The following is a 139,221-nucleotide window of genomic DNA, read 5'->3' as shown; positions in this document are numbered from 1 at the left end:
CCACACCCTGCAGGAGTCAGGGTTAATTGTTGGGTTTTATCTGTTTCCTGGCACCCCAACATCTCAAAAATCATTTACAGAGCTCAGCCTCGTGATACCCTTTGAAACTGGGATCCCTCACCATATACCATGGGAAGGAAATTCAGGAAAAGTAAAAATCAGGGTTGTTACACTGAAGATAACTCAGGAATTCAGTGTCCCCAATGAACATTTGATTTTATCCTCTTGAGTTTACACCCAGTGTTATTCCCTTTGCTTTCCTTCAGGAGAAGAGGGTTTCTCTGCACAGATATGGACAATATATAAACATAAATTACCTCTCCCTGTGCAGACAGGGAGTTATGATGCTGCTGAGATGCAGTTGAAGAACAAGGAAAACTGGGGAGAGATACGGAGTGGATTTAGATGGGATATTGAGAAGAAATTCTTCCCTGTGAGTGTGGGGAGGCCTTGGAATAGAAATCCCAGAGAACCTGTGGCTTCCTTCCCTGGAAGTTCTCAAGGCCACGTTGGATGTGGCTTGGAGTAACCTGGGATAGTGGAAGGTGTCGCTGCCCATGGAAAGGGGTTGGAATGGGATGATCTTGGGGATCCCTTCCAACCCAACTCATTCTCTGTGATAAGGATCCTTTAAAATTCTGCTTGTTCTTCTTCCTCACCTGGCCTCAGCAGGGGGAGAATTACAAAAGTCAAGCAGCAAATTTCCCCTGCATTAAAATAAAAAACAGGCAGCAGGTCAAGGCAGCCAGGCTGTGTCTTTTTCCAGGATTTAGAGGCTTCCTTGGCTTTAATCCCTTTACTGATGGCAGGTGATCTTCCTACTCCCTCTTGCAGGCATCACTTCCCAAGTGATCCATCTCTCCAGAAAGAACCTCTGGAAGTCAGAGGGGAAAAAAGGAACACATGGAGAGGGTAAGGACGGAATCGGTATCTGTGTATAAACTTATCCTGGCACCTCTCAGACCCTGAAAGGAGCCAGCACCTCTGACTGGAGAGTAAAACTTCCTGAAAAGTTATCCCTAAAATCCAGATACCAGCCTGGAGGGGAGAAGTTGCATCTTTGCCTATTTCCCTTATGCAAACTCTGACAGTGCTGTGGGAGGATTACTCTGAGCCACTTCCAGGTGACAGATCCCAGAAGGATTCGGTCCCACTTGCAGGGACAATGATGCCCCAGAGCCTTGGAACCAGGAACATCTGTATTTTTTAAAGCTAAATATAATTAATTACTCATTGATGTGTGTTATGGTCCCAGGTAACCTCACACAAGTCCTGCGTAGAGGGGAGAACAGGGAGAAAGGATTTCCAAAGAAATTTGAAAGAATTCCAAAGAAATTCCTGCCTCTGAGGGTGGTGAGACCCTGGCACAGGTTTCTCATGGAAGTTTTGGCTGCCTCATCCCTGGAAGTGTTCAAGGCCAGGTTGGAGCAACCTGGGATAGTGGAAGGAATTATGATGATCGTGAGGGTCCCTTCCAAACCATTCCATGATTCCATGATCCTTGGGGTGTAAAGCTTGTGCTCAAACCCCTTCTCTATCGAGAAATAAATTTTGTTTCATCACCAAAAATGTTTGAAGAAACTTCTCCTGTCCCCTCTACCCAGCAGGTCAAATAAACTCAAAGTTTTGGGGTTTGTGCAATTTGAAAATGCATAATCTTGTCTGACCCAAAGTAAAACACTTTCCTGGAGGATGTTTTCTTGAAATAGGCAATTAAAATAAGCGGGAAAAGAAACAATGAGAGTGATGACTGAGTTTGTTGAATTCCCAGTCATGGCTCAAAATTCCACCTCGGAATTGCAGCAGACCCTGGATTTTCTTCCAGGCCTTTGAACTGGTGGGAGGGTGCCCAGCCCGTGCTGGAGCTGAGCTCTTCCTGATCTTATCACTGAAGTCGTTCCCTTTTTTTTCTGATCTATTTACAGCAAGTGGAGATGGAGACAGGATTTTGCAGGTGTGAGAAACACCCAGCACATTCGGAAGCTGATTCATCCCCATCTTCACTCCAGTGAATATTCCCACATTTCCATGCACAGCACAGCAGCACCAACAGGCAGAAACCTCAGTGTGTCCTGCCTGGAACACTTTTCTTCTGGAGAAATGGATTTGCTTTATCCAGAGAAAGGAGTTGAATCCTTTCATGGTTCACTGAGTTTTTGGCCCCGAGGGAAAATTGCAGAGGTTTTACTGTGGATTTAAAAAGGTGATTAAACATAACTGAATTAAAATATCCAGCTGCCATCATTAGAGAAACAGGTAATGAATTTATTCCTGTGGCAACGTGGGGAGATTCTGTACCACGGGCAGCTGGAAGGCAAAATTCAAGCAGTCTCTTTTTTTTTTCCTTCCTCAAATGCATGGGAAGGAAGTAAAAAACCTTCACAGCATTAAACGTGGCTTTTGCTCTTTGCTGGCCATGTCACTGCTGACCTGAGCACTCTGTGCAAGGAGAATTTGCCAGAAACCCCAGGAATGGCACAGGGAATTTTTTATCTGTGTCTGGAAAGCAGCAGAATTCCTTTCTTGACTTGAACGGGCTTTGTGAAAATAATGAATGGACAGATGGATAAAGAGAGCACACGTGAATGGATGTTTCCATCGGCAGATTAATTATCTCTGGGTACAGCCCATCATTATCTTGCAACACTTTGTTTTCAGGGCACCCTTGAGGCAAAATTATTTCTGTGGACCTAACGACTGCTTATTCCAGCAGGGAAAAGAGGAGAGCTGCTGTTCTCTCCACTCCCCTGGCATCTCCCCCTGGCTCTCCTGGGTTGTGCCTGTGTTTGACCCAGAGCTCAAATGAAGCTCGCAAATATCAACAGCTCTTGAGGGACAAAACAAGTAGACAAAACCGTTTTAATAAATTTCAGACTTTGGCTGCCAGGGCTGTGTTGCAAAAGCCAGGAGGAAAAAAAATCAGTGCAGGTAAAGAAGTGAAAACCACCCAGTGGTGGGATTGGTTACATTTTAAATGTAGGAACACAAATCTTTCATTTCTAAAATAGAATTGGGTTACATAAGGAGGTAATCAGCATCCAGAAAAACTCTCTCAAAGGGACAGTTTGTTGGTGATGGGAATGGTTTTAAACTACAAGAAGGGGAGGTTTAGATGGGATGTTGGAAGAAATTCTTTACCTGGAAGGTAGCGAGGCACTGGCACGGAGAAGCTGTGGCTGCCCCTGGATCCCTGGAAGTGTCCAAGGCCAGGCTGGATGGGGCTTGGAGCAACCTGGGAAAGTGGAAGTTGTCCCTGCCCATGGCAGGGGGTGGAATGAGATGATCTTTTAGGTCTCTTCCTACCCAAACCATTCCACGACTATAATTCCATTATTCCATGATCTCAGAAACAGCAGCTTCATTACCAGGACATTTCTCATCCTCAACAAGCCTCTTCATCCCACTAATGTTTTGTGAGACGTGGGCACGTTGCACCATCAGGCCGATTTGGGAGGAAAAAACCCAGGAATAGCCATGAGGAATGTTCAGGAATGATCAGCTGCATAAGCCTCTGGATAGACTTACAAAAACCAGATAATTTTCCATATTCAGTGAAACTTCAATTTCTAAATTAGGTGTCATTTTTAAAGTTCCAACCTGTCTTTTCTTGCTTTAATAAAAATAAGACTGAAATAAAAGATGATTAATCAGTAATAACCTCAATTTTTAACAAAACTACTTCAGTGACAACTGAAGAAAAATGATAAAACTTTTAGAATTTACTCCAAAAACATGGACTATGATCACAATCCTCCAGGATTGCCCAGTTGCTGTTTCTTCCACAGTTTCCAGGCTTTTGGATAACTTGCCCTGATAAAATAAATGAATCTGCTGCCTCCAAGACTAAAATGGGAACCAGAGAGAACACACCAAGGATGCAAGTGCTGAAATTACCCCAGGCAATGAATGGCTGGCAAGAGGGAAAACTGACTTCATCCTTCACTTGTGTACATTCTCTGCCTACAAAAATAACTTTTGGCTAAGCAGGACACCTCTTGTCGTGGAACTGTGACTCAGCTCCCTGAACATCATCTAAATCCACAGAAATACTGCTCTGGGAAGTGGAACTTCGGAGTTTCCTGGACCACAATCTTTTAGGAGAGGAAAAATATTGAGGGAAAAGGAGCCGTGATGAATCCATGAAGTGGGATGGACATGAGGAGTTGTGTTGAACCCTTGGCACATTTCCAGCTGGATCACACAATCCTGGAGATGCTGCAAAGGGTTGAAAAAGGAGGTGGAGAATGGAAGGAGATGCACAAGGGGTAAAACCGATAAAGTCTGATGAGATTTAAATTAAAACAATAAATACATTTCAGGCTCGCTGTGTCTCCTTCAGTTGTTGCTTCAGGGACGGTGCTGATTTCCTGCATATTTTGGAGGCTCCACAGAGACTTCTGAGACATCCAAAATATTGGAGAAAGAACCTCAGAAGTCCTAGAGGGATGAATATGCCCAAATTTCCGTTAACCAGGAGGAAAATTGAAAATTAAAACCTCAGAGGTAGCTTTTTAATCTCCAAAAGTGAAAAATTTTGTGGTTGAGATCAAGGACATTAAGGAAGGAATTTAATCTCCCTGAAGTAACTCTCAGAATGGGAAGATTTCTGCATGGGACAAAATGAAATTCAGAAGGACAAGGGAAGAAAAAACATCTGACAGAGCTGGGTGAGGGTGGTGAGGTCATGGAATCCAGAGGAGCTGTGGCTGCCCCTGGATCCCTGGAAAAGTCCAAGGCCGGGTTGGATGTGGCTTGGAACAACCTGGGATAGTGGAATTTGTCCCTGCCCATAGCAGAGGGGTTGAAAAGAGGTAATTTGAAGATCTCTTCCAACCTAAACCATTCTATAATTCCATGCTAGAAATCCCATGGGATTAAAAGATATTTGAAAAATCAATTTACAGCAACTAACAGCATTCCCTGACATTTTTTAATTTACTGTTGCCGACAAAGCCGGTGTGGAACAGGTCATGGATTAACAGCAGCTCTGATTACGAAGGAGAGGGGATATCACTGGCGTGAAATGTGTGACAAATATTAAAGTGCTCATCCTGCCTCACAAACACCTCAAAATGAGGTTTCTCAGCCCGCTTAGAAGACCTGCTGATTTGCATATTCATCACCAATTTATTCACCTGCCAGCAGCGAGACATGAACTATTTAAAAGCTTTAAAGGAGACAGTGCAATTCCTTCTCTGCTTTGCTAAACAGCCTGCAAAGGCTCCAGTGTAGGATTTCCTGTGACTGCAACACCTTCGTTAGAGTGGATTTGCACAAATCATCCACAGGAAGGTCGAGAGCCCATCCCATTAAGCCAAGTCCCCAGTTCAGACCCAGTTCTGAGCATCCCAGAAAACCTCCAGAGGTTTGTCTAACTCACAAGAAGAAACTGGGATCATCAGAGGGAAGTTATTTGGATGTTTTTCACGGGGGCACTGCTGCTGTTCCCTCAGTGAAGGCGCAAGGAGACAGATTTTGGAGAGACAAAAGGGAGGAGATTGTGCAAGGCCTTGGATTCAGGGAGGACAGATCAAGAATCCGGGCTGGAATTTGAATGGAGCACAGGAATATTAACAAGACATTGAAATCTGATGCAGCAAGATGAGAACAGCGTAGGAGACGTTCACTTCATAGGTCTCCATCATTCTCATCATCCAGAAAGAGAGGAACAGAGTGAAAATAGGGATGGGAGAAGAGAGTTCCAGGCTGTATCTGCAACCAGACTGGCACAGTTGTTTCTCCTGGCCCTGTGTCCAGCTGGACAGTCCCCAGGTTGCCCACCCAAATTTTCCGTGGTGGTTTTTAGCTTGTCCATCATGGCAAAGAAACCTCGTGCCCCTCCATGCAACCAGCAGACATTAAAACGCTACAAACAAAACCTTCCAGGGCTCAATAAATGCTTGGAAAACCACCTCAGGCACATGGTGGGATTCTCTGGGCTGTCCTGTGCAGATCCAGGAGTTGGTCTCACCAATCCTCGTGGATATTCTGTGATTCTGTGAACCCATCAGCAAACCCGGGGTAGGGATGTCAGATTTTGGATGTGAACCTGTGTCTCCTTGTCGTAGGAAAGCAAGGATAAAATTAGAAATAGCTTTTTTTTTTTTTTTTTGGTTCATTAGCTCTGCCTGGGGATCTCTGTGGTGAGGAACAGCCTTCACTAAAGAGTGAGGGGAGGGGCAGAGACACAAGCAGGGCATTTTTTCCCCCCATATTCTGCCTGCAGCACATTCACCAAAGTGGCACCTGAGTGCCTTGCAAATGTTCACGAGTCTCCTCACGTCTCCCGGCTGTATTTACTGTGCATGACTTATTGAACACAATCCAGGCCACAGGAATGTAAGAGGAATTCAAAGACCCATTTGTACCGTGGCACAGTCACTTCTGTTCCCCTCAGTCCTCCTGGGCACAGTTGGGGACAGGAGAATTACCCGGTTAAGTGCAATAAAATCAAAGCCATGTCAGCTATTACTCGCTATTAAAGCTTTATGCAACACGAAGGAAGAGAGCAAGCAAGGCTCCTGTTCTTCCCTTTTCCACTTGTATAAAAAAAAAATCCTGTGACTAGTTCTAGCAAAAATCGAAAGGAAATTAGGTCACAAGGAGGCAAAAGGCCTCTTATGCAAGGTGGATTTTCCCACTTGCTCCTCGCTAATCAGGGAGTTATTTTCCATCTGGTTGGCACTTGGTGTGGGATGGTTTCAGCTGCATCCCCAGCCACACCCCCAGCTGTCTGAGCTGGGAACAGCAGAACAGGGGGATTTTCAGAAGCTGAAGAAATCCCATTCTCAGGGAATTCAGGATCTCATCAGGGCACAAGTGGCAGCACAAGGTCTCCACAACTTCCTGGAAGAAGGTTGGAGCCAGGTGGGGGGTTTGGTCTCTTCTTCCAGGTAACAAACTACAGAACAAGAAGAAATGGCCTCAGGTTGTGCCAGGGAAGGCTTAGATTCCATGTTAGGAAAAATTTAATCACTGAAAGGATTATCAAGCATTGGAGCAGGCTGGCCAGGGCAGAAGTGGAGTCACCATTCCTGGAACTGCTCAAAAAAACCTATGAACGTGGTGCTTGAAGACAGGGTTTAGTGGTGAACTTTGAAGGGTTGAGTTACGGATTCAATGATCTTGGAGGTCTGTTACAACCACAGAAATTCCGTAATCCTGGGTAAGGTCATGTGAACCTTTGAAACCTTCTCCTATGCACGGATGGGATCTTCCAGATTATCTCATTCCACTCCCCTGCCATTGACAGGGACACCTTCCACCATCCCAGGTTGCTCCAAGCCCCATCCAACCTGGACTTTTCCAGGGATCCAGGGGCAGCCACAGCTTCTCTGGGAAACCTATGCCAGGGCCTCACCACCCTCCCAGGAAAGAATTCCTTCCTAATACCCAAACTAAACCTACTCTCCGCCAGTTTGAAGCCATTCTCCCTTGTCCTGTCACTCCAGGCCCTTGTTAATGGTTTGTCTTTTTTGCCATCCCCTTTAGCTACTGGAAGGCCACAATTAGGTCACCCCAAAGCTTCTCTTCTCCAGCTTGAACAATCCCAACATTTCCTCACAGCAGAGCTTCTACATCCCTCTGGTCACCTCAGTGCCTCCTCTGGACTTGTTCCAGCAGCTCCATGTCCTTCCTGTCCTGGGGAACCCAGAGCTGGAGGCAGCTCTGCATGTGGGGTCTCACCTGAGAGGGGCAGAAGGGCAGAATCCCCCCCTCAGCTGCTGCCCACCCTGCTTTGGATGAACCCAGGACATGTTTGGATTTCTGGGCTCCAAGTGCACGTGACTGTGTCGTGTCCAGCCTTTCATCCACCAGCCCCCCCAAGTCCTTCCCCCCAGGGCTGCTCCATCTGCTCATCCCCAGTCTGGATTGACACTGGGGTTGACCCCAGCAAAGGTGCAGCACCAGCACTTACTCCTGTTAAACCACACAACATTCCCACTTCTCCAGCTGCCCCGGTCCCTTGGGATGGCCCCGTCCTTCAGGTGTGTCACTGCACCCTCATCTTGGTGTCATCCACAAATTTGCTGAGAGTGCCCTTGATCCCTCTCTCATCCTGTGTGCCTCAACGTTTATATAAAACCCTACAACTTCTTCCCAAGCACACTTTAAAAATGAAATAAAAAATAACTTTCAACTGGAATGAATTGTTACAAACAAAACATTTCCACTTTCAGCCTATTATTTTTAAAGAACACAGATTTCTCTGAGCAGTTCAGGAAACTTTTCTTTGAGGAGAGAAGAGTTTTCAAGGCCCTTTTATATAACTGAGGAGTCCATTGTTGCCCTACCTCGCGCTGAACCTTCCTCACAATGGAGTTAATTATAAATATATGAACTGTTATAAATAAACCTACAAGGCTCTGTATTTTTCTAAATCTGTGTATATGTTCCTTACATTATATCCTGGATAAAGCCGGAGTGGTGGCGTAATGCATATAATGGGATGAGTTAAATGTCAGCACAGAGTGGGCGAATCTGGTGTTATTCCAAACATTTTCGCAGGGGAGAACATTTCAAGAATTCACTGATGAATAAAGGCAAAGAGTTTCAAACAATTGTTTTCTCCTCTTTAGAAACTTCTCTCGCCAAAGACTTTGATGTTGGAAAGGAAGTTCACAGGTAAGCTCCGCTTCCCAAATCCACTTCTGCCAAGGAATTGCCATTTTTTGAGGTGGCTTTCCCATTTTTGTTTTCTGGAGGTTTCCTGGTGGTATTCCATGTCTTCTCTTGCCAAGAAGCATTTCTGCTGGAACATTCCTGTTGAATAAGCCTTATACTTTTTCAGTTCTGTGTCAGAGTAACATCACTGATTCCAAAAGAGTTTCAAGGGCCTCGAAAGAGAGAAAACCTACAGCAAATCAACCCAGGAATGACTATTTTAGATCTTCAGCCTTCCCAATATTTGAGTTCTTTGCCCAGATTTCAGTATCTTCATTTGTCAGACTTTTTTTTTGTTCCTTCTGCTGTCACTTTTAGGTGGCAACTTTGTGTTTTTTGGCTCTTTCTAAGTCACAAAGACCTTTTCAAGAAGAAGAAGAACTTTTTTTTTTTTTTGGCACAACTCGTGGGATTAAGGGAGGTGAGAGCGTGGCCTCGGCTCAAACAACCTTTCCACCAAGAGACATCGCCTCCTTCTCTGAGCACAGAGATCAAACTGTGCCGTGACACCCAGGAAAGAGCAGGAAGGAAAGGTCAAGGAGGCTAATTTGTAATTAAAGGGATGCAATTAAAGGGATGAGTCATCCAGCAAGTGAGCTGTGAACCTCAGCTCATCTCTTATCTCCATCACACGCAGGTGGCTGCTGGGAGTAGTGAAGATTGGATTTGTTTGAATATTAAACATCTGTCAGGGAATGCTGGAAAAAACCCAGCCCCTTTAGGCTTCAGAGGCCAAAAAGAGACCTCACAGATAGTCCCTGCAAACTAATTCCACCTCTACACCTTCCTCCTTCCCTGTTTAATCCCTTCTTCATGTCACATTTCTTCTGGGAGTCCAAAAAAAAAAACCCAACAAAAACCAAAAACCAAAACCAAAAACCAACAAAAAAAAGAAACAAACAAACAACAAAAACAACTACCAAAAAAAAAAAAAACAACCAAAACAACAACAACAAAAAACCACCACAGTATTCCTGACAAGGATGCACCTGGAGAGGTGGGAGAGGGGTGCTGGAAGGTTCCTCATGTACAAAGGGAGAAAGAAGAAAAGCAACAGTGAGGACTTGGCAGAAGGATCACAATCCTTGGGACATCCTGATGGAATTATCATGGAATGGTTTGGGTTGGAAGGGACCTTCAAGGGCACCCAGTTCCAAGCTCTCTGGACCTTCCACTACCCCAGGTTCCTCCAAGCCCTGTCCAGCCTGGCCTTGGACACTTCCAGGGATGAGGAGGCAGCCACAGCTTCTCTGGGGAATCTCACCACCCTCACAGGGAAGAATTTTTTCTTAATATCCAACCTAAAACTACTCCCTTTGAGCTGACAGCCACTCCCCCCTGTCCACGCACTCCATGCCTGTGGGCCTGACAGAGTTTTAGCCTGCTGGCAGCTGTTAACTTTTTCCCAAGGAAAAAATTCTCAAGAAAGCTTCTTCCCAAAACAATCTTGGTAAACAGCTATCCTTTCTCAAAACAATCTTTGTCCAGCTAGTGTTTGCTATTTCTCTAGTTTAACCAATGGCATTAAATAGTTGCTCCTATTCACCAATCGTGTTAAGTCGGCATCAGAACACCTCATAAAAGGTAATAAGAATTTAGACCAAAAAGCCTTCTTTTTCTATGCTCTTTGCCTGCTGAAATACTTGGAGTCTTTCTTTCATGTCCTACAGCGACACACACCCTCTCCAGTTTTCAAGGAGACCATTGGCTGATGATTCCAGCAAGGAGAATAAATCCTGGGGCTCAGGTGACACCTTTCCTCTCTCGGTCTGTCAATCTCTTGAAGCCCATTCCAAAAGAGAAGTTTCCTGGGTGTCCCATCACCCTTTGGGCTGTGTTTTCCTAAGCCAACCCTAGAGCTCAGGAAGAACAAAGGCAGAACCCTGTGGCTGAGCAAGTTCTCCAGAGTTAATACCATCCGACAAATATTTTGACTGGCTCATTTAATTAGGGAAAAAAGAGATACTTCCACTAATGGCAATACAATGGCTATATATAAACATACAGAAATGTCTGTGAAAGGAAGTAGCTCTCATTCCTAATTAACTGCTGGCTCTCCTGGCTGGGCTCCAGCTTCCACTGACAGATGGTGATGAGCCACTCTCCTCTACCCTCCTTTTATTAATGAACTATCCAGGAGAAAATTCTTCCTCCGTGAGATCCAGAACTGCCCGGAGCCCATGGCCAGCCCTTCCTTGGTTTTCATTAAATCAGGAATATCTGAACTCTGGCTCATTAGTGCCCACGTTGCTGAAGGCCTCTGGTGCAATTAAGCCTTCAACTGGCAGCAGATTTCTCTGTAACAGCTAAATCAGGACTGACTCGTGATGGAAGATCACAAAAGAGTGGGATAAAAGGATGGCTGCAAAGCCAAGTCTCCAGGGAGAATCTCCATGGCTCCACCCTAAGCTCCCTGTGCAGAGGAAAAAAAGAAAGTTCTTTCTCCCTCTATTGGCTTTTTGTTTCAAAACACTGGTGCTGGCATGGAAACATTCCCTGACTCGTTTCCAGGGGAGTCCTGTCTGAAATACCTTGAAGATGAGGAGGGCAGACATTGCCCTGAGATAACAGGGACAAGTTATTCCCCAAATGATCTTTTAGATAAGTTTGGAAGGGTTGGAGAGGCACATTTTGACCATGAAGAGAAGCACTGAGCCGGTGCTGATCAGGACAACCCTAGAACTGGAACCAGTATGGCCCAGCCTCTTATCTCCTCCAGAGATGTTAGAGGGAGCAATTGTCACCTCCAGAACAACATCATCTCCTGATGTTTAATGTTTCCCTGCTCGCAGCATGGCTGGATCTGCCCTCCAACCTTCGTGCTGGGTTCTGCAGGATTCTGCATCCCCCTGCCCATGGTGCAGAGAATTGGATGATCCCTCAAGTCCCTTCCAACACAAACTATTCCATGGTTCCATGTTCTCGTGCACCCAGGAAGGGAGGTAAAGCAGGATTTGTTGTGCAGGGGATGTTGGTCACACAAGGAGATGAGGGCAGGATCCTGAATGTGGCGGGGGGAATTTCGATTTGAACAACAAAAGTAAAAACAAGCCTCAAATCCAGATCCTCATCCCTAGCTCAGGAACCTCCAACCACAACACATCACTGTGAGTGTCCCACCCCAGAATTGCCAGATCCAAAGAGGTGAATTAGGGAACAACATTCCTGCTGCAGCTCCTGAAGTCCTTTCCCATATCCCCTGTCAGCACCTCCTTTTCTCTCCTTTTACTCCCATGATGGTGACAGTGCTGCAATAATTGAGGGAAACGCCAGGACCCACAAATTGAGCTTCCAGACCCTCAGTTTTATTCATGGCTTTGTCACTGCCAGTGGGGTGACCTTAGGCAAGTTTTTGCTGGTCTGATCCTCAATGTCCCAACAAATCTAAAGGGAATAGTAACAGTAAATTTGTTTTTCTCTGTCCCACAGGGTAATGACCTTATCATCCACCAGCCCTCCCAACACCAGCTCCCTCCTCAAGTGCAAGGTGTCTTTCCCCTCAAATTATCTGTCTTTCCTCTCAAATTACCTCCCCAATTAACACCATGAAGATAACTCTAAGCAGTTTTGCTCTCATGGCTCCTTGTGCTCAAGCCTCCTGCTTCCATTTCACACCCGACTTTGGGGTTCTGTGCCTGACAGGTCATTGGGGTTTTCCAGCTGCATCTGGTGTTTTCATCAACAGTATTCCTTCCCCTTGTGAGCTAAAATCCCGAAAATGCTTTGGGACAAGTTATTGAGGAATTTTAAATCAGACCAGCTGTGATTTATTGGCCCTGAACAGCTGACCCATAATTAATATTTCTATCAGGACATTTTTCAGATGGATTGCTCTAGGAGCTGAGGTCACAAAGGGTGAGAGGATTCAAACCCACACACCTTCTCCCTTTAGAATTATTTCTCCTTTTCTCTCTTTATTGTATATCCTGGCTCTTTTAAAGGTATTCCAGAATGGTTCCTGGATATGTCTCCAGTTTTTATTTGCTCTCTCAATTTTTCTCCAGTGGGTTTGGGATGATCCCCATCATGTATTTCATTCAAATTCCAGGAGAATTCAAGGAGAATTGCATTTTTAATTGCCCTATCAAATGTGATCTTACTGTACAACGCCATCTAATTCATGTCTTTTGTATTTCTGGGAATTCCAGAAGTATTTTATCTCAAGATGAAACAGATTTATTCTGTTTTGATCAGACATGAGGCAGATATTGAGCAGATATTGAGTTTTCCACCTGTCCATTCTTAGAGGTTAAGCAGTTAACATAAAAAGCAAAAGCCAAAGCACAAATAATGATGAGAAACTCACCTGGATAATTTCCAAATATTCCTGGGTTTACACTTTTTGACAGAAACATCACAGGAGGGTTTGGGTTGGGAGGAACCTTGAAGATCACCCAGTTCCAACCCCCTGACATGAGCAGGGACACCTTCCACTATCCCAGGTTGCTCCAAGCCCCATCCAACCTGGCCTTGAACATTTGCAGGGATGAGGCATCCACAATTTCTCTGAGGAATCTGTTCCTCACCACCCTCACAGGGAAGAATTCCTTTCTAACATGCAAGCCAAACTTACTCTCAGTTTCAAGCCAATTTCGAACACTTCTACTGAGTGTCTTAATTTTCAGGAGCATTGGCAGGAGCAGCTCTGCTGAAATATTCATAGGGGAGCACTTTCCCACAATGGAATTGCCTGGATCTACCCTGGAGACTCCCTAGGATGAGTTATGCTTATCCAGCCTGTAAGAAGCAGCAGGCTGGGATTTTCCAACCTGCTTCATGCAGAGTATCACTCCCCATGGCTACACTCAATGCCCAATCTCTCTTCTCTCCAGGGGGGGAGCGCTCCTGGATTTTTTCCGTGTTGATTCCATCAGGGGAAAACAAAATTATTCATAAAATCATGGACTTGCCAAGGTTGGAAAAGACTTTTGAGATCATCAAGTCCCACCACCAGCCCAGCATGATGCTCACCATCAACTGTCCTCAATGCTATATACACGTTTTTTGGACATTCCCAGGGATGGTGGTGGGATGAATTCCACAGGGTTTGTGATAATTTGCATTCCAGCTCTCCTCCCCTCGTGGACACCACCCATTTCCCGTGTGACCTCTGCAAGTGAATCATAAATATTGTCCTGGACTGGCAATAAAATAATCGGAGTGCAAAGAGAGGGAGAAGAGGTGAAATCCTTACAAAATGAAAGGGAGAAGGTGGGAACTCCCTCACACTTAGTGCAAAAATCATAGAATCAAAAATCATCACGGTTGGAAAAGACCTCTGAGATCATCGAGTCCACCTCAGTGTCCCAGTCCCCTACCCAGCTCCTGCCTCTTGTGTTTCCTTGGACCTCCTCCCTGGTGAGATTCCCTGCTGCTCCTGCTGGCTTCAGGGGCTGGGAGAAAATAAACCCAGAGGCTGTGTAACCTGGAAAGCGCTTTCCAAATGTTTTCCTGCCCTGTGGGAGGGCAAGAGAGCTCCCACCCCGTGGGAGCAATCACTGTGCTGAGAACAGCAATCCCCAAGGAAATTCCAAGGGAAAACAGGACCTGTGGGAGAGCAGTCAGCCACTGCAAAATGCCTTTTCCTGCAAGGCTCAGGCAATTCCTGTCAATTCCTCGTGTGAAATCAGTGCTGGGGACAACTCTGGGACAGGATTTCCCCGCAGTGCCTTTGCAGGAGGATCTTGGGTGGGTGATAGGACTCACCCCTTTGGGACAAAGATTCTCCTACCCTGGCAGGGATGTCCTGGAACAGCATTCCATGGAGTGGGCAACAACCGGCAGGACCTTCCCACTCTTTCTCACCATCATCCACATGCTCAGCATCCCAAACCTCTATGGTCTCTCAACCAGAACCAAAAGCGAGTTGATTTTCCAGCTGCATCAGCTCCTCTGCATGAGACAGGGGTGAGGAACAGCTCAAGGGTTTCTTTGCCATCTGAGAAGTCACATATTTGTCCTAAAGTCGGTGATTTTACATCTCCCAGGGCAGGCTTGGGGGATCTGTGCGCTGCATATGTTGTCTGTTAATTTCGTGAACCCTAAAACTGAGATGGGAAATAAAATCGTGCTCATTTTACATAAATGTATCCATATATGAGGCAAAATGGCACCATCATGGACCTCCAGTGGTCCTTTCCAACCTCACCCATTCCGTGATTCTGTGATCATCCCCCATCTCTCTGGGTCTTGGATCAGACACCTTTAATTAATACTTGCTTTCATTAATTCCTTTTGCCTGAAAAGCACAGCAGTGGCTTCCACCTCCAAAGCCAAAACTCTATACCGATGATTTAGGGGGGATGTTCCCAGCTCCAGCTTTATTTTAAAGTTTGAGGACTGCAAGAAAAGCAACACAAATCATCTGGGGTGAGTTCTGGAGCCCACCTGAACAGAGTTTGGGCCAGGCCATGTGCTCCTAAGAGGGATAGAAGAAAATTCCTTCCCATCCATGGAAGTGTTTCAGGACAGGTTGGATGGAGCTCTGAGCAACCTGATCCAGTGAAAGATGTCCCAAAGGGGGTTGGAACAAGTTGATCCTGAAGGTCTCTTCCACCCAAAGCAGTCTCTGATTCCCTGGGGGGGGGGAAAAAAAAAAAAAAAAAAAAAAGCAACAACAACAACAAGAGCAAGAAAATAAATAAATAAATAAATAAATAAATAAATAAATAAATAACATAAACACCAAATTAAAATAAACCCCACTAGGGATAAAACATAACAAATAAAGGAATACATAATCCAGGAGTTAAGATTTATAATCCTGGAAAAGGAAGTTTAGAGAATCATATTAATTTAAAAAAAATACTTATGAACCCAAGTCCATTTCTTAATTCTTTGCTGAAAGTAACAGTGAATTTACCTCGTTTCCATTTTTTTTCCACACAAAAGAGGGAAAGTAAAGGCTTCCCGAGCCTTTGTGATGAATTGAATGCAGTTAGAGCAGGCAAGGTATTTACAAGTTGTGCTTAATAGAAAGGTTTATCAAAGGCAGGGTAATTACCAGACAGTTTGGGGGTCTGAAAACAGACTGTTATTAAAAAAAAAAACAACCCAAGAACCAAACCACAAGAAAAAAATATGTAGAAAAAAAAGTAGAGGAGGAAATAAAAGAGAATTCACAGGGAAATATGTAAAAGCGAGTTTCAAGCCAAACTGGTGCCTTCAGCTCTCTTTACACAGAGCAAAAAGCAAATTATGACAGGGCAGGGCGGCCAAGGAAAACAAGAAATAAAATAGCTGGATTAGTGGGGATAAATAACTGCAATAAAAGGTCAGGAGGTGCAGAGAGTGTCCCTGTCCGTTGTTCAAGGAGGTATTTCATCAGGAATGCCAGCTGCAGGTGAGACCATGGAATAATAAAATGGTTTGAGTTGGAAGGGACCTTAAAAACCATCTCGTTCCAACCCCTGCCATGGGCAGGGAACTTCCCACTGGACCAGGTTGCTCCAAGCCCCACCCAGCCCATCCTTGAACATTTCCAGGGATGGAACTTGGATGAAATCTTTTATTTCCTTGTGAAATCACTGAGGAGAGGTGTCAGAAGGGACTCATGACCCAGATGGACACTTTGATCCAGGTGGGAATGGTTGCTCTCCCCTTTCCAAGCAGCAGGAGCCCCACAACTTCCCCGAACAGTTCTTTCTGAAGCCCAATCAGTCTGACTGCTAAAAATAACTGCTGCTTATCCACTCTCAAATCATTCCAGTAATTAATAGAAAATTAATTCAAGGCAGGCGGCGATGCCCTTGAGGGCAGACGACCTTGCTTTGTGCGGGGAAGACAAATTAGCCAAGGTCCATCCAACGTGAGCCATCAGAATGGGAGGAACAGGATGTTCCCAGTCTCCTGACTCTTTTTATCCACACGGGATTTGTGGATCACGAGGGAGGAAGAGCTCCCATTACCATTCCTACTATTCCCTGGCCAGTAATTATATCATTCTTGAGACTTTGTTCAGATCCTTGACATTTATTTTGATTTTTTTTTTCTATTTCCTTTCTTTTCTTCCTATTTCCTTTCTTTTTTTTTTTTTTTTTCTTCACCACTGGATGCTGTTCCTACAGTTCCATAAGTCTTAACCTGGGCTATGGAAATATGATTAATGCAGCTCCAGCCCTGTCCATCCCTCTGTCCATCCACCTGTCTGTCCATGGATCTGACTGGGCATCACCCTGCCCAGATTCAAGCAAATTAAATGAGGAGAAAGCTCTCAAAGCTCTAGAAATAATCTCATGTTTTGTGAAAATGGGTAAAAAAAGAGGAGAACACTCAAAATGAAGGGTCCCACAAAAGGACCTCAGCTCCTCACATACTCCTAGAAGCAGCAGCCGGATGGAAAACAGGAAAATCCACCTCCTGATGATGCTTTTTGCGCAGCAAAAGAGGAAGGAATCCTGAGAAGGAGCCCAAATGAAGAGGAAAAAAAACCCAGAGAACTGTGAGCTTAGAGGACTGAGGGGACAAGCCAATGGGAAATTCAGCTTCATTCATTCCAAAAATTTCAGGCTGAGACAATTCTCTCCCCCTGCTCTGCTCTGGTGACACCCCACCTGGAATTCTGCGTCCAGCTCTGAGATCCAGCATGAGGAGGATGTGGAGATGCTGGAGCAAGTCCAGAGGAGGCCATGAAGATGCTCCAAGGGATGGAGCCCCTCTGCTCTGGAGCCAGGCTGGGAGAGCTGGGAATGTCCAGCCTAGAGAAGGGAAGGCTCCAGGGAGACCTCAGAGCCCCTTCCAGTGCCCAAAGGGGCTCCAGGAGAGCTGGAGAGGGACTTGGGACAAGGGATGGAGGCACAGGACATAGGGGATGGCTCCCCACTGCCAGAGGGCAGGGATAGATGGGATATTGGGATGGAATTCTTGGCTGTGAGGGTGGTGAGGGGCTGGAAGGGAATTCCCAGAGCAGCTGTGCCTTCCTCATCCCTGGAAGTGTCCAAGGCCAAGCTGGATAGGACTTGGAGCAACCTGGGATAGTGGAAGGTGTCCCTGCCCATGGCAGGGGGTAGAATGAGATGATCTTTAAAAGGTCCCTCCCAACCCAAACCATTCTGGCATTCAATGAAAATTGCACCCCTTTGGCTTCAGAGACTGTAAATCCATCTCCTCCATTTCCTCACTGTCAGGTCTCTTTAATCCTAGACACATTCCTGGCCGTCCTTTGGCATCCCACTTTTTTGCTGGAGAGGCTGACAAGGCGGCAGCTGTTAATTCCGTGCTCAGCGCTGGCTGCGCTATCGATCCCAAAACCTCTGGGCCCGGGATCTGTGGCACCTTGGAAAAGGTCACGGCCGAGCAGGATGTGCAATTTGCAAAGGTCAGGCAGGGGAAGGGATCCTTGACTCCTGCCTGGGGAGCTGAGAGGGATGATTTCATTCCAGCGACAAAATCAAAATGGAACTGCCAGGGAGCAGCTTTGAACCACACAATAGGATTTTGTTTTCCCTTTTATGTTTCCATTTATTGTTAAGAATCTGACAAAACACAACCATCTGCAAGGTGGTGCCTATATAATAGCCAAGCTCCTGTAAATCAGGAAAGATTTAGCCAGAAAAAAAAAATAAAAATGGAGCTGGGAATCCAGTTTGTTTAATCAAATTCACGTTTGGCCTTAGCACACGTTGGACAATGCCCCAAGCTCTTCTGACCAGGCTTCCCCTGGAATCTTGGAATGATTTGGATTGGAAGGGATCTTAAAGTTCATCTCATTCCAAGGGTATCTTCCACTTTCTCAGGTTGATCCAAGCCCCATCCAACCTCATCCTGGACATTTCCAGGGATGGGGAAACCAGAGTTTCTCTGGACAAACTGTGCCAGGGCCTCCCCACCTCAGAGGGAAGAATTCCTTCCCAATATTCCATTAAAGCCTGCCCATTTTTTTTTTTTTTGGGGGGGGGAGCCTTGAAGCCATTCCCCTTTGCACTTTCGAATTAGCAAATTCCTAGCAACATCAAGCAACTTGGGGTTGATTTTTTCCAATCGATTTTCCAGCTAAACAGTTAAACCAGGAGGAAATGACAGATATTAATCAGAGTTCCCATTATCTCTCCTGGTTTGTGCAACTTATCTTCTGCTGTCCCAAGCATCAGAGCATTTGATAAAGCAGTCAGGGGGGGGAAAAATCAACTTTTTTTTAATGAAATAGTTTTTGTAAGAAATTGCCAATTCATCAAAATCAAATTGCTTCACGCCACTGCATCTCTCCAGTCCAATTAGTTTGTAATTAGTTAACAGAAAGTGGAACAGCTCTAAGCAGAGGGACAAAGACAAGTGGTATCAGAATTCTTGACTCTGTAAATAGAGGATCATCTGCTCCAGGGAAAGGAAAACTGACTTTAAAGGACTGATCCTGTACCTCCTGCATCTTAATTGCATGTCCCGAGTGAAGACTCACTGGTTTAGGTGGATCTTGCTCTCCACATCTGAGTTTGATCCCAAAATCCATCCTGGACTTCAAATAACTTTGTTATTTCTGCAGAGCACTTCTCTGTCCACAGAACCCTCTTTTCCAACACTTTGTCAACAACTTCAGAACCAAGCCACCAAAAAAAAGCCCTGACAAGAATGATCCCTCAAGGAAACATTTTCCCCAATGAGAAACCCATGAGATGAGCTCCTTCTGTGCGGAATTTTTTTCCCAAAACCTTGCTGATGCTGGGAAAGCACCACCACTTCTGGGGGCTGACCACAAACTAAGGGCAGGATGGACAAAAAAGGAGATTTTTTTATTATTTTTTTTTTTTTTTTTTTTTTTTTTTGCTATTTCATGAGGGGGAGACAACTCAGGAGGATTTCAAAGATGCCATGAGGTTATGCAGGGAAAAAAAATAGAAGGGCCAAATCCTTCCTGAGGTGGCGATTGATCTCTTCTCCCAAGGAATAGGACAAGAGGAAACAGCCTCAGTTTATCAGGGAAGGTTTAGATTGGATATTAGGAAGAATTTCCTCACCAGGAGGATGGGAACAGGCTGCCCAGGGCAGCGGTGGAGTGCCCATCCCTGGAGGGATTTAAAGGACGTGTGGATGTGGCGCCTGGGGACATGGATTTGTGGTGTCCTTGGCAGTGCTGGTGGAATGGTTGGGCTCAGTGGTCTCAGAGGTCTTCTCCAACCTGAAGGACTCTCCAGGATTCTCTGGGAAAAGAGGGACCAAGAGGCCATGGACTGAGTGCAATTGTGGCCACATGAGGAGCAACGGTCCCTGCTGGTCCTGTCTGGCCCCAGGACCACCCTTTTCTACCCTCCAGGTTCAAACCCAGGGCTAGACAGGGCTTGGAGCAACGTTGGTCTGGTGGAAGATGTCCCTGCCCATGGCAGATGCGGGAACTGGATGATCTTGAAGGTCCCTTCCACCTAAAATTTTTCTGCCATTCTGTTTCCTCCTGCAGCAGCTGGACTGGAAACCTCAGGTTCTTCCCCATCCACATTCTGTGGTTTCTTGTGGGGCCAGGAGAGTCAATTTTCCTAATGGAATGAAAAGTTCATCTTGCTGGGAAGCAGAAAGAGGGGTTGAGGGTCCTGGCTTGAAATCTGCTGTGTGATCCCAGGAAATTCATGTTTCCTGCCTGTAGCTCCAATATTTTGCCACACTTGCACACAGGAAGATGCAACGTCTGGGAAGGGAAAAGTCAAAGGTTTCTTTTTTTGTGAGGGCAGAACAAGCACAGAACCTCTTTGTGGTCCCAGCCCAGGCTGCTCTCCCCACCCTCCACCCCAACTCCAAAGCGTGGGTGCAGGAAAACGCTCTCCTTTCTCCCTGCAAACAACGCTGGGATGCACCAGGCATCGCCGGCAGGAGCTGGCAGGGATCTCACCCTCCGAGTCTTTTGCGAGCAGAAGAGCTCAGCAATTAGCAAAATAACAAAATAACACACACACACACACACACACACACACACACACACACACACAAAAAAAAAAAAAAAAAAAAAAAAAAAAAAAAAAAAAAAAAAAAGCCAAACGCATTTTTGATGCTCTGAAGTTGCTGATATTTTTTAAACAAACAGTCTGGGGCTGCTCCCGTACGCCGGGAGATGGTTGGAGGGTTGGGCTCCAGCCGTGTGGCAACAGCACCATCGCATGGGAATCTCCAGTCCCTGCAGTCCTTGGAATTTTCTCCATCGACTCCTCGCTCCGCAGACAGGATCAGCACAGCGGTGGGATTTATTTTCAGCCGTGCACTGATTTCATCGTTGTCAGCAGGAATGTGTGGGATGCGAAGGTGGACTTTTTTCTCCAGGTCGGGCTGGCTCCGGAAATCGGAGATCCCGAATTGGAATTGCTGGATGTTTCACTCTGTGCCCAGACCCTTGGAGAAATACTCAAGGTCAGACTCCTGACTCTTTAAACTTTTGCACTGCACCCTGATTGTACCCGTATGCGCCCACAGATCCCAAAAATTTTGCTTGGGATGCAGGAATTCCAAGCCCTGAGTGGTGTTGGAGGAAAGAGAGGCACAAAAAAGGAAGAGTCGAGCCAAAGGTCCCTGAGAAGTGCAGCGACAGAGACCCAAACACCTTCCTGCACCCTCTCAGTGCCCTGCTCTTAATGGCAGCTCCAGTCTCCGTTACTGGGCTCTGGAATTCCAGCAGGAACCCCAGCTTTGCATCCACCTGCTCCGAAGCTCATTTGAACAGCAAACTTGGATGTAAATCCTTGGAGTGGGACCATGAATATAAATCCTCGGAGTGGGAGGTGGACCACAAAATGGAAGAGTGTTAAATATCTACAGATGTGGGAGCTGGAGCCTCTCTGCTGGTAACCAAGGGCATCCCTGGAGCAGCTGGAATCATTTTTTTCCTGCTGCTGGATCAGCATCATTCGTGTCCATACCAGGACAGAAGAAAGTGGAAAACGGCTGGGAGCTGGGGGAGAAATACTTGAGGCTGAGATAGGGGATATCCTGTGTATTTTCCACAGAATCATGGAATGGTTTGGGTGGGAAGGAACCTTCAAGGTCATCTTGTCCAACCTCCTGCCATGGACACTTTCCTCTAGGTCAGGTTGCTTCTCTTGTCCTGTTGTGGCCTTGGACACTTCCAGGGATGGGGCAGCCACAGCTTCTCTGGGGAACCTGTGCCAGGGCCTCCCCAGCCTCAAAGGAAGAATTCCTTCCCAATATCCAATCCAATTTACCCATCCATCCATCCATCCATCCATCCATCCATCCATCCATCCATCCATCCATCCATCTCTGCATCTCCTCCTCTTGACATCTTTCTCTCCCCTTATCAATCCATCTGTTTTCCTGCCTATCCGGTTTCATTTGGGACCCACGCTCCCCTCCTCGCAGAAAAGTCTATAATGGGATTTGCATCACTCCCACCTGGTGATTCCAGTCTCATTTGTTCCCCACCCATTCTGATTTGGGACAGCTGAATATTCCTGAGGCTGTGTTCCCAACCACAGCCATTAGAAATCCCCACTTGGAGGTCTAAAACTGGTCCCTAAAATCCCTTCTCCAACATCCCACAGCCTGAGTAGGTTTGCAGGCAGCACTTCAGGCAGCATCAGCTCTCTGTTAACACCATCCAGGAGTGGAAAAGCCAATAAAATTCGCTCTGGAGCCCGTTTTAACCCCACAGAGGGACTTCAGAACATCCTGGGAAGGAGTTATGGGCACGACCACACTGAGAAAACAACTCAGTGCTCAGAGAAGCTGTGACTGCTCAATCCCTGAAGTGTCCAAGGCCAGGTTGGACACAGCTTAGACCCCATGGCGGGAGGTTTGTTTGACCTTGAGATCATATTGAAGACCTTCCAACCCAAATGATTCCATGATCCTGTGATTCTGAGATCTCTGTCATCCCACAGGCTTCCCTACAGATGACCGGGAAACTGGAGAAACTTCCTTTTGATGTCCCTCTGTCCAGATTTTCCAGGAATCCTTTCATCTTTTTTCCTCAAATTTCCAGCTCATGGCTGCTCCTTGATGAGATCCATGACACCACGGTCTGTACCGTGATCCAACATCATTTTCTCAGCCTGACACCAGGCAGGAGCAAAAAATCCAGAACCAGGATAGAGCAAATAATCAACTCCTGTTTCCCCTTTCCTGAACAGAGAGCCCCAGACTTGCCTCTATTAGGAATCTGCAGTGACAGCAAAGATAGTATTAAAAAAGAACAAATTCCAAGGGATTTGTAGACATCGTGAGATTTCCAGAGGGAATTAATGGAGTTTTCCACGCAGGCAGATGAATTGGGAATTTTATAACCCCAGGAAAAGAAAACAACACCTCGTACACCCAGTCCTATGGGTAACTGTGTGTTAATGCACGTGGAATTATAACGGGGCTCGTTTGCCATCTTCAGGAGTCGGGCAGGAATTGCACTTTAGTCTCCCAAAAAACTGAGAGTCAACAATTTACGTAAGAATGCAGGAATTCCTGGGATCTCACACAGCCTCAGGCAAGCAGGACCGCGGGATGGAGAAACTCTCTTCTCCTCTCACAGCACCACAAGTTTTGAGATTTTCTGGCTGATGTTAGAAGAATAAAAATAATAGTACTGGCAAAGATGGAAAGTTTTTCTTTGTTATCTTATCTTACTTTATCTTATCTTGTCTTATCTAATCTAGCTTTTTTTAATCTTCCTTATCTTTCTTCCTTTTTTAAATAAATATTTAACTCTAGGCCTTGGTGGATTTGACAGGGAGTGTTTTTTTCCCCCTTGGCCCGGTTCTTCCTTACCACAAAAAGCCAAACCCTATAAAGACAGTCCTGAGGGATTAAAAAAGAAAAATAACCTGAAATACTTCTGAATGAGGAACTCCAGAGCCTGAAAAAAATAAAGGGTTTTTTTTTAATCCATAAAACTTGGCTATAAATTATATGGTCTGTAAAAATACGATGAGGCAGAAGACAATAGACACAGAAAAAAGGTGTTGAGATGGTTTTTAAGGTATTTTTTACACAGAAGAGTGCAACTGGAAGTAGTTAAGATTCCCCAGGGAGGAATTAGGATTTGTCAAATCATCTCCTGCAACAGATTCTCCTCTGGCATAAGTCAGAGCAGGAGTTTTAGTCTCTACCTTCATCTCACAGCCACTGATAAACAATCCACCTGCACATCTTCCTGTCAAATTGGAAAAGTTCCTGAGAGCTGAACGGCGTGAGAATAAATCCCTGAAGGAAAGAAATGCACAGCACTAATTCCAAGATCCCAGGGAAAAAAAAAAAAAAAGAATTAAAAGATGAATTTAGCAAAAAAAAAAAAAAAAAAAAACCCTGTTTTCTTTCGCCCTGGCATGCCCTGAGAAGTGGTCACAGGATGCAAGGAATGGGAGAGGACTCTGCTCAACCCACGAGAGCAAACATTCGCACTAGAGGCTGGAATGTGGCTGAACTCACCCCGTCTGTGATGGAGAAGTGGCATTTTTTGGACAAACCCGGCTTGTTGACATTGCATCTGCCGTGAGTCAAGTGCCCAGATTTGTACCCAGCCTATGCCAGACAAAGAGAACCAAGGCACAAGTGAAACACCTCAAAACACCAAACAAATCCAGCACGAAGTCCCTTGGGTTTCAGACATCAAGAAGAAGAACTGGCCACTGCTTTTAAACAGAAAATAAGTGCAGACGAGGGCGAATGACCTCCTCAATACCTGGAAAGGCCGATGCACTTTTGATTTGCCCACATACCTCCCCACCACATACCTTCTTATCACGAGTATCACTCACACGGGCAGATAAATACCCGGGAGTTGTTGATTCAAAGAACATTTTGTCCTCGAATTAAACACAATGTCTCCACTCAGGGTGGCACCGGGGGTGGAGAGCCTCGTTCACAGGGTGCCCCTGCAGCCTCAGTGGCTCGGAAGAAACGCATAAGGCCGGCCTTGTTCGGAAGAATTCGGGGCTTTTTCCACTCCTGTGAGCACTTTGCCCAAGGGTAGGAGGGGAAGGCGGGGGTGGCAGCGCCTCGGGAGCCCCGGAGAGTGGCAGGGGAAAAGAGGAGAGGCTCCAAATAAAAATATTCCAACACACAAAGCAACCCCTCCCTTGGTCTTTGCCGGCAGCAGCTCCCTCAGGTGCCTTCTCAGGGATGACCTTGCGGGCACGCCCGGCCTCCCAGGATATATAACCTGCCCCAGGAGGAGAAAACAAGCCCAGAGAGGCAGCCCCAGAGAGGTTATTCCGAGATGAAGGCTTTCCTTGTGCTCCTGCTGGGAGCGCTCCTGTGCCTGGACTCAGGTAAGACCCCGCATCGCATCCCTCCCTAGTGAAATTTCAGTCTGGGAGAAGGATTTGTGATGGGTTTTGGCAACGAGGGAAGAAGAGGTTGTCATCCCAAGATACTTCCTTTTGGATGGGTGTTGAGTGGGGAAAACGCTCGGGGTCACCCTGGGGGTGGTGGTATCCGAGTGCTGGGGAGGGCAGCTTCCAGGAGAGATAAATCGTGAATCCTGAATTAATCAAAATCCAAGTTTTCTTAAACCAGACTTTACAGTTAAGGGGGCGGGGGCCCTAAGCGGGGTGGGAGGATTATTTTCCTTCTTCCCAGGCGATCAAAATTGCAACATTTATGCAAAGTTTTCCTCCACCTTTTTTTCTTACTCTTCCTTTCAAAAGCGGACCCTGACTATGCCCAGATTTCCAGAGTTTTACTAGAACAGTAAAAATGACAATGCCATGGTGTGTTATTTTATAGACTGAATGGGTGGGGTTTAGACAATGTCAGGTTTTTATAGCCTCACTGAGAAGAAAAAAAAAAAAGTGTTTAAAGCAGCTTTTCCCTATTACAACAGAAGAGAAGAATCAAATTTGAGCAGTTTCTCAATTAGCAGAGGATGCTTAAGGAATGAGCTGTGAAGGGTCTTGCACAGCCCTCAGACCTTTCTCTCTGCCAGCTTCCATCAGAGCACCCCAAATTTGACTTTTATTGCTTTAAAAGTCAGATCAATGTGAGAACAGAGTGCAGCACTCAGACAGTTTGGGGGTTGGCTCCTCACATCTGCGACTGCATTAGTCATTTACACCAGAGAGGCTTGGGCAGAGAGGGACACCAAGTGCCTCAAATTAATTCCTTCAATCACTAATTTCTAGTGCTAGACAGGGCTTTTCAGTTTGGGCTTTGGTTGTTTCTGTTTGGGTTTTTTTACTCCTAAGAAAATATTTCAGGTATTAGGATATTGAGTTGGGGGATTCATGATGCAAGTTTGGTGGGGTTGCAGAAAATACATATAAATAAATAAATAAATAAATAGAGACTTGCAAGGCTCCAGTGACACCCTGGGGCACAGGTAGGTGACAGGAACAGGTAATTACACCACAGTCTCACTCCCCTGGGGACAATTTGTCACCAGGGCTGGATGCTTGGGAGCTGCCAGTTTTTTCCTGCCTTTGCTGGATGCAGAGAGCAGCCCAGCAGGTGTTGCCAGCCCTGATTTCCATCCTCTGTGGAGTGGCATTCCCATGAGGAGGGGAAACCTGGTGGTCAGAGAGAGGTGAAAGCCATTTGCACTTTGATTTCTAGGAGGGCGTGATGGAAGGGGTGAGTCAAAAGTTAAAGACAGAGACGGGGGGGGGGATGGAAGAGACTTTGCAAGTTCCTTCTTCATCCCTCACTCAAGGCCAGGTCAGATGGGGGTTGGAGAAATCTGATCTAGAGGGATGTGCCCCTGATGAAATGATCCTTTCCATGATCCTCTTCAAGCCCAGCTGTCCATCTGCTCTCTTTTTGCTCCCTCGCTGCACTGGCTACATCCAAAATGTCTTCAGCACCTGCCAAATGTGACTCCCACCTCAACCAGGTGTATTGTTATCCACCCCAAAAAAAGAACCTTTTTTTTTTTTTCAAAGCAGAGGAGAGATCTTCCTTTGAGGATCCCCAGGAACAGTCCTGTTTCCCAGTGCAAGCACTTGGTTGAATTCTCTGGAGAGCTTTGGATAGATTGAAGATACATGAGAGGTGTAGAATTGTTCCCCACCTCCAGGGCTGGGTCTGGTTCTGGTGTCCAGGATCAGAAGGACGTGGAGCTGCTGGAGCAAGTCTAGAGGAGACTGTGGAAGTCCCCATGGAGGTCTCCATGCTCCAAGGGCTGGAGCCTCTCTACTCTGGAGCTGAGAGAGCTGGGGGTGTTCACCCTGGAGAAGAGAAAACCCTGGGGAGACCTCGGAGCCCCTTTCCGTGCCTGAAGAGGCTCCAGGAGAGTTGAGGATAAATTTTTAGGAGGTGCTGTTAGGATGGGATGAAGGGTGAATTTTTTAAAACTAAATTTTTTAAAACTAAAATTGGGTGGATTTAGGTTAACTATAATTAAGACATTTTTTTATAATGAGAGTGGTAAAAAAATCGATCAGGCTGCCCAGGGAAGTTGTGGCTGCCCCATCCCTGGAAGTATCCAAGGCCAGGTTGGATGGGGCTTGGAGCAACCTGGTCAACTGGGAGTTGTCCCTTCCCACAGCAGAGGGGTGGAACTCGATGATTTTGAAGTCCCTTCCAACCCAAACCATTCCATTTTCCCCCTGATTTCTCTCCTAACCCTCCTTCGCCTCTTGCAGGTTCATCTTTGCAGTGCTACAGCTGCTCACCCCAGGTCAGCAACTCCAAGTGCATGACGAAGGAGGACTGTGGCACTAAGACTGCCTGCAAGACAGAAGTGATCCGTAAGGAAAAGCAGGGGTGGGAAATGTTTTAGCTGGGATGTTGGGGCCACACGTCTTCCCAGCCTCAGGTGTCTCCATCCAGGCTCACCCAGTCGGGATACACCAGGTGGTTTGGGCCAGCAAACCTCAGTGTGCAGATGTGTTTCACCAGCACAAAATTAGGTTTATTTCTCTTTCACAGCCCCAAATTTTTTTTTTTTTTTTTTTTGCCAGGTCAGTGGTTAATTTTTTGCAGGACTTGCAAACGTGAATTAAAACGGGAGGGGCTGAGCCTGGTCCAACCTGGTTGAGAAGTTGGGAGGCACTGATTTGAGGTGAAATCCATGAAAATGACAAAATTTCATCTCTGTGGCTGTGGGGGAACTTTAAAAACTAGGATTTTATCCTCCTGCTCTAGATCTGGTTTGCCCTGTCCAGCTCTGTGCTGACAGTTGAGTTGCTCTTAGAGCTGGGGCACAAAACCCATCAGTGCCACTTTTAAGCTCTTCTCTATCAGGCAGTAGATATGATACCTCCAACTGGAATTATCCCTGTTGGGAATGTGCAAATCCCTGGCATTCACATGCAGATCTTGTAGATCTCTTTGTTATTTATTGCACATGGCAAAGATTTGGTGCTCAGAATGGATTTTAGGTCTCCTGGAGGAAAATGGATCAAACTTCCTGGAGGTCAAAATCTGCTGGTAACCAGCATTTGCCAAAAATGGTCAAAAAAATGGGCTGCGCCTCTCAGGAACAAATCAAACAATAACTGTGCCATCTGAAATGGGAATAGCCGTGTTTCCGTAATTTCCCAGGTGTTGAAAGGCTCCATGCAACAAAGATGTTTGGGATTGGGCTTCACATGAGAGAGGGCAGGGTTAGATGGGATATTAAAAAGAAATTCCTCGCTTTGAGGGTGACGAGACCCAAAGAAGTTGTGACTGCCCCATCTCTGGAATTGTCCAAGGCCAGGTTGGACAAGACTTGGAGTAACCTGGGATAGTCAAAGGTGTCCCTGCCCACGGGATGATCTTGAATGTCCCTTCCAACCCAAACCATCCTGTGATTCCGATTTTTATCCCACGGACTGAGCTCAGAATAAGAACAGACTCCCATTATTCATTTCCACAAGGCGTGGCTCGTGCTGAATCCTTGTAATGAACGGTCCTGCTCTCCTCCCAGGGCTTGCGGGGCTCTTCAGCATCATCAGCAAGGGATGTGACTCCTCGTGCGTCGATTCCTACAATGACTTCAACGTGGGCAACAGGAACATCTCCTGCTGCACTACTGACCTCTGCAACGTCAACGCCGCGGGCAGCGTGAGGTCCAGCTACGGGCTGGCCGGAGGGATAGCGGCCGGAGTGCTCTGGGCCGCCCTCAACAACAAATTCTGAGGAGCAGAGATGCCTCCCATGACCACAGAACGCCTTGGAGCACCCCTCTAACAACAGGAATCGTAACCAGGAGCAGTGTTGGGGTGCGTTGGGCACCCCAGGAGCTGATGGCAGCTCTTTGCCATATGATGGCTTCTGCTTTAATCTCACTGCAAAGCTCGAGTGCGACCAGATAAGGAAATGTGTGTTCATGTTACCTACAAAACACCTGAAATAAAGTTATTTCTCCACCATCTGTGAGTGTGCTGCACATCTGTCTCTCAGTCGCCCATTTCTGCCCGCAGCAGAGCTGCAGGTGGGTGTTTTGTGTCCAGCCCAAGGTCATTGCTTTGCAGTGTGACCTGAAGTCACTTTCATGACCAGGTAACCTCCCCAGAGGATGAGGGAAAGGCTGCAGATCTCCCTGGAGTTCAGGGAGGCCTTTGATGCTGTTTCCCATGAGGTTCTCCCAGAAAAAATGGACAGCCCAAGGCTTGGGAATGTGCACTCCTGGCTGGGTTAAAAACTGGCTGGATTCCAAGTGGGGAATGGTGCCGCATCCAGCTGGTGGCTGGTCACCAGTGCTGTCACCCTGGGATCGGTACTGGGGTCAGTCCAATATATTTATTGATGATCTGGATGAGGAGGTCAAGGCCACCCTCTGGAAGTTCACAGATGACACCAGGCTGGGTGAGATGTCGATCTGCTGGAAGGCAGGAAGGCTCTGCAGAGGGATCTGGACAGACTGGATCAGTGTTCCAAGGCCAGTGGTTTGAGATTCAACAACACCAGAGAGGTGTCTGAGTACAAGGCAGACTCTTTAACACCTCTAATACACAGTTATAGCCCCTCTCTATGGCTACAGATCCAAAGTTATCTTGTGCCTTCTCCAACTGATTTATTTTATGGATAAACTTGGATGTTCTCACCTTGCACTGGGAGATCCTTTGGCAAAGGCAGCAGAAGAAGCACTGTACAGAGAGGCCTGAGAGAAACTCTCAGGTGGGTTTTTCAAGTGACGCCTACATGAAGTGTTCTGGAAAAAAATAATGGGGGGAAGACATGGAGAGTGAATCTGAGAGAGCCCTGGGTGGGAGAACAGGATTTAAGGAGCCGTGAAGTCAGGACAGCAGTAGGTGGAGGATTAAAAGGGGAAAGAGATTGGCCAAGAACCCCAAATTTCTCTTTTCCACCTTAAAACCTATTGGAGCTGCCAAGGATGTGAAGATCCACAGGCTGAAATAACAGGGAATCATGTCCCTGGTGGGGATGAGTCACCTGGAGGATCCATAGCCATGGGACAAGGGTCAAAGACCCACTTGGGATGAAGTCAGAGGGTTGTCAGGAGATAATGACACCGTCTGCAGTTGTGAAAGACAAAAGTGTGTAAGTCCTGGGGATGCAAGGCTAATTGCAAGGAAGTTGCTAATTGTAGGAAGCTGGGAAGGGGTTTCCCCGGAGGAGATCAAGAATGAGCCACCTTGTTTATAGGAATCCAATCTGGTTATTGGTGAAGGGAGGATATGGGACAAGCGGAGTGATTTATTCTGGCTTTTCCAAACCTCCTGAGTGGCATCCCTGAAAAGGGGCTCATCCACCTGTAGGTCTCCTAGTCAGGCTGTTTTCTGCAGGGGTGACCAACTCCATGGAGTCTCCATTCCAGGGAATTCTCTCCTTGCACTGCCAGGATGTCCCTGACACCTTAATGCCCTTTGCCTACTTTCTGAAACAATTCCCAGGCATGTCCACATCCGGAGGCCATTCCCAACAAGCAATTTGGCTACAATGGTCTTTTCTGGAGGCTGGGAATTTATTTAAGTGGCCAAGGCCAAGGGTGGCAGCAGAGCCATTGGAGTCCTCAGGGACATTGGGTGAAACAGCCTCTTCCAGCTTCTGGAGCGGTCAAACACCTTCATAAAATCATGGAATGGTTTGGGTGGGAAGGGACCTTGAAGATCATCTCGTTCCACCCTCCTGCCATGGGCAGAGACATCTTCCACTAGACCAGGTTGCTCAGATCCCCATCAAGCCTGGCCTTGAACAGTTCCAAGGATGGGAATTTTGGGAATTTGTCCCCAAAAATAAGATAGGGGAGCATAAAACTGGGGGCTGTTCAGATCTAGTTTTATATGTTAGTCCCATGGCAACACTGTCTACTTCCTCGAGCATGTAATTGAGGAGTTTCTTCCCAGAGACAAAAGGTGGCTTTCCCAAGCTCTGGAGGTTCAGATCCAATGTCTAAACACTCAGAGGGTCAAGGGATGATTTCTTTTCCCAATTTCTGCTCTGAAGGAGTCCAGGATTGACCACTGAGTGATTCTCATCTGGATTTACCTAGAGATAAACCCTCTCTGTGGATGTATCTGGAAGTGCATGGGTAGGATGACATGGAGCACCTCTCCTATAAGGAGAGGCAGAAATAATTGGGGTTGCTCAGCGTGAAGAAAGAAGGCTCTGAGGAGAGCTTTTGGTGACTAAAGAGGCTCCAGGAGAGCTGGAGAGGGACTTTGGACAAGGGATGGAGGGACAGGACACAGGGAATGGCTTCCCACTTTCAGAGGACAGGGTGAGACAGGATATTGGGAATGAATTGTTCCCGGGCAGGGTGGTGAGGCCCTGACACAGGTTTTCCCAGAGAATCTGTGGCTGCCCCATCCCTGGAAGTGTCCAAGGCCAGGTTGGATGTTGTTTGGAGCAACCTGGGATAGAGGAAGGTGTCCCTGTCCATGGTGGGGGTGGGTTCCAGTCCAAGGTATTCTGGGATTCTGCGATTCGGTGTGAGATAGTTTAGAGAAAGTAAAGAGAAATCTGGGAGAGGCCAAGACTGGGACAGACACGGTAAAGAACTGGGCAGGAATCCCCTGTGGAACTGATGGCACCTGGCACAGCACTGGGAACAGCCCCAGACCTCACCCCCATCCAGGTCACCAACAGAGCCGGCTCAAAAACAACCCTCTGAATTCTGGGAAGGGCAAGGAGGTGGCGAACTGGGGCAGATAAATGACTCAGCTGCAGATCAGAACCTGGGCTGGGCCAGGGCAGGACCAGGAAGAGGATGGGATGCTTTCCCAAGGGCTGGGACTGCATGTTGGCTGAAAGGCTGGTTCCCCCTCCTGATTTAAACCCTCACAAACCTCAACAGGACTCTGGGTCAGGTCCCTCTGCTCTGCCCTGCACCCTCTGTCACCAGCGTGCTCTGTTGGTGCAGAAATCTGTGATAATTTACATTTTGGGTGCCGATAAAACATCCTGAGAGCATCTGCAAGACGCACAAGCACAGCATTCATCTGAAAAGCAAGGTTGGGTGTATTTTGCCCAAGCAAGTTGCTTCTTGAACAGTTTTATCAATTCTTCTGTCCTCTCCACCCTTCTTAAAATGCCTAAAATTGAGGATAGGGTCTCTGAAAAACTCAAGTGTCCCAGGCCAGGTTGGATGGGGCTTGGAGCAATCTGGTCTGGTGGAAGTTGTCCTTGCCCACAAGATGATCTTGAAGGTTACTCCCAAATCAAACCATTCCATGATTTTAAGGCTTTACTCCTGGTATAATTTTTTTTCATCATCCCTGTGGATAAGGATTGGGCCATCCAGCATTTCCTACAGCACCTTAGAATTTACATCCAGTGCCTTTACCAGTCTGAAAACTTGCAGCAGGTGATTAAAAACTGGATTTAAACCACTGGAGAAAGTCTGTGGGGCAGAGAGGCCGGATGAGCTGGACTCAGGGACCAGCATTTCCTTGCTGTGCTCCACATTTCCTTTATGGCCCGGGGCAAGTTCCACAGCGTTTCCATTCCTCTGCCTTGTACAGATGTTATCAGGCCCGACACACGGAGAGATGCTCAGATAGCGACTTTAACGGGCCAGGGCAGAGGCTGAGGCTAAAAATGGCCTCACAGAGTCAGCTGGGGAAGGCTCACCCGCTCCCAACCCACCCTGCCCGGCCACATTCCTGCTCTGAATCACTCACACGTTGCCGTGCAATGAAGGAGAATTTTGGGGATAAATAGAACAGAGAGAGCCCAGTTAGCTCTCCTCTACCTCTTATTAAACGGATGCCTTTTCAGGGCTACCTAAAAACAGAGGCCAGACAAAATTAGGAGAATAAAAAGCAGTTAGATTTATTGAAGGGCCTTCAGGTACATTTCAGCCCACCCAGGGGCTACCCCCCAAAAATGGATGACGGGTCACTTTTATAAATTTGCTCTATTTGCATATTGTGGGTTAATCTTCCAATTACATCTTCAGGTAATGAAGTCATTTACCCCAAGTTTGCTCTCCCCACAAATCATTTTTTTTTTTACATCTCTCGGGGCCTGAGACAGCAAGGTGTCCTTGATTCCCAGGCCTGGAGAGGAATCATTGTGTCTGACCAAAAGAGGAAAGCAGTAGCTAACACTGGATGTGGAGGTTGGAGTTATACACTAAAGAATTGCAGGGTTACAAATATCTGGAAAACATAAAAGCTTAAACCCTAAGGCATCATTACCACTAAAACCAACTCAAACTCCTGCCCTTTGCAGAACTTCCCTCAATGAATTGTAGCTGCCCCTCATGCAGGACAAGCCAAGTTCATCCCGTGGCATCTTGACTAATCCCACTCCCATCCTGCCACTTTGACAGCTCCGTGTGCCAGAGATCCCTTGAACCCTCATTTCTGACCTTATCCTGAGCTCTCCTGATGCCTTTCCAAACTCCTCCTCGGGACTCCTTGCGAAACAGGTGCTGCTCTGACTCCTCTGATGATGCTCTTGGTGCTCAGATCCTCTTGCAACCCCAACCTCCTCCCTCTGTGGCTTCTCTGATTTCTCATCCATATTTTATGGACACTTAAAAGCCATCAACTCAATTTAAAAAAAAAAAAAAAGCTCTTGTAACATGCCTTTTCCAGATTTCTTTTTTTTTTTTTTTGCACCAGACAAGTTCACCCCTGACACTGGAATAACCTCTATGCCTGGAATACTGAAATTTAAAGGCACCTGCTCACCTCTGCCCGTGGTTCCCCACATGAATCACTCAAAGACACCATGACCCAGCCCTGGAACCTTTCCCAGCTCTGCTGGTGGCCCTCCCTGGCTGGGGTAGTGTCACCACCTCCCCTGAAACAGAGGTGACAGGCACGGGGCTGAGTCAGAAAAGGCAAAGGCGTTTTGCTCCTTCCTCTCTCTGCTTATTTTCGTTCAGATTCAATGTGGCCTTGAGGGAATCTGTGGAATGATGGCTTCACCCAGGGCAGGGGAGTGAAAGTAGAGTGATGGGTTTGCTCTCCTCAGGGGTCACCAAGCACTGAGTTATTTGCAGGGACAAACCTGGGTGGTGCCACACACAGGTGCCAAATGAGTACTGATGTCTGCTTTTGGGTTTACATGTGGCAGCAGCCTTTGAACTTGCAAAAATAACAGATTCATCTTCTCTCACAGACAAATTCAAGAAAAAATGATGTCATCTCTCTCTGTAACCTCCAGTATTTCTTTAATGAAGGGGAGGGGGGAGTAATTATCCTGCTTAAAATACTATTTTTGGACACCTTTTCAACTGCCATAATTAAAAAGAGAGGAAGGTGTGGCCAAGATTTCAAATCATTAATTGAGAGGTGATAATTTGAACACACCTGACCTATTTAGAAAAATAAAGGCAGACTTGCCGTCAGAATTTGACCACTGAAATAAAATGGAATTATTTAAAGGAAAACAATTAGGAGAAAACAACCCTTTCCACTCTTGCCGTTGCAGGGAGGAGGCAGGGAATGGTAATTCCTTGTCATGAATGAGGTGCTCGTGTGCAGTCATTGCCTTTGGACTGGCTCCAGTTGCCTTACAGTAAAATGATGGAGCATTTAACAACATGCTCACACCCATGGACTATCAAAGACAGCTGTTTCCCTGCCCTTCATAATCCCAACCAATTAATTTATCCTCTTTGATGTTTTTTGCAGCAAACATTCTGTTATCAGGTGCTCTTCAAGTGCGGCAGCTCTGCCCTGCTTCTTCTCATCCTTCTCATGGGGAAAAGAAATATTTGCCTTTGCCATGGAGATCTGTTTATTCACAGTATTCATGGCAAGCGGGGATTCGTTGCCAGCATGTCCCTGTCAGAAATTCTTGCAGGGTTTTTCATCACCTGCATCCATAAGAATTGAGAATTCCCTGACATTTGGATTCCCAGAAAAAAAAAAGTCAAATGTATTCACTCCCTGGGTATCCCCCAAATTTATTGTCCCTTTGTGATGGTTTTGGTTTTTTTAACATTACTGTGCAACTTCTGAAGTCCATTTTGGGATAAATCAAGCCCAGGACATCCTGTAACACATCCTGTATTCCCTGGAAGGATCCTGCTTAACAAGAGGTGGGATGCACCCACACACCCCCAAGAAATGCAGGGTGAATAAAGGGTGAGAAAAATATTTCCTTAAAAATCGTGGAACCCAAAAAGCAAACAACTTACTACTTTTCTGGCCTTCTAGGAATGGGGCCAGCAAGTCCCAGGCCCAGAGGTCACAGTTCCAGGACACCTCTGGGCACTGGAGGTTCCTCATCCCTACTGTCACCAGCATGGTTTGAGGTCAAGGATGTCCCAAACAATTCCTGGGGGTGGCAGAGGAGGTAAAACAACCCAAAGACCATTCCCAGAGGCAGTTTGGATACAATCAGTGGGTTTTGGCAGGAAAAAGAATCACAAATCTTTTTTTTTTTGTCAGCTTCAGTGCCATTGACTCATCCTCAGCATCTCTGTCTCTGCCCATGGCAGGGAGTTGGTTGAGAGGTTCTTTGACAACCCATCCAAACAAACTATTTCCATTATTCCACGGTCTTTAATTTTTCAGGTGCTCTGCAGTATCAGTTTTAACCAACAAATAACGTTTATTGCAGTTGAGATGTACAGCAAAGGGCTGAAGATGTTTGAAGAGACTCATTTGAAGAGACTGATTTTTACTGTTTTGTGTAAAAATGTGACATTGAACTGTGGGATTGCTCGGGCAGGAGAAATCTGAGTAATCTGATGAAGGAAGCTCCACTTCCAAATGGATCCAAGAATTCCCACACTGAACCATTCTCTCCCAACCTGGATCTGTTTAAACCCTTTCCAAAGTCTTCAACCAGTCACTATCTCAAACCAGGTCAAGGTCTACAAAAATGGTCGTTGCTGTCCATGGAAAAATCCTCACATCCAGGGCTTTGGTATTCTCCATGCTCAACAGGAATTCTTAATATCCAGGCTGGGAATGTTGAAAGGTTTGTTTTCCTCCAAAATTTTGTGACTCTGTTCTAGAGAAATGTCTCATTCCCAGAGAGCTTTTTGTAAAGTGGAGAAGGTGCAAAGAATGGAAATGGAGTCTGGGATGGGTGTTTGTTCCCCAGATGTGAAGGAGAACAAAATTAATGATTGATGGGATGAAATTTAACAAGTCCAAATGACAGATTCCGCACCTAAGATGGAGCAACGCCAGGCACAAGATAAACTGGGAGAGGAAGGAATGGAAGCCAGTCCTGCAAAAGGAATCTGACAGGAGTTCCATCGGAGTCACCAGTGTGTCCTGGCAGCCAAGAGGACAAACCACATCCTGGGCTGTGTCCAGGGAGATTATCCCGCTGTGCCCAGCATTGCTGTGGCTTCCCCTAAAACATTCTGTGCAATTCTGGCCCCCACAAATTAGGAATGATGGGAATGTCCTGGAATGTGTCCACATGAGGGCAACAAAGCTGGAGAAGGGCTGGAAGGAACATCCTGGAATTTCCTCCAGGTTTGGAGAAAATGAGGCTGAGAGGGAACTTCATTGCAACTCCCTGAGGAGGCAAGGTGGAGAGGGATTGTGCTGGGCTCTTCTGCCTGGGATCCAGGGACAGGACATGTGGGAAAGGGTCAAAGCTGCACCAGGGGAGGTATAGACTGGACATCAGGAAGTATTTTTTTACCAAGAGGCAGTCAAACACTGGAACAGCTTCTTGGAGAGATGATCAGTGCCTCAGGTCTGTCAGAATTTGGATTTCAGAATATGCTTTAAATTCTGGTCAGTCCTCAATTGGTTAGGATGGGCATTGTAGGACCCTCCCAACTGAAAATTCTAGCCTAGTCTAGTCTAAACTAATTTATTCTAATCTAAAATAATCTGATCTAATCCAACCTGTTTAGGACAGCTGGCTCTTTTCCTGCACAGATTTTACCACGCTTTCTGTGAAGAACCCCAAAAAACCAAGGGTGGAGCCCAAACAGACCAGGAAGCAAAGCCACAACACCGTGTGGCTACGCCAAGGTAAATGCCCTGCCACCACCACCCTGGTGATTCACCAGGAAATAAAAACCAGAGGGGACAGCTCTGCAGCACGGAAAGGACAGGGAAACTTTTGCTGGCTCCAGGATTAAGATGTGAACGTGAACAAGCCCAAATCCTCAGGCTAAAGTAGAACTGTCTGCCTCATCAGTGTCAGGTTCAGAACCATGGAGTGGTTTGGGTCGGGAGGGGCCTGAAAGATCATCCAGTTCCAAAAAAAAATTTTTAGCAGCCTATAAAAAAATCCAAACTGGCTCAAAAGCAATAAGCACTAAAACACAACTCCTCCTGGCACCCCAACTACCAGTACTAAAATAAACATTCAAAATTTATGTCATGGGCAGGGACACTTTCCACTATCCCAGGTTGATCCAAGACCTGTCCAGCCTGGACTTGAACACTTCCAGGGATGGGGCAGCCACAGCTTTTCATGGAAACCTGTGCCAGGACCTCAGCACCCTCACAGGGAAGAATTTCTTCCCAATATCCCACCTAACCCTGCCCTCTGGCAGTAGGAAACCATTCCCTGTGTCCTGTCATTCCATCCCTTGTCCAAAGTCCCTCCCCAGCTCTCTTGGAGCTCCTTCAGGTACCGGGAGGGGTTCTAAGGTCACCACAGAGCTTCTTTTCTACAGACTGTACAATCCCAAGTCTCTGAGCCTTTCAATATATTTAATAGGATGTTAAGGCAAACACATCCCACACATCACAAACAAGTGAATATTCCACTTATGTCACCATTATTTTCCTTGTCACCTTCCTCCCACCCCGTTCAGGCAGAGCTGCCATGAAATTCTGGGAGTGCTTTCAGCAGAAACAAGGTGTAAATTTTAGTCTCACCTCGCTCACATGTGGAACAACTTTCAAACCTGCTCAGTTCCCCCCCACCAAAACCAGTGGAAATGTTACCAGGGCACTCCTTCCTCCATCATCCCATTCTATCACTCCAAATTTTGGAGTTATCCAAATATGAATTGCCAGGGCACTGCCACTGCCAAAATGTTGGTGTGGAAGAACTGGATTCATCTGTACCCAGAGCTGAGAACTGTCCATAAACCCTTATTTTTAGCTATGGGGGGATGTTAGCAAACCTGGAACCCCAAAAGAGGCATTGCCCAACATCCTTGGATGACAGGACAGCTATCCAGGACAAATAGATGGGCATTGGAGGCTGACAAGACTAAACGTTTTCCTGGAGTGTTACTGCTGGGAAGGTCATAAAGCCTTTCCTCTCTAGCATGTGGCAAAAATACAGCTTATATTTAGTCCAAACCAGCCTTTACTTCTGTGTCTTAATCCCAATTTTCCAGCCATGAACATGGATCAATTCTCCAGCCTTGAGAGCTCCCAGGCTGGCACTAAACCTGGAACATTAATATGGAGAAAAGGACTGTTTTCCTTCAGTGCCACCACTTTTCTTATCTCAGGCAATTCTTCCCTGCTGTTGACTGTGTCTCTATTTGGGAATCCTTTTTCCTTCTGCTAAGAAATCCCATCTCTTTTAGAATCAAGGAAAGGTTTGGGGTTTAAGGGACCTTCAAGACCAGTTAGTTCCAACCCCGTGCCATGGGCAGGGACACCTTCCAATATCCCAGGTTGCTCCAAGTCCTCTCCAACCTGGCCTGGAATATTTCCAAGGATGGAGGAGCCACAGCTTCTCTGGGCAACTTAATCCAGTGTTTCACCTCTTTCTCAGGGAAGTGTTCCTTCCCAAATTCTTTTAGTTTAAAACCATTTCTCCTTTGTCCTTTCACCATCTGCCACTCTCCTTTATTAAATCTTCCCTTTTAGCTTCATATTCCCTGTTCATTCTCCATTCCCTGTGATTCTTTGGATGGGAATTCAGGTCCCTCAGTCACAGGTGGGGAAATGCCCCCGGAGCTGCAAGCGTGGCCTTTTTGGTGCCTTGCACAAAGTCCCAGTGCTGTCCCTGCTGACACAGCCCCAGCCACGACCCCTTTTCCACTCTCCATCAGCTGCCTGACAGAGATTCCACCCGGGATCACCCGAGAATTCCCACGTCTTTCATCTCCCCAGCGTTTCCAGGTGACGTCCTCGTTTACAGCTCGTGCAACTGACTTATTATGGTGGATGATCCCATTTAGCCCGTGACTTGCACCCAAGCCACCTGGTTGTTAACGATGTCCTGATTCCTTCCCAGAACTGCTGAGGCTTCCTGAATTTGTGCCACCTGTAAATTCCGTCCCGTTTGGCATCTTTCAAGGTCTCGACAGAAAATATTAAGCAAGAGCATTCCAAAAGTGAGGAACGGAGCTGGTGAATTTCCCCAGGCTCATATCCCACTCCCAACACTTTAAGTATTTCCAGCTCATTCACTGCCAAGCCTTTAAAAAATTCTCACCCATCTTATATCAATTTAATTTTCATCTGTGCCATCCTAGTAAATATTCCCACATTATTCTGTGTTATTACTTTGCTAAACTCATGACAATCTGACTTAGTTAACATGAAAACAGCAAATACAACATTGGATTTTTAGTATTTTCCTGGATTTTTCATTATTTTCCTTCCTTCAAACCCTGTTTTTACTCCTGACATTCTATCGAGGTCAGTCAGTCACTGTTCCCCCTCCTCTTTTTAATTTAGGTGCTAAATTCTGACCTCAGGATTCTGCCTTGACCAATATATATTTGGGAGTGGACCTGGAGCTGTTGTTTTGTATCTCAGTTCTCCAAGAGTTTTGGAATGGAAAACATCCTGTCCTGCTTTGTCCCATCTTGAATACATTGAACTTTTTTGTTCCACCTCAGTTGTGGTTGTTCCTTTTTCTATGCTGTCTTTACCCCCCAAATCAAAAGCACTTTATATATTGAATAAACAAGCGGTTAAGTTAATATTCAGTTTTCATCTGTCACTACTTTGTTTTGCCTCTCAAGTTAAAGGGTAGATAATTTTGCATAATATTTAAATAGCTTAAAATAATTCATTTTAAAGAGATGAATAAGTAACATTCAATGTCTTTCTCGAGATCTAACTTATTTTGACTATTGCAAATTTTTGCTTCATATATCTCTCATGTTAACCTCCCTCATGTTGTTTTGTCTGCTGCTCCATTTTTCATCCATTTGTTTAGGCTTGCCTCTCATTTTCTGGAATAATATTTGAAATTATTCACCCATATCAGGCCACGGTTACTCTCTCTAGAAATTTTTTTCTCCACTTTTCCTCTTTTTTATGGAAAAAAACAAAGAGGTTTCGGAATCTTTGATTTCAGTGCACCACAAGCTTCACACTTTGCATCCATATCCTTGAACTTCCAGTTCACTTCTCCTTTTTCTGGATATCAACAAATATATATCTGGATATCAACATATTTATCTAAATATGAACCATATATCAACATTTTTCTGCTGATCTAAAACTGAATCATCCCAAAACTCAGCCGGATGAGGGGACAACGTTATTCCAAGCGTGGCTGCACTCCTGATCCCAGAAATTGGGGTGTGCCACCTCAAAAACATCCCAGCAGGGAGGGAAGGGAGGGGTGAGGAAGGAAAGACACAGATTGGTCTGTGGTGTAGGAGGCTAAAAGGAGCTGATTAAGTCAGATTAAATCAAAATTAATTGTCAAAGCCAAACTGCTCTGGAATTATGTAGGGTACCGAGAAGTAGGACAACAAATGGAGAGAGCGTTGGGTTGTAGTAAAGCGCCCCACACCCCAACAAGTGTTTTCCATACAGGGAAAGGTTTGAGACTCACCCCTTGTATTTCTTATAAGGTAAAGGACCCAGAAACGTCTTTGCTGTCCTGACAGTAATTGGCTCAGTGCCAGCACAGAGGGATTGATTGGGTTTGGAAAGTGTCATTTCAAATTTCAAAAAACAACAAAGCCTGTTGCTGATTTCATTGTGGCAGGGCCCAAATAACCCACCTGAACTACGGAGTACTGAAGAGAGAGAACAAAGAGGTTCAGCACTTTTTAGGGGTGTTGTAGCAGGTGTATGGGACCTGTCCCTATACTGTGCTCGGCTTTGCTCCTTGTTTTGTGTCAGTTTCTTTCTTTTCTTAAACCTTCTTGATTTTTCAATGCCTACTCGACCATGCCGTCTCGCTAATTGATTTAAGCCATTGCTCTGCAAGGGCTGGCCCCTCAGAGGTGTTTGGAACCCCAGTATTGGATGTGGTCATTGAAGCTGGACACGTGGATAGATGAGGAAGGAGCCTGGTCCTGCTGGGATGGATTGGCAAAACTCAAGGAAAGCCCAGAGCTGGAAGGGACCTGCAAGTATCACTGCGTCCAGCTCCTGACCCTGCACAGGACACTCCAAGAATCCCAGTCTGTGCCTGAGATTGTTGTTCTGCCAGGGAAAGGCAGCCCTGGGACTGCCCTGTGTCCTGAGCTGTGTCCCCACTGTGCAGGCGGAAGGTGAGGGGGAGATTCTGCCCCCCTGCTCCACTCTGGTGGGATCGTGCTTGGAGCGCTGCATCCAGTTCTGGAGAAACAGCAGAAGGGTGTGGAGATGCTGGAGCAAGTCCTGAAGAGGCCACAGAGATGCTCCAGGGGCTGGAGTCCCTCTGCTCTGGAGCCAGGCTGGGAGAGATGGGAATGTCCAGCCTGGGGAAGAGAAGACTCCAGGGAGACCTCAGAGCTCCTTCTGGTTCCTAAATGGGCTTCAAGAGAGCTGGAAAGGGACTTTGGATAAGGGAATGGTGTGACAGATCACTGGGAATATCTTCCCACTGCCAAAGGGCAGGGTTAGATGGGATATTGGGAAGAAATTCTTCCCTGTGAGGGTGGTGAGGCCCAGAGAAGCTGTGGCTGCCCCAGGATCCCTGGAAATGTCCAAAGCCAGGCTGGATGGGGCTTGCAGCAACCTGGGATAGTGGAAGGTGTTGCTGCATGTGGCAGGGGTTGGAACAAGATGGTTTTTAAGGTCCCTTCCAACACAAGCCACTCCACGATTCCATGACAAAACATACATTTACTAAGAAGAGGCCTCCAGGTGACCCCATCTCCACCCTTGCAGGGTTCCTTTTAAAGCCACTGAAGGGAAGCAGGTAATCCCCAGTGCCATCGACTTTTTGATGAAGCTTTTGTCTGATGAAATTTGGGTTTATCTGCCCGACTGGAAAAAGAAAGAGCTCCAGTGAGTCACCCAGGAGCCACCTACGGTAAAGAAAGGCTCTGCTTAGGCCACGTGACTCCCACTCGGGATTTTTTTGTCCTGCTTCAGTCTGTCTGTGACTCTGCAAATTTCCAAAGGTTATTTCTGCTGCGTTTTCTGCTAATTGGTGCTCCCACAACTTTATACCTTGACCACACGGACCCCGACGATGGGAATTGTGTTCCTTGTCACACTATTCCCACTTATTGTGCCGGATCCCCATGGCAACATCCAGCACAGGCTAATTTTATTACTTAGCAGGGGCTACTTATTTAGATTGACTCATCCAGATCTGCATCTGGTGACAGACTTTGCTGCCAAACCGTCAGTCAAAGGCACTGCTGATGGTGCTGGGGGTTGACAAAGTGATGTCAGGCAATTCTCAGTCACAGACTTTGGTGACAGTCCCTGGGTTTGACAAGTGGCAAGTTCACACCGAGGACTCTGTTTCCTCTCTCTGCACAACCAAAGCTCGTAAAGAGGGAAAATCTTCCTGATAAAGGGAAGGAAGTAGCTCTGTAAGTGGCCAGTCTCTGCATGTTGCCCTCGTACTGCAGAATGTCGGTAAGAGATCAACAGTGCCATCAGCTGATTAAAGTGTGGAGGAAGATGCTGGAGACTCCCAGCCAACAGCAGCCCCCAGGAATGTTCCCAGCACCCTTCAGCCTTGGCTTTTTTGGTGTTCAAGCCTCAGAAGAGGGAAGTGGTGGAGTCACCATGCCTGGAAGTGTTCAAAAAACCTCGTGGATCTGGCAACGGAGGACACGGTTTAATGGTGAACGTGGTGGTGGCTGGATTTGGTGATGTCAGAGGTCTTTTCCAACCTTTAACAATCCCATTATTCCAAACCATCCAAATTTCAGGTGGAAAATCACACGGCCACGGGCTCCCTACATGTTGGGGTGTGGATCTATGGGTCACGTGGGCTTTCACATAGGGTTGGCAGCAACTGTCACTGGGATGGAAAAGGGAATCACACGGGAATAAGGGACACAAGAGGTTTGCGTCTGAGGACACATCCTGGGTCTTTAAAATGGATCAGGATCCATTCTCTGATCCTGATCACAACTGTCACAGCTCGTGCCTGAATTTCTCATCCCTCCAACCAGAACAACCTTTCTGGAAACATCCTTGGCCCTCAGAGTGTGCCTGAGCATTCCCTGGAACAAATCCAGTGTTCAGGGACCACTTTACACTATCTAGACATCTCTCAAGTCCATGGTAGGACTGATACAGCTTAAAGGAAGCCTGAAATGCCTGAATTGTGGATATTCATCTCTCTGGGACCCAATCCAGAATCACATCTTGGACATTTTTGCTGCTTTCAGAAAAGGCTTGAGGGATCTACATTTTTAGGGTGGACCGAACACGGGTGATGCCTGAAGGAATTGTCCTCTGTCCTCGGGCTGGAAGAAGAGCAACCTGGTCTGGTGGAAGGTGTCCCTGCCCACGGCTGGGAGGTTGGATGAGATGAGATTTAGGGTCCATTCCAACCCAAACCATTCCATGACTCAAAGATTCCAATCTCCACATGACCCTATCCCTGGACTCCCCTTTTTTCTCTCAGATTCCTCAACATAACTCATCTTTTTTGTAAACATCTCTACATCTTTTTGTAGAAGTCCAGCTAGTGTGGAATCTTTCCTCCCACCCTTAGGAGCACCTGCCTTTTAGCCTTGGGATTAGTAAGCCAGAATTTGGGAGATGTGAGTACATTTCCCTTCTCTGCTTGGAAAGATTCAACTTCTCACCTCACATCTTCAGACTGGGGGTGCAAAGCCGAAAAATGAAGCTCAGACACAGGAAAAAAAATGGTAGGAGCTCTTTAGAGACTGAATCAGAGCTGTGAATCTGGATTTTTTTTTTTTTTTATATTCCTTATGGAGGAGAAACATTTAATGTCAAACAGCCCCTGGAAGACAAACCCAAAGAGCTCCTTGGAGAAGGGTGCTCACACTTTCACCCTTCTACAGCCCAACGAAACCTGAATTCCTTCCTGCCCAGTGGCAGAGTTTCATCAGGAGGGTGGAGACCAACTCCACCCCAGCAAGCCCAAAGTCTTGTTGTTGACACACACCCACGAGAGGTGGAACTTCCACTGGATCATCAAACATCTCACAGGCATGGGCAGAGAGGTTCCCCACTACTGAGTCACACCTGAAGATGGTGGAGCATCCAAAAAGTCCCCTGGCAAAAACTCTACCCCTCTGGAATCGCAGGAGCTGAGCTCCATGTGACTCAGTGTAATCATCAAGGGTATCTGTATTTTCCTGCAAAGCAGTTATCACCAGGATGCTCGGGAATCTGGTGTCTGGAAAATGGAGCAGACTCCATCCTGCAAATCAGCTTTGATGTCACGTAGATTGATGCCACGACATGACCACGGTGTCAGATGGGGTTGGGTGGTGTTTGTGTCACAGATGGATCCGTTCTGTTTATTCCCAGGATTGCAGAGCAGAAGGCTCTGGGGTGACCTCACTGTGAGCTCTCCGTAGCTGAAGAGGAGCTCCAGGAAATCTGGAGAGGGATTTTGGACAAGGGCATGGAGTGTCACGACAAGGGAGAATGGCTTCAAACTGAAAGAGAGTGGGTTTTATGGGATATTGGGATGAAATCCTTCCCTGTGAGGGTGGGGAGGCCCTGGCACAGGTTGCCCAGAGATGCTGTGGCTGCCCCTGGATCCCTGGAAGTGTCCAAGGCCAGGTTGGATGGGGCTTGGAGCAACCTGTGAGAGTGGAAGGGGATTGAAACTGGGTGATCTTGAAGGTCACTTCCATCCCAAAACATTCTGGGATTCTATGGAGTGGCTCAAGAAAATGTCCAGATCTGGGCTGGACAATGTAGGAGAGAAGGTGGTGAAAGAGAGGGAGTTCCGAGAAGGTTGGAGATCTTTCCATAAGGCAGAACACTGGCAAAACACCAGAGCTCCTGCAGAGGGGCTGAGTGTGCAGCAGTGACAGACTTCAGGGAAAGAGAATTTGGGAGTGTCCCAGTAAAATTGTGGAGGCAAGGAAAGACCTTTAAGGTCTGTCACCTTTAAGGTATTCCTTGCTCTAAAGATAAGCAGGAGCCTACGGAGAGATGAAGAACACACTTTCCAGAGAAGGAGTCAGAGAGGCCACCAAAGTCTATCCCAGACAAAATACATTTCTGTGGAGAAGAGGAAAATTGCAACAGGGAGAAATTAAATTTAGTAGAGAAGGTGCAACAAGAGCCCCTGGCTGTAGGGACTCTATAAATCAGAGCAGAAAAATTTTACGCAGGACTGATTTCACATGTGGCTGATAATCAACAACTGGAACAGCTGAGCAAAGCTTGGTGTTCACTCCCTGCCACAGAACGTTTCATAAAAAATGTGTGGTTTTCTTATTCAAACAAGAATTGGCTGCAAGGGAAGTTAGAGCAGGTGAGGCACTTCCCCTTCTTACGTGTAAACACCAAATTTCTGTCATCTGCCTTTCCTGGTATTTGTGATAAGCAGAGAGAGATTATATCTCCCTATATCAGCTTATAAATTAGGGCAGTCTCCCAAAGACAGGCTGGGAGAAGGTTTGGATTGATCCCACCGAAAATTCCTGAAGGCTTTTTGGCACACAGACCTTTCTCCCTAACACAACACGCCTCGTTGACATTCTCAGCTCTCCAGACCTGAAGTGACATTTCAACCAAAGTCCCTTCTGGCTGCTGTCAGTCAGTGCTCAAAACCTTTCCCAGGGCTTATTCCACCCCTGACAGAGACAGAAGGGAATTTTTTAGGGCCTCCTGAGCCCTACAAGCTGTCTAAGCCTTACCTAACTGCTCTGTCAAACCACAGCTTCCACATATTTATCAGGTTTGAAGCAGGTCAGGTTTCTTCCCTGCCTTTGCTTACAGGAATAATCCCAATTTTTTCAGTGTTTAAGATCCAACCTCAATTTCCAGTCTCATTTAACTTAGGCTTGTCTTAACTCCACTGAGATAAAAGGAAGCCAGTGTTTTCCAGTGTCATCTTTTGGTGTGAATCCTGTTGTCCCACTCTCCTCATTACTGGGGTTTTCTTTTCCATTAGGATCCCATTTTGTCCTTGACAGTGGCAGTGGAATTCCACCTGGGAAGGCCAGGAGGGTGTTGCCACTTCCAAAATCAGCCTCCCCCCAACCCCAACACACACCTGGACACCGCCTGTGGTTGTTTGAGTTGGGTTTTGGGTTTGTTTCCAGGGCTCCATCTCTCCGTAGCCTCCTGCTTATCTTTAGATCAAGGAATGCCTTAAAGGTAACAGACCTTAAAGGTCTTTCCTTGCCTCCACAATTTTACTGGGACACTCCCAAATTCTCTTTCCCTGAAGTCCGTCACTGCTGCACACTCAGCCCCTCTGCAGGAGCTCTGGTGTTTTGCCAGTGTTCTGCCTTATGGAAAAATCTCCAACCTTTCCAAGCCTTTAAGACAGAGTTAAGACAGTGGTTAAGTCCTTATATTAATATTTATATTCATGTTCATATTCCTTCAACCACACAGAATTCTCCCAAAAATTTCTTGGCACGGAATGACCTCCAGGTATGAGAGGAGGTCTCCATGGACATTTCCACTCCACAATCCACCCAGCAGCTTCACCGTGCCAACCCCACTGTGCTTTCCCGTTGCGGCACAACCACCTGGAATGCTGAAAGCACTGGATCTTCTCCAGTTTCATGGCATTGCTCAAATGTGCCTTGAGCTGCTCAGTTCCGAGCAAGGATCTGGATGGAACCAGGTCTGGTGGCTTTCACCAAGTGGATTTTTTTTTCCTATGTGCCCAGAAAGTTATGTTTTATCCATTTTTCTTTTTTAGTACCTGAACTCGGAGAGCACAGGAAAATAAAAGGACAATTTTCGCTCTCGTAGAGGAGGATTAGGGTGTAGGTCTCTCTCTGCCTTTGCCACAGCTCTGTCAGCTTTGTGTCATCCGTGGCTGTGGAGTGGAAATTTTCATTAGCAACGCTCCTCAGGTTACTGGGAGCCATCCTCCATCTGGGAAGAAGGAGAGGCTGCCAGGGCTGGCAGCAATATTCCCACACGTGTTGTCATAACAAGTCTGTGACAGGCAAAGCACCTCATTAAAGCACCTTCACTCACCTCATCTCCATCCCTAACATCTCCAAGTGCTCCAGTATTTCACAAACTTCGCCTCTTTGGCTTATTCAGCTGTTTTATGGGAAATTGCACAATGCTGGGGTTTTCCAGTTTGGATCACAACAAACCCAACGAAAAGTCTATCAGCTTTTCCAGCGAAATACAAAATGCCAGCGGCTCAATCCAAAGGGAGAAGTAAATAATTTATCCCCAGCCCCAAGAATTTGAAGACGTCTCCCCAAATATTGGATAAGATGCAAAATAAATTATGACGTTTGAAAGGGTTACCTTGATGTGGGTAAAGTGAAATCTGCTATCAGGAAGGTGCTGGAGTGGAAAATTTGATTGATTGCTCCATGTTGGGTTTATTTCCCAGCTTCAGGATAAAAAGTGGTAAACAACTGACTGCTTTCCAAAGGAAGGCTGAGCGTCCTGCTTTGCCAGCATGACCCAGGATCTGAAACCCTGTGATTTATCCCAATTCCAGATTTGGAAGCACTGGCCCCCAAGTGCTTCCCATGCCCAGCAGCTCAGTTAATAACCAAGGGATCCAGAAACCAGGCTCGATTTTGAACTGGATTTGGGGAAAACAGACATCTTTGGGCAGCCCCAGTTGTGCCAGCCCATGAAATCATTTCTCCAAAGCACGTGGAAGCCCAGCCTGCTGCCACTTGCCCCTTGACAGTTGTTGGCCAGTGCAACACGTGTGACACAAGCCAGCTCCGGGCTGGTGGAGCCAGACTGGAAGGAGCAAACAAACCTTGTCACATTCCCCATCCAAGCCCTGGCATGGGGCCACACCTGGCAGTGCCGGCCGTGTTTTTCCTTTTCCATGGGACCAGCCCCAGGACATAAACCTGGGGAAAAGCCGAGGCATGGCAGGAGTCTGCTCGTTGCAGTGATGTCACCTCGTCAGAGAACTCGTTCCTCTGCAAATCCCAATCCAGACTGGAGCTGGGCTCTCCCCTGATCACCCCAAGGGAATCCGCCCACAGGATCAACAACAGGTGGTGTTGGAGGGTGGGAAAACATATAAAGCTCCCTGGGAGCAGCTCTCTGGACCTGTCCTGGCTGCCTGGATCTGCTCTCAGTATGAAGAAGCTCCTGGTGGGATTCCTGCTGGGTCTGGCATTCGTGGAGTTGGGTAAGAGCTCCTCATTCCCAACACTCTAGGGCCCCCCTACCTGGAAAATTCCTGGGACGGGAGGGAGGGGAAAGACCTGGTAACCCCCCAGGTAGGGGAAATGATGCTTTTTGTGTTGAAGAAGGTCAAAGGAGAGGGTGAAATGGGAAAGGGGAGATTCCTGGTGGGAAGAGCTGTGATGCCTGACTGGGAGCGATGCACGTCCTTTGGATGTCTGTCACCCATATCCAGGGATGGAGGGGACAACCACAAGGCACAGGGCAGGGCCAGCCTGGGCAAGAGCTTGGAGTGCCAGCATCTACCTGAGCTGCCACCCTGTCCCTTCAGGAATGGCGTGGGATATGTTCACCCCAAGCTCCCAACATCCCTAAAACCTCCCAGCTGGCTGCTTGAAGTGCTGAAAGCCAGAAGGTGAAGCTCTGGTATAGATAAGGGTGGAGGTATGAGAAACAACTCCAAGGATATTGGGAAGTTTTTATTATAGCCCCCAACTCCAGGATTTTCCCTTATTTCAGGAGATAGGTGGGAATGGGAAATTCCCCTGGGTCTGTGATAGGTCTGGATGCTGGGCAAGCTGGCAGCAGGGTTTGGCCATGGCTGCGTCCTTCCTCTGTGCTGGTGTGACAAACCACAGCTACATCCCTGCCTGGAACAGGCATTCCAGTGGTGGCCGCAACCCAGAGGGGTTTAACCTACAGCCCACAGGTCCCAAAGATCCTCAGGCTCTTTCCTTGGGACCCTGGAAGATCTCAAAGGAAAGGCAGCCTGGACAGGGTTCAAACATCTCCATCCGCAGTCCTGTCTTGGATTTAACGGAATTTCTGAGAAACCACCCAAGGTCTCAGAGAATTTTTTGGAAACAGGGTTATCAAACCCATTTGCTCTACAGTTGAAACCAGGCAGAAATCATCTTTTTTTTTTTTTTTGGGGATGATCCAGAAGGAAGAAGCTGGTCTAGGCACCCCTGTCGTGGCTGAGGGATGTGTCTGTGACCACTCCTATCCCTAAGGTTTGATCTCAAGGAATAGAAGGTCCTGTTGGTCAGAGAGGAACAGGGAATTATTGGTTCAGATAAGGACGCAGAGCCGTCCCGTTCAGCTCTCCTGTCCCAGTCCTTAAGGATTTGGGCTTTCCTCTTCCGTGCCACCCTCCCATAAAACCCATGTCCTCTAAATGCCCCACCCAGAGTCAGTGAAAGATGAGGGGGTTGAGGTTTTCCTTCCTTAAGCCTGCTTTTAACTGGGATTAATTCCCCCAAGGCACTTCCCACCTCACCCATGAAAATGTTGAGGTTTGTGAATGGAAACCAGCTCACCCCAAGGGTTGCAGGGTGGTTTCTCGAGCGCCTGAAGCCAGAACTGCTCCATCCATCCTGCACATCCAGAGACATCCAGATGATTGTTGATGATGTGTTACCTCTGTTAAAATATGAAACAACCTCTCGTGGATCATTGGGAAGGGATCTAGTGAGGTTCTGAGCTGGGATAAACAGGGATGGCTCCACCACCGCTGTTTGCAGGGAGTATGGCCACAAGAACATTGAGATATTCCCATGAAAAAGAAAAAAAAAATTCCTTTTTACTTCTGCGAAGAGACAAAGAGAAGTTTTGCACCGTGCAGGCTCTACCCCACAGCTGAATTTTCCAAAGGAGCTGCTGCGAGGGAGCAGATGCCTTAAAAATTCCTTCTGAAGTCAGGTGTTCAAACAAATGCCTTCAAAAATATTTCTGCTTATCACAAAGCCCCAGAGGTTCCTCTGACAGCAGAACGGGAACAAAAAGAAAACCAAACAAACAGCGTCGGTGTTGAATTTTTACCAATAGATGGCACTGGACGCTTTCAGGTTGTTTTTTTCAGCGGGTGGAAGGAGGGTAGGAGAGAAAATCTCAAACCAGGCTGGTTTTTGTCACCAAGCCACAGCAGCAGGACTTTGGAAAATGCACACTCCCGGTGTCTGCTGGCTGTGGAGGGACAGCGCTCACTCTGAGGCTTTTGAGAGCTGCTGTGACTAAGATTTGCATATTTAGAGATGTCCCCCCCTCAGGTGGCAGCCAGCAAGGGTTTGTAAAATCTCCTCTTTAAAAATCAGCAGTAGCCCCTGATAAGAGCCCACACTTCAGCCCTCAGGATCTCCGATACAGCTCTGAAATTCAAATCCTGCTCTCAGCTGCTGATTCCCGCAGAATTTCCCTCAAACCAGCAGGAAGGAGCTGTGGCTGTGAGGGGAGGGATGGGGGAACTGCCGCTGTCACAGCTGGGGAATGCTGCTCTCAGGAGCTGGTTTTCACAGTCATGGAATATATCCTGATTTCGAAAGGACCCACAAGGATTATCAAAGTCCAGCTCCTCGCCCTGCACAGGACATCCCTACAATCCTACCCTGTGCCTGAGAGAGTTGTCCAAACTCTTCCTGAACTCTTGATGCTGTGACCTTTCCCTGGGGAGCCTGTTCCAGTGCCTGACCACGTTTTTCCCGGATATCCAACATAAATCTCCCCTGAAACAGTTTCAGGCCATTCCCTTGGATTCTGTCACTACTCCAGAGAGAAGAGATCAGTGCCGCCCCTCCACTTCCCCTCATGAGGAAGATGTAGATCCTGAAAAGTCTCCCCTCAGCCTCCTCTCCTCCAGGCTGAATTCTCACAGAGGAAGCTCAGACCCACCAAAGCTCGTCAAGGAACAGGCCCCTCTAAATCCCTCTTTTTCGGGCTGCTGAGCCTCCAAAGTCATGCTCAGTCTCCTGCAACACCACCCTGGTCCTCCAGTGCTGGGATTTGATCTTTTCCCCCCTGGCACATCTATGCTTTGCCATTGCCTCCAGACACACTTAATTTTGGACACTGCAGCATTTTGGTCAAAAAGCTGCAGGTTTGGGTCTGTCTTCCTCTGCTGTGTCACCTCAGAGCCCTTCTGTCCCCTCTGCAGCCCAGTCCCTACGATGTTACACCTGCAAGGAGCCCACAGACATTTCCAACTGCAGGACAGCCATCGTGTGTCCCCCCAAAGCCACCGTGTGCACCACGACGCTGCACTCCGTGGAGACTGGTGAGTCCCACCACCCCCCCTGAGGGTTCCTGGGGACAAATCTGACAATTCCAGGATGGGTTGGGCTGGGAGGGAGATCACTAAACTCCAGACCTCCACATTCCACTATCCCAGGTTGCTCAAAACCCTGTCCAACCTGGCCTTGGACATTTCCAGGGATGGGGCAGCCACAGCTTCTCTGGGAAACCAGTTCCAGGGCATCACCACCCTCACAGGAAATAATTTCTTCCCAATTCCCCATCCAGCCCTGTGGGAAATGGATTTGTAGAGAATTTTTAAAGCCTGACATAAGGCTCACACAGCCTCCTGTCCCTGTGTGCAAACCTCGAGATAAAGCGTACTTAGGCCAGGGAATAGGACAGGCATTGTTGAGAGAGAAACTGAACTGGAAACAACTTACAAATGATGACCTTGCAAATAGAACAGATTTTTTTTTTTTTTTTTTGAGAAATAGAACTATGAAAGGTGTATTGTAGCAAGACCCACGTGGGGTATTTTAATAGATGATTAGTTTAGAAGCTTTAGCAAAAATGTGTGGCAAAAGCTGATAGGACAAAAAGCGCTTATAATGAATTGTAATTAGGGAATAGTTTGGCTTCTGATTTTGACGGCGTGAATTGTAACATCTGTCCCGTCTCACCCTTCTCATGAGACTAAAAATAGAATATTTTTTAAAAACGCCTCTCAGTTGCCCCATTTCTGGGTCAGAAAAAGAGTTTTTCCATCTAACCCCACCCTCTGGCAGTGGGAAGCCATTCCCTGTGTCCTGTCACTCCATCCCTTGCCCAAAGTCCCTCTCCAGCTCTCCTGGAGCCCCTTCAGGCACTGGAAGGGGCTCTGAGGTCTCCCTGGAGCCTTCCCTTCCCCAGGTGAACACCTCTAGCTCTCCCAGCCTGGCTCCAGAGCAGAGGGGCTCCAGCCCTTGGAGCATCTCCGTGGCCTCCTCTGGACCTGTTCCAGCAATTCCCTGTCTTTGTCATGTCAGGACCCCTTGGCTGGAGGCAGCTCTTCAGGTGGGGTCTCACTGGAACAGAGAGGGAGAATCACCTCCCTCAATCTGCTGGCCACACTTCCCTCTCCCCATCCCAGTCCCATCTTGGATTATCCTTTAATAAAAGCCCAGGTGGAATTATCCCACTTTAAAGAGGGAAGGGGAGAAATCTATCAGATTTGGAGCCTCACAGTGAAGTATCAGAACTCATTGCACTTGTTCCCTCTGTATTGCCTTTCCTACCCCGGTATCTCAATGGACCCTGAATTTATAGACTGCAAACATCTACAGGGAATTGTGTCCCTTCTCCATGCTGGAATGATTTTGGAAGGAGCGGGAGGGTGAGAGAGAGTCAGCAGAGAGAACTGGCAGACCTGTTCCCACAAAAAACAGGCTGGACTAGAGGCACCCATGGATTAGGGATGTCCAACGCCTCCGCTGTCAGCGTTTCTCAACCCCATTTTCCTTCACGACTTTTTCCCCTTTCACCTCCTCCTCCTCCTCTCCAATCCGTCTCTCCCAGGTTATCCCTTTTTTGGCAACATCACCGTGACCAGGGCCTGTGAGGAGGAATGCTTGCCCTTCAACGGGATAGGAGCATCCAAGCCCAAATCCTGCTGCTACACCGACCTGTGCACGGATGACACCAAGAGCAGCACCGGGGTGAGGAGCAGCCCTGCAGCGCTGGCTCTGGTGGCCATGGTGGCTCTCACCATCCTCCAGTGCTCCCTGTGAGGTCACAAGTGTCCCAGCTCCAGCCCAAAGCCCACCACTCTCCCTGCCAAGCTGCCTCATGAACTCTTAGACGCTTTGGGAATGTTCTTTGCTGACGTGTGGCTTCACCCCATCCTCAACATTGGATTCAAGCCAAGAATTTGGGCACGTGGACTTAAACCCCTCAGATCTCCAGATTCCAGCTGTTTCAGCAGATGTTCCTCACCTTCAGCTGCTTCTGCCCCTCAGGACCCACCGAGAACGATTTGGGTTGGAAGGAACCTGAAAGATCATCCAGTTCCAACCCCCTGCCATGGGCAGGGACACCTTCCATTATCCCAGGTTGCTCCAAGCCCCGTCCAACCTGGCCTGGAACACTTCCAGGGATGGGGCTACCACAGCTTCAGCTTTTTTGGGCAACCTGTGCCATGTCCTGACTGAGAGGAACGGATGGATCTGGGCCCAGTTACCTCCTGCCCATCAGGGTGTGGGTGGCAACTGCTGAGAGCTGGTGCTTAATTACAAGGATAAGCTAAGGAATGAGTTCAGAAGGGCTTGGCTTCCACATGGGAATGGGATGGATTTCTGGAAAGCTCAGAACACCTCCTGGACTGACAGACCAGTGTAGGTCAGACCTGCAACTCAAATTTCCAAGTTTGGCCAGACAAACATGCCCTGCCCCCTCAGCTTCTGCCTGAGCTCAGGTTGCACTTGGAACTCCCAGATTTCCCTTTCCAGATGTTTTAAAGACTATTCCAAGCAAATTTTTCTCTCATTCTGCCCTCCCTTCAGAGCAGAAACTGCAGGATAGGAAAAATAATGGTTGTCCCAGACACTCAGCTCTGGGAAAAATCAGTTAAAAGTGCTGGGATCCCAGCTGTGGGATTGCTTGAAGCAGATGTGGGATTGATTCTGTCTGCTGTAAAAGCAGCTGGAGTGGAAGCAGATATGAATGAGCCAGGTGTGCCCAGCTCACAGAGATGCAGGAAATTTGCCATTCCCTCTGTTCCAATTGCCAGGGATCAGCCAGATGGTCGGGAAGCAAGGGTAGAGTGGAGCATGGATACACCCCATGCACCATCCCTGTGTGTTCACGGCATCCCTGCAACCTCCTCTGTGGCAAAGTCCATTTTTCCTCCATTTTTTTTTTTCCTTTTTCCACTCTCTTTCCACAAGAAACTGAAGTAGGGGGCTCTGTTTCCTCGCTGCACAGAGGGAATAGTTTCTCAAGGTCTGTCTCAGTACCACAGAAGAAAACTCTGACAATTTTGCATTCCTCAGCAGAGGTGAGCTCAGGAGGATGATGAGCCCTTTTTCCCTGGAGGTAGAAGCCCTCAGAGCTCCACTAAAACACTGACAGCTTCCCTGAAAACCCCCTGGCAGTGCTGAGATCTACAGGGAGCAAATGCCACGGAGAGGATAATAATTGGAAGCTACTCAAATCCCAGTATTCCACCCACCCTGGCAGACACTGAGCACCAGCCCCAGCTTCCCACTCGTCTGCTCTGTTTTTCCCTGCTTCAAAACCAGTCGGATGTGTCAGGCCAGAAGCAAAGCTCCATCCCTGCCATCCTCAGATCACATTCCTGTCTTTTTCATCCTGGCTTCCAGCTCTGTCTCCTGCGGCCTTTCCACATTTTCTGCAGGGTCCTGGCCTCTGCTTTCCACGTGTGGATGGGGCAGGGTCTGGATACAGAGGGACTGGGGGATAGAGGGTTCCCTTCTGGGTGAGAATTTCGTAAATAAAGTAGGATTCTCTGGTTTTCAGCCTGCAGCATCTTTTTTTCGTGCTTGATATTCCTGTGGAAAAGGCATGTGGGGCAGCACAGGATGCAGGGAGGGAGTCTCTGACTTGTTTTCAGCTCCCAAACTGCCCTGTGCCAGACGGGGGAAAACCACACACAGGGATGGGCAAGGGAGTGCAAAAATCCTCCTTGGAAGAGACAGATTTAAGGCTATCCCTGCTGGAAAAGGAAGGGAAGAAGGGTAAAATACAATCCAGTGGGACTGGAGGCTCTTTTGGGATATGCACTGGGAGAACTGGAGCTAAAGGGAAAGTGGCTGAGCTCAGGATCGAGGCCAACGGGAGGCTGGGAGTGACTGTGCTGTGCTGCAGAGATGCTCCATGTGGGGACTGTCCCCTTGTGTCACCAGAGCTGGCTGTGAGTGAGCATCCTGCCCCTCCCAGCCTCCTGTCACCCAGGACTTACCTGCCAATGTAACCCACGAGTTTCTACTAGAGCCAAAACAAACCCTAAAGCAGATTTTTTTAATCTTCAAAGCACCTCTAATATGTTCCTTGATTAGGAGAGGTGACAAACCCTTCACACAGGGGTTCACAAAATGGCTTTTTTTTTTTGCGTTACAAGCCACCTGCTCACACTGTGGCAGCCACAAGGCTGAGCAGTTGTCACCGGGAGCACTTTAAAAAAATAGAATTTGCTGTTTCTTTGGTTATTGATGTTATTTATCCCTCCCTTTGCTCCTCAGGAGTTAAACCCAGCGAGTGCCACTGCCCCAGGAAATGCAGGAGATTCAAAGGCCTGGCCGGACTTCTGCGTCACAGGGTCGAGCAGACACAGGGAGGGAGAAGTTTAAATATAGGCTGGAGAAAATAGAACAGAGGAATATGTGTCTCCAAAGGGCCAGAAAAAGACCTGCAACCTCTTGGCCCTGCCGGGTGAGGCTTCACAGCCAGAGGAATCCAGAGCTGGCGCTGCTCTGCTGAAGGATTTTTCTTGTCCCTCTGAGGGCTCGCTCTTCCCAGCACATCCAGAGGTTTTTTTCTCCAAATTTGAGGGCATTCCTCGTTGCCTTATTCTTTATCTGGCCAAAAAAAAATTTGCCTTTTCCACTGCCTTCCAGCCCTTCTGCAAACGTGGGGCAGCACTAGAGTTATACAGAGTCATGGGATGGTTTGGGTGGGGAGAGAGCTTCAAGATCATCAAATTCCAACCCCTTGCCATGGGCAGGGACAACTTCCACTATCCCAGGCTGTTCCAAGCCCTGTCCAAGCTGGCCTGGAACACTTCCAGGGATGGGGCAGCCACAGCTTCTCTGGGCAAGCTGTGCCAGGGCCTCACCACCCTCACTGGGAGGAATTTTTTCCTGACCTGCATCTCCTGCTTCCAGTTACAAACCCGAAGTGCTTTTTACCACCCGGAAATTAGAGACTGAAGAACAAGAGAGGCTCATCTGTGAGGGTATTCCATCTGGGATACCCAGTTGAGTCCCACCTCCAGCCAAAAATCAGGGCTATATAATGAGCCTTGAGTAGCCTTTAGTTGTGAGCTCCACGATTCCAGAAGGTGGAGTGGGCATCCCAAAAGATAATCCCTCCTCTGGACAGACACAACACCGAGCTTGGATTCAAACTGAAGGAGGAGCCAGGTTCAATCCTGGTTTGCCCTGAGCAGGATTCCCAGAGAAGCATCACGGGAACAGCAGGATTAATATTTAAAGGACTGGGTTTTCCAGCAGGGATCATTTCCAGTTGCTTTCCACAGCAGGACACTGGTCAGGCCACGAGTGGTGGTTGTTATCCCAGCATGCCCCGATTGCAGAGGTGGGAAACAACAGGAGATGTTTGGCTGCTTCGTTTTTTAAAAATCTTATCTATTTTATCATCTTTGAGACTGAGAGAGAGGAATAAAGCCCCACTTGGAATACACATTAGATGTGAAAGAGAGATGAGACAAGGGCAGAAATTATTGCAGTATTCCAAGAGCAGGAAAAAAGAAGGGGATATTTTTTGCAGTCGGGACATTGCATGTAAAACAGAGCTCTGATGTCATCAAATACAGAGAGGACTTGTAGTTCTTGCTAAAAATACTTATCTAGAATATAAATATACATTAGAGTGTAGCTGCGAGGCTTCTGGAGAGCTCTGCCACAGCCTTGTATTTACAGAGAGGGATTTAAATGTTTAATTCTGCACCCTCAAAGGAAAGTCACTCCATCTGAAGGAGTTATTAATTATGGAATGAGCCTGGCAGCACTGAAGTACAGCAGCACTGATATCATTTTCAATATCACTCACAGATTATTTCTCATCTCAAACCTATCATGTGCACTTTTTTTCCGGTCTTAAAATAGAGCTATTTTCCCATATTAGGGTTTGGAGGGCTTGGAGCATCTGCCTCTGACACGGCAGCACATCCTCTCTTGGATATCTTCATTTTTCTCCTGCTTGACTCTCGCATCCCTAATTCCAGAGGAACACAGAAGCCTCTTTCCCTCTTTATTCTGCACAGCCTCAGGCCTGAAAACAAAGCCTAAAAATGAGGTGAAAAGAACCTTTCAGTGTCAGCAGCAGATGTGTTGAGGGGGAAGGAAGTGGAGCACAGCGTCGTGGTTGGGATCTTAATTTAGAAAAGTCATTTTGGGTCACTTGGATACGGGAGAGATGCTCAGAGTGCTGTAAAAGGCTGGGGCAGATGGTCTCGGTGGGCTCCACCTCCAGCACAGACCTGGGGCTGCACTCTGCACATTCCCATCAGGTTGGAAAACACATGGGATGTGTTTTAATCCCTCTGTGCCCTGGCCTGGGTCCTGATCCCTTTTATCCCTCAGCCCCCGTTGGACAGATGGGAATTGTCACACGTTGGTGGGCCCAGCCACACATTTTTTAGGACTGAGCTTTAAGTTTGTGAATATCCTCAGTAAATGTGGGTGAGGATGTTGTGCCTTGGGGGGAAACAGTTTCGCACTAGCTCATGGGTGGGCAAATTGCTGAAATCCATGAGATCCATCATGCTGCAGGGAACTGAAAGCCAAAACATGAAATCCATGGATCAGAGTCCCAGAAACCTACTCCAGAATCTGAACAAAAATCCAACAGGCTGCCTTTGGCCAGCAGGTCCCTTAATGGAATTATGGAATGGTTTGGGTGGGGTGGGTCTGTAAAAATCCTCAAATTCCAACCCCTTGCCATGGGACACCTTCCACTATCCCAGGTTGCTCCGAGCCCTGTCCAACCTTGCCTGGAACACTTCCAGGGATGGGGCAGCCACAGCTTCTCTGGGAAACCTCTGCCAGGGCCTCCCCACCTTCACAGACAAGAATTTCTCCCCAGTATCCCATTGATCCCTGCCCTCAGTCAGTGGGAAACCATTCCCCCTTGTCCTGGCACTCCAGGCCTGTGTAATACAAGGGGTGAATATGTTTTCTGTCTTCAGGTCTTTCCTGCCCATTCCATGGACAATGTGATGTTTCTCCAGTCACACTCCTGTATCGAGACACAGTTCAACTCTTGTTTTAATGCACAGCCTTGCCCTGGACTCCCCATCCAGGAGCAGCAGAGTTATTCCTGTCTCGTTGGGACTGGGACATCCATCCCTTCACATCCTTACAAAAGAAATGGGTTTCACTCAATAAGCAGGGAAGGAGATGTAAGAGATTTCCTGGAAAAGCAGGCTGGGTGAAGTCAAAGCGCTCCAGTGTCGGTGCACTTGCTCCTGCAGTACCTTTGGATTTAGAAACATGGAACCACAGGGTATTTCCTGAGTTGGAAGGGACCCACAAGGATCATCCAGTCCAGCTCCTGGCCTTGCACAGGACCCCCAAAAATATCACCAGAGGAGCAGAGTGAGGAGCTTGGGATGATTGGGGGACAACCTGCTCCTTCTCTGAGGCCTGCTGCTCCACACATTCCTTGGCTGCTCCTTGAGTTCCCTGGAAGAGGCACAAACATGGGCTGGGGCTGAAGGCTTTGCCTCCCCAAAATCCCGGGGGCGGGTGGAAATCTGCCAGTCGAAACTGTGCCCTGGGCAGTGGCAGGACTCCAGAGGGTGGCTGGGAGCCAGCAGGGACGGGAGATGCTTGCAGAGGGACGTGCCACTGCTCCCTGTGAGGAAGATCTGATCCAAAGTGGGATTCCTGGGAACAGGCTCACTGTGAGCTGATTATCAACGTGCTTCGATGTCGTCCTTCCTCATGGACCTTCTGAATCCTTAAAAAGGTGTCTTCAGTCACTTTAACAGAACCTTTTCCACCCAAAAATCTGTTTTCTGAAACCCGCAGGGCCTCCAGAAACTCCTACCGTGCAGAGAATCCAAAGCAGCAGCTCTGTGTCGTTACCTGCTCGTGCACAAAGCCACGATCAGATGAGCCTTGTCCTTACAAAGCCGGGCTCAAAACAAGCCAGACGTCATTCCCAATCTTTCCTGGCTGCTGCCAATCTCCAGGGAGGGAAGCCACGGGGGAAGAGGTGTTTTTAGCATCAAGACAGCTGTCACTGTGTTGGGGGATTGCCACCCAAATCTGAAAAAGAAACAAACACCCGGGGGATGGTGACAGACTTTGACGCACACAGCAGAGCAGGAAAGTCATCCTGGAAAGGAGGGGAGAGTGAACAGCAAAATATCTGACTTTTCCCCACAAAACGAGGGGTTTTAAACAAAATGCCATTGTCCACCATCCATGGGCAGCTTAAGAACTTTGGGGAATGCAACTAGGAAGGGGTTTTATCCTACTGGTGCCCCCTTGGATCACAAAACGGGTTTATGAAATCTTATTTTTGTCTGTTCCAGCCCTCTGCAAAGATGTCACAGCCTGGTGGGGCTCTTCAAGCACAGAGAGCCGGTCTTGATGTCTCAAGGGGCTTTTACTACTCTCAAGGAGCACATGCCTAGGATCTCCTAAAAGTCAACGCCCACCCTTATTCCTATTCTATTTTTTATTTCTTCTTTGAAGAAAAAAAAAAAACAAAACTGAAATCTGTGTACCTTTGTGGCTTACATTTCAGACTTTCACAGCTGTGATGGTCAAAAACCACCTGGAGAATAAATTTCTGCTCTTCTTCTCCCTGCTCTTGGGTGGTATTTCCATGGGCCCCAGCCTGTTCTGATCTGCTCTTGGAAGATCAGCACTCCAAGCCCAATAATTATCATTATTTGTGACTGTCACCTTGAGAAATCCAAGCCCTGTGCAAGATGTCACCAGTTAGGAGAACATCACAAAAATGGTCCTTGGAGGATTTGTCGTTTTCTGTCTCCTGGGTTGGATAAAGGAGCTGAGATTTTTTATTCAGACAATCTCTGAGCTACAATATTACCCCTTTATAAAGGTAATTCATGAATCTTTACTCCATAGAAAAACACAGTTAAGAGTCCCTCTAGTGTTCCCCTATTTTTGGAATAAAATGCAGTTCCTGCCAGGAGGCTGCTTTGAAAAGGGAAGGAAACATCAGGTGTGTGGAGACAAGCACTCACTTTGTGCTCAGGGGACAATCATTTGGTCGCACAAGTGCATCTAAAACCTATAGAAATTCTGTGTCACGTGAGAAATGGCAGCACAGCAAAAAAATGGATCCTCCTGCACGGAATTCCCTTTTTATCTGGAAAAGGAGAGGAGAGGAGAGGAGAGGAGAGGAGAGGAGAGGAGAGGAGAGGAGAGGAGAGGAGAGGAGAGGAGAGGAGAGGAGAGGAGAGGAGAGGAGAGGAGAGGAGAGGAGAGGAGAGGAGAGGAGAGGAGAGGAGAGGAGAGGAGAGGAGAGGAGAGGAGAGGAGAGGAGAGGAGAGGAGAGGAGAGGAGAGGAGAGGAGAGGAGAGGAGAGGAGAGGAGAGGAGAGGAGAGGAGAGGAGAGGAGAGGAGAGGAGAGGAGAGGAGAGGAGAGGAGAGGAGAGGAGAGGAGAGGAGAGGAGAGGAGAGGAGAGGAGCTCTTCCAGTTGGAAGTGACCTACAATGACCATCTAATCCAACTGCCCGACCACCTGTGAACCGATCAAAAGTTAAACCTTGTTATAAATGGCATTATCCAGGTATTTTTTAAGCACTGAGAGGTTTGGAACACCAATCACCTCTCTGGGAAGCCTATCCCAGTGTTTGACCCCCCTCTCTGTGAAGAAATCCCTCCTAATTTCTAGTCTAAGATGGGGTGTTCAGCACCTCTTTTTTCTTTCATCCAGGTCTTTTATTCAGTGTCATTTCTCCACCTGCCACGATTCCATGGATTTTTCCAAGCTTTGGAGCTCAACCTTCCTCCACCCCACAGGTAGACAGCTGGGTTCCCCACCCTGAACTGCTCAGGGAATCTCTGCTCAAGCTGAGAATTCCCAGGAACCCGAGACAGAGTGATGGAATCCATCCTGATCCATGTCCCAACCTCTGAACCAGAAGTGTATGGATTAGGAGCCCTGGGGAGTGCCTGGGGTTTTTTGGGAAGACCAGGACAGCAGGAAGATGGATGGATGGATGGATGGATGGATGGATGGATGGATGGATGGATGGATGGATGGATGGATGGATGGAGCTGTGTTCTTGTTTCTCCCTCATTGCTCAATAACCTCATTTATTTTGGCAGCCTCCTGCCAGCCCTGGAGGCCAAGGAAGAGTTAATGGGTTTCATGGAATCCTGTAATCATCCAAACTCCGGAACAACATGTAACAAACATTATTGGTTCGTTAAGGATTAGGTGCACCTGAGCTTAATGAGGCTGTTAGGAGTTTGTAGGAGCTGACTAAAAGCCCCCAGATGTTTCCAGCTGGACTGGCTCCAAGATCCTCATGCATTGTTTTTGGGGACAGGGAGTGGCAGAGTCACCTCCTCCCAGCGCTGAGGTAGAAATAACCCCAGGAAATGTCCCTGCTGTGTCCTGGGTTCCCCCAATCCCAAGGGAATGGGTATCCCATGGGGATGGGTGGCAGGATGTTCCTCTCTGCAGCCCAGGCAGGTCCAGTCCAGAGTGGGATTGTGGTTTTTTTCCCGATCACAGGAGGAGAAATGAGGCTGAACGATTCCTCTTCCTCATTTTACAGCATTGCTTCTCCCCTGGAAACTCAAAGTTCTGTCCCTGGGCTGTATCCTACTACCCTACAGGTGTGGAAAGATGCATGGAATTAGTCACCACTGGAGTAAACAGCTTTTTTAAGGAAAGCAACCCCATGACAGACCTGAGCTGTTGAAATGCAGCACTGTTATTTCCAATATTTTTTTCAAATTCCTTGCGAGGCTTTATCCCGCTCTATTTTTGGGATCCAGATGTAGGTTTTCCTTATAAATAGCTGCATATTCTAATTCTGGTTGATAACTGGGACAAGGATGCACTGGGTATCCAGACCTTGGTTTTGGGGGGTGGAGAATGCAACATTTCCAGCCAAGCTTTCTGTGAGATCCTCCTCTCAGGAAAACTTTGCACCTGGAAAGTGTTCCGAATTCCTTGGATACAGCCAAATGGGAGCACTGGGAAGGATTCATTGCCAAGACAACAAATTATTAGAACAAGGCTTTGAAGCTCTACAACAACTTTTCCTCTGAGGAGCTCAGAGCCTGAATTTGGAAGGAAAAACTTCAGCATCAAAGCTGGCTGATAAATATTCCTCTCATTTTAGAGTCAAGGCAGCAGTGTCATAAACCTGTTGTGTGTGACACTGAACCAAAGCCCTTTGTAAAAGTTCATATAATAAAAAAAAAGTGTGTGGTTTGAGAAGAGATTTAGATGATTAATTACTCCAAAAAAAATCAGGTTCTGAACGTGTCCCAGCAAAGAGAAACGTTTTTTTTTTGAAAAAAAGGGTAGATTTAGATTGGAATTTAGGAAGGAATTCTTCCTTGTGAGGGTGGTGAGGCCCTGGCACAGGTTTCCCAGAGAAGCTGTGGCTGTCCCATCCCTGGGAATGTCCACGGCCAGGTTGGATGGGGCTTGGACCAACCTGGGATAGTGGGAGGTGTCCCTGCCCATGGCAGGAGTTTGGAACTGGATAATTCTGAGAACCCTTTCCTACTCAAACCATCCTATTATCCCATGAAATATTGTTCATCCATTATTAAGGGAGAACTGTGGAGGATGGCTCAGTTCCCACCCCAACTTCGTCTTAGTGTAGTCTAAGGAAAGTCTGTAAAATTCTGTAATCCACCAAAAAATGGGCTTTGGAACAGCACTTCCATCCACACGTTGGGAAAAGCAGCTGAATCATTCCCCAAACCAGCCCGGGGGGTTGGACCACAGACTCCAGAGCTGCCTTCCAACCTCATGTGTGATTCCAGATCTGGATCCATGCTGGGAGGCAGCTCCTCTTATTTCTGCTTTACCCCCAAAACACCTTTCACTATACCTCAGTTGCTGTCACATCCAGCTGGATATCTTTCCAAACATCAGCAAGAGTTTCTATCCTCCCTTGGATACCTGTGCTGGGTCCAAGTCCTTCCCAGTTTGTTTGCAAAGGGGATGGTGGGGTTGCCGTAGGGATTATGGATTTGCAAATCCATAACCACGGCCTGGTGACACAGCCCTGCCCTTGAGGGCCTGAGTCACATTGACACAGCCTTGAAGTCAAAGATAATCTCTTTATATAACCACGGGGATCCTCCTCGGAGTGAAGGAAGCCATCCAGATTGGTTCTTAAAATCAGTTTTGAAAATAAATCCCTGGATTTTACGAGCGCACATTTCTGCCTCCTGGTCATGCTCACTCTGGGTACAACTATCCAGGTTTTCGTGGGGTTTTTTTTCCAGGAAAGTAAGGTGGCACTGCATGGACAGGCTGGGAGAGCTGGGGGTGTTTCCTGGAAACAAGAGAAGACTCCAGGGAGACCTCAGAGCTCCTTCTTGGTGCCCAAATTTGCTTCAGGAGAGCTGGAGAGGGACTTTGGATAAGGGATGGAGGGACAGGACACAGGGAATGGCTTCCCACTGCCAGAAGGCAGGGGTAGATGGGATTTTAGGAAGGAAATTTTGCCCTGTGTGGGTGGCCCATCCCTGGAAGTGTCCAAGGCCAGGCTGGACAGGGCTTGGAGCAATCTGGAACAGTGGAAGGTGTCCCTGTCCCAGGGAATTAGAGGGATTAACTTCCAGATGGAAAAATTCGAGCACTGTTGAAATTCAGACTTCACAATTTCGGGGGGAGCAGCAGCAACAAAAGGCTTTTTTATTTTTATTCAGGGACATAAAAGAAAACCTCCGTGCCTCCTCCTCAGGATGTCACTGAAGTGTTCTGCAACCCCAGCAGGAAATTACAACTGCCTCGGCCTCTTGGAACACTTCTTCCAAGGAAGAATTAGCAAACACACTGGACTGATTCTATTCTGCCAGGACTGGAAGCATGACACAGATCCCTATTTTTCAGAGGCAGCAGCGAAACATTCTGGCGGGGCTGTTTGCTGATTCCTGAGCTATATCCTGCAGTCACCAAGCTGGATTTTACCTGGAGGGCTTCCAAGAGGGAATTCACCTGCTTTTGCCTCTGGGGACAGGGAAAAAACAAAATGTATTCAGAGAAATATGGTAGGGAGCTTAGCTCTGTGCATAGCGAGGTTGTGTTTATCCAGAGTCCTGCCTGAATCCTACTGCTCCCAAGGGAATGTGTTTAGACAGATCCAGGCCCTTGGGAAGGTCTCTCAGGCTGGCAGCTGAAGCAAAAAACCAGAGCCAGGTTGTTCTACAAAAAAATCATGCCTGAGCTAGGAGGAAAACACAGATCACTTTATTAATCCCCATTAACAAAAGATTAGGTGGCAACTCATCCCAGCTCCACACAAGGGTCAGGAAGGTGGGGGGTGGATGTCTGCCCCAAAGCCAGTCTCCCCTGACCAAGCAAAGCCCTGCCTGATTTCCTCAGACAGCTTTTGGACGAGTTATCCATCTCTCCATGAAGTTCTCCTTGCCTTTTGTCTGAAACATGAACCCTTGTCCTCTCCCAGCGTTCCAAAATAATCCTAGAAAAGACTGAGCCAAACTCTTCCTAGGAGAAGAAACTCACCATGACAGGACAAGAGGCAAGCCCAAAGGGTTGGGAGAGCTTGGGAGACAAAAGAAAAAGGAGCAAAAGACTCATTCCTAAATAAATGCCAGGAAACCTTCAAGGAGAGCTTCAAACAGACCCCAGGAATGAGGAGGATGAGAAAAAACAGATGGACCTGGAGGTCAATTGGATGAGGAGGGAATTAAATTTCAGAAGAAAAAAAAAAAATCCTTCTGTGGCTATTGAGGGGGAAATAAATAATCAGAGACATTTCCAGAAGCAGGAAGTTGAGGACATTGCACCTTGAGGTACAACTTTAAATTGTCATTTTAGCGATGGGATATGTGAAGTAGCGCTTATAAATGAAATGCTCCTAGTCATGTGTTTTATTCTCTGTAAAATGTAAAAGTTTCCTCTGTGGAATTTCTTTGTATCTTTCAATCGTTTACATTGCAGAGGAGTTCAGTTTGTGAGTATACATGGATTTAAAAGTGGGATGGAGCATGTTAATATTTAATTATTTAATTAAAATTATGTAGAATTAAAAGTGGGATGGACCAGCTCCGCACCAGGTGGAACAGAGCTAAATATATTAATTTTTATATCAGAAAAGACGCAAACCACAGAGAGGTTCAGCTTGATGTTTAAGCGCCAAGTTCCATCACCCTGTGCTTGGAGAGCTCCGCTTCGCTCCAGGGGGAGCGACTCCAGAGCCTCACCCCCACAGATTCCCTGCCTTTCACACCAGATCTTCCCCACGGCTGTGACCTCTGCGGGGAACAGCCGGAATGTGGGAAACACGCTGCCAAACTGGCCAGAGATCAAAGGGGTGAAGCACCTGTGGCCGGTGAAGGGAGGGGAGGATCAGCTCCTCCTCCCACGGCTCCTCAAAGCGATGACGGCTGCGGAGCTGCTCAGAGGTGGCTGCAATCAGCCCTGCCTGATGGTTTTCCGAGGGTGTGAACCTCCAAAAAAAACCTCAGTGGTTCAAGAGAGCCGTAAATGGGACGGCACACTGAGCAATTTCACCTCTTTTCCCCGAATTAAATTGTGAGACGAGTGTTGGGACTTCTCCCAGGTAAAAGTCAACCCACTTGGCTCCAGGATCTGTGACTTTGGCAGAGCTGGAGAAATCCCCACCAAGGAGCTTCCAGAGCTTCATGGAATGGTTTGGGTTGAAAGGGACTTTTAAGATTATCTCATTCCATCCCCATGTCATGGCCAGGGACACCTCCCACTATCCCAGGTTGCTCCAAGCCCTATCCAACGTGGCCTGGAAAACTTCCAGGGATGGGGCAGCCACAGCTTCTCCAGGAAACCAGAAATGCCAGGGCTCACCATCCTTACAAGGAGGAATTTCTTCCCAGTGTGTATTTTTTGTAGAATGCCTGGAAATGATTTTCCAGGTGTTTGTGTTCCAGTGGGATCCCAGTGGGATCATGACTTACAGGGAGCTCAGGTTGGAAAGGCAACCTCAGAATGTCCCTAATCCAAGTTCCTGATCCAAGCTCCCAATTTTTTGGTCAGCCCAGGTTTCTCAGGACTTCATCCATCTAGGCCATGAAAACTTCCCAGGGATGGGAATTGTACCACCTCTCTTGGAAACCTCATGTGCCCCATGGAAGAGTTTGTATCACATTTGGATTGATGAACCCAAATATCAGGAGCAGGGTGATAATTGGAGGAGGATATTTTTGCTGGACCTTGGAAAGGGGATTACAGGAAAATGCAGAAGCAGAGAGGGAGGGATCAAAATGTTGGGAGCCTGGAGGAACACAAAAGGATTTGCAGATGATGGTCTGGAGGATTAAAGCAAGGGGGAAAGTCATTCCACTGATCTCCAAATTCAGGGAAAATTCAGTGTTCACAGTCAAGATAGATTTGTACAAGGGGAGCTGATGGAAGAAATGTTGGTGGAAAGTCACTTCCAGTGAGGGATAATGGGAAATGTCTCATCCATCTGCTGTGCGACTGACCCCAAAACCCAGCTCTGTTAACTGTTAAACAATACTGAAAGATGAAGTTTGTAAACAAACAAACAAACAAACAAAGGAAAATTAAATGTGATTACAACCGTTTTAACACAAGATTCTTTTTTATTCTGCTCAAAAGGGTACAGAGAACACGAGATTTTAACCTCCCTGGAACAGACCATTGGCATGGCAAGTTCAGTCTCCTGCCTCATATTTTGAACACGGAATTGTCTCCTTAACTTAGTGGGTGCAAAGAAGGAGATCTAGGAAGAACAGCAGAAAATGATGGGATGGAGAGGATCTGCTCTAAGGAGGTAGGAAAGGCTCTGCTCAAGGCTTTTTGCCTTAAACATACTCCACACATTTGAATTTTTTGCTTCAAGCCCAACCAGACCAGCAGAGCAAACAAACTCCGCAGTTAATTTTGTGGGAGTTGTTGAAAAATCAATTTGAAAAACTGGTTTGGGGCTTCCTGAGCTTTGCTTCTCTCTTAGTTGTGGAAAATTAAAAAAAATAGTTGTGAATATTAAAAAAAAAAAAAAAAAGACAATTTTTGGGAGCTGTTGAGTGTAGTTCATGGAAAGCTGGGCTGGTGGGGGGTTATTTTCCTCATGGAATTTTCAGAATAAATAATTCCCATCATTCCATCAGTCTAGTCCAGAAAAAGGCACAGAGGGAGCTTGCCAGGATCCCAACACTTATCGTCAAACTTGCTGCACCATCAAAGTTGCACAGGTCGGAGTAACAGCAGGTGACAGGATGTGCCACCCCGATGCCATCCATGTCGGAGGGGACACAGGTGGAGGAGCACATCTTGGTGACAGTCGAGACTCCTGTGAAGGGAAAAACTGTGGCAAAGAAAAAAAAAAAAGCAGGAGCAGTTAGGACTGGGGGAAAGAGAGGAGAGGGTCAGCCGTTCTCTTTTGTCTTCTGATGACCAGGAGTTGGTGTCATAGAATCAGAGGATGGTTTGGGTTGGAAAGGAAATTAAAGATCATCAGATTCCAACCTCTCTGCCATGGGACACCTTCCACTATCCCAGGTTGCTCCAAACCCTTTCCAACCTTGCCTTGGACACTTGCAAGGATGGGGCAGCCACAGCTTCTCCAGGAAATCTCTGCTAGGGCCTCCCCACCCTCACAGGGAGGAATTTCTTCCTAATATCCAATCTAAACTCACCCTCTTCAGGTTTAAAGCCACTCCCTGCTTTCCTATCACCACACAACCTTGCTGAAAGTTAAAATTTTACTTCTGAGCATTAACCAGGAGCTTGCATTCACTAAATAATCCCTCACACAAACACTGCTTCCCACAACAGCAGGAGAGCTGGATCTCCCATAGGAGTTCTTTTCCACATTTCAGTGGAAAGAGGAGCCGGTCTCCACACCAGAACTGTCAAAACAGTGATTCCTGTTAAAAGTGTGGATAAAGAAGGAATTTTCCTTACCATCCTCCAGGGAATACATCGTAGTCTTGCACATGGTCTCAGCCTCTGTGCAGTTCTCAATTGTCTGGCACTTCTCAACTGGGGTCATTTCCCTGCAGGTGTAACACTTCAAGGAGTGTCCTGTGAGGAGGGAAAACAGGAGGATGGAAAACATGAGGATGGGCTCAGTGTGGATTCTCTCTGTGCCCCTCCAGGTATCCCTCGGGAGGGATTTTCCAAAATAATCAATCGTGCTGAGGATGGGAATAGAATAACAGAACGTGTTTGGACTGGTGGGAATGAGAAGCACAAATGTCTGGTGGTCAAAGCACAGCCTCATGTCGGGTTCAGAGCCCTTGTGATGAGTTAAACAAGACAGAGCGATGGACACAGGAGACCCCGTGACACAGGAAAGAGCTTGGGCTGATTTATTTCTCTGTTTTCTGGATCTACCTCCCTCCTTGACTTCAGCAGAGCATCAGAAAGAGATCCCAGACTCCCAAACTCCCAGAATCACAGAACGGGGGAGGTTTGAAGGGGTCTCTGGAGCTCCACCAATCCAATCCCTGCCCTCAAGCAGGACCACCTAAAGCCTCTTGTCCAGGACTCTCTCCAGGTGGGGCTTTAATATCTCCAAGGATAGAGATTCTGCAGCTTCCCTGGGAAACCTCTGCCAGTGCTCAGTCAACCCCACAGCCATAAAGTGTTTCCTGATGTCTCCTGTGCTTCAGTTTGTGTGCTTTGCCTGCTCCTGGCACTGGGAATCACCGAAAGGAGCCTGGCTCTGTCCTCTTTGCTCTCTCCCTTCAGGAATTTACAGACATTTATAAGATTCCCAACCTGAACCTTCACTTTTCCAGCCTGAGAAGTCCCAGCTTTTCCTCAGGAGAGAGATGTCCACCCAGCCCACACCTCAACTCCTTGTCCATGGGGATCTTGGAACAGGTTTCCTAAAGAGGTTGTGGATCCCCCATCCCTAGAAGTGTTCAAGGCCAGGTTGGATGGGGCTTGGAGCAACCTTGGGATGGTGGAAGGTGTCCCTGCTCCATGGCAGGGGGGGGAACTGGATGGTCTCTAGGTCCCTTCCAACCCAAACCATTCCCTGATTCCATGATCTTCTAGGGGACAGCATCAAAGTCCTTCCTGAAGTCCAGGTAGAAAATATCCACAGCTCATCCCTTGTCTACCAGGCCAGTCACTTCATCACAGAAATTTGTCAGCTTGGTTGGGTTTGTCCCCTTGGTGAAGGATCTGGATACACAAAAATGTCAGACTTGGATGTGAGTTGCAGCAGTGAGAATTTCCTCTGGTGATATCCACTCTGCCAGCCCTTCCCAGAGGCTGAGAGGGGGTCCTAGACAGAAGGAATTTCTCTCTATCAGATTCACTGAGCCATGAGAACAAACTGAGCACAACCCTCCCCCTCGTGCTGAGATTCTGGGTTTGTGAGAAGAAAGTGTGAGGGGTTCTTTTAAATCATGGAACAGTTTGGGTTGGAAAGGATCTTAAAATCTTCCCGTTCCAGACCCCTCCCATGGGCAGGGACGCCTTCCACTATCCCAGGTTGCTCCAAACCCTGTCCAACCTAGCCTTGGACACTTCCAGGGATGGGGCTGCCACAGATTCTCTGAGAAAATCTGTGCCAGGACCTCACCACCCTCAGAGAGAAGAATTAAACCAGACAGCAGCACCATGAACGGATTGTATGTGACAAGTTCTGCTCTAGGCAGAGAGCACAGACACAAAATTTGTTACTCAACACTCCAAATCTGTCCTGAGCCAGCTCCTCCTGCCTTGTCCCTCACTACTTCAAAAATGTTCCTCATCCCTGTTAAGCTGTGAAGCCCTTGAGAGCTGCAGGTGCTTCTCAGCTCCTACGACCACAGAATAACCACAGTCCAAATCTTTCAGTGCCTAAAGTCCTCTGAGATGGAGAACCTTCGGAGAAAACCACCAAAGAACCCAGACTGTTGTTACACAGAGCACTCCAAACTAAAGATACCAAACCAAAACAGTGTCTGGTGCTTCCTATCACCAGAAAAAGCCATTTTTCAACAAGGTTTTCAGCGCATTTTGCTCTCTGCGGGTTTTTCTGAGGAACCCAACATTTGATCTGGGTCTTCTCCTCTGGGTGCTCTCTTCCACCCTGCAGCAGATACCTCGAAATGTGTGCTACAACCGCACTGATGTATTTCGGTGCCATCACACCCCAGCAGCCCCTCTTTGGTGTGGGAAGCCCTTGTCACCCCGTCTGTGTGACATTCCTGCCGAGGTTCCTGTAAACCTCACTTAAAAAGGAGAAATCATTCAGCTCCTCCCAGCACAGCTCCAATGGGATGCCAGCAGGCTCAGGCAAACAAGTCACCCTGTGAAAACAGCCACCATCCTAATTAATGAGCCAGGAAAAAAAAAAACCTTTTCTAAACAAACACAGCAATTTTCCTGCTAAAGCAAACTTTATTCTCTTGCTCTGCCCATTGTGACCTGATGCTTTGTTTGCACTAATTCCACGTCTGACAGTTGTGAAATTCATCCTTAGGAGGAAGCATCGTTCTCAGTCTCACATTTCATGATGCTGGACAAGTCCAACCCACGGGATTTGTGGACAAATCCAACCCACAGGATTTGTGTTCCTCTCTGAAAAGAAAACCAAACAAGCCACCACCTTTTTCTCCCCTGCAGAGTCTGCTCAGCAAGGAGGGAGGACCAAAAATGTCCTTGCATAAGAAGGAAATAAATAGGAGTTAAAAAATCCAAACACAGCTCCACAGACAGGCACAGATAAAATCAGACCCAGCACTGTCTGGATTTGAGAATATCCCAGTGAAAAGTCACAGATCCTGGACTGATACTGCTCATGAATTATCTTGGACATCCAGGAGAACACCAGCAAAGCTTGGGATCATCAGTTTTTTGTCCAAGAAATTGATCTGGTGGTAGAAACAAGGGACAGAAAGGATGGAGGGAGGATCATGGAATCATAGAATGGAATCCCAGAATGGTCTGGGTTGGAAGGGACCTTTATAATCGTGGAATTCCACCCCCTGACATGGGCAGCAACACCTTCCGATGGACCAGGCACCTGCCCAACCTGGCCTTGGACACTTCCAGGAATGAGCATCCACAACTTTTTGGGGTAACCTTTTCCAGTGCCTCACTTTGATCTTTGAGGTCCCTCCTAACCCAAATCATTCCATGATTCCACAATAAACATCAACCCTGGAGTACCTGGGCCACCAGCAGAGTCCCAGCCCATCTTTCCCATTTCTAACAACTAAAATTGGATAAATCCCACATGTAACATTTTTGGAGAACTCCCACACACACTACATGGAACTGAAATCCAGGGCCAAGTATCAAAAAAGGTACAGAAAGTTAAAAATAATGTTAAAAAAAAAAAGGAGTGAGATTGAGAATAAACATGGAAAAAGTGAGAGTGGGAATTTGCGTGAAAGGAATGACACGGTTTAATCACACTCTGCCTTGTGAAACTTCCTAAAGAGCCTGACAATCCCAATCACACCATCACCATCCTGAAGATATGGAAATATTCCAAACATAGATTTTATTTTTTTTCTGAAAACTGTCTAAAGTTAGGGATGTGACTTTCAGATGGAACAGGGCTCATCTTATCCCATCACTCTGCATCTCCTGAAGGTGTCTGGATAAATCCGAGCAGAAACTCACCCAAATCCATGCAAGTGGCAGCAGCCAGCAGAAGAGACAGAAACACCTTCATCTCGCACAGTCCTCGTTGTCTGGTCACTGTGTTGTCACCACTCCTCACCAATGTCACCCGTCCTGGTGATTTGCCATGCACCGATTCTGTCCCCAGATCCAAATCTACTGGAAAAACGACTCTCATTGAGCTATATATGAATAGAAGGAGCTCCAAAGCAGGTACCACCTCTTGCTATTTCATCACCTCTTTTTGTGTTCTTTGTAGAAGAAAACCTGTTTTTGCAGGGTAGACAATGGCTGGGATTGGTTAAGCCTGGTGTTTTGTGTCCCAGCAGGATGTGGAAGGCCCGGGGTGTTAAATAACCCTGGTGTCCAGGTCTTGTCTTGCAGCTTGGGGATATTTCCTCTCCTCTTCTGGAGTGTTTTCAAGAAATCCTGGGTAAAAAAAAGCCTTGGTGGGTGTCAACATCGAGGGATTGAACCTCATGGATTTTTCTCCGCTGCGTTTTTACCCTCAGTGGGGTCCAGAGTTTATCAGGAGGAGGAGAATCATGGAATGGTTTGGATTGGAAGGGATCATCTCATTCCAAACCTTCTCCATGGGCAGGGACACCTTCCACTAGACCAGGTTGCTCCAGCCTGGTCTAGACATGGAAATCTGACTTTCACTCCCTCACTCACTGGAAAAAGCATGGAGGACTGGGAAAAAAACAGGACCAGGACCCGAAAGATTGGGCCAAAGGAATCTCTCAGGCTCATTAACCCTAGGAAGGATGGAATGGAGAAGGCCCTCTGCTCTGAGCCAGGCCTCTCCAAGTGTGGTTGCAAGCTCATGAATTTTTTTTCTTCCCAAACACTTTTCCCATTCCCAACCCTGCTGCCCCAGGCATCTGCTGGATTTTCCTGCGCCTCAGGCCAGCTCCGTGCTAGGAAATCCTCCTCCAACATGGGAGGAGCGAATCTAAGTGTGGAATTGCAAAAATTGGGAAGGAAGCGCCCTTTGGTGGCTATGCCGGGCACCCTGCCAACACAGATTTTCACTAAGGAATGGGGAAAAGCTGAATCCAAAATGGTGTTGGAGATATCCCCACCACCTTCCTTATTCCGCCATCGAAGGAACTTCATCCAGGGTTATTCACTTGAACTCTTGGAATCATACAATCAATAAGGTTGGGGGAGACGTCAGGATCATCACGTTCAGAGTCAAACCAGCACCACTACCACTTTCTCCACTAAACCCTGTCCTCAAGTGCCACATCCACGGGTTTTTTGAGCACTTCCAGGGCTGCGACTCCATCACTACCCTGGAGCCTGTTCCAGTGCCTGTGTTGGGGGTTAAGTTTGTTCCTTCTTTCTCTAAAGAATTTTTTCCCCACAAGTTACCAAGGAGACCAAGTGTTGGATACTTGAGAGTACTTAACCGAAACAAAAAGGTGGACAAAGTTAGAAGGAGGAGATAATGCAGGTAAAAAACAGAGCTTGAGGCAGCTGCAGGCTCTTCATTTTCCGGCGTTCAGCATTCAGGGAGAGAAAGAACGGCTGTTGCTGGCTGGAAGAGTTTCACTGTGGCCAAAGGGATCCAGTCCTGGGAAATCTACTATCACCGGTTCGGCCTGAATCCGGAGTTTTCTCTGCCACCCGCGGGAGCTGGGCCACTTTCTGCCTCGCCTTCGGCTTCTTCGGCGCTGCTCTTCTTGCTGCAGCGTGACCCTGCACCCCCTGCGCTGCCGGGACACCCTGCCATCCCAGCTACCAGCCCGGGACTTTTCCACTGTTTCAGCTTGGTGCTCTGAAGATCCTGCAAGAACACCAAAACCAAACTGCCCTGGGTTTTGTGAAACAAAGCCCTCAAAGTTCTTGGTACTGTTTTCGTTTGTTATTAATGCTGTAGTTGTTTGGTGGGGTTTTTGGTTTTTTTGTGTTTTTTGCTCTGTAATACATACTAGCAAAGAACTGCTATTCCTGTTTCCCAAATCTTTGCTTAAGAGCCTCTGATTGTAATTTATAATTGAAAAAGAAAAAAGGGGGCAAGGGGGGGGGGGGGGGGGGTTTACACTCTCCATTCCAAAGGAAACTGCAGTTGTGGTTTTTTTTTTTTTATTACCTGGCAGATACCTGTCTTCCCAAACCAAGACAGCCTGACAACCCTTTCTGCAAAGAAATTTTTCCTGATATCCAATCTGAACTTTCCCTGGTGTGACTTAAGGCCGACTTGTCTTGTCCTGCCTTGGGATGTTAAAAGTTTTTCTAGGAATGCTGGATAAAAAGTCCAGTCATCATCTCTCCAAACCGAAAGCTCCAGAATCATGGAATGGCTTGGGTTGGAAGGGAATTTAAAGACCATCCAGTCCCAACCTTCTGCCATGGACAGGGACAACTTCCACTACCCCAGGCTGCTAAAAATGTGGCCTTGGACACTTCCAGGAATGGGGCAGCCACAGCTTCTCTCAAAATCCATTCCAGGGCCTCCCCACCCTCGCAGGGAAGAATTTTTCCCTAATATCCAATCTAAAAGTGGTCTCAGCATTTCAGCAATCCCTGCTGCTTTTTCGAACACCACTTCCAGGTGACTTCCATCCCCAGGAATTCCGACGGATTGTTTTCACAGTTGCCTCTCTAATACAGTAATTATGTGGATTATGAGAGCTAAGCAGTTATTTCCAGCCCCAAAAATTACCTAGGGAAAGACATTTAGGTACGTTCCAGGTCTGGCATCCCTCGTGTTCAGCAGAAAATGTTATAATCCTATTAAAAAGGCAAAATCCTCTGATGGTGTTTGCCTTCTTTGTAGGGGGAAAAAAAAAAAGAAAAAATGGATGGGGTGTGGCTTCTGGTTTCTGGTATTAAGAGCCTTCAAACAATGTGTTAAATTACTGGTTTCACCTGCACAGCTGAAATGTGATCTCCCTCGCCTTAGAAAATCTTGGATGGAAGAATCTCCGCTACTACCCTGCTCTAAATCCCATTCCTTCCTTCTCTCCGGAGGGTGGTTTGGGGGGGGTGTCAGCACACCTTGTTTATGGTTTCAGTTGATATTATCTGAGTCCTGGAATGTTTCCTCTTTTATGCACACCCTGTGCTGCTGCTTTGCATTGCTGGTGACTCACCAAAAAAAAAAAAAAAATAACAAGAACTAATGACAACATTCAAATTTTGTTTTGTTGAATTCCTTTTACTATTTTGTAGGAAACCACAACCTGCTCTATTGGGGGGTCCCACTAATTACATTAAAAAAAAAAAAAATTAAAAAGACACACAATCTGCATAAATCTGCCTTGTCAGAAGACGGATTTTAAAAAAATAGACTTTTTTTAGTGTATGCGTTCAAAGGGAAATTAATACAACTCTCACACTTCAGATGAGTTTGTTGTCATAAACAAAAGGGAAAGTTCAGCCAAATGTTTACTTCCAGCCCAGGAATCCCGTGCCAAACTCTTTTCCTGTCCTACCTCACCAGCTGAGGCAGTCTCAGGGTGGAGGCATCTTCATCAGACCTGCCTCATTGCATCCAGCCTGGAAATCTCCAAATCCTACCACTTTCCAGGCCGTCCAATTCCTTTGCAAATCCTAAAATTCCCCATCCACCTCCAGGGCAGAGTTTCAGGGACCAAGGCCTGCAGGCACTGAGAGCCTTCTTGACTTAATTATTATGAATTCTCTCTATTTACTCTAATCAGCTCTTGACGTATCTCCTGTGAATCCCAAATTCCCAGAGCAGGCAGATGCAGGAGTGAAAGATGGGGCTGGATTTAAGGGTGGAGAGGTGCTGACATGCCACTGCCACGTGCTAGTGCCAAGCTTTTGCTGGAAGAGGACTTAAAGATCATCCCATTCCAGCCCTTCCCATGGGCAGGGACATCCTCCACTATTTCAGGTTGCTCCAGATGCTGTCCAACCTGGCCTTGGATACCTTCAGGGATGGGGCAGCCACAACTGCTCTGGGAATTCCATTCCAGCCACTCATTACCCTCACAAGGAAGGATTTCTACCCAATATCCCATTTAGCCTTACCCTATTCCTGTGTAAAGCCATCCCCCTTTGTTCTGTCACTCCATGCCTTGTCCCAAGTCCCTCTCCAGCTCTCCTGGACCCTTCATCCACTGGAAAGGGCACCAAGGTCTCCCTGGATCCTTCTTTTCTCCAGGCTGGACATTCCCAGCTCTCCCAGCCTGGCTCCAGAGCAGAGGGGCTCCAGCTCCTGGAGCATCTCTGTGGCCTCCTCTGGACTCACTCCATCAGATCCAGGGTCAGGGATGAAAGGCACCCACAGCAGCAGCAAGGATAGGTTACCCTGAGCACTGAACCGCTGCTGGGAAGATGCCAGGGATTAAATCACCACAAACTTCACCTCTGGGACATCGCAGTCCCCACCTGTCTCCCTCACAGAAACCAAAATTCTCCGGAGCTGAGATTCTTGCAGCAGGAAGAAGGGAATTGGACAGGTATCCCTGCCCTCCTCCATCTCCTCCATTGATGAGGAATGTCTTTAAAAGTTAAAGAGAATGCTGGGAAAGCAAAGTGAAAAATGCCAAGCCTGACTCTGACCTATCCCTCTGAATAATGAGTCAGGAATCCAACCCTGCAGCTCTTTTAGAGCCATTTTCACTAAGGCACCACTCATCAGCTCATTAGTCACAGCAGCCTTATTCCTCCTAATTGATTTTACAACAATCCCCTACAATGTATGGCCAGGATCCAACGTGTCTTTGCCCAGCTTAAAAACCATTACATTGGCACAGCTCTGGAGACACTTCATCCCTCTCCCAAGCCTCTGGAGTGTGTAAAGGTCAGGAGATTCCCATAACTGAGCTTCTGGAAGGTGCCCTCAGGGAAAGGACGTGTGTCCCCTCGGTGGGACAAGCCACAGGCTCAAAGGACATGATGCCTTGGGAAGGCTGACCTGAAACAGAGACTGGACAGAGCTAGAGAACGAAGTAGATATTTATTGAAAGGGCTCTAGGATAGACCTTGGGAAGGACAGGGCCTGGCCAGGGCTACACCCAGGGCGGATTAAGAATGGTCACAAAATGGCTGACCGGTCACGAAGTCTTTCATTTTTATAAGTTTTGGTCCATTTGCCTACTGAGATTTAATTGTCCAATTACATCTTCAGGTTGTGAGGTCTCATTCTTCTTATTCCTCCCTTCAGTCCACTGTTGTTTGTGCTTTTGGGCCTGAAACTTGTACTCATTGTCCTTGGTCTCCAGCAGGAAAAGGATTTGTTTTGTCTCCCTACTCTGTGAAGAGAGCTGACTGACACTTAATGTGAGGCTCAGAACTGCACCCCTGGGCAGCACAGGATCTGAAAAACATGAAAGCTAAAACTTAAGGTATCGGAGGCAGCTGAGCAGTGAGCTGTGGCTTTCACACCTGGGAGCAGGTGGGTTTGACACAGACTGGAGCTGCACAGGGATGCAGGAAGTTTGGCACTCTTCTCCACACTGGTTTTCACTTTGGCACTGAACTGGGACAAAAAATCATGTAATGATTTGGGTTGGAAGGAACCTTCAAGATAATCTCATTCCAAACCCCTGCCATGGACAGGGACACCTTCCATTGTCCCAGATTGATCCAAGCCCCATCCAAGTTCTCGAAGGGATAGGGCAGCCACAGCTGCTCTGGGAATTCCAGGGCATCACCACCCTCACAGCCAAGAATTCCCTCCCAATATCCCATCTAACCCTGCCCTCTGGCAGTTGGAAGCTATTCCCTGTGTCCTGTCCCTCCATCCCTTGTCCAAAGTCCCTATCCATCTCTCCTGGAGCCCCTTCAGGCACTGGAAGGGGCTCTGAGCTCTCCCTGGATCCTTCTTTTCTCCAGGCTGGACATTCCCAGCTATCCCATGCTGACTCCAGAGCAGAGGGGCACCATCCCTTGGAGCATCTCTGTGGCCTCCTCTGGACTCGCTCCAGCAGCTCCACATCCTTGTGCTGAGGCCCTCAGAGCTGGATACAGAACTCCAGGTGAGATCTAGAGGGAGGGGAGCAGAGGGAGGGAATCCCATCCCTGGATCTGCTGGTCACATTCCTTTTCATGGATCCCAGGGTCCTGTTGTCGCTCCTGGCTCCAAGAGAGACCTGAGAGAATGTGATTAAAGCCAGACCCAGGGCAGAGAGGTCAGACCACCCCTCAAAGGGTTCCTTAACTCTGCTGCTCATCCCAGATTCCCACCAGACCTCTCTGTGTCCCCTTCTTTGCCCCAGCCAGGTGCTGTGAGCTGCTCCTGGGGCTCAGAGATGCTTTGGATGTTCCCCAGGACAAGAAGGCAGGAACAAGATTATTTATTTTTATAAGGAGTCCTGTTCCCTACAGGTAATCATTCACCTGCCTTCTTTTATTTATTTTTTTTTCCCCAACCTGTTTCTCTTCCTCTCTGAATTCCATGCAGGTACCTCTTATCTCCAGGTTATTATTTAGATTAACCTCTGTGTAGCTCTTTAACTCTTTCTGGGTGAGACCTTCACGTCCATCGCTTCCCTGGCCAGTGGCCAGCACGTGGATAACAGCGATCCCATGGGGGAATCTTAGAGGAGTTAATAATTCCTAAAGTGCGTGTACGATGTGCGTAGAAAGGATTGATCACATATTTATAACTAGTGGGAGTTTTAATTCCTTCCCCATCAATTCTTTTCTCGCTCCCTTTTGTTCTTTTTGCTTCTAAGCTGAGAAATTCCCCCTCCCCGCCAACCCTGACTGAGGCAGCGATCGCTTATTTGTGGATGGTTTGCTCCATCCAGCACTTCCAAGGCATTGTTAATGATGCAGGAATGTAAATCACTCGCTCAGAGTAGCTGTCACCTGCCTTAATTATCCTCTGCCTTCATTCCAGACTTAATCCAAGGCACAGGAGATACTTTCCTACCTCAGTCACTTCTCGCTGACCCAGAAGGAAAGAACAAGGACAACACGTGTAAAACGCTAAATAACCCAACTGAAAAGTACCAGCTTTGCCTCCAGGCCCTTTTCACCTCCCTCTAATCCTGCAGAGCTTGGCATCGGAGCTGGAAATATCCACGTTTTTGGCTTCTGGGAGCTGCCCAAACCAGGAGAAAACTGAAATGAAGATTCCACTGCCCAGGTGAGAGGCTCAAGGTGTCCTGCAACAAAAAAACAGCCCAGGTGTGGCCCCCAGATGCTTGAAGGTTTCAGGAAGATGTTTCTAATCCAAAAACTTTTGGCTGCCAGAGCATTTCTCCCTGGGAAAGGTGAGGAAAACAACACCTCTCCCATGAGGAAAGGCTGAATTGGGATTTTTCTGCCTGGAGAAGAGAAGGCTCTGAGGACACCTCAGAGGCCCTTCCAATGCCTAAAGGGGCTCCAGGAGAGCTGGAGAGGGACTTTGGAGAAGGGCCTGGGGTGGCAGGACAAGAGGGAATGGCTTCAGAATAAAAGGCGGCAGTTGGGAACGTGTGGCTTGTTCCAGATGTCTGGAAAAGGCCTTATCTTCTCCCATCTGATCAGGCTGTTATCAGACACCCACAACAACACCTCCTGTCCTATCTACCCCCTCTCCCTGCCCAAGCACAGCCCAGCCACGGCAGAACTCAGTTCTCTGAGCTGTCCCACCATGTCAGTGCTGTGATTCCCAGCTTTTCATGTGGGTTGGAACATGGATTTAACCCCAGGCAACACGAGGAGTTGTGAGACAGATGGATTTTTTCAGCCTGGAAAACGGGCTGGGAAGGGAGGGCTCAGGGGGCCCCACAGCATCTGCCATGGAAAAGGGTCAAAGAGAGGTCTGGGATGGATTTATTCCTAGTCCACAGGTTCCAAAGGAAGTCCTTTCTCCATCATGTCCCTTAGGAGAAGGGGCTTGTGGTCCTGGAATGGCAACACTCCCATCCCAGTGCATCCCAAGGGAACGCACTGGCAGAACTGGGACCTGCCGCTGCCACCTCCTGACAAGAGGGGAAAATGCAAATCCCTCCACCCAGCCCATTTCCCAAGGAAGGAAGGACTTTTCAGGATAATTTCGGTATTTTTAAATTTTCACTCTTCCCAGAATTCGTGGTTTGCAGTTACTTGGTGCCAACCAGCTCGAGGACAAGAAACCTCTGGGTGAAAATAAAATAGGAAGAAAAATTCAGTTTATCTAAATTGCCTTGAACAACCCAGGAGTAGAATTCCGACAGGAGTAGCTCCACCTTGTCCTTCTAAAGAACCTGAGTGGTCACACACAAGGTGCCACCATCCTTTATCTACTGAGTGAACTGAACTTGAATTCTTTTTTCTGGTATCTTTCCTTTCGTAGTTTGTTACTAAATGGGTGCTGCTGCTCCTGGAACCAGCAGGTTTTACTGGTCTGAGCTCAGGTGCAAAACTGAGCCTCTGGAGGAGCAAAGGGTGAGTGCCTCGCCACAATCCGAGCGATGAGGGATGGAATCTGAGCCAGGAGCGCTTGGCACCCGCGGAAAACACCTGGTTCAGCTCCGGGTGACAAAGTGTGACAAGAATCCGTGCGAAATTCAATCCACCCGGTTGTTGGTGCTAATTGGAGTGGAGCAGAGAGCACGGGGCTGCTGCTCACTCCTCTGCCCCCATGAGTTTGGTGCCGTTTTTGTGTCATATTTCCGTGCAGATTTAACTCCCACGCAAAGAACAAGTTATTAGTGTCAGCTCGGGTGGCCGAGTGTTCCCTGTATCCCAGGAAAGTTCAGGTCACAGAGACCCAGGCAAGTTGTGCAATTTCTGAAATCTCTTTTTCTTGCGAGAGGAAAAGCAGGAAGGTTGGAAGGTGTTCCCACAAAGCACCTCCCATCTTTCCAACATCCTCCCATCTTTCCAGCCTCTTCCACCTTTCCAGCCTCCTGCAGCCTCCAGGTGCCGTTCCCCCCTTGCCCCCACGAGCTCTCAAAATCCATGGAATGGGGAGAAAAGGAAGCAGGAGGAAAGGAGGTGGAGAGGGTCAGCACTGGTGGGAAGGTGGAGCTCTTGATTCAGTCTTTTTTTTTGTCTTCCTTCAGCACCACTCCAGTTTTAAACTCCAAACTCCCTTCCTACATGCCTTTCTTGACTGCTCCATGTCAAAACTCCCAAATGAATCAGCTTTTTAGACACTCCTCCTCAGTTCCAGAGCTTTTTCCTCCTCTAAAACCTGTATTTGTCCCAGATAGAGAGGAGCCCTGTCCAGAGAGATGGCAAAGGGTAGGATAAGAACCCCTCTACTCTGCCGTCATGAGATCCCATCAGGAATACTGTCTCCAGGTCTGGAGTCATAAGAACATGGATGGCAGGAAGATGCTGGAGCAAATCCAGAGGAGTCCACAGAGATGCTCCAAGGGATGGAGCCCCTCTGCTCTGGAGCCAGGCTGGGAGAGCTGGGAATGTCCAGCCTGGAGAAGAGAAGGATCCACGGAGACCTCAGAGCCCCTTCCAGTGCCTAAAGGGGCTCCAGGAGAGCTGGAGAGGGATTTGGGACAAGGGATGGAGGGACAGGACACAGGGGATGGCTTCCCAATGCCAGAGAGCAGGGATAGATGGGGTACTGGGAAGGAATTCTTCTAAGAGAGGGTGGTGAGGCCCTGGCACAGGTTTCCCAGAGCAGTTGTGGCTGCCCCTGGATCCCTGGAAGTGACCAAGGCCAGGCTGGACAGCTTGGAGCAACTTGGAATAGTGGAATGTGTCCCTGCCAATGGCGGAGGGTTGGAATGAGATGACCTTGAAGGTCCCTTCCAACAGAAACCATTCCAGGATCCTGTGATGATGAGACCGGAATTCTCCCACCTCAGCCCCGTTCGGTGTCTCCCATCCTGGGATGATCAGGACAACCTTGGGATGCCAGTGAGGAACATCTGAAGAGCAAACAGGAGATGTGGCACCATTTCCCTCGACTTTCCAAACAGCTGAAATATGGAAAAGCCCATCCTGGGCCTGTGCAGATCCTTTGGGAACAGCAGGAGCTGGGACATGGGTGACAACGTGAGGAAAAAATGGGAATGCCAGGCAGGAGGGACATTCAGGTTTCTTCTGTGACCCCTGGCTGTGCAACGTCCCTCCAGTCCGCAAAATATTCCCTGTCACCACCGCAGCCCTCCCGTCCCAAAAAACACTTGCAAAATATGGATTGCAGTGGGAATTGCAGTCCAGCCCAGAATTATGTGGAGAAAAGGAATGAAACTCCTGAGCCCATCGCTGTTATTCCACATTTGTCTTACATTCCCCAGGGAATAAAACCCCCTTCTCCTGTGGGATCCAGCTGGGATCCCCACAAAATCTTTAAACAAAAATTTGAATGACATAACCTTGCAGAGCTGGATGCTGGGAGAGCAGGGGGGGGGGATCTCCAGAGCACCCAGCCCTGTGTCCATGTGTCCTTGTGTCCGTTTGTCCGCGTGTCCAGAGGCAGGAGCAGGGCTGGAGCCCTGGGAGTGCAGGAAGGGGAGCAGCTGCCCACGGACACCCACACAGGGCCCTTTCTGTGCCCAAAATAGCCGCCCTCTCCCACAAGGAAGAGTGCAGGCTCCAAGGCCAAATCCCATCTCCATTCCCAGCAGGGTCACGGCGAAGTCAGGGATATTTATGAGCTATTGAAGGCAAAGACAATCCCCATTCTTTATCCATCCCCAGGAAGAGATTCCAATGGCCTTGAGATGTAATGTAGGAATTTAACCCTCCTTTAGTCCCTAAATTCGGTCTGTCCTTTTGTCCAGCCCACAGCCCTCAGCCCTGAGACTGGAATACAATCCAGGCATTTTCCTTCCGCACACAACAAGAGCTCGTATCTGGAATATTCGCAGAAACACACAAAAATCTCCTTCCAAGTGCATTTTTTTTTAATTAATTCCATATATTTTTTTATTAGATTATAAGAAACAAGATGGAACATACACTTCACTTTATACTTAGGTTAATATATTTAAAGGGATGGATGCTCCTTTATCCCGCTTATCCCAATACAATAAAGATAATACACAGTTACAAATCTCACAGATAGCGATTAGTAAAATCAACATTTCAGGGAAACCACCTCGGATCATCCAAGAAAGCTGAAATAAAACGTGCCAACATTTATTAATTCTTTTTTTCCTGCAACATTTTATTGGCTTCATATATTTCCATTCGATGAAACAGGAGGATTAGGGATGGGGAAAAGTGCTCCCATAGAAAATGTTGGACTTGGGAAGCCTCTTAAGCCTTTTATTTCTCAATTTCCACGATCAGAGCAAAGCTGGACGAATTAAAACCTTTAATCTGTCTCTGCTGATGACGACTCTCTGCTTTGGGTGCGATCATTTGAGGTTTGAGGCAGCTCACCCGCCTTGATTTCGGAGATTTGGGCTTCAAAGTCCCTCCACCAAGTCTGGCAGGAGCCAGTAGGTGGCAGGACCAACCCAGGGCTTCGCTTCCCTGGGCACCGTGGGCGTTCCCAAAATGCCAAACCGGGCACTTCTGTTCCCATTCCCGTTCAACAGCCCCCGAGAGGGGCGAAATAACTCCTTCAGGATCAAGGATCCAGAGCCACCTTCACCCCAAACTGCTGAGACCAACCGGAGCAAGGGAAAGGGCCCTAAACCTCCAGGCATCCAGATGTGCACCACACCTGCTTTTTCCAGAGGGCATGGATCCTATAACTCATCCCGTGGACACACAGACACCCCCACCAGAGCTTCCCACAGGAGTGGTGGGACCACAGCCTCCCTTTTTCATGGCAAATAAAGTCCCTGGGAGGCAAATCCCTTCAAAAAGATAAAACCCCAACTTGAGCAAATCAACATCAATCCTGGCGTAGCAAAGTGGATCCTTGGAGTAATAATTAAGCAACTGATCATTCGTTCTGTTGGAGCAAGGAAGTCATGTCAGGTTTGTGGTTTCCAAAAGAAATTTTGCCCTTGAAAAAAAAAATAAATTCTCAAAACCAGCTGGAAGAACTGTGCACATTTTGAAGTCCTTCTCTCGGGCAAACAGCAAACCCCCAAATCCTGGGTGGGAAGTGCTGATGCCACAACAGATTTTGAGCATTTTTGGACAGTTCACAAAAATTCGAGCCCTTGGTGGGGTAGTGGGAGATGGCAGCAGCTGCTGGTGAATTACAGCCATTTCCAGGATGGAAGCACTGAAACCATTTTCACACTCCAAAGAGGGCAGGTATTTCACTTTAGCTCTTAATTTCCAGCAAAAAACTTCCACGATATTTTATGCTTCTAGGGAGCCAAACCTCCCCTGCTCATAGCCTCTTGTCTTGTCAGAACAGGTGAATATCTGAGTTTTCTGCTCAGATTTTGGTCTCTTAATTCCACAGTCCACATAAACACATCCAAAGCCCCTCAGGGCTGTCCCAGCACAGCTCTCAAATTCCAAATCCAGCATTTGGTTTAGCAACCCACCAGTCTGAACACTTCATAAATCCTACTTATTGTTCTTATTACTAATGGTTTTAATTACTTCACCTGCCCATTCTTAGGCCTGGGTTTTACAATAGACGAGGTTCTCACCAGAATTGTCATTCTGGAGATTTGGGGGCAGAAAAAAAAAAAAAAACAACCTAGAGGACGACCAGGAATAGTGAGAGCTGGCATGAGTGATGAGAAAGTGCTTGGGATTCAACTGTGACAAGCTGTCACCCCCTCCCTCTCTCAAACACACATGGATCTATCCAAGAGATCTGTGCCAGGAAAGGAAATACCAAAAATATCCCTCTTTCCATATTCTAGATCAGCATACATGGGAAGGAAGAGACAAAAAGAGAGCGAGGGAGAAAAATCAAATCTCCACGTGAAATTTATCCAACCGGCCCTCAGCTCAGTCCCCTAGCAATTCCATGAATAATATTTGTTATTTATTGGGATCAGCAGCCTCCGGATGCTCCTCCCATGAGCATTTGGTCCCTGGCACAACCAAATCCTTGGCACCAGCCAAGGAAATCCGAGAAAGGGAGGAGATGGCCCTTGGAGGAGACAACCAGGCCTTCAGCCCATGGGGTTGTCCAGTGTGGCATCATCAGGAGCCTCATAAAAGCACGGATGGGACATCAGGACACAGCTGATGGCTTTGAAGTTCAGCTCTTTGCTAAAGGTAACCGAGTCCCAAACCAACCCCAAAATCTTTTTTCCAGATGGCCGAAAAAGACAGAGCCCCCTAAATTCAATGCAGAGCGCTCTGGGTGCCACCTCGGTGTCACAGCAAGTGCTGGGGGACAAATGAACCCAAAAAAATGAGGGTTTGAACCCTTTTGGGAGGAAGGCTGAGGCTCAGGGAAGCTGGGGAATATTAATCTCGGTTTAGGAAGTTTTTTTCCCTAGTTTTCCCTGGGCTCCACGTGCATAGCAGAAGTTTGTGGGGCACCTCAGGCCCCAAGGTCGCAGGAGGATGCATTATCCAAAGGAAGGCACATCCAAGGACCAACACAAGTGATGCATTCTTCCCAAATTAACCACTAAATTGCAGATAACATCCCACTGACCCAGCCCTCCTGTTGGAAAAGCTGTCATTAACATCAGTGTCACTTTAATTAAAAGGGGAGAAGGGAGGGGAGAAAAAACAACATAAAATCACTTCTGTTACCAGTATTTCTGTACGACTGCAACAACCTTTCATTTATCACTCCTTGAAGAGGGGACAGAGGTGGAACAGAAGGTTTGTGGAGCTTTTGTTTGGGTTTTGACACAGAATAGGAGAAGCAGGTACAAGGCATGGCTAAAATGTGCCAACACCTGGGTTTTGCTGCTAGAAATAGAAAAAAAAGAAAAAAAAGCCCAGTGCACCTCTGATGAATCAGTGGAAGTGACAAAAAGCTTGAACTTGGCAGTTTAAGGCTGAATTTTGGCTTGGTTTGTGTCGAGCAGGTCCACAGGCAAGCAGAGTAGGCAGGACAGATGACACAGAGAGGGCAGGAGGACACATCTCCCATGGGACAGCTGAGAACTTCTAGGAAAAACCTTGCCAAAACACCTGGGAAGATCCTGGGGCAGCAGATGTGGAAGGTTGGGTGGTGAAGTCACCTCCAGCAGTCCACAGGCGCCATCAGGCATTGAAGGTTGGACCTGAAGATCTGGGTACTGACATCTTCTCCTCTGACTTCACCAAACTTTTCAGACCTGTTGCCCATGGTCATTCAGGCATCGCCACTGTGGTGGTCACCACGACAAGTCCAAAGTGGGGGAAACTGAGGCACCAAGTCTTTGTAAGATGCAGATTCACTTCAGAGTCCTGCTGCCAGGGTAGCTGCTCCATCAGGGTTGACTCAGACCCCAAAACCCGGCATTTATCACTAAAATGCACCTGGACAAAGTCATTCCCAAGGGAGGTGGAACAAGCTGGCCCAGAGGTTTTTATCAGGAAGGACAGCAACGGGGAGGAGATGGATTTGCTGCTCACAGCTGGAAAGGATGTGGAGATGAAGCACCCAAAAGGGTGAGGGACCCTCAGGCTGGGTGCAATATCGGGATTTTCCATAAAAGAGTTCCTAATCCCTGGAGCAAGGAAACACACACACGTCCCATCTCAGGTAACAACAGGTGCAAGTTTATTCAGGTCTGGCACTTACAGAACTTGGAAGGACAAGGTACACGGCATTGGTTTTCCAGAAAAGTCAGCCCAGGATCAGAAGGAACGAGACTATTTTTATAAAAAGAGACTGCAGCGGCGAGGGGCCAGGAATGTGTCTCCCTTTGGATCCTGCATTCCCGCTGCCTGTGCCACCCACGTGCTGGAGCAGACCTGGTGGTGCTTGGGGTGAATCTGTTCTCAGCGAGTCCCAGCCTGGTTTAACCAACCTTAGAAATGAGGGGGGCGGAGGGAGGGGGGGTGTTATTAATAGGTAGAAAAAGCAGAAACCCTTCCAAAATCATCCACCTCGGCGAAGGAGGAGCGAGAGCGCAGCGGCGGGAGACGTCCACGGGAGGAGGAGGAACAGCTCAGCCAAACCGCCCAGGATCTCCAACGTCTTGGAAGAGCAAAAAAAGTCCGGGAAACAATCACCTTGGAAGCCTGCTGAGAAACAGAGGATCCTCCTTGCAGATAGCAACAGAGAAGATATTGGCTAACGAGACCCATGGGAGGCGGCTCTTCCTTGGGCAGCCCCGTCACTCGCGAGCCCGGAGGACGTAGAGGAGGCTGACGAGAATTCCCAAGGCCAGGATGGTGGAGCTGGCTCGGACGCTGCTGGAGCCACTGATGTTGCAGAGGAAGGAGTCACAGCAGTACACGGAGGCAGCCGCTATTCCCAGGTTGATCCCGGCGCTGGGGCAGATGGGGGAGCATCCCTTGGAGATGGACTGGCCGGATTTGCCGCCTGGATTCGGGGCGGGGTGGAGAGGAAGGAAATGAGACAGGTTTAGGATCGGGGTTTTTTGGGGGGTTTCTGGTCACCTGCTCTGCAAAGGAATTGCAGCACTGGAGGAGTTGGGGTGATGCAGGTGGCACAAGGAGGTGGAAGTGGCCCAGAGAGGATGAAGTGGTTCTCGGAGACAGGAATCCCAGCCAGCCCCTCTTATCAAGGATCACCCATGATAAGCTCCCACAAACACCCCAGAGACCACACAACACCCCAGGGACACCCCTTTGGATCAGCCAATGTTCAACCGCAACGGCTCCGGTGAGGAATCCCAAAAATGCCTCTTAAGCTTCACTCTGGGGCTCCTCAAGGGCGACAGGGAGCACTGGGGAGACACTCGGGAGCCAAGTCTGCATTTCCAGAAAGGCACAGCCCACGTTACGAGGCAGGAAAGAGAAAACCATGAGCACTGGGCTATGAAGGGAAGTTTATAAAAGCTTCCAGTCTCTGTTTGTGCACATCTGACCCACCCACGCTGCAGATTTGGGCGTGAAATTCCCCCTCCTCCTGCCAGGGAGAGCCAGGATGGGCTCTGGTTCCTGCAAAGGCACCAGGAGATCTGCCAGAGCATCCTGCCTCCCTCAGAGCAGCAGCTGGGAAGGACAGAACCCCCCAGATCTCTCCAGGCACTCAGGAAGGAAACCCGCAAACCCCTCCCTTCCCGCCTCGTCCATGGAAAGCGAAGCAAAGGTGGGACTCGGGGACGAAGAACCCAAACACGAGGCAAAAAAATCAGCAGGAACAGCAACCCTGGAGCTTCCCACACGGGGAGCCTGCAGCTTCCTCCACGCTTTCACTTATTCATCAGCAAACTCCCCGCCCCCAGCCTGAAATTCCCCCCGGACTGGCGGGCATCGGAGCAGGCACGTGGGCTCTAACGTGACTCCTCCTGGCAGCAAGTCCCTCCTAAGAATTCCCGTGGGATGGTCCGACACTCCAGTTGCTAAGCAGAACTTTCCCTTTTTTTTCCTCCCCCAGCCAGGAGAAGGCGAAGCCTCGCTGCAGCTCAGCAGGTGACCCACGGGAGAAGCCAGGAGGGGACAGGAGGAGGTGCTGTCACCACTCACCGAGCCCCACGCCGACGTACGTCGTCACGCAGTGGTTTTCATTCTCCCCACACTTGACAGGCTTCAGGCAGGCCCAGTTGGAGGAGGCATCCGAGCAGGAAAAGCAGACGAGCGTGTGGGCTGCAAGGGAAAAGCAAAGCTCACTTAGAAGCTGGTGGGAAGATGTCCTCACTTGGAGGTCCCCACCTCTGTCCCATGGGACGTTTCACATCTGCCCACAGCCACGCTTTCTGTTTCAGTTTTATCAACCTGCAATAGAGGATTTTTTTTTTTCCCCCCAAAAAAAAATTGGCCAAGAGAAGGGTTCAAGCCTCAGGGAGGCATTTCAAGCTCTTATCAGCTAAAGCTGATACCACCACAGCCTGGCACTTTCTGTCATCCCCGTTTGCACCAAGAATGTGTCTGAGCTACAGCTGCCAACCTGAAATCAAACTCCAGAGGTGAATTTTTGAGGTTTGGGCTGGTTCAGCTCAGCCATCACGGACATGGTGTCCCTGGCCTGGGGCAGGGGGGTTGGAACTGGATGATCTTCAGGCGCCTTCCAAGCGAAACCATTCTGATTTTATGATTCTGTGTCACTGATGGGAAATGCTCCAGGTGTGACCACAAGTTCAAACCTCCCATGATCCAGCTCTGGGCACCAAGATCAGGCCACGCTTGAGCTGGAACACGTGGTGGAAAGGATTTTTCAGCTGCAGAAAGCACCTGCAAGACTGGCAGGTCCTCTGAAATTATAGAATCGTGGAATCATTTCAAGAAAAGACCTCTAAGATCTTTGAATCCAACAATTAACCCAGCGCTGCCAAATTCACCACTAAACCAAGCCTTTGGGCAACACAGCTGCACAATTTTTTTGAACAGTTCCAGGGATGGTGATTCCACCACTGTTCCAAAATTTGACCAGTGAAGAAATTTTTCCTCATTTCCAAACAAACCTCCCCTGGAGCAACTTCAGGCCATTTACGGCTTATCCCACAGCAGCAGGATGGACTAGCTGGCTCCTGTCCCTCATCCCTCACAAAGAGGAATGACAGGAAAACAGCATTTGGGGTGGGGAATGGTTGTGGAGACAGCCTGGACCGGAGACTCAGCGGGGCCACGGGCACTTTGATCTCTGTATTTTACACACAAGAGCATCACATCCACGTTGCAGTTTGTTGACCTACATATGCAGACAGATCAGGTCTGCTCCCAATATTCCACGGACTCAGGATTTTGGAGCTCCCAGGCAGCCCTTCCACGAGGCACTGCCTTTCCCTTTCTGTACTTACAGGATGCAGAGCGGGGGCTGATTTAGGGTGGGAAGTGCAAGGCAGCCCTATTCCTGCTCCCACCTCCTTCAGCCCCACCACAAATGGATCATCAAAGAATCATGGAATGGTTTGGGTTGGAAGGGAGCTCCAGGATCATTCACCTTCCACTATCCCAGGTTGCTCCAAGCCCCCTCCAACCTGGCCTGGAACACTTACAGGGATGGGGCAGCCACAGCTTCTCTGGGAAACCTGTGCCAGGGCCTCACCACCCTCACAGGGGAGAAGAATTTCTTCCCAAATGCAATCTAAACCTACTCTCTTTCAATTCGAAGCCATTCCTACTTGTCCTATCCTTGTAAAAAAAAATCCCTCTCCAGCCTTCTTGCAGAACCCCTTGGACTATTTTCCTAAGGAAGTGAAGCAGGGGAAGCCCTGGGAGAGCTCCCTGAGGCTCAGCAGTTCCTGACATGGATATTTTGAAGAATTATTATTTGGACAAATATTGCTCAGCATCTGTCCCACTCTGCCACAGGACTGCACCACATCTCCAGGTTCTTCTCATTCCTGCTTCTCTCAGGAAAATAAAAGGTTTCTACAAGAAAAATGAGAGGAAAAAAAAATAACAATTGCTCTCAGAGGAATGACTTTTGAGCAGCCACAGCTGAGGAGGGGAAAGAAAACAAAATATAATCTCAGACAAACAGACAAAAGTGCGTTAGTGGGAGATCCTGAATGTCACAGCAGAGCAGCCAAATCTTTGCTTTGGAGTGGAAGCCAACGCCACAACCCCCCAAGCAGGAATTTCCTGAGCTGGCTCATGGATCTTTCAAGGATTCTTACTCTGGCAACGATCCCCACAATAAACCCAGGTTACCTGAGCACGCCAACGCAGCCACCACAACCCACAGCACCGAGATTACAGGGCCACCAGCTGAGTCAAAACCTCCAGGAGAGATTCCTCAGTGGATCTCTGCATTTAGGAGACAGGGGAGGAGGACTGGGACCGGCCACTGAGTCACTGCCCCTCGCCGGGTTGGCCACGACTCCACGTGGGAGCGAAGCCCAGTTCTGCTCCCGACTCTCAGGTGACCTGTCCCAAACTCCTCACCTCACAGCCACCTCCTCCCGGGGCAAACTGACTCATCCCGGGAATCTTCAGCAATCAGGAATGAAGTGGATTACAGGCTTCCTGTGGGCATTCTGGCAGGACAGATGTCCCCACATGTATTTGCTTCACTGCACTGAAGGCACTGAGTGGTGCAATGCTGTTCATTAAAGGCTCCATGAACAAACACACCAGAAATCTTTGGGCATGACATGAAAGTGCTGTTGGGCATGAAATCCTCTGCCACGTGACTCAATCCCTGCTCCTGCCACTGCATCTCCTACCTGTCCCCATGTTTTTCATTGTCACACCTACCCACTACCCCTTGTCTTAACAGAAAAAATCCTTCCAGGAGAGGCAGAGTTCAAGAAAGGAAATATTTGGTCACTTTCTGCCCCCCCCAAAAAAACACCCACTGCAGAGTTAGGAGAGCACAAACAGGCTGAGTGGTTTAGACAAAAGGCGTAAGAGGGGTGGCAGAATTAATTTCATGCAGCTATAGATGGAGCAAAGAGTTGGAGCTCAAGGTTACAAGAAAAGAAGGGAAGGAAAATCCCAAGACTGAACAATGCAAAAGAGAAGCCTTGTTTTCACCATTAGAAGAATTTATGTGTTTATTTGTTTGCTGCTTGGCTTCTCAGAGGAACAAAGAGCTCCCAAAACAGAGCAGGGCATTTGGGGGGAATTCCTTCAGATAAGGGGTTGAATCATTCTCGCAAAGACAGGGGGAAAAAAAAAACCACTTTAAAAGCCCACTCAGGAGCTCGGCAGCACCAGGAAAATGCTGTTGTTTCGGCAGCTTTTCCATTCAGCCCCGATGCTGCTTTTCCATTCTCTTAGGCAAAATCCTTATCAAGATCCACAGGCAAGATCTTCGAGCAGGGGGTAAAGCTCTTCTGTGAAATCCCCCCCCGGGTATGCTGGAAGTGTTTGGGGATAAAACCACCTGCAACAAACCCTTTTGCCTGGATTAAAAAAAAAAAAAAAAAAAAAAAAAAAACTTACTTTTAAAGCTGAAAGGGTTGTGGGGTTTTTTGGGGGTGAATGAAACCCTTCACTGCCTTGGCCTGGCCCTCCCCATCCTCCCAGCTGGAAGTGAGCACAAGCCAGCTGGGCTCTGCCCGAGACTCCACGCTTCAATCGCCAGTTGCTTCCCGGATCCCACCGGGAGGGGGGAATGGGAAGGGCAGCAAACAGCCAGTTCCACCTCAGCGGTGCCCTCAGGAAACAAGAAGGGACCCCGCTTGCCGAGCAGGGGCTGGGAGAGCTCAGAACTCCCCCGCTCGCTCTTTGTTTGGCTCCTCCAAGCAGCGACATATGGGAACAATACGTGGTTCTGCATGGCCCCGAGGAGTTTGGATAGTGAGGAATGGACTCGGTGGGGAAAAGGAGGGGACCGGCAGGCCCCTGCGACTTGGGCAACTTGGCAGTTTAGCACACACAGCAACAGGAACCGCGTTCTCCCCCAGGTTCGGCGGCAGCCCCAGGATGCGCCCCACAGGGCATTGTCCCTTAGGGGGTCACCGCGCTCCGCACCGGCCACCGCAGGCGGCCCCGAAGGATGCTCGGAGGGGGCAGCAGGAGCCACAATCACGAGTGGCTCTGCCCTGACTTTGCTCCATCAGCCATTGCCAGGGCTGGGCTGCCTCTCCCCTCCACCCTCCTTTTCCTCTCGGCTGCATCTCAGCCCATCCCAGCGCCGTTATCCCGGCTGGCTGCGCCGAAAAAGGGGAGCGGAGCCGGCCCTGCTCTTTGTTCGAGCCGCAACTGGGAAAAGCTCCAGGATATCCACCCGCACAGCCGGAGATGCTCACCTATGCACACAGGCGGGGAAGCCGCGAAGTTCCTGCTTCAGGAGGGACACTGCTGCGAGGCAGGTCTCGGAAAGACACCCCCGCATCCCGCTCCATAACGCGGCTCAGCGCTGTGCCCCCAACCCCATTTCAACCCTTATATCCCCTACAAACCTCCAACTTCCACAGCCTACTCAGCCACACGCATCACCCCCCCAACCCCCAGTTTGCTTTCTGGCGAGGGGCCGGGGGACCTGCGGGGGAGGCGACGGTGGTGGGGCCATCCCCTTCCCTTACCTCTCTCCACGCACAGCACCGCGGCCAGCACAGCGAGCAGGAGCGCCTTCATGGTGCGGACGACGTGGCCGGAGAGATGCGCAGGGCGACTGGGGGAGCTCGGGGCTGGCGGCAGGGCCGGGCGCCGGGGGTGGGGAAAGGGCGGAGGCTCCGCCCCGCGGGCCGGGCCCGGCCCCCGCGCCGCCTCCCCCCTCCGCCTCCCCGGCCGCGCCTGGTTTCGTTTCCCCGCTACGGGGAACCGGGGCCGGGAAAGGGGCGCTGGGAGCAACGTGTCGGCATGGCAGCGGCTGGCCGAGGGGGAACAGAGCCAGCTTTCCCCTACCCGTGCCCCAAGAGCCTTGTTCCAGCCCCCTTTCGGGTCCTCTCTGTTTCCCTGAAGGAAGTAGGGGGCTGCCTGTATGCTGGACCCTACTCATCCAAGTCCCGTCCTTCCAACTCAGGTTATTCTGGGATTCCGTGATTCTCTGACTCCCTCTACCTACAGGACCTGCTGATATCCTTCGTTCCTTCCCTCCTCCGTGCATCTCCTCTCACAGATCCCCTGAGTACTCACACATCCTCCTCCACGCGTTCCAAATCGCCCTGTACACACACATTCCCTGTATCCAGGGCTCCCTGCATCCATCTCCTGCAGGCAAGACTCCCCCGAACACAGAACCTGTCCCTCCATGCAGCACCCCCTCTCCAGGTCTGACCCCTCTGCACGCACAGCCCCCACTCAAGACGCGAGCACATAAAGAACCAACTCCCCCATCTGTTGACCGGAGCCTAAATTGGATTAGACATACAGGATTGGGAAGCTTGAAGAGCCCAGCAGCTGGGGTGGCATGGGACAGCCTGGGTTGCTTGGCAGGATGAGTCTTCAGACTGTAAATAAGTCCCCTGGTGCTGGAGTGTCCCAAATTCAGTAGGTCCCATGGAAATAACTAAATCCTGTAGGAGACGAGCTGCAGGAGGAGAAGTGGGGGAGGGCCTCTGTGAAACTGGCTGTCAGGAAAGCCTAGGAATGGAGGATAAGGCTGGAGAGCCAGCAGGAAACAAGCAGGCTTGACAAACTCTGTGCCACAGATGGGTTTAATTCTGCCGAGTCAGCATTTCTTGGCAAATGCATCTGTCAGGAGAAATTCCGGCTCCTGTCTTGTCGGAGGCATTCAGAGCACTCTGCTTGGGAAGCAAACCCATGCCTGCAAACCCCAGCTTCCCTTTTCTTTCCTGTGGCTCAGTTTTATTTGTCACTGCCAGGTATTCTAGCAGGAACTGACTTCCAAGCCATTTCTGTGGTCTCATATCTTCCGCTGGAGCAGGCTGCTGGGGCAAACCAAATACTGAAAAAAAAAAAAAAAAAAAGGGAAGTTTCAGCTTTGTGGTAACTTGAGAAAATGTAATTCAGACGCATGTACAAACCCCCTGTTTCATACAGGCCAAGGAAGTAGATTTTGGTTGAATATTGGGAAGGTATTCTTCCCTGTGAGGGTGGGGAGGCCCTGGCACAGGTTTCCCAGAGAAGCTGTGGCTGCCCCATCCCTGGAAGTGTTCCAGGCCAGGTTGGATGAGGCTTGGAGCAACCTGGGACAGTGGAAGGTGTCCCTGCCCATGGCAGGGGGCTGGAACTGGGTGACCTTTAAGGTCTTTTCTAACCCAGGTTTGGGATTTTATGATACACTCTCCTCATCCCCAAGAGAGCAGTACAAGGATCTACAGCTTCCCGGATTTCTCCCACGCCTAAATTAAACATTATCAGCCCCATTTTTCTTCCTGGAGAGGGCCTGTCTGCTGATAAGAAGGAAGAGATAAGTAAGAGATAGGACCTGAGAGTCACAGAGGTCACAACCCAGCACGGGATCTGGAGTCATCCCCGATGCTGCTGGAATGTCGGGGCGGGAACAGCACTAATGACAGGATGCTGCAAAAGGAACAGGTGACCAGAGCCACCAGGGACCGGTTTTCTGTGGTGAGAATTGCACCAGGTAAGGAAGCAAGCCCTTCTGAGAACTCGATGATCCTTTTGGGTCCCTTCCAACTCAGGATATTTCATATTCTATGGCCTAAGCTCATCTCCCACCTCCCCCCGCCACCAAGGTGTGGAACAGACTGCAGAGCTCAACACAGCAACTCTGCTGGCAGAGATTTCTGTTCTGCTCCAGGCCCACACTGCCCTGAGTGCTCCAGCCTCTTCTTGCAAGTTTGGAGGTCAGTGGATGACTTTACTGAACCATTGGCTTCATACTGTGAGTGCGAGGCCAAAAAATGTTCCTTCACAAAAAGAAGGGTGAAGCAAGAAAGTCAGCAGGAGTTGAGTCCAGCACCAGGAATGTGGCCTGTGCTGGGGAAAGGCGGAGAGAGCTATGAAACACATGCTTGAGGGAGAAGGAGATAAGGAAATGGCTGGATCAGAGGGTAAACTGGTGCTAGGGCAAATATTTCATAGTTGTGGCACGCTGGGGAGGATTGGGGACAGTTAAAATCAGGAAATGATGAGTGTGACAGGTCCTTTGATGGGTTGGGGCAGCAGAGATGGTGCAGAAATTAAACCTAGACTAACTAGGTCTGCAAGGGTGTGATGTTGAACAGGCACTTGATGAATTAAAGCTTTAAATTCAGGGTTCAATAAAAGCTTGCTCAGATTCTGTGGAGGTTCCTTCCCCGCCACTCTTCTGTTTCAGGGTTTGTGTGAAACTTCCTGGGCCTGGCTGTGCACGTGAGGCACCAAAACCCCAGAGGAATTTGCAAATGAGACGTTTCCCCCCTGTCAGTGGAGCAGAACTGCTCAAACCGCTTTCCTCCGATGACACAGTCCTTTTTTTTTTTTTTTTTTCAGTAATTCCATCACGCTCTGGAGTTGGGAATTGTTCAGATTTCTTCCAGAGTGGGTCGGAACTGCTCTGTGGGAGAGTCCTACCTCACCTGCCAAAACGTGGAGGTTCAGTTTGGGCAGAGGACTGGGAGGACATGAGAGAGCAGGAACTCAGGATCTCCATCCTCGCTGCTTCCTCTCATCCCCAAAATTCCCTTTGTCTGGAAAACTTTGCTACAACATAGTCTGGGCGTGAAGGTCCTCCTTGCCCAGGTGCTGGCACAGCCCCTGACACTCCACGGAATGCTGGAGCTGGGAATCACCATCCTTGGAATATCTGCTCACACCATCCTGAATGAGGCCCGGCTCCATATCCCAGCCTTTCCTCATCATCCCACCCTGGATGCTCCTCCTCCTGAAGTCCCTCCTGATCTCTCTGGATCAAAATTTGTCCAGAAGACCCTCAGGATCACATTTGGAGCATCCAGGAATGCTCTGGACATAGATTTTTCCATGGGCAAACCAAACTGCAGGTAATTCTTTGCTGTCTGTGGTGCCAAACAGGTCCTCTGCCACCTCTGCTGCATCCTGGGGGGAAACACACGGGATTTCCCTCAGGTAGCTGCTGAGATTCCTGAAAATTCCTGAAATAAATATGCCCAACCAGATCCTTTTTACATTTTTTAAATTACATTTATTCATTTATTACATTTTTTTATAGATTAAGGAATAAAACCTTCATCTGCCCCCCTCCAGCCACAACCTGCAGTCAGTATCTGCCTGTCAGACTGACAAACTTTCCCTTCTGGCTGACATCCACATTTCCCTTTCGTCCCCCAGCCTAAGGTGAAAGTGGATTTTCTGCCTGGTGGTGCTCAGCTGGTGTTGGAATTCTCACGCTTCCTCCTTCCGAAGTCTGCGTGACTCACCCTCAGCCGTGCTTGTCTTGACAGGAAAACAACTGTGACTCTTAAAGGAGAGCCTGTTTCTCGGGCAAAAACTTTAATTTCCCTGAGCAGCCTCAGCAGGGCCCTCCTCAGACTCTGCCCATGGCTCTAGGAAACCACTTTAAGCTCAAGCTCAACCTTTTAGGCCCCATCAGTGTCCCTTGTCCTGGATGGACCTTGGCCGTGTGCTGCGGTTTGTCTCCATCTACTTCTGGCCTCAGGTGACTTTTAGGGTTGGAACTGATGATCCCTTTTTTGCTCTTCCAACTCAGGATATTCCACGATTCTCTTCTCCAAACACTAATCCTTAACTATGTGGTGTCTATCCCTGTCTCCAGGCCTAATTCCATCTGCTAGGTGGACTCTGGACTTGTTTTGTTTTTGTTTTTTTTTTCCCAATCCTGGCGTTTTTTGTGCCATCAGAGGTTCTGGACCATCTGCACAATTTCCTGGACACCTCCTCTCCTGCAACAGGGGCCTCATCTCTGGGGTTTTTTGGGGTGGGAAGAGGCTTTTCAGTCCTTTCCCTTAATCCTCCCACCAAATGGAGGTTTGTGGTGGAAATGTAAAACTCGGTATAAAGAACATAAGAATGGGAATGTTCCCAGGGTGTGGAGGAGCCAGAAGAACCAGCAGAGCAAAGGGTAAAAGAAAAGGCAGTTGCTGATTGTCGTGGAGCACCGTGCCTGTGTCCATTCAAAAGCAGAGAAAGAGCAAGCTGACCTTGGATAGGAAACTCCAGAGGACTAAGAGCAGGGGTGAGACCCGTAAAACACCCGGACAGAGTAAACAAAAGGGCTGGAACATTCAGGAATTTCATCTAAAAGAGGAAAAACAAAAGAGATACTGAGCAAAGACAGCGTCCCCGCTCCAAAAAGTGTAAAAAACAACTCCAAAATTCGGATTTTTTTGCTCTCCCTTTCACCTTTTACCTTCACCTTGTGCTCAGGTTTCAAGACACGAGGAGAATTGCGGGGCTTTCATCTTTTGGCTCCTGGTGGCACGGAAGTGACACGGGCCAGATGATCTGGGTACACCCACACTGGTGCCTGTGATCCAAGGAAATCCATAAGGAAGAGTGTGAAAGGCAAAATCCACTTCCTCCAAGATTTTTATATTACCAAATCTCTCCCTTCTCCCCAAAGATCTCCCAGGGAGTTTTATTCCTGTGACTGCAGAAGGGAGTTTCTCATTCCCAGGAGCGGGGTCTGCTCATTATCTAATTGCTGATTAACATCTAATTCTGCATCCTGGAGCTGCAGGCAGGTCCCAGGTGAGCTGTTGTGAGCGCTGGGCACAGAGCCAGGGCCTGTTCCTGCCTCTCCTGGGCCAAGGAAAATTGTACCCCTGGCACCTAAAATTCTTTGTGTGGAATTTAAGGAGTTGCCCGAGTAAGGAATCAGCTGGAAAATGGGAAAACCATCGTTCCTGTGCAGAGCTCTCTCCACCTCCTGCCTCAGCACTGCTTTAATGTTGACTGAAATCCTGGGAGTGAAAGTTCCAACGTGGAAGTTCTTTCCACGTCACTTGGAAGAGCTTTGGGACACTTTTGCTGCTCAATCTTTGTCTTGGAGCAACCTGATCTCGTGGAAGGTGTCCCTGCTGATGGCCAGAGCAGTTAGAACAAGGTCTTTTAGGTCCCTTCCAACCTAAAACATTCCATGATCCTGCGATAAAGCAAAGCCAGCCCTGAACACCCCAATTCTGCTCTGGTGGAGGGACCCAGCTCCACGTGGGAGAGACAGAAAGGTGAGAGAAACAGGAATGGGAATCACCAGGAATGAGTTCATTCTCCAGCCCCAGTGGAGACACGAAGGAGATGCTGAGGCAGAGTTTTTTCCATGCTGTGATGAATCCTAATTGTGGTGCTAAAGCTGCTGCTTCTGGAGGCAGTTTTCCAGCTCTTCACCCCACTTGAGATGCCAGGAATTCCTTCTGACGCTACCTAAAATCCTCTTGGCTGCTGCATGAACCCCAACACAAAACATGAGAAGAACAAAGCAGGCCAAGCCTTGCAATTGGAGGATATAAAAGGTTCTCATCCCATCACACACCAGTTTACACTTCCCAGTGCCATGTGTAAGATTTTTTCCACGGAGTGCAGAATTCCAACAAGGCTTTGTTTCACTTTTTCTTTTTTTTCCCAAAGTTTGACATGTGTTAAACTTGTGATCCAGCATGTCTCCTTTTCCTGCCAGATCGCTGCGAGGGAGATTCCCTCATCCCGTATTTGTGCCGCATTAAGTGGAGAGCTTTGTGCTCTTCCTTCCCTGAATTACACCTTCTTTTCTCAATCCACCACTTAAATTTACTGGAATCACCCAGAATTCTCCTGCTTGCAGGTTGTCTCAGCTCATCACCCATGAGCTCAGTGAATTTATTGTCCAATACGTCATCCAAACCAGCAATTAAAACTTTGCATCCTCCCACAGCCAAGAGGAGCCTTTTAATGGATCGTTCCAGCCTGACAGCAAATTGTTGGCTGCGATTTCCTCGTGATTTCAGCCCAGCTGGGTTTTCTTGGTTTTGCTCCTGAGCCCACCACGTGACACCGTGCCAAAAGCTTCTTTAAGGCTGAGCTGTGTGACAGGTACCACTTTTTACCCTCGAAGATTTTGCTGTCTTGTCACAGGGAGGGATGTCACCCACCTGTCACAAAATCCTTGCTGATCATCCCTGGCCTCCTTTGGTAGCCCCTGCATCTTTGTTTGATGATCTGTTTCAGAGCTTCTTTTTTCCCAGTCTGGGTTGGCTGCCCTGTGCGTCCCCAGAGAGTACCCTGTGCCCTTTATAATAATGGATTGTTTCCCATTTCTTCATGGAAAGTGCTCTGGTCTGGTTGACAAGGTGAGGATTGGTCAGAGGTTGGACTCAATGATCTTGGAGAACCTAAATGAGTCCGTGATTTGTTGATACCCAGTCTCCCAAAACACCCAGATTTCTCTGTTGCAAAAAAAAAAAAAAAAAAAAAAAAAAAACCAAAAAAAACAGGAGTAGGAGAAACAGGCCGGGGGTTTGGTAGCTGTGATAGATTTCTCTTCCCAATTTTCCTGGACACCACTTTGGCTGGCAACCCTCACTGATTTGCATATTTATGTCGAAAGCGCTAATTTTATTCACTTTTGATGTGTTAATTAGTTCATCTCATTAATATCTGTGGCAGCAAAATGGCTCTTGCTCTTGTGTTTGATGTGGTTGTGTCCCCACACCTGTTTTCCCTCTTACTCCTCACGTGGAAGCACAAACGCAACTCCTGACTCTGCAAGTGCAGCTCTGAGTTGTAGGGTTGGAAAACAAATCCTACACTGAAGCTCCAAGAATCACCTGGAATTCTTCTCCCAGACATCTCAGCCTGGAGAGCACCAGCACCCAAACCTCACACTGGGAAAGGGAAATGAAATTGATTCAATCCATGGGGGGAAAAAAAAGGAGATTTAGGCTTTGCCTAAAGCTGAGCCACAAAAGCCTTGATCTTCTACCTGCACCTTCCTCCAGCCCAGGGAAAGGAGGAACCAGTGTGGAAAAGGAGCTGTGACCTCATAATCAGCCCATTCCTCACCTCCAATCAAGGAGGAGAGTTTTAAATTGTCCCTCTTCTTTCTTTATTTGAAAGAATTCCAGAGATTTTCCACTCAGAAGATCAGCGCTGACAAAGTCCATCCAGAATTCCCACCTCCAGGTTTACTTTTCCATGACCTTCAGCTCCCGCAACCGGGAGCTTTCAGTCCAGGAGCTAGGTGAGTGGACAGGACAATGAGTAATTCCTGGTAAACACAATCCCCTCACCTCCAAAGAACCAGTCAGGATAATCCTGGCCAATCCAGCTGCTTTGGCATCCAGAAACTTTAGGAAAAGAAAGGGTTCCTCTAAATTTGCATACAATTCTAGGAAACCACTCTCTTTTGACCTTCTGGCAGCACTTAAACTGCTGCAGTTGGAAAGTGGGGGAAGAGCTGGGAATAAGGGTCAGCAAAGTCTGGATAAGGTTTGTTCTCCCTCCTGAACCGTGTCCATCCTGGCTCCCCACACCCTCACTGGACTTACCTCAACCCTCCATTTGTTCCTTCCCCTCCAGATGGTCTCTCCCACCAAGTTTTTTGCTCTTTCACGTCCAGCAAAGCCTGGTTGAAATATAAATTGCTCCTTCTATTTCCTCTTTCCCCTGCCAATGTGACAGGTGGTAAAACAGTAACAGCTTTGGCCTGGAGCCCAACTTTCTTGGGAGTTTTGTTTTTAAAGCACCCAAGGTCCTGCGGGGAAAAGCTGTGCAGGGTATGGAGGACTTCTCCTGGAGGACTTGCTCCTGGAAATGGGATGCAGCACAGCCACCACAGCCCCACCAGCTGCTGAGCAGGTGGATATCTCTTCCTTCTTTTTGGTTTAAAAACTTGTTCTTCCCCTTCCCCACCCTAATTTTCCTTCCCTTTTGAGGTTGTCTTTGGTGAGAGAAAATCAGTGGCAGGTTCTGCTGTTGGTTTGGTCTTTTGACATCTGTCATCTTCAGGCACAGCTCACCAAATCTGCTCAGTGGGGTGTCAGCGTCCTCTTGTCCCTGGCCACCACTGTGGTGTCACGTCTTCCATTTCCCTCGTCTTCCCTCCATCCATTAAACGAAATATTCAAAACCAGCCACCAGATCCAGAGCTCACAGCACAAAACATCAGGTTTGATGCGGAATCTTTCATCCTCCTGGAAAACCAGTGGCTCTGAAATCCAGGCACCGTGAAATGCCTCAAAAATCCACATCCCTCCACACGTGCAACCAAAACCCAGCAGAGTTCCAGGGCAAAATATCTCATTTAACCATCAAACACAACAAAAAAAAAAAAAGCCGACACCCTTCAATTGTTTGGACCAGCTCTGGTTTCTCCCAGGACACAGCTGAGCTAGGGATGCTGCCAGCTTTTTCTTTTCTCTGTTTTTTCATTTCCCTCTGTGTTTTCCAGGAATGGGAGCTTGCAGCCGGGGCTGTGCCCCAAGAAGGCTCTGTGCTGTTTGCGTGAGTCCCTGGCTGGCTGCCCTTCTTCTTCCTCTCTGTGACACCCCCAGGCCTCCTACAGAGCTTTTCTGTCTCCCCTCAGCTGCAGCTCCTGCGGGGACAGGAGGGAGCAGAGAGCTTGGAGGGCAAAAACCAAACAAAGCTCAGCAACAATGGATGGTTTCTCTGCCAGGAACGTGGGCCTGTAGAAAGCCTCTCACAATCTCCGACGACAGCTGTGTGAGGTTGTTTTGGCCCTGGAAAAATAAAGAGGGGAATAGATACAGGGATGTGTTTTCCAGCTGGATGAGGTCCATGAGGAGGCAGTGTGAGAGCAACTCCCAGCTCAGCGGGCTGCTCCCATTCCTTCCCTCCTCCCTCCCACCTTCCCACTGCCTTTCCTCTCTGTAATATATGGTGTAAAGTAATTCGTGCTTAATGCCATTATATGGTATAAAATAATTCGTGCCTAAGAATTAAAGTGTCCGGGAACTGTGCAGCCCCTGCCAGCGACAGGGGAAGAAACCGATTTGCAATAGAAAGGAGGGTGGCACCGACAACGACCCGGTGATCAGCACCCGATATGTGTCTATCAGAAGCTAATCTGCGTCATCAGGGGAGTGCATCCCAATACCTGATTCCCGTAAATCGAAACAGGTGTTCATCCCTTCCCGGAAAACTTTTCGACGGACCGGCAGCAAGAAAAGAGACTACATGAACACGCCAGAAGAACAAGAGGGACAAAAGGATGAGGCAACCCCTGTCCAGCTGAAAACTCTATAAAAACGGACCCTGCGAAGGCAGAATTGGTGAACAGAGGGAGGTTCGGGGCGATAGGGACCGAATTTAATGTTCACCCCATGCCGACCCCGGGCTCGGCAGTGTTTTTGCTTGTGGCTTTCTCGGAATTTATATTTCAATTTTTCAGTAAATTCTTCTTATTTATTAAATTGGCTGATCGTTTATTACACTCTCTCAGCCACATAGTTTCCTCTCTGCCTTTCCCCCTTTCCTCTGGCGAAAGAAGCTCATTTCAAAATGGGAATGGGAGGAAAGAGCCTGAGGAGCCAGAAACTGCTCCCCACTGAGGCTGGAGAAATGTCCACAGCACTGCCACGAATCAGCTTTACTTCCACACCTGCTTGTTTATTAAACAGGTGTTTGATAACCAGACTCGCTGTGAACAAATTCCCCGACCATCCCCTGTGCTGACACAACCGTGCAGCCATTCCCTGTGTTTCAGGCAGGGTGGGATGTTATTCCTCACAGAGCTTTGAAAGTAAGAGACAAAACTACGACTGCAAGGATCTCTCCTCGGAGCAATAATGATTTGGAGCTTGAACATGTCAAAAAGGCCATTTTCTATATCCTTTCTTAGGTGAGTTGGATGTCTGGGGACACCTCGGATCCAAGTAGGCTCAGGAAATCAATGGGAGTTCAGCACCTGACTTACTCAGGCTCTCTCGAAAATCCCAGGGGAAGCTCAACCACAAAACACGAATCTTTGAGAGCGGAAATTTTCCCAGAACAACACTTTTATTTCAGCCAGCACGGGGAGCTCTTCCAAACCTGTCAAAATCTGTACGCAAAGATGTAAGCGACGCTGGCCAGGACACCCAGGGACATCACCCCGTGGCTGCTTTGCCTGCTGCTGACTCCGTTCACATTGCACAAGGGTTTCTCACAGCAGGAAACATTCTGGGAGTTTTGGATTTGTTGCTGCTCGGTTGCTGGACATGTTGGAGAGCACATCTTGGAGATGATGTACTTAGGCTTGTTGGGCTCTAGTGCCGGAAAAAAAAAAAAAAGTGGGAGGGGAAAAGAGAAAAAGGAGGATGAAAAGTCATTGTTTAAATATTTTCGTGGCTGAATCTGTTTAGGTGAGTGAAGGAGGGCCAGGCACTTAATCCTCAAGGCAAATTTCATGGAACTAATCATAGAATCATGGAATGGTTTGGGTTGGAAAGAGCCTTAAAAACCATCCATGGGCAGGGACACCAGACCAGGTTTCTCAGAGGCCCATCCAGCCTGGCCTGGGACACTTCCAGGGATGGGGCAGCCACAGTCTCATAGAATCCTAGAACTGTCAAGGTTGGAAAAGGCCTTTAAGATCATGAAGTCCAGCCAGGACATCTCTGGGCTCCATGTTTTTAGGTTTTGTCAGTCCCAATGTGGAATTAGCCCCTGTGGCTTTCAGTTCCAGGCTGAAGTGATGCTCAGGGTGGGTCGTTCCAGGATGTTTTTTCCTACAACCTAAACACAGGGGGAATGCCCTGCATGCCCTGAGATTTGGGATGAGAGCACATGGAGGGTTTTGAGGGCGCAGAGCCCCCCCAGGACAGACCTGAAGGATTTTGCTTGGCACAGGGAGTCAACCATGGTGAGGTTTGCCCAAAACACTTCTCAAAACAGCTCTGGGAGTGAAACAAGCACAGCTCCAGATGTGAACCCACTCCCTGGTGCTGCTCTGTGTGTCCTCATCATTTCCCTAATTCCCAGCAGGAATATCAGTCTGGACACTGCAGTAGGGAGCCACAAGGTTAGTGTCTCCTCAAAGTTGGTAATCGAGGCCTGTTGTTTCCGTACTGGGATGGAATCCCATTCCTGGGACTGCTCTCCTACAAAACAAACAAGGTGTTGTTCCCAAACCTACTTGTCCCGACGTCCTTCCGGATGGTCACGCAGTGTTTGTCCTCCTTGTTACACATGGAAATGGTCAAACAGTCCTTGTTGGACTCCTGGTCTTGGCAGGTGTAGCACATGAATGGATAAACTGGGGGAGGGGAGGAAAAAAATATGGGAAAAAGCACATTACAAGGTTTAATAAACCACAAAAAGCTCCAGTGCAGGGATCTCCATTTCCCTCGTTACGGCCTGAGGAATCTTTATTGTGGGAATGACCAGTGGCTTTCTTTATCTCCTGACCCGTGGCAGCAGCGCTAAATCCCTCTCTGTCTCCTCTGGCTCAGGCTGAGGAGTGTTATCGATCTGTTTGCAATCCCCAGGAGCAGGGGATGTGAGTGGAATTCAAGGATTTGGGGGCTTTTATGAAGGAGATTATGGCCGAGCCAGAGCGGCTCGGTCCTGAGGGCTCGGCCACGGGAGTTTCCAATTACTCCTCAGAGTCTCTCCTGGGCAGGAGAGTTTAAATTATCTTGGCAAAGAGAATTTAAAGATGCCCCTAGTGTGTTTTGAGGAGGTGGACAATGCCCAGTGTCCTCCTTCTCTTTCATCTGGCTCAGAGACTGCTGTCACATCTCTTTTTTTTTTTGTGCTTGGACATCACTGAACTGGCGTAACCTCAGTTCCAGGAAGTCTAGTGAGAGCCCTGAGACGCTCTGTCAAACTCCTGTTTTTAGCCTAAAATTGGGAACGAATGGAAAATCTTAACCAAAAGCTTGGTTTAAGTGCTAAAGGCAGATTTGGTGAGGCAATCCCTACATCTGCAACAGTGGCAGATGATTGGCAGGAAGGTCACGCAGCGATGAGTTCACTTTCCTGTCAAGAATGTGTCTGCCTGTCCTCAAAACCACAATGTTGTAGGCCAGACCTCTGGAAAGTAGTAGAACAAAGGAAGAAGGGAAAAAAACAGGGTCTGGGTGATAAAACCAAAATATGTGGAGACAACTCTCCAGCCAGGCAGATTGAGGTTTTCTAGTGGTGGTTGAGTTCAGAGCTTGTGAAATCACCCAGAGCGAAGCGTGGGGGTTCTGTGATTGAGTCCCTTTAAATGCAAAGCTGATTTTTGGAGGGAAGCAAAGCCAAATGCTGGCTGAGTTCCTGCTAAGTCTGGGGCCAGCCTGTCACTTTGGAAAGGGAAAAGGCAACTAAAGGACACGTCCCTGTGAGCACACTTTTGCCCGATAAGAAGCTGGCAGTGAGAACGTGGAAGGACGGCGGAGGTCACACCATGAAACAAGAAGTTTCTGATAGAAAGGGAGGAAAAAAGTCATCAGCTGTTGATTCTGTGCAGTCTTTTTTTGCTTCATTTGCCTCGGCAAGAGGTTGAATTTTCATGTACAGAGTAGAGGAGACTCAAGGAAGTTTTAAGGAATTTTGGCACAATCTTGAATGACGATGTTCTCAAGCGAGCCCAGGAAACACGAGCTGCTGGAACTTCCGGGGAATGGGTGCAAAGCCAGGCATGAAAACACCCTCAGAGGGTAATTCCCAAGGATTATTGGTCAAACCAACTGGAACAATGGAAGGAGTTTTTCCCTATGAGGGTGGTGAGGCCCTGGGACAGGTTGCCCAGAGAAGCTGTGGCTGCCCCATCCCCGGAAGTGTTCCAGGCCAGGCTGGACAGGGCTTGGAGCAGCCTGGAATAGTGGAAGGTGTTCCTGCCCATGGCAGGGGTTGGAATGGGATGATCTTGAAGGTCCCGTTCAACCCAAACCATCCTATGATTCTGTGATTTCGAGTGATTCTGACAGATGGATGAAATAAAAGAGTGAAAATGAAGAGTGGATTCAATTAAATAAAGAGAAATAAATTGCAATACGTAAAACGTAAGGCACTTAAATGTAGGGTGACAAAGAGCTGGTTCAGTTACAATTCAGAACCACAGTGACAACAGCAGGAGCCAACAGTGCCACATTCCAGCCGTGGAAACAGGCGTCACCCAAGGGGACGCGGGCAGAAATGTCATGTGCAAGATATTCAAAGTGGCCTTTCCACCCTGGCAAGGCCTCAGCTGGAGCCCCGGTGCCCAAATCTCTTTTCAGCACTTCCAGAAATATGCAGAGCATTTGGAGAGGGACCAGAGGAGAGGGAGGGGAAAAGGCCAGGGATCTCGGAAGTGTGACCTTGTCAAAAAGGTTGGAAGGGTTTAGTTTGTGTGTTGAAAATGAGAATATGCTGAGGAAAGCCACAGGAATCTTCTCCGTGCAGGAAAAAAGACACAGCAAAGAAGAAAGTGTTAAAATATTTTATGTGTCCCGTGGTAGAAATATGGGAGAACAGTACAAAAACAGATGTCAAGAGATATTAAAACTAAATTCTTAAAGGGATGAGAGTCTCTGAGCGATTCCAGGCTGTGGAATCTTCCTTGTTGGAAACTTTCGGGGACACCTTAAGCAAATATCTGCCTAGTCTTGTCCAATACTGCAGCAGGGACTTGAAGATCTTAGAGATCTTTTCCCCGCTAATGTGATTCTGTGAAAAGGATCAAGACCTTTTATGATTTTTGCTGGACACAAAATATCCGTAACAGTGAGTTTATGGATGGAAAAGGCAAAAGACCCTCTTTGGTCAGGTGAGAGATCAAGAGTTTTTACCAAAGTTTGGTCATTGGCATCTTGGATGAGATCCAGGATACCTGAGAAGGATCAAATGCCATTTTCCACATTTTCCTTTTCCAACTTTTAGGCCAGAAAGCTGCAACCTCTTATTTTTGATTTAGGCTGGACCACAGAAAGGTGCTGTGTAAAAGCCTGTCCTTAAATCCGTTGGGAATCTGCTGCCAATATCAAATGTCACCAAGGAATCCCACCATGAACCTGTGATCCTGGATCTCTCTGAGCTTTCCAATCCATCCTGGGTCACACTGCCTTTGAAAACTCTCCTCTTCTGTCCATCTTACATCGCTTCAATCAGGAATTGTGGGCAATAGATCCATTTTTTTTTTTTTTAAGAATTGAATAGTCATTTTCCCACACCCCAAACTGGCCAAAGGTCCTGCTCTTCCAGGCACGCTGGAGAACCATTCCAAAGGATGTAGGAGTAGGGGGTTGATACATCAGTGATAATTGATTAATTAGATGCCTCTTTCTCAACCAGATTCGTATCATGGTTTCTGGGAAACCATCAGGTGTGGGGGAAATTTTGGCACTCTGGTCATCCTTCCCACATGCCGGGAGCGATGGAGCAACACGTGTGTCGCACTCCCAGAAGGAGGACAACACTCAGCCGTCCCTTTGGGAGCGGGATGCCTTTACTGTGAAAAGTTCTTTCACCTCTGCCGCTGATTTAATCTACAAAAATCCCCAGTGTTGCATTTTCCAGGAAGACACGTGGCAAAACCACCTCAAGGGAGGAAGCAGCAGGACAGAAAAGTCTCTAAAACACTCAAAACTGGAAATTATTAAGGAAAAAACCCCATTTTGTTATGTTTTTTATCACTTCCAGCTTGCCCCCTTTTGGAAGATCCCAAAGACCACAGTGTGGATTTAACCTGGCAGCCAGCACCATCAGAGCTGGAAAGAAGAATCAGTTAATCAGATTGTTATTTCTGCATCAAATCACTGAGGTGCAAAAGGACATTGGTGACACCATCACAACACTGCAAAGTTGGGTGACAAAGCCCTCTAAAGTTTTGCCACGTGGGAAATTGCCACCGTCTTCCCCCTAAGCCTTAAAAATTTTAATATATTTTTAATATATTTCCAGAGCAGGAGCAGCACGAGAGGCTCACCTTGTTCCACACAGAGGACAGCAGCCAGCAAGGTGACCAGAGGAGCCCTCATCTCCAGCAGATCCTCCCAGCAGGACTGGGAAGCTGTTTGGAGGGCAGGTTTTATACCCCAGCCCGACAGCAGCAGTTTTACAGGTTCCCTCGCGGGTGGACATGAAATAAACCCGAGGGTGTGGAATGCTCATGTGGGAGTTTTCCAGGCCGGAGCCCTCGGAACGGGGCTGGAACCTTTGGGGAAAAGCCCTTTCAGCCACGCATTTCTTGCTCTTCCTGTCCCGTGAGTGATGGGAAGCCAGGATCTGCTCTCTCCTCCTCTGAATTTTTTCCTTCCCTTCCTTCTCTGATGAAAGCAGAGCCCAAAGCTACGGGGAGATTGGTCCTAGGAATGAATTTTTCTAGTCCCTTTGCATAGACAGCACGTGATGTTCCAGGGGTTTGAACCGTTCATTTGTTGTCTTTAATTATTCAACAGCTCCAGACTCAGCCTCTGAGCTGGCCTAAGCTGGTTTGCCTCAAAATCGGTGCGTTTTACACTAAATTAAATTAGCTAATGGTTGGTTAAACAGGAGATTTTCCTGAAATTTTCGCGTCGGTCTTCATTTCTTTATCAATTTTCCTCTAGTTAATCCCCTCTGCTTGCTCTCTTTCCTTGCTTGTAATCCTCAAATACCTTGTACCATTTTGACTTAATGAAGTTTTGCTGCTATCCAGGGATCCTTTAGAGGAGCTGCTTTTCTCCACGCCCAACAGTTTCTCGAAATCAGGCCTCCATTTCCAAGCCCACAAATTGGCACCCTGGAATTGCAGCTCCGCTCTGGAAAGAGCCATCCCTCAAAATGTCGTTTTTCCAATCTCTCCTCTTAAATCAAACCTTTTGCTTTTATTCCTCCTGCGTTGCTCCTCTCCCCTGAATTCCTTAAAATCTGTTCCTGACAGTCTGGGAATGAAGACCTTCATTCGAGATGCATCTTGTAAGAGCTCGAGCTGCCAAGTCCACAGAGCTTCTTCTAAAACAAGATTAGTCCTGGACAGCAGAAAGAAAATATTGTCAAACCCCGCTTTTTTTCTGGCAATTATGGAATAACTGAACTGGCAATTCCCTGCGTGTAGCCATCAGCAGGGTATTTCTGTCTGATTATAACATGAATCATTCCAACTCTGGATGGTTTCCAGATCCGTGTGATTGTCTGACACTTTCTTCAGGCCCTCCTGACCTGCTCCTGGAATGACGTCATCAGGTGGAAAATTCCAGAGTTGTTCAGGCCCTCTGTGCAAACAGACATTCCCTGGGTTTGGGAGGTTGGTGAGGTCAGCGGGAATCTGGTGATGATCAAACTGAGCCTTGTGCTTCACACAGGACAAGTTGTCCTTTGCCCCAGCATCGCATAAACAGGTTTTTCTCCCTCGTTAGTGGGTGTGGCCCCTGGCTGGCATTTTGATTGAGGGCTAAAGGAAAAAAACCTCTTTTTCCCCTTATTTTTTGCTTTATTTATCCCATAAACTTGTTGTGTTTATTCCTTTCCCCTTCCATACCCCTGCTCCTGTTGATTTCCACGGAATTATAGACTTGGGGTGGTAGGAAGGGACCTTAAAAATCACCTTGGCCCAACCTCATGCCATGGGCAGGGACACCTTCCACTATCCTAGATTTCTCCAGGCCCCATCCAACCTGGCTTTGTTGACTTTTCCAACATCCATTTCATTCCCACATGAATAAATCTTCTGGGAAGAGGATCAATACAAGTCAACTTTGACTTTGACTTTGAAGGAGCAGTGAGGCTAAAACATTCCCAGCGCATCCAACAAATATGTACTAAGGATAGAAATTTGGGTGGGAAATGGGATTTTTCTGCATTTTCTTGGAGCTGTCTCCAGGACATGAATGTCTTCCTCAGTACCATGGTCCTTAGGTACCTTGGAATGCTGGAGCATTCCCTCTTCCCGGTGCATGGAGAGCACGGAAAAGAGATTTACTTCCCAATAGGGCAGATTACAAAACTCAAAAGCACTCAGAGGCATCACTCAAGGATCCAGCATGGAGAGGGTGTCTCCTGCAGCCCGGGATCACAGTCTGGAGGAGGGCCTGGAGCAGGGACACCAAGTGAGGAGTAAGACTGAGGAAGACTGGGGGGGGGGAAAAAAATCCCCAAGGAAGCTGAGTCACCTCTCTGGAGTAAACTTATCATTATCCATACAGGAAAATTAAAGTGGATCAATTTGGAGCCATGGGTTGGCTCCGTGACAAGAAAGCAGCAGTCAGCTTTGGAAAAAGGGTTGCTCTTGTCCCTTTCCGTGGCTTCCAGAAGGTTTTTACACCCAGTGAGGGTGTTGCTTTGATCTCTTGCATCCATCCTGTCTCTTGCTTTGGCACGCAGGCACTGTGTTGGGTCTGGGCAAATAAACAGGGAAAAGGGGGAGAAAATTCATGGTGTGAGGGAAAAGGCAGAGGAAATATTCGAGGAGGGCAGAAGGCAGCACAGATCCTTCAAAACAAATGGTGGGAAAGCCCCAAGAGAGGGGAAAAAACGGGCCAAAGTTAAAGCACCTCCTGCAGATGCCTCATTTAGGCAGGGAAAGGCCTCCTTGGCTGATCCAGGTCCTGGTGCAGTGACTCAGAGCTCTGGAAAATGAGTTTTATATAATCTACAGGGAGAGAGAGAGAGAGAGAGAGAGGCAGTTACCTCCCAGGATCAATCCCAGCTCTTTCCCAAAAGCCCTGCAGGCATCGCAGATGTCTCTGCTCATGGGGCAGCCCGATGCTGCCATGTGAGGAGTGTGCAGCTATGGGAGGCACCAGAAATCCGGGGTGATGGGAGGATTTGGAATTAGGGAGCAGCACCTGCGTGGGAGGCATCAATCAGGAGTTCTCGGGAAGGCTGGCAGAGTCTCCTCTTACACAACAGTCCCAGGGGAGGGTTCACCACGGGAGCTCTTGTGTTTTTAGGACCTCCTGTGCCTTGGGGAATTTGCTGCTCCTGCCTCCAGATAAGGGCTTTGGGATGTGGTTGAGCTTTGGAGCACATGGATGCATTTTGTTGGGCACTGAGGAAAATCCTGTGGGATCAGGGGGAAATCAGGCAAAGAAGGAGCCAGCCAGGATGGAGCTCCTCCCTCAGGAGTGGCACTTGTGGATTCCCAGAGCTGTTCTTAACTTCTCCACGCACATGGTTGTGCCATAACCAGGGCATGAAACCCCCCGGGGTGGTCCCACGTGCTTCCATCGCCTTTGCCATGCCAGGATCCTTCCCATCCCAAAAACAGAGGCACCTGCCAAGTTCAGGCAGCTCAAGACATGACCTTAATGTTAAGCCTGGCTGCCAAGGGCAGGTCTGGACTCCCAAGCTCAGCAGAACAAGGCTGAGGCCCCATCTTGGCCTTTCCCTGCACCAACCATTGTCCCTAAGGAACCCTAAACCAGTGGATAGCACAAGGATGAAGATTATTCCAGACAGGTCAGTTGTCACCATGTTAGAAGCAGGGTGTGGGGCAGAACGTGGCCGGCCAAGGTCACAGAATTGGCTTGTTTGGGTTTTTTGGGTCTGTGTCACTTGAATCCCCAAATTTGGCAGGAAGGGATGCAGGGTGAGGAGAATAAATCAGGCAGATGCATGGAGCCAGCTCAGCTGGGATAGGCAGTAAAATCCACGGGGAGAATGGAGAGACTCATGGCCAAAATCAAAGCATCCTTGGCCAATCCTGCATTTACACTGAGGGGGAAACAATGAGTTGAGGCAAGGAAATAGAGTTTGGATGGAAAAACCCAGAGTAAGACTGGAGGAAGGAGCCAATGAGGAAATCTGGGAGAGAAAATAACCAGGGAATGCAGAGCTGGGGTTGGACGTGGATGGGAGGAAGGTGAACAGGAAGGGGTTAGAGCAGACTGGGATGAGCTGGAGCCATGAGCCCACGTTCCCTCTGCAGAGCTGCTGTAAAGGACAAAGATGTGGCTGTTCCTGAATGTTGTCATTCCTCTAATCCCAGAAAATCCCTGTCAGAATGAGCAGTACATGGAGCTGTGCAAGGAGTCTAGGGAGGGAAAAACCAGCTGGGTGAGCTGCACCCAACTGGTTCCCCTGGGAGATCTCCCTCAGGATGATCCTTGTGGAGAGAAAGCTCCTTCATCCCAGGAGAAAGCAGTTCAGCCTCCCTGGAAGGGTCAGAGTGAGCAAACCTCTCATTCCTAAGATTATCCACAGGGAAGGTCAGAGCAGGGTAATGAGTCCATTCAATTTTCACCTGACGGGCAAACATAAAAGATTTATTTGCAGTGTTAATATTTTTTTCACAGATGAGTCGGAAAAATTTCAGGTTTCTTTCCAGAAACCATCTGTCTTTTCCTACGATTTTTCTTTAAGCACCGTGCAAGATACTTCCCTCCCTTTTCTAAATAATCCTAATGCTTCCAAAGAAATTTCCACTGGGAGATCTTAAACCAGTTTAAAAAAAAAATGCTCCAGATCCCTTCCCATTAGGCCCTGCCTTGTCCCCTCTCTTTCCTGGAGAGCTCAAGAGCCGTTTCCTTCCAGGCAGCTGCCCCAGGAGAGGAATTGAAAGGAAGCTAAATAGAACTCAGTTTATTCCGAAATGGAGTCACAAAAATGCCATTTCTGCCAGTGCAGAGAAATAAAATCTGGGGAGAGGCTTCCTGAAGTGAATGCAGAGTAATTTTAATATATTTCAGCATCATTCCCATTCAGCTTGCAGGAGAACGCCTCCACTTTTATCCCACAACATGGATACATCCAGCAGCTACGCCCAACGTGCCACACCACGCAGCCACACAATAGAATAAAATAACACTTTATTGTGCCCAGTTTCTGTTTAACAACTGGAATATTAAAGGCTTTCTCGGAGCAAAATGATACAGGGTGGAAAACGGGGGGGAAAAAAAACCGGCACAAGAGAACGGTGGGGATAAAATGAAAGGCAAAAATAATGCATGGAGTTATAAATGCCAGGAGTAGGGGCCATTCTGCACGTGCAGGGCTCCATTTCACCCCTTTCTCTCCCCAAAGCATCATTCTGTGGTGTCGTCAGAGCGTGGAGAGAGCAAAAATACCTCCTGACGGGAGTCGACCTTCCAGGCAGGAGGCACAGGGCAGCATTCCCACCGGACAGACCGCAGCTCGAACCGTGCCATGCAAAGCCAAGCAGCTCATTTTTCCCCCCCAAAAAAAACCCCTCAAAACCCCATCCTGAGGATGCAGGCGAGACTGGCCAGGACCCCCAGGGTGAGGATGGTGGAGCTGGTTTTCACGCCGCTGGCCCCACTCATGTTGCACAAGGAGGTCTCGCAGCAGCTGGTGGCGACTCCGGCGATGCCGATGTTGAGGTCAAATTTTGGGCAAAATGCAGAACATTTCTTGCTGATTCGCTGGCTCTGGTCGCTGCCTGGAGGGGGAGAAAACAACAGGAAAAGTTCAAGTTTCCATCTTAGGTTTTTTTTTTTTTTTTAGGTTTCGATCAGAGCCTGGCTGTGCAATCCCATGGGGGATTTGTTATTCTGCACTTGACGCCGTTGAGTTTTTCCCTTGGTTTTCATCACATTCCATCATTATTTGTGCATGTGTGACCTATGGACACCATCTCCAGGCCTTACAAACCCTTTGCTGGTTTCAGGGCCAGCTGAGGGCAAGAATTTGGGACATACTTGTACAGTGTGAGGTTGCAAAACACTGGCACCGTGCCTTGGGATTGCGCCTTCCACAGCACCCGGTCCTTTCCATTTCCACCACCTCATGGGCATAAACTTCAGCTTGAGGCTGAGACAAGGAGTTTGTGCATGGATATTAAAAATAATTACTTTTATTCCAGCATCTCCCTGTCCTGAGAGCGTTTAATCAGCACTGTTCAATTTTAACTGGGTTTTATCAGAAGTATTTTCTCGATCTGTTGCAACAGACCCAGGCTATGCCAAGTTCCCACCTTCCCAAGATTTGTTCTCTGCCTGCTAAAATCCTCATTAATTCCTCCATTGTACCTCCGGGTGGGAGGAGGATGAGCTGTCAGCCCCACCAGGGCTCCACCTCGTCCTCAGAGCCCTGGGAAAGCTCCACACTCACCAGTTCCTGTGGTGGAATAGGTTGTCAGACAATACTTCTCATTGTCCGAGCATGTGGTGGTGCTGAGACAATGGATGTTGGAAGTTGCATCTTTGCACGTGAAGCAGGTCAGGGAGAAAGCTGCAAGAGAAGCACAAAAAAAAAAAAAAATCCATCAGGCACTTGTGGGAATGTCCTTAGGAGCACAAAAGTGGGGATGGATAGAGGATCTGTCAAGCCCAGTGGCCATGGGCAAAAAAAAAAACAACAAACCCTTCATGGGTTAAATTTGGCTCGAAGGACTCTCCAGGAGCCAGATTAAGCTCAAATCGCTGCCACAGGTGCAGTTTGCTCATTTAGGAATTCTCAGGGATCTTCCCTCTGGATATTTGGTTGACTCTTCCTTAGATCCATCAAAACCTCTGGCATCTCCACTGTGTTTTTGGGAGGAGCAGCCCAGTCTCCCAGCACTTGTAATGTGAAGCTCTTGGGTTTCCTTTCCAACCTGGCCCCCTCCAAGCCTCAGTTTCTGGCCACTGGTCCTTGTGTGGAGACACTGGACCAGGGAATCCCTGCATGAGGCCTGGAGCAACCTGGGATAGCAGAAAGAGTCCCCTACCCATGGCAGGAGGTTTTTAAGATCCCTTCCAACCCAAACCTTCCTATGATTTGGGTTGATTTTCAGTGCCAGGAGGAAAATCTCTTGATCTGTAGAAGCCCAGGCTCAGCAAATCCCTGACTTGGCTGCAGCGGATTCCTTTTTCCAGCCATCCATGGGTAACAACTTCCTTGCTGCACAAAACGTGCACATCTGGAACTCTGCATCTGCAGAGTGCTTTGCTAGAATCAGTGAATGGGAACAGCTGGCACTCGACAAGGCTGAAGCATCATTGAGAGCAAAGAGATCCTTGGGGAAGGATTCTTTGCATGATAAGGGGAATTTCCTCCTCATCTGTTTATCTGTCTGCAATGTCACTCCCCTCAAGGATTAAACTCATCCTCATTTCCAGAATATCCCTGGCTACTGGCAGTTAATGCCCAGCTAATTCTTGCAGCAGCTTTGTCCTTTAGCTTTGCCTTCCTTGCTCTTCATCTTCCTCACTCCTCTCCCTCGCCCAGTGTGGAGATGTCCCAACCTCTCCACTGCCCTTGTTTGACCTTGGGCAAATCTTTCTGGCCCAAACAGGCTCCTCAAGTGTCCTGCCAGCCCAGATCTGGCTCCAGCTCAGCCCATGACCTCAGGATCACTGTTTTCCTTTTCCGTGTCTATTCTTCCTCAGCCTGTGTGGAAACTCTGCCTTTCTTTTCCCACTCCAGCCAAAATCCCCTGGCCTTTCCTCTTGTGGTCCACAGCCCTCATGTCCCCTACTCTCCCTCTGCTGTCCCTCACTGACTGGCACTGAGCAGAGGCCACCAGACAACTCAGATCCCACTTCCCACCACTCCCACGGTCATTCCAAAACCCCCAGACTTGGCACCTGGCTCTCTCTGACTTCATATCCAGACTTTTTCAATTTGCTTCTTATCATGGTCACTCCCATCTCCAGTGGCATTGTTTTTTCCTTCCTGGCTCTTGCCTTCAGAATTGTCCTGATCTTTCAGGCCCAAATTTATTTTTTTTCAAGTCTGGGACCCTCCTTTAGATCATCCCTGTCCAAAGTGTTTGGCTTCATTCTCTCATGCAAAATTCTATAACATGGGATATAACATGGGATATAATATGGGATATAATATGGGATATAATATGGGATATAATATGGGATATAATATGGGATATAATATGGGATATAATATGGGATATAATATGGGATATAATATGGGATATAATATGGGATATTTCAGCCCCACCCCACTGAGAACCACCTCGCCTCACAGAAACGCTCAGTCCCCAAACTGGATTTTCCAGACACGGAGCTCGCTTTAATCCTTAATAAATGCAGCATCTTTAATCCAAGCCCATTCCAAGAAAAACTTCCTGAATTGAATCAGTGCAGGAAACAGAGGAGCTGCTTACACGCCCAAATCCTGTTTCATCCCAACCTCCCAAAGCTCCTAATTTCAGACTCCACTCGCCCTGGGAGCCTCCTTGGCAGGAGAAGGGGGAAAGCACCATCCAAGGATGCATTTTTCAACCTCTCTCTGTGCTCCAGAGATTTCTGACTCACCAATTAATCCAGGACTCTGGGATTGGCTCTTGAACTGGCACACCCTGAAGTCAGGGAGGACAGTTTTGGTCCAGCTACATAAAAACACTTTAATTTAATTTCGTTTCTTGATGTATCTGTTGCAACGAGGGCTGAGAGGGGAAGGGAATTTCATTTCTCCCAGATGCAAACCTTGAGTGAATCCAGGCTGCCTTTGGATGTCTCCACACCCACCAAGACCTCTGCTCTAACTGAAGAGAAACATTCCTCAAGGAATTTGCTGTCTCATTCCTTGATCTTTAAAAAAAAAAAAAAAAAGGGAGTAAAGCTGCAGGAAAAGATCCTTTTATTTGCCTTAACATCCTCAGCTTGAGCACAATTCCAATATGAAATCCACCAATAGGAATATTTCCATCCTCAAATTAAGTGGGAGCCAAAGAGATCTGTTAGTCCAGGGCCAGAACGGCCAGGAATTTGCAGGTCAAATCCTACAGGGAAAAATTCAGTTTGCAAACAGGCAAAAAAGCCCCCCGAGCTGAGGGAATCAGGAATTCCCCTAAACGGAGGGATATTCCAGGCCACACTTTCTCTTGCCTGCCTGAACCACAGCACAAGGTGTGGTCCTTGGCAGATCCCACCAGGAAAATTGAGGTGCAGCTCCCCAAAAAATCCCCCAGACAATTATCAGAATGGGACCCTGCATCTCCATCCCAAACCTGGGATCAGCTGGGAATCATGGAATCACTGAGGCTGGAAAAGACCTCCAAGATCGTCGAGTCCAGGTTCACCACTAAACCCTGGCCCTGAGCACCACATCCATGTAATTTCTGAACACTTCCATGGATGTGATCCCTGGGCAGACTGGATGCTCGACCACCCTTTCCATGATGGAATTTCTCCTGATAGAGCAGACTCCATGATCTTAGAGGTCTTTTCCAACCCTCAGGGATTCTGTGGTCAGCAAAGCAACAAGGCAGAAGAGCTGGGAGACAGAATTGCACCTTCCTGTGGCTCAACCACCTCTGTGAGTTTAGGAAATGATGGTTTGAGGTGCAACCAATTTAAAAAAAAAATCAGGCTTTAGTGTCAAATCCAGGGATTTACTGCACATACTGCCCCATCCCTGCCCTGGGTATCCCTCATGGACATCCCTATTCCCATGGAGCTGGCCCGAGGGCTCTCAGCTTCCACTGAGCCATTCCAGGGGCTGGGATGAGTCTGCAGGAATCATCTGAACTGGGAATCTCACCCCCCACGCCACTCCTCATCATCCCTCCAACTTCTGGTGGGGTTAAACCCCCCGTCCCTTTTCTCCTGGAATAACTCCTTCACCACCCACACTGCAAAATCCTGGAGTATCGGAGCCATGCCGCCCCCCAGTTTTGGGGAGGGATTTGAGGGATCCTTTCGGGACTCACCACTTTCCGTGCACAGGGTGACGCCGAGCACGACCAGGAGGAAAAGCTTCATCCTTTAAAGGGGCCGGGAGCCTCCAGAATAAGCAGGACCGAGGCAGGGGCAGGTTTTATACCTCCGCAACGTTTGCTTTGATCCGGAGATAATAACCAGAGGCTGCTGTCTCAGATGATGGATAATCGGGAGCAACCTGTCCGGGCTTGTGTGGAGAAGGGCGTTTCGTTGGGAATTTGGAGGGTGGGGGGTGGGGGTGGGGGGGGGAGGGGTGTGTTTTTTTCCCTACAACTTCTCCTTTTCCGTGTTGTTTCACGACGCGGCTTCTCCAGCTGACGTGAACTCTGCAACTGTTTCTAATTCCAGAGGAGCGAGAGGGGAAGCAAAACATGAAAACAAAGCAATTTTCCCTGCAAAAACAATAAGGTTTCCTTTTCCAGGTCTCAGAGCAGGCTGCCTCCTCCTCCAAGATCGTGTCCTTGCACGTATGGAAATGGAGGGAATTTGAATTTAAAATTGAATTTGGGGTGGAAACTTCTCCCAAATGTCTCCCAGGATTGTCAAGACAGTGAGATCAGAAGAGCAGAATCCTTCCTCTGCTTCATAGGGGACCAGGAATAATTTTCTGCCTCCTTTTTAAGTTCAAAATCAGAAACATTTCTGAGTTTGTTTTTTTTTTTTTTAAATGAGGAGAAAAATGTTATCTTATCAGCAAGTAAATTCCACAGGGCAAAGAAAACTGACCACTTAAGTTAAAAAATAGAGATAACACCCACTCCAATGGCATGGAACAAGCTGGGGATTTTTTCACAAATTCACAAAAAGAAAAAAAAAAAAAGAAATGTCAGGGAGAAAAACACAAACCAGTTAAAGCATGGTGAAGGAGAGGTTGACTGATCAATGGTCTTCAGAAAAAGAAAATTTGTGAAATGCCAAACAGGATTATTCCACTGGATTCCCAGATTGTGCTCTTTATTCCTCTTTTTGTTTTGTTTTGTTTTGTTTTCCCTTTAAACAATGTTTCATCCAATCTTCCCTGAACAAAACCAGAACCTTTCCCATCTTCTTGGGGATTGTGGTAGTTTCTTTCCCCTCCCACTGTCACCTTTCTGCCATCAAGTCTCAGGAGCAGAGGCACAATCCCAGGAAAGGTCCAGCTGGATCCTCTCACGCGACCCCGGGAGCTGCAGGAGCTGCCCGAAGCCTCTGCCCCTTGCTGCTCCCCATCTGCTTTATTCCCCTTTTTCCTTCCCTCCAGCCCGCTCAGATTCCCATCTCCCATGGAATATTTTGGGCTTCCGACGTGACCCGCCTCCAGCCAAGTTCCTGAGGTGATGTCACTTTTTCCAACACCTCCCAGCTGGATTTGTAAACATTGTCCCTCTGGAACCCTGCGTGAGCGAGGTGAGGAAATTTTGGCTTGCCCAATAGGCAGAGCACGAAACTGAGATGGAGCAGAGGTGGCAACTACCCAGGAAAGCTCTGAGGAGGGGCGAGGTTTGGCTCCTCAAGGCAACTCGGCAGGAGGAAAACAAAGCTTCCCTCCATGCCAGCCCAAAATATTGCGAAATATTCTATTTTCCCCGGGCCAGAATAGATTTAACGAGTTTTTAGTGGTAAATCCGTGTTTATTGGGGCCTATCCGGAGGGCTTCAATTCCAAGGAGATGCTGCTGCATTCCAGAGCCAGCCCACGTTGGGATTTATCTCCAACAGCATCCTCTGACAGGTTCAGAAATAGCAGCTCAGGCACTGGGGTTTGGGGAATTTTTTTTTTCCCTTTCCTCAAACCCTCATCCGTGCCAAACCCTAAAATATCTCCCGTCTCCTGCAAGCTGCTGAGATTTGGAGAAGGACAGAATGGATTTCTTAAAGGCTCTGTTGCAGGATTCCTGACAGATTTTCCGTGAGATGCTCCTGAAATCTTCCAGCTGGTCCATACGTCCCTCTGATATTTTGTCCCTACCAGGGCCAGGCGACAGAACGAAAGGAGCCCATGAGGGCAGCAAGGACGCAGAGGACACGAGAAGAACCAAGGCAAAGGAGGAGATAAAATCCCAGTTTGCAAGAATTTGGAATTCATGAAATTCAGGAAGATTTTGTGAAGAGTAACGGGGGATTTAACTGGAGGTGAAAGCGGAAGGTGAGGTGGAAAGATTTATTTCCCTTGACACAGTGGAGCGGAGAAGGAAAGGAGGAGAATGTTTTGCTTGTCTTGTTCTAAACCTGGTTGAAACCGTCACAAGAGAAGGGCGAACAATTGTTTATTTTGGGGGGAAAATGCAATTTTCATCAAACGAGTGCTGAAATGCAAAAGTAGCTGTGAAATTCAGATGTTGTTACTAAATGTGGAACTTCAAGCTGGCTGAAGCTGTGAGAAGCATCTCAGAAATGATTCTGATTAACATAAAGTGATGGGAAAAGTGATTAAAAAAAGTGCAAAACCCCAAGTTTCTGAGGAAATGTTCTCCTCAGAAATTCTACAACACTTCCACTTTGGTTATCCCATTGAAATAAATTCCAGAACACCCTTCCTGACCAGAAATTAAATCTTTATAGGATGACTAAGCCAAATCCCATTTTTGCAACCTTCACCCACCACTGTGGTTTCTCCCGGTTGCATGGAAACACGTGGAATTTGCAGTGCTGGTGGAGCAAGATTCCCCTCAAATCTAGCACAGGATGGCTCTCAAATCCATCACAGGATTGCCCTCAAATCCATGACAGGATTGCCCTGAAATCCATCACAGGATTCCTCTCAAATCCAGCACAGGATTCTGTTGAAATCCAGCACAAGATTCCCATCAAATCCAGCACAAGATTCTCCTCAAATCCAGTGCAGGATCCCTCTCAAATCTGGAGCAAGATTTCCCTCAAATCCAGCACAGAATTTTCCCCAAAATCCAGTGCAGGATTCCTCTCAAATCCAGCACAGGATTCCCCTCAAATAAAACAAGGCCAGAGGCCTTTTTTCCAGGTGCTGCTATAAAGACACTCCCAAAATACAGTGTCGTGCTTTTCCACCCTCTCCAGCTCCAGGATTATTTTATTTGCCTGTTTTAGCTGTAGTTCTGCTCCTCCCAAGAGCTGAAGGGGATCTCCATCCCTAGAGCTTATCCCCAAGATCTCTATCCCATCCCCACCATCCCCAAGCCTGGAAATGCAGCAGAAAATCTGTAAAGGGACGGAGCAGAGACCTCAGACACCATCAGCTCTCCCAGGCTCTTCCTGCCCATTTCCCACTGGAAAATCTGGAGCACTCAGCAGCATCTCCAAGCAGGCACAGGGGCCTCCTTTCCATGAGGACAGATTCCAGCAGTGTTTTTCCTTACCCTGGGCATCTCCAGCATCTGGGGGTGGGACTCTTACCTGTTTTAAAAGCTGGGAAAACCCACCTTGCAGAGATCCCAGGAGAACTTCCCAGTGCAAATTCCTGCAGGGGCAAACAATTCCCACTATTGTTTGCAGTGGGAACAACACAAACATCTCTGACCTTTCCAGACTGACACCATTCCTTATCTCAGAGGGATCTGGGAGATCATCTGGCTCTGTGGAGTGTCTGGAGCTTCTGGATGCAAGAAATCTAGGAAAGGCAGCCTGGGGAAGACTCCCAGGTGCTAAAAGGAGGATTTCAATGTGAAGCAGAGCTGATTTCTCAGGCTGGTCCTGGTGCGGATACAACAAACACACTCTAGAATAACACAAATCTTTATTTTGTCTGACAGTTATCACACGTGCGCTATCAAAAGAGCTTTTCCAGGGAAATATTAGTACAAAACAACAGGGGGGAAAACGGGAGCTAAACTGCTGTGTGGTGTTGGGATCTGAAGCAATGTCTTGGAATAAAACTGGGCCACTGTTGGAAACATTTGGCTGAGGTTTCTCACTTGGGGAGGTACCTGGTGGCTTCCTGGGTGGTCACATCTGCCACCACCCCTGATCACAGTCCCACCCTGAGCATGTAGATCAGGCTCCCTGCGATTCCCAGCAGGATCACGGCGTAGTTGATCCGGACGCTGTTGGCGCCGCTGAAGTTGCACAGGGAGGTGCTGCAGCACTTGGTGGAATAAGCTGCCATCCCGAAATTCACGTTGGTCTCGGGGCAGTCTGCAGAGCATTTCTTGGTGATGCGGTGTCCCATGTCCTTGCCTGGGTGGAGAAGGGGTAGGAAGGGAAAGCTAGGATTTAGGATTCTATCGGAAGGGCTGACCGGAGGAGAGGGATTTAAATTTCCTTAATTTTCCACACAGCAGTGAAAGCTTTCAGGGGGTTTGACAGGGCTGGATGTGAATCCACAAGTCCTGGATCAAATGTGGGACACTGGAAAGTCCTTGACTGAACCCCACACCTGCCTAAATCTCTGATCTGGTGGTGGCCAATCAGAGGTTGGCCTTGAGATCTTGGAAGTCCTTCCCAACCTAGATGATTCTGTGGTTCCTGTAGGGCAGCAATTTCAGATGCATTCCCAGCTTTTAAAACCGTGTTATTGGCACCCAACCGTTTTCCATTCTCCATCCCAAAACATCTCAGATCAAACAACAGAGGCTGCTCCTGAAATTTGGGTGTTCCAGCCAGCCCTTCCACAAGGTGGTGAGGCCCTGGCACAGGTTTTCCAGAGAAACTGTGGCTGCCCCATCCCTGGAAGTGTCAAAGGCCAGGTTGGAGCAACCCGGTCTAGTGGGAGGCATCCCTGGAATGAGATGATCCCAAAAGTCCCTTCTAACTCAAAGCACCACTGATAGATTCACACTCCCCACACTGAGACACTCAAACCTCAAAATCATCACTTCTTTCCAACAAAACCACCAATATCCATCAATTCCCTAAAAAAAACTGTTGCCCACCAACGTCTCTGGAAGAAAAAAATTCCCAGTTTCTGGGACTCACCAACTCCGACAGTGCTGTACGTGGTCGTGCAGAATTTCTCATGGTCCTCACACTTGTAGGTTCTCATGCAGTTCCAGTTGGAATGTTCATTATCACACGTGTAGCAAAACAGGGAGGAAGCTGGAAAAAACACCCACGACACAGATTAGTGATTCCCAGCAATCCCCTGCTGGGGCAAAAAAATGTGCCAAAAGCCTTGGAAAATACAAGGGGGAACGTCTGGTGTGAACAACTTTCCCAGCAAGCGAAGAAAGCTTGGGTTTGATTAACGGAGCTGAGAAAACAAATGTAGAGAGCAAAACAAGTTTTCTTTCTGGGCTGGAGATTTTAAGGGGTTAAATTTACATTTTTCAGCCCGAGCAGCATTTTCAGGTGAGTTTTTTTCTTCTCCCCAAGGTCCACGTTTGCCTTGTTGAAAACCAACCTCCAAAAGCAAAGTCCTGGCAAGGAGAGGAGGAACCGGCCCAATTCTAGACATCAGCTTTAAATATTTTCACCCTACATCTGCAAAACCCTGCCCAGACATGAATTAATTAATGCCACATTACGCCCCTGGGAGCCAAATTACTGTGGCACAACAGTAAAGGGAGTTCCCTGGGAGAGGCTGCCCTGGACAATGGATGGATTATTCCTATCAGCACCTGGAACAAGGTGTTCCCCATGATTTTTTTCCCTCAGTGCCGAGCCAGGTCTATCCCAGAGCCAGAAAAAAAGTGGGATATTATTGGGTACAACCGAAGTAAATGGAGTCAAACTTCCAGCCTGGCCATTAGAACACAGATGTGCCTTCTTGTTCCCCAGAGGTGGATTCACAATTGGCAGAAATTGTTTCCCTCCCGCCCAACATTCCAATAAATGCTCCTCATTTTGGGGCAGGGGTGACAGAGGCAGCTGGGCTGCTCTCAGGAAATCCTGCTCCACTCTCACTGGCGGTGAAGAGCTCTTGGCTGAAGGTGAACAAAAATTATAAACCAGAGAGGGGTCTCCATGAGGCTGAGATTTCCCTGGCTCTGTTTTTCCTGACTTTCTCAGCCCGGGAAGGCTCTTTTTATCACAGAGCACCCCTTCCAATCAAACTTGGGCTTGTTTTTAGCAAGAAAACCCCTCCCAGTGACCCTTCAAAATTTGTTCTTGATGCAAGCTCTCGTCTGAGGTTGAGTCTGCCCATTGCACTTGGTTATGCAATTCCAGAAGCAGTTTTAAAAGATAACTGAAAGCCCTTTTAGTCTCTAACTACCCCAAGATGGAGAAAAAAGACCTCCCCTCTGAACTGGGGAGCTCTGTGTGTCTCAGCACAGGACTGGCTCGCTCTGAAACCTTCCCCGATGCTTCAAGGAAAGCTGGGCAGGGTTTGGAACAACCTGGGACAGTGGAAGGTGTCCCTGCCCACGACAGGGGATGGAACAGGCTGATCTTTAAGGTCCTTTCCAATCCAAACAATTTTATTGTTTGCAGATTCTCTGCTCTTTTCCAGGGCCAGGTGTTGCAAGCTCAGGAGTTCTCCGTAGCCGGAGGTAAAATCAGCCCCTTGTTGCAAACTGGATTTAAGTTCTCCTTTTCACCTCTCAGTGTTTCTCCATCACTTGGGAGTTTTCAGCCTCCCACCTCTCCTCTGCAGGTTCCCCAGCCCGAGCTGGGGGCTCCCGTCCCTTTGCAGCCAAAGCGAAACCCAGACCTGGCGAGGATTCATTGCATTTTACAGACCCTGGAGCTCTCTCTCTGGTCTGCTTTTCTGCCAAATTTCCCAAACCAGTTCCTGCTGCAGATGGAGCCAAGTCCTCAGCACGTGCCGGAGAGCAACTGAGAGCACTGATGTTTCCTGAGTGATCCAAGGAAAATCCCTTCCAGCCAGGAAACAATAGCAGCTCGAGCCATTAGAGCTGCTATAAAGCCTTTCCTGCGTCCGACCTCCACCCTGCATTAGCCGGAGTTTTGCAAATGCAGCCATAAACAACCTTAACGGCGCAAATTGTGCTCCTCGGGCTGGCAAATCCATGCCCAGAGCCAAGATTTCCCAGCTAGATGTTCCCCCACAATTATCCAGGTAGGGCTGCACCTCCTCTTAAAGAGGACAAGAGGAGAGAGTTGTGCATCCCGTTCCAAACGCACTCCCAGGCACTTAACAGCTCTTCCAATTTAGGAGCAAGGAGCTCTGAGGCTTTCAAATATCTGCCAGCAGCCTCATTACTTAATTGGAATTGTGGGGAATAAAGTGAAATGCTGGCAGGAGATGCTGGTGCCAAGACCAGCCACTCTCTCGTCCACAACAGCTCCCCGAGTTTCATTCAGGAACAAAAATCAAACAAAAGGCAAAAACTCTGAGCTCTGTTTGATTCCTGTCAGCATTTTTCAGGTCGTGTCTTCAGCTGTGAGTGGTTGGAGCTGGATACCTGAGGGTGTGAGAAACCAGAATTCATCTCCTCTGGGTTACAGAGAGCTCACCCGTGAGTGAGGTCTCAACCACATGAAATATTTCTTGCCGTAGCTGACGCCAAAAAAAGCCCCACCGAGACCTCAGCAGCTGCAACAAAAGCTGCCAAACCCTCCTGTCCATCATTCATCTCCTTGTTTCTCCTCGCCATCCTCTCCTCTGGCTCTCCCAGCCTCCTGAGCTCCTTACCTTGCTGGGCACACAGGACTGCAGCCAGCAGGGCCACCAGAAAAGCCTTCATGGTTGGTCCTCGTGCCCTCAGACCTGGAGCCGTGTGGGAAGATGCACCCCAGGAAGGTTTTATACCAGCACTGCCTCGTCCTCTGGCTTCCTTTGATTGCAATAATTTGCTGTTTGGGCAGTGATCACATCACCCCAGATGTGATCAGTGCTTGGGCGTGTTTGTGCGTAGGAACCTATTATGAGGCTGCAGATAGCAATGTTTTTTTTTTTTTTTTTTTCCGTCCTTCTCACCCAATCTTTTTTTCGGAGGCCTGCTCCTGCCTGCATTGCTAATTTGGGGAGTAATTTAGCTGATCCAAACATGGGAGTCCCTTCTTGGGCTGAGCCACGAAACATGGAGAGATTCAGAAGCAGCTGGGCCTGGCTGGGGTGGCTCCTTTGCTTGCTGGCACCCTCCAAATTCTCTCTTTGCCATGGAATGGGAGCTTAGTATCTCTGGGAAGTGGGAGAGGCAAGGAAAGATTTTTTTTTTTTTTTTTTTTTTTTTTTTTTTTTTGGATTGTCCAGAGCCATTCAGAATCATCTCACTGGTACAAAAATGCTTTAAGCAGGACACAGCAGCATTCCTTCAGTCATGGAATCATAGAGAGATTTGGGCTCCAAGGGACCTTAAAGATCCTCTTGTTCCACCCCTGATCCCACTGTTTCTGCCTAGGGCATGTCACTCAGAGGCTCCAATAGTCCAGGCAGGGATGGGGTTTGATGCTTTTGTTTTGTTCTTCTGTCCTCCAGAACCATCCAGAGTTTCCAGGTGACAATGTTTGTTGCTCCCTGGAGACCAACTCCAGACTCTGTCAGGTTTTTCCAGTCCCCCATGACCTTTCCAGTCTTTCTGGGCTCCCTCCTTCTGCTCCCACAACACCTCTTGACTCAGGGTGCAGAGGAGCCAAATGACTCAGGGTGCAGGAGAGGCACAAAGCGCATGGAGATGCCTGCAGGACTGAAAAAATCTACAAATGGGAGAGAAAACGACTGAGAAATAAAAGAAATCCTCGTGAGAAAATCTTGACAGGACCCTGTGGAGAGAGAAATGACCAAGGGGAGCTCAGGGTCAAGGTTTGCAAAGTCACAAATGGTGTGGAAACAGAACAAAGAACATCCAGGTGCTCTTTGCTTTCCCTAAATTAATCACAGAATCAGGGAGGAACCTAGAAGGATTGGCGAGGCCAACTCCTGCCCTGCTCAGGACAACCCAAAAATTCCCACTGAGGGATTTTTCCAAGCTTTCCTGGAACTCTGGCAGTCTTGGGACTGTGATTACGCCCCTGGGGAATCTGGGATATCTCTTCATGGTCTCTTCCTCTGCCCACCTGCCTGCAAAATCCTGGGAAGCTGGACCCAATTCCCAATCCCTCTTACGAGTTTATTGCTTCCAATCATTTTTCCTTTGTGCAATTCCTCCTTTTTTTGCAGCAGCTGCTTCAACCCTCAGTGATTCTGCCTCAGTGTCCAGAGGGTGGAGGGGATGAGCCCCCAGTTTTCCAAGTTTTCCATTGTTTTCTGGTCTGACCTTGAGGAAGAATCTTGAACTATTTCATCCTTTAGGGAGGATGTGAAAGGCCCACGTGACAGATAATGCAGCAACAATATTTCAGAAATAATCTGGGGATAAAAACATTCTCTCTGAGCAAGATTCCTTATAAATACAGGCATGAAAAACGTCAGGCGGGAAAAAGGACCTGCTGGAGCAGGGAGGGAAAAAAAAAAGGTATTAATCCACATGTTTGTTTAATGTATAGCACCAGGGTTGCCTCAGGCAGCTGGAAAAATGGAAAATGAGACTTCCTTCCCTTCCATCCCATCAAAAAATCCCAAAATGAAAATGAATTATCACCCCAAATCCAGCTCGTCTCGGAGCCAATCGAGCAGAAAAATGCAGCTCCTCAGCGGGAAGAGGGAACAAGGCTTGAACACAGCCCACAACAAGAAAGAAGAAAAGCTTTGGAATTAAAACAAATAAATGAGCAGTAAATAAATGAGGCTGTTAAAGCAAAGTGCAGCTGAATAGAAAAAAAATGTCAAGTGAGAAATGGGCTGTGGGAAGTGGGAATGTGAGAAAGCTTTTAAATAGATTAGAGAGAGGGGAGGTTAATAATAATAATAATAATAATAAACAAGATTAATATTTCAGAGAGAAGTGGAAAGAGAGAAGGAGGGAGCAGAGAAATATTGGTGCAAAGCAAAACAATTCAAGTCAAACACACAAAGCTTGGGGGGGGGGGGAAATAATTAAGGACGGGCAGAGTGAGGGAAAGGAATAGGATGGGATGGGAGGGAAGTCCCTCCTGTGTGGAAAATGTACATTTTCTTATGTGCAGACCCCGTTCAGGTGCTAAAACCAACCCTTCAAAGGGCTGTGAAGCTGCAGGATTTCCCAAATCCCAGTTTAACCAGCCACTGGGGGCTTCTGTGCGACCTGAATGGGGAAAGCATCCAGGGCATCACCTGACCCCTATTCCTGTGTCCCTGGAGGAGGCTGGCAAGGCTTTGGGAGGCATCCCGGGCTCTGGCCAGGTCCCAAATCCCTGCTATTCTCGGGCCCTGTTGGCATTGCAGTCACGCCCAGGGCCACTGCAAGGGCTCTGGGCTCCGAGGAGTATCACAGCACTGGAGGGAACGGTGCCTTTGGAAGCAGAATCCAGTTTTTTTCCAAGCGAGGGGTGAAGAGAGCTGGAAGAAAATCCAGGGCAAAGACAACGGAGAGAGTGGGAGTGCAGATGGCACCAGGAGGACGCAGTGGGGAGGTGTTAAAACCATTTCCCAGGGACGTGGAAAAAGCAGGGTGAGGGGAGGGCAGCAGGGTGAGCCTTGCAGCAGAAACGAGGCCAGGCAGGTGTCACCTGCTGCGTGTCACCCAGCGGGCATCACGGAGGGAATTAAACAGTTAACAGGGCCTGGGAGTTTTAGGAAAAAGGAACCTTCACCCACTTGGGGCTTGGCAGCCGCAGAAGGTGTTTGTGCCAGACTTTGGGAATGCCTTGTGCAAGGCCAGGCCTATTTTTTGTAACCAGAGTCAGACAAAGCGTGGTTTCAACCCGGGATGGAGGGACGGAGCCAGATCCAGAGATGTTTAAATGTCAACGCTTCCCACTTTCTCCTCTTTTTTTCCTCTCTGGAGGGTGGTTCCAATCTCAGCTCCCCTCAATGGTGCAGGGAGGAATCTCTGTTTCAAGCCCAGGCTTGTGAAGTGCGGCCTGAAGAGGGAAAGGAGAGGCCATGGGTAAGGTGGGAGGGTGGAGCACATGGATGGTGCTCCCCGTGTCCCTGAGTCACGCAGATGGTGCAAGACATGTGCCTGATTCCACACAGCACCAGGCCGGTCTGTTTGTGTCCTTCCCTCCTTCCTTGGAGGGTCAGGGACGGCTGGGTTGCTTCATCTGGGCCTGCAATGGGCTGCAGGGTTTGGTGAAGAGGCAGAAGCGGGAGATTGTGGGATTCAGGGACACATGGAAAAAAAGGAAAAGCCAAGCGTGACATTTTGCCTTTTCCACTTAGGCCTGTTGCAGGCAGCCTGCTCTCTTCCTGCCTTTTCCCAAAGCACATCTGGCACAGCTGTTCTGGCAGGCTCCAGACCACAGGACACAGCTCCTCAGCTAATTCCCATGGCCGATGACAGAGGCCACCCAGCTCACAGCTGGGAAGGACAGGAGTAGCCCAAATCCACCATGTGTGGATGAAATACCAGGCGATCAAAGTTGGCTTCAAGGCCGGGTTGGAGGGAGCTTGGAGCACCATGAGGTGGTGGGACACATCCCTGCCCACAGCTGAGGTTGGAATGAGATGATCTTTAAGATCCTTCCCAAACCAAACCATTCCATGATTCTGCAACGTCCAACTCAGCAGCTGTGAGGTTCACCTTCTTGTTGATCTCAAAGAGTTGAGGAACTTGACTCCTTTGGGTCTGCAGCCAACAGGGAACCGAAGCCGTTTTGTCACATTCCCTCACTCTCCAGGATCCTAAGGGATATTTCAGCCCCATCAGCTTGGAGCGACATCAAACAGCGCCATCGTGCTCGGGAGTCAACCCCCGTGACTCACACCCCCGGCAAAATCCTGATGGAAAGGCCAGATGCAGATCCTGTCATCAAACAGGGCGCCAGCCCAGCCCCAACGCCACCCAAGCCATCGGGCCACCAGCATGGCTTGGGCACACCCCAAACCCAGACGGTGCCCTGGCATGGGGCTGCTGCTTGGAACCCGTTTGGATGTAACCACCCTGTTTGTGGAGGAAAGGGAGTTATGGACGTGAATCATCCTCCTTGGAGCCAGGGTCGAGGTTTGTTGTTCCTGGCATCTCCACAGCCAGGAGTGGGAATGTTGGAGACCTGCGGGGTCTGAGGGGGAAAGGGCAATGAGGAGGGTGGTTGGGAATAGGAAGAAAAGGTGCAAAGAGAGGAAAATACACCCAGCGTCCCTCTTGGAATTTCCCAAAAATAACTAATTCCAGTTCCCCTCAAGGAGGTGACCACTGGCTGCAATCATATTTGGGAAGAAGTAACCCCTCTCTCCCCTGACAAATCCCACATCTGCTATTGTTTTTTCACCGAAAGCGGGGACTTCCCCTTGTCCGAGTCCAACCCTCCTGATCCTGTGTCATAACACGAGGAGCCAACATGCAGGAGCTAAAATGGGATCGTGCTCTGCACCACATGATCCCACAGGCCCTGACAAGCTCTGATCCCTCTTTGTAAATCTTGGCCTGTGGTAGTAATCTCAGCCATGCCAGGACAAATATTTACAAGAAGACGACCAAAATCTTTGCCACAGAATATTTTGGCCAGAGTTTGAGGAAGACAAGTAGGTGGCACCTGCTGTGTTTGTCTTCACAACACCTCTGTGAGCAGTGCGGGGGTTCCGTGTTTATTTTGTGGATTAATTAAATTTAACTTTAAGATCCAGGGTGGTTTAGGGAGCTGTCACTGAAACCTGCCAGGCCAGTGTGACACGGCTCTGGTGGCATTTTGAGGACGCCCCCAGGTGTCTGCAGGGCCTCCAAGACAGCTTCAGTCTACTGCATTTTGGGTCATCTTCCACAACATTTTCCATGTCTGCCCAGTCTGGTGTGCTTTGGGCTCTTGACTTTTCCATGATGGGTGTTCCAAGCATGGAAGCGATCCTCTGCACTGGAGCCAAGAGCTGGAATCTCCAAGGTTGGGTGAAAGCTGGGAATCAAACGAGATAAATAATTTTTTTTTAATCTGTGGAAAATGTGGGATGAGCTCCACAGAAAAACTGTCTGCTCTTCATGGGATCACAGAATTGTTTAAATTGGAAGGAAACTTAAAGATGGTTGAATTCCCGCTCCTTGCCGTGGGCAGGGACACCTTCCACTATCCCAGGCTGTTCCAAACGCCATCCAATGTGGCCTTGGACACTTCCAGACAATAGGGCAACCACAGCTTCTCTAGGCAACCTGTGCCAGGGCCTCACCACCCTCACAGGGAAGAATTCCTTCCCAATATCCCATCTAAATCCACCCTTTTCCAGTTTTAATCTATTCCCGCTCATTCTATTCCTCCTCTTAATATATTTTAACTTCTCCGAGTCAGGCTTTTTCACCAGAAGATCCCAACTGAGAGCAGAGGAACTCAACGAGGGTGGAAAAACTCAGCCAGCGTGTGGGAAGATCCGGACACTCCGGTTTCTCTGCTGCCCCACTCCCGCTGCCACAGCCAGGCATGGCATCAAAAGCCCGGCTGGGTGGTGAGAACAAGAGCTTGGGCTGGTCCTCGTTACGTCCAGAAACTCGTACACGCCTCGTGTAATGACCCTGCTGAAAACTCCCCAGCCACAGCCAGGGACAGCAAGGCTGTCCCCAGGGAGAGCCCACGCTGGCGGAGGAGCTCCGGAGCCAGGAAAAATCCCGGCTGAAACCGTTCCAACCCCACGGGTGTGGCCACCAGGGCACAGAGACAAACAGTTCTATCTCAGAACTCGATCATGTCCTGCACTGCAAGAGCTGATGGGTATTTTCCCAAGAGGGTTGGCCGAAAATTCGAGGCTGTGTTGTTGTTTGGGTTTGGGAGATTTTTTTAATTATTATTATTTTGGGAAGGCATTGAATGGGTTTTTTTCAGGGTGGGACAGAAGGAGGGAAAGGAATAAGTCCAGCTCAGGTGCATCCCTGCGCATTTCAGCTGTGTTTGGCTTCTTCCCGCCACCCCTGGGGTTTGGTGAAGGCAGCTCAAGTGCCAAAATCGAATCTATCCACTGGCAGAACATCTCTTCCAAGCCCAGCTGACAAACAAAGGCTTGGAAACCTCATGGATGACAGCCTGGGAGCGGCATGGGAATCAAAATCCACCCACACAATCCAGGGAGCAACAGAGGGGTTGAAAATCCACCCTGGCTTTGCAGGCACCACCTGCTTGCCAAGGAAAGGGCACGGTAGGAACAATTTGCCCCATGTTGATCATGTCCCAGGCTTTGACTCATTCCCAAATTATTAAACTGTCAAGAAAAGGACTACCAGGTCTTGAGGGGACTTTAAAACATTTCAGCAAAGAATTCCAGAGGCTTAAAGTCGAGTTTGAGCTGGGAGAGGCATTCCCAAATTCACAGGCATGGGAGAGTGGTGGTTTTGGTTCCTCGGCCTCCCTCCAGTTTTGCTTTGCAGCCCAATTACTGCTCAAGGAGCAGGGGAGGGGGAAGGAAGGAGGGCCTCCAGTGGAAATAGAGGTCCATGAAAATTTCCAGAGACTTACCCATCCATTTCTGGAACAACATCCTGGAATGCTATTTCTTGGCATCAGGCCCTGGTTTTGCTCCCTGCCTCCCCACGTGGAAGAAAATCCACTTTCCTTCAAGCTGAAAGGGAGGTGGGGTGAAAGAAGTGCCAACAGAAACAAATTTGGGATTGACTGAGCACCAGGAAGCCAAAAGCTCTGCCCTTGTTCCCTGGGAATGGCTTTCACTGCGACATCCTGGGAATCTCCTCCACAGCACCAGGCTGTGCCTCTGGTGGCACTTCCAGAGCCAAAACCCAGCCGTGGCATCCCCTCTGTCCTCACTGCCACCTGGTCCTGATGGTGGGATGGCTCCTGCCCACCCTGCCTGATCCATCTCATTCCCCTGGGGAATTCTGGTCGATAACTGACTGAACACGAGCCAGCAGTGTGCCCTGGTGACCAAAAAGGCAAATGGCCTCGGGCCTGGATCAGGAATAGTGCATCCAGCAGGAACAGGGAGGTCATTCTTCCCCTGTAGTGGGCACTGGTGAGGCCACACCTCGAGTGCTGTGTCCAGTACTGGCCCCTCAGTTTGGGAAGGACATTGATTGCTGTGTCCAGTTCTGGGACCTCAGTTTAGGATGGACAATGAGACGCTTGAACACATCCAGAGGAGGGAACGAGGCGGATGAGGGGCTTGGAACACAAACCCTGAGAGTTTTGACTGAGGGAGCTGCGGGTGTTCAGCCTGGAGAAAAGGAGACTCAGAGGTGACCTTATCACTCTCCACAGCTCCCTGAAAGGTGGCTGTGCTCGGGTGAGGGTTGGTCTCTTTCTTCAGGCAGCAACTAAGAGAACGAGAGGACACAGTCTTAAGCTGTGCCAAGGGAAATATAGGCTGGATATCAGGAAAAAGTTTTTTACAGGAAAGGTAATAAAGTATTGGAACGGTTTACCTGGGGAGGTGGTGGATTCACCATCTCTGGATGTGTTTAAGAAAAGACTGGATGTGGCATTTGTTGCCATGGTTTAGTTGAGGTTTGGGTTGGGTTGGACTTGATGATCTTGGAGGTCTCTTCCAACGTAATGATTTTATGATTCTGTGATTCTGGGTGACCAGAGAAAAGGAGGATGTACCACGCCATCCAAGCAATCCTCAGGAATCCTCAGGAATTGCTTCCTTTGGGTTTCTCAGCCCCTTGGAGATCCTGGGCAGGTTCACAAAGTACTCTGATAAAAAAGAAGAGCCGTGAATCAACAACTTCTACACCAGTAAATCGGTCAAAAACTTGGCGTTTTCCCACTATCAACAATCCAGTGCCAAGAAACTCCTCCCAGTCCATGCCCAGGGGACAGATTTGGATGTTTTGGGGTTGGGAGGGGTGCCAAAAACACACCAGGCCACGTGTCCTCACAGCTGGGGGGCATCCCCTGCCCTGTGCTGTTCATCTGCCCAGCTGGAGCCTCTCCCTGTAGGATTCAACCTCGGGATCTTTCACACGTTTGCTTCTTCCCATTCCCGCGGTGCCAGATTTAGGGTGGAGGATTTGGGGTGGGAGGTGACATGATCTCTGGGGACACTGATGGGACAGCCTCCAACCCAGCTCCCTGTTGCTGCAGAGAAGAGGAAAGGCCATTTCGGGAATGCCTGGGAGGTATGGAACACCACTCCTGCCGGTTTCCCTGGAAGCAGGGCTGCATCCAGGGGAAGCTCGGTGTTTCTGCCACCAAACCTTGGGGACTGGGGGTATTTTGGGGCATGAAATGTGGTTAAATGTAGAAAACCACCAGGCTCTGCTTCCTCTGACCCCATCAGCCCCAGAGCAGGCAGCAAACCTTGGGAAGAGCATCTGTCTGCAGATAATCCAACCCTGCAGCAAGGACAAAGCTTTGAATTATAAGCACAGGGAAAAGAGAAACATTTTTTAACTAAAAGAGGAGAGATTTGGATCAGATATTCGGAAGAAATTCTTCCCCATGAGGGTGGTGAGGCCCTGGAATGGAATTCCCAGAGAAGCTGTGGCTTCTCCATCCCTTGAAGCATTCCAGGCCAGGTTGGATGGGGTCTGGAGGAGCCTGGGATGGTGGAAGGTGTCCCTGCCTGTGGCAGGGAGTGAAATAGGAGGATTTTTAAGGTCCCTGCACCACCTCCCTTTACTCCCTGCTGACATCCAGCTGGAAGCTGGCTGGTGAGCAGAAACGCCAGGTTTCCCAGTTTTCCAGGATGGATCTGATCCCTGCTGAGCTCCTCCCTGCTGTCCTGTGTGCTGTGGCAGACCTGTGATGGTGCTGGGGTGTGGGCAGCTGCTGGAGGGGGAAGCAGATCAATGGAGCTTTTCCAGAGTTTTCTGAGGACACAGGGCTCTGCATCCCATCCTGGAACCCACCTCACTCCAGGGACCAAATCCCGGTCCCAGAGCTCCTCTGTTCACACCATCAGGACCCTCCCAGTTGATCATGGGGTCCCTGATCCCACCAGACCTGCTGGGCCACCTCAACCCACGTGAGACCTGTCACTCTGGTGCCACCAAACCAGGCAGTGGCCAAGTGACCGAGGCCCTGAGCGACGGCCACACCTCTGTGTCCACGTGGAGCTCCTTTGTGACGGGGAGCAGGGCTGGGATGTCTTTTTGCAGTGTTTGCAGGCCTGCTCCCTAAAAGCACTCCCAACAAAAGCTTTCCAGTGAGTCAAGGAACAGCATTTCTGGAGGAGGGAGAGACGTGGGAGCAGCCCCAGCGTTGCCACGGCAGGTTGTGGGAAGGAGGAACGTTCCCAGCAGTTGGAGCAGTACGGAGCCGCAGGGGTCTGGGAGAGGCCCAGACACTGTGGGTGGGCACCTGACCCTCCTGATCCTGCTCTCAGGTCATCCCTGGATGAAACATTCCCAAGGGGACCGAGATCCATATAGCCCTAAGGTCACCTGGAGTTGTTATCTCCATTTTTATCACATGAATCACACACCGAGTGACTCTCCCGAGGTCAGACACAGGGAAGTGGTGGAACAGCTTGGTTTGAAGTCCCACCTGGACCAGCCTCTCCCAAAAAAATCCTTGGAAAATTTCTCCCCTGCTCCACTTCCCTGGAATTGCTGAAGGAATTATGTTGAAGACAGGGTGAAAGCTCAGAGAAGAGCAGGAAAAAAGTGGAATCTCCTTTATTAGGCCAAGTGCTGGCCCCATGTTTTGGCCGTGACCATTTCTGGATGGAGCCAGTGGAATTTAGAGGGGCAGGAAGCTGCACAAGGAGTGACTGCAAAGAGGGAGTGCATCAGAAAATCAGGAAAAGTCACCCAGAATGGGGCAAAAAGGCACAGCCCCATCCGATCTGATCCCCTCTTTACTCCCCAAAACTTCATGAGTGCCAAGAAAATAAAGTTCCCCTCATGCTGCCAGGCCCATCCCAACAATTTTGGGGATTCCCGAGAGTGGGACAGAGGGTCACACCCCCTTCCAAGCTGCCCAAGCTCTGGATCAAAACCCTGCAGGGCTTTGGAATTCAGACAGAATATCTCCCTGTTCTAGCACAGGGTACTAGATGCTCCAGAATTATCCTGGAGTCCAAAACAAGGCACATCCCAGCTTTCCAGCGGCGTTGGAATCAGCAGGACAGACCCACAGCCTGGATGGATCCTTCCCTGGGCTGCTTCCAACCCAGTCGGCTCATCCCTCACAGGGGCAGCTCGCTTTTTTTTCTTCTTTTTTTTTTTTTTTTTTTTTTCCCCCTGGAAATTGCTCCAGGATCAGCGGCTCTCCAAGGGCTCGTGGCCCGGGACAGAGGCAGCAGCTCCCTCTCGTGGGCTTTGTCTGGCTCTTCGCGCTGGAAAGCAGCCAGAATTTCCGGAGAAAGTGGTTTTTCTTTATTGTTGTGTCTCCCCCTCCCGCAATTCAGAATATTCATTAGTGCCCCAGACATGGAAATTTTACGGAAAAGTGCCAACTTTCATCAAATTCCACCTCGTAGGCGGGTGGGCTTTTTATAGTTTTGCCGCCTTCTTTTCTTTTTCTTTTTTTTTTTTTTTAGCAGGTTTTATTTTCCTCACTCAGTCTGGGATTCAAAATAACTCATTTAGGCATGGAAAGGGTCGATCCTTTGGATTCACTTGCCCAGGGCCACTGGAAAGACTTGGGGGGTCTCCATGGAGCCATTCAGGTGTTGTCTTGGCAGGGGAGGAGTCACCCAAAATCTGCAGTTTGGGAAGCAGACACAGACTGAGGCATCCAGCATTTAGATAAAACCAGGACACGAATCCCCAAAAGTTATTTCAGTTTGGAATGCTGGAAATCCAATGTGTTTCATGATGCCAAAAGTTTTTAAAAAAAAAAAAAAAAAAAAAAAAGATAATTAAATTTTTTAAAACACATTTTTGATTGTTTGTTTTGTTTTGTTTTGTTTTGTTTTGTTTTGTTTTGTTTTGTTTTGTTTCGTTCCATCTTGACTCCAAACAGCTCCAGCTGAGATTTCAGCTTCCAGCTTTCAGTTTGGAAAACTCCTGGTTTCCCCAAAAAGCTGGATTTTCCCCCAGAGCTGGAATTTCCTGCTCCTTTTCCACCCAAACTCCCAGCAGGAAAGTATTACGAGCTCAGAGATGAGTTTGTCCATCCCTGGTCCCTGCTGGGAACGGCCAGGTAACTTCTCCCCTCTCCATATTCCCTGGTTTTCGTGATCCAGCCGGTCACTCTGGAATCCCAGTGATGTTGGTCACTCCCCCAAAACCAAACGAGGACCTCACCCCCTTCCCTGAACCCTACAAAGAGTTAGGAAACAGCTCTGGTGTTGCTGTGCCTCAGAGAGGAGGTTTGGGGTTTTCCTGCCTGGCCCAATGCTCATCTCATGGTGGGGTTGGCAGGGGGGACAGTGGGGTGACCACTGGTCACATGTCACCGCCTGACATCCCCTCTCCCCTGGATCCCTGCTTTAGGAACTCCTCTCCCTCTTTTCCGAGCTTTGGAATGGCTCTGTCCCATTCCCCCTTCCCCTCCCAGCACTCCTCAGCCTCGCCCACACACGCGGATCGGCACGGGGATAAATTTCTCCGCAGGATTTGGCTGCTGGTGGTTCTGACGGCAGAGATGAAGGGTGACAACCGTCCCGGACCTGAAGGACCCACGTCACAACTCCATCCAACACCTCGTCCCTGAGGTGTTTAAACTGATAATTATCCACAGCCAGGCAGTTATTATTCCATTTAGAATTGTTGCTCCATCTCAATTCCACGTGATCCTGCCGGCTCCACGCGCTGAAAGGGCACTGTGTTTGCTTTGTGCTGCCTCTTTCAGTGCCATGTGCAGGGAATTCTTCTTCAAAGGAGCTTTTTCCATGCCTTGGAGGACAATATCTCCCCCTCCCCTCTGTCCCCATGTTCACCAGGTTGGGTATTCCCTCCCCAAATTCCTGCAATAACGCCGGGATGAGCCTCTGGAGCATCTTCACCTCTGCCCGAGTCTTTGGATGGGAAGAAAAGCTCAGAGTGGTCTGGAGTGAGGAGGAAAAGTTTTTCACAACCCTTTTTTGTTTAGGATCCTCCAAACACCTTCCCAATCCAAGGGGTGGGTGTTGCCTTGCCCGACACGTCTCAGGTGTAATTTTCTGGGCAGCCTCATCTGTGTGTTAGTGACTCCCATCTCCCCGTGGTCCCGACTGGCCCTAATTCCTGGCCAAAATTAGTGGTTGGGAATCACACCTTCCTCTCCTCCCTGCGCACCTCAGATGTCGTGGGGAGGAGTAATTGCCACCAGGGTTGATTGGCATTACGGGAGGAGGGATTTCCATGAGCTGCAGTGGGATTTATAGGATCATGGAATGGTTTGGGTTGGAAGGGACCTTCAAGATCATCCAGTGCCATTCCCCTGCCTTTGGAACACCTTCCATTATCCCAGGCTGCTCCAATCCCCATCCAATTTGGCCTTGGACACTTCCAGGGATGGGGCAGCCAGTTTCCCTGGGAAATCCATTCCAGGGCCTCGCTCCCTTCCCAATAAAGCTTTTCTTTCCAATATCCCCATCTAAACGTCTCTTTTACTTTATTTTTTATGTTGTAAAAAAAAAAAAAAACCAAAACAAACCCTTTGCTCTTCGACCATGCACAGGATGATTTATTTTCCCTTTCTATTATCCCTGGACACAGGGAAGTTTTTCTGCAGCAAAGGCACAGCAAATCAAGCAAAAAAACCCACCCAGCTGGTTTTGCTTTAAAGCAGCAAAAAAAATAAATTCCCGACTGTGTTTTCCTGCAGGCTGGGGGAGCCTCTTGTTTCCACCACTGCAGGAAGAATAAATCCAACCCAATGAAATATTAATTATTAGAGTCTGTCCAACTGGGATTCCTCAGTGCTTTCAGGGAGCGGAAAAATTCTGGCACGCAGGAGAAAAAAAAAACCACACAAATCCCTTTTTGTTGTTGTTGTGTTTCTGATGGGTTTTTGTTGTTCTTATGAGGAAATATTGTATGATGAGTAAATTAAGAGCTTTGGGTTGAGGGAAGGGAGGGGGCTTGAATTGCTTTAGGATGGGAAAAATAAAAATTCCCAGAGAGGGTTGGGAAGAGATCCTGCTATAAATAAGAGGAAAAGGCTCCTTCACACTGTAGGAGGGGGTGACAGAAAGCAGAAGTTGATTAATAAAAGAGAGACACATCCCTGAAAATTCCCTGTTCTGCAGAACTTGGGGAGAAATCCTGTAACTCGAGCAGTGCTGGGCTCCATCCTGAGGCAGCCCTGCTCAGTGCTGCTCAAAGCCTCTTTTGTCCCCGTTGTTGTTGTTGTTTACCAGCCTTGGGTTGGAAGCACAACACAGAGCAGTCATCCCTTGGCTGAGCAATGTTTTGCAGATTTGGGAGCTTTGACTCCAGTTAAAGAGATCCCACGATTTTTCCAGAGCAAAATTCCTCCAAAAAAGTGTTGTTTAGGAGAAAGGAGAGACACTCAGGGCACATCTGGCAGTGAAAAACATCTGTTGTCTTGTCGTTGTTAATTTTTCCGGCCCCTTTTTACCCTCGTTTCTCTGCAGCCTCTGGAAACATCTCTATCAAATATTTGGCCTCTCTGGAATCTCTGTTTTCCCTATAAACCTCTCCAAGTTTCCTCAGCAGCTCGACCCAAATGCTGCAAATGCTTCTCACGAGGGGAAGCAAATTATTTCTTCTCTGTGGTGCCTGGGACCTGAGGGAACAACTAGAGATGTGTCAGGGAAGGTTAGGCTGGGTTTTAGGAAAAGGCTCTTCATCCAGAGGCACTCTGGGCACTGGAACTCCCCAGGGAAGTGGTCACAGCACCTGACAGAATTCCAGAAGTGCTTGGAAAAAGCTCTCAGGCACAGGGTGGGATTGTTGGGGTTGTCCTGTGCCAGGATCAGGAGCTGGACTTTGATGATCTTTGTGGATCCCTTCCAGCTTCCAGGATATTCCATGATGATTACCCTGCTGTTGCTTCGGAGGATGTCTGAGGAAAAGGTGGATTAATGGATTGCTGGAAGACACAATTCCAAGGGGTAGGAATTGTGAGTCCAGGGAGCTGCTGGCCCTGGGTGAGGTCGTGTGGCTCCAACAACAGCAAAGCAACGTGAAGGAAGGGATTCCCAAGGATGCTGGAAGTGGAGGTGGGGGCAGATGTGCAGATAAGAGGGGTTGGTATTTTTGTCCAGAAGTTTCCACTCTGTGGCTCCAACTGCACCCAAAATAGGATAAAATTCCAGGAGAAACCCCTCTGGAGATGCAGGAAGTGCA

At 48.3% G+C, this 139,221-nt stretch overlaps 7 protein-coding genes and 1 long non-coding RNA gene across 8 annotated transcripts; 2 read left to right on the top strand and 6 right to left on the bottom strand.

Moving 5' to 3' along the window:
- The first annotated feature begins 24,555 nt into the window (after positions 1-24,555).
- LOC136284777 (prostate stem cell antigen-like) lies at positions 24,556-28,877 on the top strand. Its single transcript, XM_066175166.1, has 3 exons — positions 24,556-24,854; positions 27,165-27,269; positions 28,433-28,877. The coding sequence occupies exons 1-3, from the start codon at positions 24,803-24,805 to the stop codon at positions 28,642-28,644; spliced, it is 369 nt and encodes a 122-aa protein (XP_066031263.1). The 5' UTR covers positions 24,556-24,802; the 3' UTR covers positions 28,645-28,877.
- A 19,320-nt stretch (positions 28,878-48,197) lies between these two features.
- LOC136301146 (ly6/PLAUR domain-containing protein 2-like) lies at positions 48,198-54,744 on the top strand. Its single transcript, XM_066204013.1, has 3 exons — positions 48,198-48,252; positions 51,178-51,297; positions 52,812-54,744. Exons 1-3 carry the CDS (start codon positions 48,201-48,203, stop codon positions 53,021-53,023), a joined length of 384 nt encoding a protein of 127 aa, XP_066060110.1. The 5' UTR covers positions 48,198-48,200; the 3' UTR covers positions 53,024-54,744.
- Positions 54,745-66,769: 12,025 nt separating this feature from the next.
- Positions 66,770-71,914, bottom strand: LOC136301140 (ly6/PLAUR domain-containing protein 2-like). Its single transcript, XM_066204001.1, has 3 exons — positions 71,767-71,914; positions 68,101-68,220; positions 66,770-67,501 (listed from the first exon to the last, which is right to left on the bottom strand). The coding sequence occupies exons 1-3, from the start codon at positions 71,816-71,818 to the stop codon at positions 67,293-67,295; spliced, it is 381 nt and encodes a 126-aa protein (XP_066060098.1). The 5' UTR covers positions 71,819-71,914; the 3' UTR covers positions 66,770-67,292.
- A 14,285-nt stretch (positions 71,915-86,199) lies between these two features.
- LOC136284770 (lymphocyte antigen 6E) lies at positions 86,200-92,667 on the bottom strand. The gene is made up of 3 exons (XM_066175155.1): positions 92,547-92,667; positions 88,099-88,218; positions 86,200-86,989 (listed from the first exon to the last, which is right to left on the bottom strand). The coding sequence occupies exons 1-3, from the start codon at positions 92,596-92,598 to the stop codon at positions 86,781-86,783; spliced, it is 381 nt and encodes a 126-aa protein (XP_066031252.1). The 5' UTR covers positions 92,599-92,667; the 3' UTR covers positions 86,200-86,780.
- Positions 92,668-93,324: 657 nt separating this feature from the next.
- LOC136301132 (uncharacterized) lies at positions 93,325-100,525 on the bottom strand. The gene is made up of 3 exons (XR_010723799.1): positions 100,332-100,525; positions 97,220-97,336; positions 93,325-93,871 (listed from the first exon to the last, which is right to left on the bottom strand). It is a non-coding gene; the product is annotated as an uncharacterized lncRNA (long non-coding RNA).
- A 2,312-nt stretch (positions 100,526-102,837) lies between these two features.
- On the bottom strand, positions 102,838-107,729 carry LOC136300801 (lymphocyte antigen 6E-like). The gene is made up of 3 exons (XM_066203442.1): positions 107,678-107,729; positions 103,919-104,038; positions 102,838-103,049 (listed from the first exon to the last, which is right to left on the bottom strand). The coding sequence occupies exons 1-3, from the start codon at positions 107,727-107,729 to the stop codon at positions 102,838-102,840; spliced, it is 384 nt and encodes a 127-aa protein (XP_066059539.1).
- A 4,732-nt stretch (positions 107,730-112,461) lies between these two features.
- On the bottom strand, positions 112,462-117,645 carry LOC136284766 (lymphocyte antigen 6E-like). The gene is made up of 3 exons (XM_066175140.1): positions 117,281-117,645; positions 113,740-113,859; positions 112,462-113,068 (listed from the first exon to the last, which is right to left on the bottom strand). Exons 1-3 carry the CDS (start codon positions 117,330-117,332, stop codon positions 112,860-112,862), a joined length of 381 nt encoding a protein of 126 aa, XP_066031237.1. The 5' UTR covers positions 117,333-117,645; the 3' UTR covers positions 112,462-112,859.
- Positions 117,646-120,963: 3,318 nt separating this feature from the next.
- On the bottom strand, positions 120,964-124,967 carry LOC136301121 (lymphocyte antigen 6E-like). Its single transcript, XM_066203982.1, has 3 exons — positions 124,779-124,967; positions 122,159-122,278; positions 120,964-121,420 (listed from the first exon to the last, which is right to left on the bottom strand). The coding sequence occupies exons 1-3, from the start codon at positions 124,828-124,830 to the stop codon at positions 121,212-121,214; spliced, it is 381 nt and encodes a 126-aa protein (XP_066060079.1). The 5' UTR covers positions 124,831-124,967; the 3' UTR covers positions 120,964-121,211.
- Positions 124,968-139,221: the final 14,254 nt, after the last annotated feature.

This window comes from Chamaea fasciata, unplaced genomic scaffold (assembly GCF_029207755.1).
Source record: "Chamaea fasciata isolate MVZ Bird 193981 ecotype frontalis unplaced genomic scaffold, bChaFas1.0.hap1 SCAF_1, whole genome shotgun sequence".
NCBI lineage: Eukaryota > Metazoa > Chordata > Aves > Passeriformes > Sylviidae > Chamaea > Chamaea fasciata.
Note: the sequence above shows the minus strand (reverse complement) of the source record. Positions and strands in the feature narration are given on the sequence as shown.

What these genes read in the sequence shown, in the direction of transcription:
- LOC136284777 (XM_066175166.1), top strand. Translation starts at nt 24,803, where the DNA reads ATGAAGGCTTTCCTTGTGCTCCTGCTGGGAGCGCTCCTGTGCCTGGAC. An exon ending in GCTCCTGTGCCTGGACTCAG is followed by an intron (nt 24,855 to 27,164) that starts GTAAGACCCCGC and finishes CGCCTCTTGCAG; the next exon opens with GTTCATCTTTGCAGTGCTAC. An exon ending in CTGCAAGACAGAAGTGATCC is followed by an intron (nt 27,270 to 28,432) that starts GTAAGGAAAAGC and finishes CTCTCCTCCCAG; the next exon opens with GGCTTGCGGGGCTCTTCAGC.
- LOC136301146 (XM_066204013.1), top strand. Translation starts at nt 48,201, where the DNA reads ATGAAGAAGCTCCTGGTGGGATTCCTGCTGGGTCTGGCATTCGTGGAG. An exon ending in TCTGGCATTCGTGGAGTTGG is followed by an intron (nt 48,253 to 51,177) that starts GTAAGAGCTCCT and finishes TCCCCTCTGCAG; the next exon opens with CCCAGTCCCTACGATGTTAC. An exon ending in GCTGCACTCCGTGGAGACTG is followed by an intron (nt 51,298 to 52,811) that starts GTGAGTCCCACC and finishes CGTCTCTCCCAG; the next exon opens with GTTATCCCTTTTTTGGCAAC.
- LOC136301140 (XM_066204001.1), bottom strand. Translation starts at nt 71,818, where the DNA reads ATGAAGGTGTTTCTGTCTCTTCTGCTGGCTGCTGCCACTTGCATGGAT. An exon ending in TGCCACTTGCATGGATTTGG is followed by an intron (nt 68,221 to 71,766) that starts GTGAGTTTCTGC and finishes CCCTCCTCACAG; the next exon opens with GACACTCCTTGAAGTGTTAC. An exon ending in GATGTATTCCCTGGAGGATG is followed by an intron (nt 67,502 to 68,100) that starts GTAAGGAAAATT and finishes TCTTTGCCACAG; the next exon opens with TTTTTCCCTTCACAGGAGTC.
- LOC136284770 (XM_066175155.1), bottom strand. Translation starts at nt 92,598, where the DNA reads ATGAAGGCGCTCCTGCTCGCTGTGCTGGCCGCGGTGCTGTGCGTGGAG. An exon ending in GGTGCTGTGCGTGGAGAGAG is followed by an intron (nt 88,219 to 92,546) that starts GTAAGGGAAGGG and finishes TTTCCCTTGCAG; the next exon opens with CCCACACGCTCGTCTGCTTT. An exon ending in GTACGTCGGCGTGGGGCTCG is followed by an intron (nt 86,990 to 88,098) that starts GTGAGTGGTGAC and finishes CCCCGAATCCAG; the next exon opens with GCGGCAAATCCGGCCAGTCC.
- LOC136300801 (XM_066203442.1), bottom strand. Translation starts at nt 107,729, where the DNA reads ATGAGGGCTCCTCTGGTCACCTTGCTGGCTGCTGTCCTCTGTGTGGAA. An exon ending in TGTCCTCTGTGTGGAACAAG is followed by an intron (nt 104,039 to 107,677) that starts GTGAGCCTCTCG and finishes CCCCTCCCCCAG; the next exon opens with TTTATCCATTCATGTGCTAC. An exon ending in CCGGAAGGACGTCGGGACAA is followed by an intron (nt 103,050 to 103,918) that starts GTAGGTTTGGGA and finishes TTCCGGCACTAG; the next exon opens with AGCCCAACAAGCCTAAGTAC.
- LOC136284766 (XM_066175140.1), bottom strand. Translation starts at nt 117,332, where the DNA reads ATGAAGCTTTTCCTCCTGGTCGTGCTCGGCGTCACCCTGTGCACGGAA. An exon ending in CACCCTGTGCACGGAAAGTG is followed by an intron (nt 113,860 to 117,280) that starts GTGAGTCCCGAA and finishes CTTCTCTTGCAG; the next exon opens with CTTTCTCCCTGACCTGCTTC. An exon ending in CTATTCCACCACAGGAACTG is followed by an intron (nt 113,069 to 113,739) that starts GTGAGTGTGGAG and finishes CTCCCCCTCCAG; the next exon opens with GCAGCGACCAGAGCCAGCGA.
- LOC136301121 (XM_066203982.1), bottom strand. Translation starts at nt 124,830, where the DNA reads ATGAAGGCTTTTCTGGTGGCCCTGCTGGCTGCAGTCCTGTGTGCCCAG. An exon ending in AGTCCTGTGTGCCCAGCAAG is followed by an intron (nt 122,279 to 124,778) that starts GTAAGGAGCTCA and finishes TGTTTTTTCCAG; the next exon opens with CTTCCTCCCTGTTTTGCTAC. An exon ending in GTACAGCACTGTCGGAGTTG is followed by an intron (nt 121,421 to 122,158) that starts GTGAGTCCCAGA and finishes TTCTCCACCCAG; the next exon opens with GCAAGGACATGGGACACCGC.